At 37.5% G+C, this 120,829-nt stretch overlaps 3 protein-coding genes, 1 long non-coding RNA gene and 1 pseudogene across 8 annotated transcripts; 2 read left to right on the forward strand and 3 right to left on the reverse strand.

Moving 5' to 3' along the window:
• Positions 1–8,491: 8,491 nt before the first annotated feature.
• On the forward strand, positions 8,492–10,228 carry LOC143355407 (putative inositol monophosphatase 3). Its single transcript, XM_076790188.1, has 5 exons — positions 8,492–9,022; positions 9,190–9,438; positions 9,526–9,686; positions 9,744–9,861; positions 9,942–10,228. Exons 1-5 carry the CDS (start codon positions 8,779–8,781, stop codon positions 10,181–10,183), a joined length of 1,014 nt encoding a protein of 337 aa, XP_076646303.1. The 5' UTR covers positions 8,492–8,778; the 3' UTR covers positions 10,184–10,228.
• Positions 10,229–10,308: 80 nt separating this feature from the next.
• Positions 10,309–12,734, reverse strand: LOC143355406 (uncharacterized). The gene is made up of 3 exons (XM_076790187.1): positions 12,144–12,734; positions 11,508–11,848; positions 10,309–11,417 (listed from the first exon to the last, which is right to left on the reverse strand). Exons 1-3 carry the CDS (start codon positions 12,266–12,268, stop codon positions 10,858–10,860), a joined length of 1,026 nt encoding a protein of 341 aa, XP_076646302.1. The 5' UTR covers positions 12,269–12,734; the 3' UTR covers positions 10,309–10,857.
• A 24,283-nt stretch (positions 12,735–37,017) lies between these two features.
• Positions 37,018–102,339, reverse strand: Rhogap15b (RhoGAP_ARAP and RA_ARAPs domain-containing protein RhoGAP15B). 5 transcript variants are annotated; one of them, XM_076791127.1, is made up of 13 exons: positions 101,777–102,339; positions 79,353–80,139; positions 64,332–65,133; positions 60,339–60,795; positions 57,669–57,858; positions 56,557–56,689; positions 53,120–53,356; positions 50,877–51,089; positions 40,618–41,039; positions 39,300–39,545; positions 38,040–38,242; positions 37,442–37,483; positions 37,018–37,345 (listed from the first exon to the last, which is right to left on the reverse strand). In XM_076791127.1, exons 2-13 carry the CDS (start codon positions 80,052–80,054, stop codon positions 37,207–37,209), a joined length of 3,786 nt encoding a protein of 1,261 aa, XP_076647242.1. In that variant the 5' UTR covers positions 80,055–80,139; positions 101,777–102,339; the 3' UTR covers positions 37,018–37,206. The 5 variants fall into 5 exon arrangements, with proteins under 5 accessions (XP_076647242.1, XP_076647243.1, XP_076647241.1 ...); XM_076791128.1 differs by lacking the exon at positions 101,777–102,339 and adding an exon at positions 98,807–98,990; XM_076791126.1 differs by lacking the exon at positions 101,777–102,339 and adding an exon at positions 96,216–96,318 and having other exon boundaries at positions 39,306–39,545.
• Positions 53,468–54,577, forward strand: LOC143355945 (uncharacterized). Its single transcript, XR_013082584.1, has 2 exons — positions 53,468–53,525; positions 54,423–54,577. It is a non-coding gene; the product is annotated as an uncharacterized LOC143355945 (long non-coding RNA).
• On the reverse strand, positions 76,673–77,715 carry LOC143355938 (uncharacterized; annotated as a pseudogene).
• Positions 102,340–120,829: the final 18,490 nt, after the last annotated feature.

Genomic DNA, 120,829 nt, shown 5'->3' on the forward strand with positions numbered 1-120,829 from the left:
AAAAAATAGTTTAAACATAGTTAAAAAATGTTTTTACAATAGCGTAACAACAATCGTACGGCTAGAAATAGAAAAAACATCTGATTAAAGAGAAAAGAAAATTGGCCCGGGGCAGGATTAGAACCTGGTCCAAAAAGTCTTCAGCGGTTCCGCAGTCGGAGACCATAGCTACTGCACCAAGCGGTGCCGTTGAAAGTATCTTCGAAATACTGGGATATATCCTGCATAGTATAATTATCGTTTTTTGTACTACGCAATTTTTAAAGTTTGCACGATGTTTCTCCAAACTTAGGGATGTTTAATATTACATAATATATTTTTACGATAATTATAACTTAGTTTTTCACGGAAAAAACGCCGAAAAAAGTGGTTTTTATTTTTTCCTACTATGAGGCACCAAACGCAGGAATTTGAAAAAAATTGAGCAGAATACTTAGGACAATATCTTATTGCTAAATTAATTTTATTCTAGTTGCTCTTAGATTTCCATATGAAATCTGCATTTTTTCGATTTTTTTCGTGTTTTTCGATTTTTACAGCCAGAGTTTGCAACGGAAAAATCTGAAAACGACTCAAAGTATGTGGTTTGGTGTCCGACATGTGTGAGATTTTTTCAAAATTTTAAATTGTCATTAAATGGGGAAAATGGGCCAAAAACTGGATTTTTGTTTTTCCTCTATAACTACCCTTACGGATGAGCTATAGGGCTAAAACTTGGCTGAAAGGTATCTTTTTTGGTAGGCTATCGAATGTCGCAAATTGGAATAAAATCCCTTCCGGGGCCGATTTGGCCCCCAAAACCGGCTATAGCCTTTATATTCCTTATTCGAAGGTTCGAATAAAGAAAGTATCTTTATTCGACGAGAATTTATCTGACGAATAAAGATAATTTTTTTTATTCGTAGCGGATTTATTCGAACTTCGAATAATTTTTTCATCTTTTATCTGTATCTTTTATTCGAAGGCTTCGAATAAATCTGCGAATAACTTTTGCCAAGCGCCGAACGTCGAAGACCCAGCGACTGACAAACGACATACAATGTAAGCGGATGGAGAATCGCTCACGAATAAACTTTTAGATTTTTCAATATATCTTCATAAAATTGTGACGAGCGAATGGAGGGGATATTCCCGATAAAAATGAGGGCAAATTCGAGTGTAATCGAACAAGTTTCATTGATACGTAATGTTACGATAAAAATTACAATCTCATTAAAAACAGTCCAAATGATGTCGTGTTTCGACTCATTTTGATCGGGGTAAGCTCTACAACTTATTCGTATTAACAATATTGTTCTGATTAAAAACATAAAAGCATAAATTGCCAATAATGCTCGATTCTTCATCTGCTTACAATGTAGGCTGTTGGTCGGTCGCTCTGTCTTCGACGTTCGGCGCTCGTCAGTCCTCGTCGGACGTCGTCGTCGTTTATTCGTCGAGTTGGCAAAGCGGACAGAGAAACTCGAGAACCGTCGTCGCCGAGGAGTGGGCCACACATTGTCGGCTATATCGGTGTGAGATCAGACGACCACTACTAATCCAATTACAAAACTTCTTTATTTTTCGTTATTTTTTTATGAAACTTTTACCAACATATTCGTGGCATTTTTCTGATTAATTTTAAACCAAATATGATATAATTCCGATGATATTTACTTGTGTAACAAGTAGGCATGTGCGGGCCGCCCGATATTCGGATTCGGGTCGGGTCGCAGACAGTCGGGCGGGCTCGATTCGGGCGTGCGATACTTCATGACACATCGGGCTACTCGAGAGTTTCGGGGGGCCCGAGCATTTCGGGCTACCCGAGAGTTTCGGGCTGCCTGCTCGACTTTGTCCGGCGGGTTCGGAAAGAATCGGACAAGTTCGTGCGAGCGAGCCGACCTGGCGGTGTGTGAGTGTGCCGAGGCACGGCTGTTCGAACGAAGCTACGGCAGGCAGCATGCGACCGAATAATGGAAAATGTTGCTCGAAAACGCAAAAGTAGGACCTGCCGGTGGTCAAGCGATCTAGATTTATCCTTCGTCTACCGCTTTTGACCACTGACAGGCCCCACCTTTGTAGTATAGAGTCAGGAATCGTCGCCTCCCGAACCCTTGCTATTCTCATCGGTACACGTACACGCCGACTTGGCGGTGTGTGAGTGTGCCGCGACGCGGCTGTTCGAACGAAGCTACGGCAGCGCCGTCGTTTACGATGTCGGCCACGCGTGCCCAGATCGCCTCTCTGACAGGCGTCATGCGACCGAATAATGGAAAATGTTGCTCGAAAACGCAAAAGTAGGACCTGCCGGTGGTCAAGCGATCTAGATTTATCCTTCGTCTACCGCTTTTGACCACTGACAGGCCCCACCTTTGTATTATAGAGTCAGGAATCGTCGCCTCCCGAACCCTTGCTATTCTCATCGGTACACGTACACGCCGACTTGGCGGTGTGTGAGTGTGCCGCGACGCGGCTGTTCGAACGAAGCTACGGCAGCGCCGTCGTTTACGATGTCGGCCACGCGTGCCCAGATCGCCTCTCTGACAGGCGTCATGCGACCGAATAATGGAAAATGTTGCTCGAAAACGCAAAAGTAGGACCTGCCGGTGGTCAAGCGATCTAGATTTATCCTTCGTCTACCGCTTTTGACCACTGACAGGCCCCACCTTTGTATTATAGAGTCAGGAATCGTCGCCTCCCGAACCCTTGCTATTCTCATCGGTACACGTACACGCCGACTTGGCGGTGTGTGAGTGTGCCGCGACGCGGCTGTTCGAACGAAGCTACGGCAGCGCCGTCGTTTACGATGTCGGCCACGCGTGCCCAGATCGCTTCTCTGACAGGCGTTATGCGACCGAATAATGGAAAATGTTGCTCGAAAACGCAAAAGTAGGACCTGCCGGTGGTCAAGCGATCTAGATTTATCCTTCGTCTACCGCTTTTGACCACTGACAGGCCCCACCTTTGTATTATAGAGTCAGGAATCGCCGCCTCCCGAAACCTTGCTAGTCTCATCGGTACACGTACAGGCCGACTTGGCGGTGTGTGAGAGTGCCACGACACGGCTGTTCGAACGAAGCTACGGCAGCGCCGTCGTTTACGACGTCGGCCACGCGTGCCCAGATCGCCTCTCTGACAGGCGTTATGCGACCGAATAATGGAAAATGTTGCTCGAAAACGCAAAAGTAGGACCTGCCGGTGGTCAAGCGATCTAGATTTATCCTTCGTCTACCGCTTTTGACCACTGACAGGCCCCACCTTTGTATTATAGAGTCAGGAATCGCCGCCTCCCGAAACCTTGCTAGTCTCATCGGTACACGTACAGGCCGACTTGGCGGTGTGTGAGAGTGCCACGACACGGCTGTTCGAACGAAGCTACGGCAGCGCCGTCGTTTACGATGTCGACCACGCATGCTCAGATCGCATCTATTGTCAGAGATCATGCGATCGAATCAGAGAGGATACTCGGAAAATGCCACTCGACACTGAATGTGGAAAGTGCACCCAGCTCCCCATACTGGACGAAAATGTTACTATTTAGCTTCTTCGAGTGGCCGTTATAGCGGTACTATCGACTGTTCAAGGCCACCTGGGAAAACTGGCCCTTAACCTAAACAGTCGAATGCTATAGCCAGAGAGGAATGAGAGTGCTCACGCCCGGGTTTTCGGCGTTCCCGATATAGTGCTGACATCTGCTCAGCCTTAGCATGGCACAGAACCGGTCAGTCTTTCCTGGAACAGAACCGGTCAGTCTTTTAGCATGGCACAGAACCGGTCAGTCTTTCCTGGGACAGAACCGGTCAGTCTTTTAGCATAAAACTGAACTCACATTATTTTTTTAACCAGGATTAGAACGTACAGCTTAATTGTTGTATATGAAATATGTAACTAACATGTAAATCTTGTGTACAAAATCTCTAATTAATATAAATTAAGAATAATATTAATTGTAATGATACGTATTTTATTTTTTTTCCAAGTTTGTAGTTGCAAACTTTAGTTGTAAAAAATGGAAAATCCGGAAAAATTCGAACAAATACAGATCTCATATCGAAGTTTAAAAGCGACCAAACTGAATATTAATTTAATAATGAGCTATTGTCATCAACACTATCTTAAATTTTTTCATATATATAGCTACTGTTATTATTAATTAAAAAAAATTTTCTTTCATGAATAAATATTTTTTCCACCTCAGCACCATAAGATTTTTACTAGATGACTTTAAAAACACATTAGAACTATTTTTAAATAATTTTACTCGAAAAAATTCTAGTTTACTCTTTATTTCACCGTTCTACTAATTTTTTATGGGCTGCATTGCAGCTCTGTTTAACACCCCTTTACAACCCAATACCATGGTACCATCCATATTCAAGGAAGAACAATTTTCTTGCGACGATCATTGAAAAAATAAAAGTGTTTCCTTCATTTCAGTCCTTTAGTGCGTTGGTGACGTAGCGCCCAGCACACCTACCTGTGTTCTGTGTCACATCTGGAGTTTTATGGTACGCTAACAATCCCTATTGAGTCGCAAGCCAGACCATACAAACGAATGCATCCACAACTTCCAGAGACCTGCCTCCAAAACTAATTAAAGGAAGGCTAGACATGCAGTGTGTACTAAACTCCTCAAAAGATGTGGATTCCAGTCGCTCGTGTCATAAACCGCATTCGATACTTCATCGACAGGGTGATCTTACATATTTCTGTAACAGTTCCTGAACACATTATCATTCATCTGAAACTGCTTTGTACGACATTACACACGCCACATAATTTTTATTTTCTAATTTTGTCAAAGTAGTATATATAACAGAATCATACAAGTGTCTACAATTACTTGAAATCCAAAATACAGAGCGTTTCTTCCTCTGCGACTGTAAAAAAAGGACTTTAAAAGAATGTTAAGATAACAGGTAGGCTGTCCTTCCAAAAGGCACCTGTGGCCAGAGTTGGGCATTATTTAGATAAAAAATTATTTAAATAACGATTCGAATAAAAGATACTTTATCTTTATTCGTTATTCGAAGGTTCGAATAAAAAAAGTATCTTTATTCGACGAGTATCAGATAAATAATTTTATTCGACGAGCATTTATCCGACGAATAAAGATAATTTTTTTATTCGAAGCGGATTTATTCGAACTTCGAATAATTTTTTCATCTTTTATCTATATCTTTTATTCGAAGGCTTCGAATAAATCTTCGAATAACTTTTGCCGAGCGCCGAGCATCAGACTCAGCGAAGACAGACGACATACAATGTAAGCGGATGGAGAATCGCGCACGAATGAAAGTTTAAACTTTTAGATTTTTCAACATATCCTCAAAAAATTGTGACGAGCGAATGGAGGGGATTTTCCTGATGAAAATGAGATCAAATTCGAGTGTAATCGAACAAGTTTCACTGATACGTAATGGTACGATAAAAATTACAATCTCATTAAAGACAGTCCAAATGATGTCGTGTTTGGACTCATTTCGATCGGAACAAGCTCTACAACTCATTCGTCTTAAAATATTGTTCTGATTAAAAACATACAACCATAAATTGCCAATAATGCGCGATTCTCCATCCGCTTACATTGTATACCGTTTGGCAGTCGCTGGGTCTTCGACGTTCAGCGCTCGTCGGTCCTCGTCAGCCGCCGTCGCCGTTTATTCGTCGAGCTGGCAAAAGTTATCCGAAGATTTATTCGAAGCCTTCGAATAAAAGATACAGATAAAAGATGAAAAAATTATTCGAAGTTCGAATAAATCCGCTTCGAATAGAAAAAATTATCTTTATTCGTCGGATAAATTCTCGACGAATAAAATTATTTATCCGATACTCGTCCAATAAAGATGCTTTTTTTTATTCGAACCTTCAAATAACAAATAAAGATAAAGTATCTTTTATTCAAATTTTCATTTAAATAATTTTTTATCCCAAATAATGCCCATCTCTGCGAGGGCCGTTAGCACCGTGAAAGATTTACTTAATATTTAATTGAATTTAATAATTACAAAGAGTGTATCATGAACAAAGTGCATGCACTTGGAACTGTTACAGAAATATGTAAGATCACCCTTTCGATGAAGTATCGAATGAGGTTTATAACACGAGCGACTGGAATCCGCCTCTTTTGAGGAGTTTAGTACACACTGCATGTCTAGCCTTCCTTTAATTAGTTTTGGAGGCAGGTCTCTGGAAGTTGTGGATGCATTCGCTTGTACGGTCTGGCTTGCGAGTCAATAGCAATTGTTAGCGTACCATAAAACTCCAGATGTTACACAGAACACAGGTAGGTGTGCTGGGCGCTATGTCACCAACGCACTAAAGGACTGAAACGAAGGAAACACTTTTGTTTTTTCAATGATCGTCGCAAAAAATTGTTCTTCCTTGAATATGGATGGTACCATGGTATTGGGTTGTAAAGGGGTGTTAAACAGAGCTGCAATGCAGCCCATAAAAAATTAGTAGAACGGTGAAATAAAGAGTAAACTAGAATGTTTTCGAGTAAAATTATTTAAAAATAGTTTAATGTGTTTTTAAAGTCATCTAGTAAAAATCTTATGGTGCTGAGGTGGAAAAAATATTTATTCATGAAAGAAAATTTTTTTAACTAATAATAACACTAGCTAAATATATGAAAAAATTTAAGATAGTGTTGATGACAATAGCTCATTATTAGATTAATATTCAGGTTGGTCGCTTTTAAACTTCGATATGAGATCTGTATTTGTTCGAATTTTTCCGGGTTTTCCATTTTTTACAACTAGAGTTTGCAACTACAAAATTGGAAAAAAATAAAATACGTATCATTACAATTAATATTATTCTTAATTTATATTAATTAGAGATTTTGTACACAAGATTTACATGGTAGTTACATATTTCATATAAAACAATTAAGCTGTACGTTCTAATCCTGGTTAAAAAAATAATGTGCGTTCAGTTTTATGCTAAAAGACTGACCGGTTCTGTGCCATGCTAAAAGACTGACCGGTTCTGTTCCAGGAAAGACTGACCGGTTCTGTGCCATGCTAAAGCGGCGATGTTACGAAAGTGGGAACGCCGAAACCCCGGGCGTGAGCACTCTCATTCCTCTCTGCTATAGCTCAACCTAAACACTCGAAGAGTATCGGTCCTCGACGGCGCCCAAATCACTCGACAAGGTGTCGTTTTCGTCTCGACGGTTCCTATGTCCGACATCCGACACCACACTATATAGTAACCATTAATGATGGTCACACAGACCCCTCCTCATCTAACATGCAGTCCAAAACATACTACCCGACATTTTGTATACAGGTTAAAGGGAACTTTCTCCCCAGGAACGTTCTCCCCAGCGTTAATTATCATCCCAAGTACAAGACATTCATTGTTGAAAATAGAACTCCCGATCCGTCCGCAGACAGTGTTGCCACGTTGTTCAGTACGGCTAGTACTAGAGTCGGCTGTGGTATAGTGCAATAATATTGTTGCGTCGCAGTGTGGTGGAATAGGGATTTTGGTAGTGGGTTCGAGTGCCCGTGGAGCGCTGAAGCGCTCTGCTCGTGGAAATTAAGAAATAAACTTTCTTCACAGAGTTAAAGGCGAAAAACTGTTGTAGATTTTATTTGTGGTTCGTTGGGATGTGACTCCCTCAGTTCTACAATGAATTCTGTCTCGTCCTGGAGCTTCGAATCCTTTTTCTAGCTTCTTCCTTCTCGTCTCGCTTCCTTAGCCAATAGGAAAATTGGGATCTTCTGGCTAGGTGTTGATTCGTCGGATCACTCGTCTTCCGGTTGCTGCTTGATGGTGATTGGTAGTGGATGGATCTTAATAGCGCACGCACGGGAGTGGGGTACGCATGAGGGTGAAGCCCCGCCAAAACAAGGGACGTGGGGCCATGTGGGACCGAACGAGCGAGAGGTCCGAGGGAGTTCCAAGAGGTCCTTGACTCGGAATTTATGACCTCTTGTCCTTAACTGATTCCGGACTTCGACTATCCCTAATTTATGTTGAATTGGAGGAGCTACTCTAAGAGGCTGCGTGACTTTCTCTAAATTCCGCAATTAGTCTCGCCGACTCGAATTTCGTCAAGGATCTCTATGGAACTCTCCCGGTCTTTCTTTACCTACTCTAAACTATCGCGCCCAAATAAAATACGTATGTATGAAATACGCGATTACATCTTATATTTAAATTTCCCTCTCCGCGCCATTAATCGATGCTATATATATATCTAGCTATGTTCGCGTGGTCAACTGGCCACGCTACAATATAAAATATATATATAGTATAAAACTTCATTGATTCGTTATTTTTAGTAAAATGTATATACAATATATAAATTGTGTGAAAGATAAATACAAAATTATATAAAATATTGTATAACGCGTTAAATATTGGCAAGTAATATGGCTATACGTCAGTATAAATAAATTTATAAATACGTATATTAAAATTATGTAATACGTTTTTCGTTTAGATTATTATTATTTAATTAAGATAGACGAAACAATATGTGCAGTTAACACACGTGCAATAATTATTTGAATGTAACGTAACGAATGTATGCAATAAAATAACCTTTATTCCATAACAATTTGAACTTTATTTAAAAGATAGCGCTCACAGTAGCTAATACGTCATCGAGTGAATCTCACGAGACATCATTCGTTCGAACATGTAAACAGTGTAAACATTAGTGTCATATTAGTGTATTCAAATAAATGAAAAATGGCTGCACGCTGAACAATTAAAATGTCCCGGCATATAAATTAAGTTAGAATAATAATTTAAGAAATTTACGGATAGTGGTTTGCAATGCATATCAGAATGAGTGTCCGTACAAGAAGAACGATTTGCTGCGGAATCATATTATTATTATCGAGTGCTGTATATTTGTATACAAATCGGACTTCTTATACAAGTATACGTGACAGAAATGTTTCTTTAAAGTCCCTTCTTAATGCTGCGATAAAGGCAGCCGAACTCGGAGGTTCTAAAGTAATAACAGTTCATGATCAAGTTAAATTTGAAATTAAGAGCAAAGGAAAAACAAAAGAAGGTAATGTTTGTATTATCAGAATTTGTGAAGTATGTTATTGAGGTATTGTAATTAGTATAATACAATGAATACTTGAAAACAATTTGTTGTAAATATTAAGCTTTTGAGATTGCTTTGACTTATTCGAATTAATTGTGTGTTATTAATTAAATTTTTTAATTTGAAAGGTGTAAATGAACCGGTAACAGAAGCAGACTATAGATCACATTGTGCAATGTACCATTCTTTGACAGAGGCTTTCCCAGGAATAACAGTAATATCTGAAGAAACGTCAAAAGATTGTGATAAGGTTACAGTAAAAGACATAAAAGACCCTGTTAATAGCTTAATAGACTATAAGATTCAAGATGAGACAATTAATGCAAATGATATTACAGTATGGATTGATCCTCTCGATGCTACAAAAGAATTTACAGGTGTTTTCATATCATCAACTTACCGTTCTTATTATTATCAATTTAAAACATTAATGTCTGTTACTTACCGATCTCTGTTCAATGCAGAAAATTTATTGCAATATGTAACAACTATGGTCTGCGTTGCTGTTAAAGGAAGGCCTATAATAGGTGTAATATATAAACCATTTGAACCAAAACAAAATTCAAGTCTGTTTTGGTCATGGACCAATCATGCAGTGTCCAGAAATTTACAAATTCTTCCTAAGGTAATACAACCGAAAACTTTTTCAGATAGATACATTAAATGATATTTTCAAAACTAGCCAGAAGATGAGAGAACACCAATTTTAGTTGTATCGCAATCGCATGCTGGACAAGTTCATAATCTTACTAAAATTGCATTCGGCAAAGGTGTCGACATTGTTTCTGCAGCTGGTGCAGGTAATCTTAATTATCAGTTTAACCATTTAGTTTGTTTCTTAGTATTCGCTAATTTATATTATCTTCTAATATTTATTTAGGCTACAAGTTCTTAGAAGTCGTAAGTGGAAATGCAACTGCATATGTTCACATAACAGCAATAAATAAATGGGACATTTGCGCAGGCACTGCAATTCTTACTGCTCTAGGTGGTACAGTCTCACAATTATTTGACCAACAACCAATAAGTTTTGGACCCAATGATTCCAAAGTGCTTACAGGGGGTCTTTTAGCCACTATGAATAATCATGCTTGGTATTTAGACAAATTTTTAAACGTCTAATACAAACAATGATTTCTTAAATACAATAAAGAACATTTAAATTACACTTCCTGTGAAAATAAACAAATCCTTCATACCAAAAAATTTAATATTAAAAAATCAATTAAAGTGGACATTTGAAGACGTTTATTTACAAGTATTTATTCCTAAATGAACATGTACGTTATACAAATTTTGTACTTCATGGACAATCAACAATAGATACTAATTTTACATTTTTTGATATTAATGAATCATCACATGTTGTCTTTATATATTTAGGTATAAATATACACATATATTTATATATAAAGCAGTCGCAGAAATATTAAGCGAGAAGTTTTAAAAAACTGTCGAGTGTCAAAATCAAATTCTGGAACTGAACACATCAAAACCAGCGCCACGGAATGAATTGAATACACTTTTAAAATTTTATTTACGACTATTTTTATCTTTATTTTTCGGCTATCGAGCTGTTAGAGCCATCCTGAACATGTCAACGTGTTGTGTTAGAAAAGCAGAAAGAATAATATGTTAAAGTATACCTTTCAGTTAATAGTAATTTGGTAGTTCTAAATTTATGTATAATAAATGGTAATTGTCACTGATCATAAATAATAATAGTAACTGAACTGTACTACATTGTTTGGAAAAAAAACGAAGTATCATTGGAAGATTCATTGGAATTTTGTAAATTATGCTAGTTTCACTTTTTCATCAGATATTAATACTCCTGATACTTTTTTTAATTTCTTATTAAATCTAATTGATGCTTTCTCATTTGTTACTTCATTCGAACAAAACTTCATGTATTGAGAAATTACTTTTTTCTGTAGTTTCTTTAGGGAAATTTCTCCCTTGTTTCGTACTATATCTAAAATAGTACCTTTCCAATCAAAGGTTGTTTTCTCGTTAGGTTGTCCTTCACCATTTTGGTTAACAGATGATTCAGAAAGTACAATACTTGTATTTCTCTTCTTCGAAACTGAATTTTCTACTTGATCTTCTGTATGCATGATTTTACCTTTCTTTTTCGATACAGGTTCCACAGTATTTTCTTCCATTGCTTCATCTGCTTTTCTTTTCTTAGACTTCTTTTTTTTACTGACATTATTAGCATCATTATTGTTTTTATTGGGTTGTTCATCATTTTGGTTTTCTTTATATGTGTTTTCATTATTTTGATTTTCAATAATGTTACTTTCCTGATGCTCACTTATATTACTTCTGTTGTCCACTTTGTGATCTCCTTCATCTATGTACATACAAAACGAACATTCAAAATATTTTCAAAACAACTGTTTGTTAAATTTAATTCACAATGAAATTGTAAAATAATGTTTACCATTTTGTTGTTTTTGTAAATTATTTTTATAAGCAGTTTCTAATTTGTCCCATACACTATCAATGACTGTTGAATTTACTTTGTTGCCTAAAGCATTTTTAACAAAATTTAAAAATTTAACTTTCTTCCTTGGGATATTCTCGTACTTTGATAAGGTATTCAAAAAGTTACGCTCAGCATTCGACAAATTTTTGGAGTTGTTCAGTATGCCATTAACTATATTAATCCATTCTTGTTGTTTTCGTTCTCCTTTATTTGCTCCAGCTTTTGGAACATAGTCCTTTCCTCCATATCGTTCAGCTTCCGTTATACATTTTGTGTGTGCCACGTATTCTTCTCCTCTGTAAATAATAAAATGTATGAACAATGATAATAAATGCATGACAATACAAAGCTAATATTCCATAATGGAAAGTTTCTTGGGAAAGTATATTTGTGTAATTCTATTTAGTGAACAGGAAACACGTAACTATTTATAACAATATTAAAGCCACTCATAATCTTATGTTTGAAAAAGAGATATAATCAGAAAATAATATTAAATATTAATAATACAAAAAGTCTTATATTTTATTACTAAAGGCCAGAGAAACTTAATCGTCATATACGATAAGCATGTACCTGATTTATACGTACCGAAAATCTTTAAAGCAATCAACACAAGTTAAAAAAGGTGCAGTGCGACACTGAAATTCATAATGTTTTGCAACTTTTGGCTTCTGTAATGTTTCTCCACAATGGTTACAAGTAAATACCACCATTTTTTACTATCTCGTTTTCAACAACTTACAATTTAATAATTTGACAAAAGTTATTTAGTAATTTAAGAAATGTATACAAGTTGCGGTTAACCTTACTATACGATGAACTGTTCGCACGTGTATGAGTTGCTCGAAATATTAAAATGTATTTATTCTAGTATTTTGAAGTTATGCAGCTACATATATATTTTCCATTAAGTATTATTGTTTGAAATTGAATTAAAAATGTGATGCGATGCTAACAAATTATTAATGGAAGTATTGTACATCTACATTATACAATAACAAACACGCCTTGCTGTAGTTTTTATTCAATATTTCATACTTTAAATTAAATATACAGTTTATAGGTTATGAAGCTTGGATACCGGCACAGAGTTAGTACATATAAGAATAGATCTAATACATGTAACACATAGAGATGGGATGAACTGTTATTTCCGAATCACGAGAGATTCGATCACGTTCGTTCTGTTGTGTCGCAGTATGGTGGGATAGGGACTTTTATTGTGGTGTAGCGTGGCCAGTTGACCACGCGAACATAGCTAGATATATATATATAGCATCGATTAATGGCGCGGAGAGGGAAATTTAAATATAAGATGTAATCGCGTATTTAATACATATGTATTCTATTTGGGCGCGATAGTTTAGAGTAGGTAAAGAAAGACCGGGAGAGTTCCATAGAGATCCTTGACGAAATTCGAGTCGGCGAGACTAATTGAGGAATTTAGAGAAAGTCACGCAGCCTCTTAGAGTAGCTTCTCCAATTCAACATAAATTAGGGATAGTCGAAGTCCGGAATCAGTTAAGGACAAGAGGTCATAAATTCCGAGTCAAGGACCTCTTGGAACTCCCTCGGACCTCTCGCTCGTTCGGTCCCACATGGCCCCACGTCCCTTGTTTTGGCGGGGCTTCACCCTCATGCGTACCCCACTCCCGTGCGTGCGTTATTAAGATCCATCCACTACCAATCACCATCAAGCAGCAACCGGAAGACGAGTGATCCGACGAATCAACACCTAGCCAGAAGATCCCAATTTTCCTATTGGCTAAGGAAGCGAGACGAGAAGGAAGAAGCTAGAAAAAGGATTCGAAGCTCCAGGATGAGACAGAATTCATTGTAGAACTGAGGGAGTCACATCCCAACGAACCACAAATAAAATCTACAACAGTTTTTCGCCTTTAACTCTGTGAAGAAAGTTTATTTCTTAATTTCCACGAGCAGAGCGCTTCAGCGCTCCACGGGCACTCGAACCCACTACCATAATCCCTATTTCACCACACTGCGACGCAACAGTGGGTTCGAGTGCCCGTGGAGCGCTGAAGCGCTCTGCTCGTGGAAGTTAACAAATAAACTTAATACACAGAGTAAATGGCGAAAACTGTTATAGATTTTATTAGTAGTTCTTTGAGATGTAACTCCCTCAGTTCTACAATGAGTTCTGTTTCATCCTGGAGCTTCAAATCCTTTCCCAGCTTCTTCCTTCTCGTCTCCCTTCCTTAGCCAATAGGAAAATTAGAATCTTCTGGCTAGGCGTTGATTCGTCGGATGACTCGTCTTCCGGTTGCTGCTTGATGGTGATTGGTAGTGGATGGATCTTAATAGCGCACGCACGAGGGTGAAGGCCCGCCAAAACGAGGGACGTGGGACCATGTGGGACCGAACAAGAGAGAGGTCCGAGGGAGTTCCAAGAGGTCCTTGACTGAGAATTTATGACCTCTTGTCCTTAACTGATTCCAGACTTCGACTATCCCTAATTTATGCAGAATTGGAGAAGCTACTCTAAGAGGCTGCGTGACTTTCTCTAAATTCCACAATTATTAAATTCTCCCGGTCTTTCTTTACCTACTCTAAACTATCGCGCCCAAATAAAATACATATGTATGAAATACGCGATTACGTCTTACATTTAAATTTGCCTCTCCGTGCCATTAATCGATACTATATATATCTAACTATGTTCACGTGGTCAATTGGCCACGATACAGTTCCAAAACACGGTGACTTTTCACAGTGATTCGTGATTTTTCGTTATCGCTTCTGATTGGTGGAAAACATAGGAACATAACTGTTCTTGATCACTCTACATACAAGTTTGTGTTCTCGGGACATGTTACATAACTTACATATTTCACATTAACGACATAAAAAATAAAAACAAAATTTAAGTTACACCGCATAAAGGCAAAAAGTATATTAAACAGTGAAGAATAAAGTAATAATTAGTAATAACGAATGACTTTGAATTGTAAAGTTCAGTTTAAAATTGTTTTAAACTTTAAACCTTGCGAAATGTTTTATATTGTATGGTATATTGTATATATAAAAACTTAACACAAACAGTACAATTTAAATAGAAACAAAATATAAAAAAATAGTAAATATATTTATATGTCTTACATAAACAATATGTAATATAAAAATATATAAAAATACTTAACTTAAAAAGCAAGATAGATGTCGACACGACTGACGAAGAGTGTTTGGTTATAAGTGTGTGGCACGATTGACAATGAGTGAGAGTTGGTATGACTGTGTGCGTGAAGTGCGCGCAGAGAGAGAGAAAGAGAGAAAGAGAGAGAGAGAGAGAGAGAGAGAGAGAGAGAGAGAGAGAGAGAGAGAGAGAGAGAGCAATTCGAACTGTAGACTGAGCGTGACCACGTGCGAGCTGTAATAGCACAGACGAGTAATAAGGATAGACGTAACATCTTATGGGACTTCATGTCTCATGTTCTAAAGTACAGGTATCGAAGGCGTAGTTGCCAAATCACATCCGAGAATATTCGTCGCATAGTTGCCAATTTACTGTTACTGTCGTGTAATGCACAGCGCGTATTTCGGCTATTTTCCATGTTACAGTCGCAATTCTGGAAAAGTAAACGAAACGAGCTATTACATGATTTATTCAACCTGAATATTTCATCTCTGTTTTTATCTTGAAATTAATTCATATACACTGTTGTTGGCTTCTTTGAACCTTCTGCTACCAAATACAATTTTCAAAAGGACGGAAAAATATTCAAAAGATTGTCAACAAAGTTTTAATGACAGTTGTTATGCGAGGTTCCATATTCGTTACAAGTTGCGGCGTGTCTGTTATTATATGTTAAAATTACATATGTATACAATTATTAGTTCTTTTTCCCAAATATTTTCATAAGTTTTACAAGAATTTATTAATTATAAACACTAAATCTGTATAAAGTTCTGTTTATTGCTGATCTGACTTATCGTTATATCGTAAAAGCATGCAGGAGTTCAGATTTAGTTGATCTTTTACCATTATTGCTATCAGTTGTAAAACAATTGTTTATTGATAATAATTATCGATAATAACATACATGCCGCAACTTGTAACGAATATGGAACATTGCATAACAACTGTCATTAAAATTTTTTGACAATCTTTTGAATATTTCCGTCCTTTTGAAAATTGTATTTGGTAGCAGAAGGTTCAAATATAAATAATATATTTTATAACGTTAAATTAATTTTAATTTCTGTCGTCCGTTTATTCCAATCCTACTTTTCCGTATTCCATTTCCATTAAATGTATATACTTGTTCCGTTCTGCAACGGAATTTCCAGAGTTCTTTTTCCTGGCATTCTTCGACACGGCTCATTAGGTTCATTTCAATTGACAGTAGTGTACAATTCCGATATAATTTTTTTAGGGCAAGACAATGTCCATTCTTCAAACGGACGCGGACGGACGGTGCGCCCGTTGAAACTAGGCTGTGGGCCACGAAAATACATTGGATGATAAGACCTATCAGGTATAGGATAGACCATCCTATACCTCGTCTGTGGATAGACCTATCATCTGTAGGGAGCATCAGTAACTCCCTAGTGCACCCGCTAGGTGACGCAGTTGGCGCCAGAGATGCCAACCTAGGATATTAGGACGCGTGGTGTTCTAGGGGATTCCCCCCGAGACACTCTCGGCGTCCTTCCCAAAAAATCAGTCTCTCTGAATCTGCCGCCAAGAGCAGATGCGATAAAGATACTTCTACCAGCAAGCACGAGCCTAGTTATTTTCCTCAAGCGTAGGTCCAATACCTACAACTGGTGACCCCGACGTCGAAGAATGACGGAGGCAAAGGCGCAGAATTGGGCGGTGGCCGTTCACATGCCCAAATTCTGGGCGGACAGGCCGGCGTTATGGTTCGCGCAACTGGACGCGCAGTTTGCCCTGAGAGGTATTGTGCAAGAGGAAACGAAGTACCACCACGTGGTGTCGCAGCTCGACGTGAAGTCGGTACGCGAAGTAGAGGATATCCTACTCAACCCGGAGGAACACGGGAAATACACAAAGCTGCGAGCGGAGCTGATCAGCCGTCTCTCGACGTCTAAGGAGTGAAACATAAAGCAGCTTCTTGAACACGAGGAAAACGGAGATCGAACCCCGGGGCCTGGCAACGATGTGCCGGAGGGATTCATAAAGACCCTGTGGCTGAGCAGACTACCAGTGGCCATGCAGTCGGTGTTGGTTACCCAGGACGGCGTCGACCTGGACAAGATGGCAGTCTTGGCGGACCGAATTGGCGAGGTGACCAACATTCAAACCCTCGCCACACCGTCAACGAGCCAAGTGGCTGCATTCGGCGACGTCAACGCCCTCGTGGAACAAATAGCGCGTTGGTAGCCTCCAAGCTGGAGGGCAGAGGGCGCCAGCCGGGGCGCAGCACGTCCGACAGTCGGTACCGCAGGCGTTCAAGATCGAAGTCGAAGGCCGAATCTCGCCCCAGCGGCATCTGCTGGTACCACGGGCGGTTCGGGGACAAGGCAACGAAGTGCACGAGACCGTGTTCGTTCGAGTCGGGAAACGACCCACAGAGTCGCTGAAGGCGACAAGAGGCCCTGAAAGGTCGGCACATCGCATTTTTGTAACCGACGCGACGACGAAGATCCAGTACCTGGTCGATAGTGGGGCTGAGGTCAGCGTGTTCCCGCGGAAGAAAGTGAGTGGTGCGCGAGCGAAGTCGAGCATTCTGCTCACCGCGGCGAACGGTTCGTTAATTAGTACGCATGGACAAATAGTTATTAGTGTAGACTTAAGGTTACGCCGGGCATTCCCTTGGACGTTTATAATCGCGGATATTGAGCGACATCATTGGTGCGGACTTTTTAGCGAGATTCGGTCTTCTCCCGGATGTCCAGGACCGTCGGCTGATCGACAAGATCACCGGTCTCTCAATAACTGGAACAAGTCGAATTAGAACAGTGCGTGGCACCAGTTCGGGACAGTGCGGTGTACGCGTTGTTAAAACAATACGAGTGTCAAGGAGTGGGACCCGATCCTAGTATACTGGGTGACCCGTCGAATGGACTCCGAGTCCTTACGCGGGTGGGAGATCGCTCTCGGAGACGCTTCAGCCCTTCCGTCGTTCCTCACGCTCGAGACTTTTCTTCTCGGCCGCGTTCGAGCGCTCGAATCGGTCGAACGTTTGCCTGCAGACCCTCTTCACTCGAGGAGCAACGACCTTCACGTTCACTCCAGCCACCGACTGTTCGGTCAAACACGAGGTAACCGCGTTCATTCTCGCGAAACTGACCAATTATGCCCCAGGCGCTCCTCTCAACACCGGGAAGTGGCCGCATCTCCGAGGTCTGGATCTGGCTGACCCGGACTTCCTCGGCGCCAGACGCATCGATGTCGTCCTCGGAGCGGACGTTTACAGCCGGGTCATTCTGCCGGACATCAGACGAGGTCCAGAGGACCACCCGACAGCGCAACTCACCACGCTCGGCTGGGTCATGACGGGTGCAGCATCCTCCTCGACGACCGGTCAACCGGCACACGCTAAGGTCAGCCTCCAGTGCTCGGTCGACGACGAGCTCCTCACCTTGCTGCAGTGGTTCTGGGAGCAAGAGGACTGCGCAGCACCCCGACGACCGATCCTGTCACCCGCCGAGGACAAATGTGAGAAGCATTTTCGAGCCACGCACTCGCGCGATACGAGCGGCCGGTACATCGTCCGAATCCCGTTCGAACGTGATCCCCGCGTCCTCGGAGACTCCCGCGAAACCGCGCTCCTAGTACTCTCGCGAACGAAGAGTCGCTTCGCCAACAAGTACGCGAAACTCGGCTACATGCGACCGCTTACGGAGGACGAACACCGAGTCGCTCCCGCGTATTACCTCCCGCACCACGGCGTTTTTCGCGATTCGAAGATCCGCGTAGTCTTCAACGGGTCATCCCTGTCCAAGACCGGCATCTCGTTGAACGAGTGCTTGTTCGCCGGCGCGAAATTACAGACCGAACTCGCGGACGTGATACTTCGCTGGCGCTTACACCCGATCGCGTTCGCCACAGACATCGAGAAGATGTATAGGCAGGTGTCGATGCACCGCGACGATCACGCGTTTCAGCGAATCCTATGGCGTCGCGATCCCTCGATCCCCGTCGTCGAGTACGCCCTAACGACCGTCACCTACGGTCTCAAATGCGCGCCCTTCCAGGCGTCCAGCAACTCCTCGCGGACGAAGGGGACCGGTACCCACTCGCAGCGCCTATACTTCGCTCCGAAATTTACGTCGACGACATCCTGTCCGGTGCCGCGAGTGTCGTCGAATGCCGAGCCAAAATTCGGCAGCACAACCAGTTCGGCCGCAGGTTGGCTGCTCGGAACCGCTGGAAGACCTCTGTCAGCATGCGCTCGTGCTCGTCGAAGGTCGGGCTGGCGACGACGATGTCACCGAGGTACGCGAAGTGTAAGCCGAAGGGCATTACCGTGAACTCCAGTAAACCTCTCCCCGGCACGGTGAATGCCGTTAACGGCCGGCTGGCGGGGGTGAGGGGCACCTGTCAGTATCCGTTCTTTAGGTCGACGGTGGATTAACGGATATCCATCCTTCTTGGTTACGCGGTTAAGTCGCCGGAAGTCCATGCAGAAACGGTATTTTCCGTCCTTTTTTGTCGCAATTACTATTGGCGAGCTCGAGGGGTACCGTGACGGCTGGACGACCCCTTTGGAGAGCATGCGATCGACTTCGGTGTCGATAATTGCTTGCATTGCGGGATTGCGGGGACGATATCGTTGTGTGATCGGCGTCGGATCCAGTAATTGGATCTCGTGTTTGGTGAGCGGAGTTACACCGTGGATACCCTCGAACGCCGCTTGCTGTCGGCCGATCAGTTCGCGCAGCCGCTGGTTCTCGGTGGCGGTTAGGCTGGCGAGTCCGGCAGGGGCGGTCAGGGCGCAGGCGTTTCCGGTTGGTCCGGTGTTGTCTGGATGTATGCGGCGGTCTCCGAGGTGAAGCTGCATCCGGAATTTCCGCAGGATATCCATTCCGAGGAGCATCTTGTGGTCTAACCCGTCCAGGACATAGTATTGGTGCGTCATGGGCAGGTCGTTGATGACCGCTGTCGTTGTGCCATGACGGCGTTAACGAACGAGCATACCGAGCCCGTGTCGAGAAGAGCTCGAGAAGAGAAATTCCTCCAGGTCCCGAGTCCGGTCGACTTCTTCTTTATACCCCGGTGCGTCCTCGGGCTTGTCTGGAAATGCATCGGGTTTGCGCCGGACGTACGCGACCAGTCTCTGCCTTAGCTGGACCCCGGTGCCCTCGGTGCCGGTCCCGAGCTCTCGTTTTAGCTGCTCCTTGGACAGCCGGTAAACCCAGGCTGGCATCCCATGTCTCTACCGGCTGGTGTTCGTCGGTTTCCGTCGGAGTCGTCAGGTTACGTAGAGCGAGGTACGGCGTTCCCCGAAAAAATGATAAGGGACGGCGGAGCAGTACGGTCAGCCACAGGGTGCCAGACGACGGGGTTGTCGCGTCGAAAGCGGGTTCGGAAAAAACGAGATCCGGATACGGCGTTCCCAGAAAAAGATGATAAGGGACGGCGGGGCTTGTACGGCCGGAAACGCGGTTTCTCGGTGTGCGAGATACAATTTTTTTCGCGGCTGCTTAACGGGGATAATTCGTTGATTAAGAGTAATCGTATAGTTTGCTCGCTACCTCAGTCGTCCACTAACGGAGAGAAACTAGTTCCTTTTCGGGGGCCATGTGACGTTTACGTCGAGTTCGGAGGTCCTCTCATGGATGCTCGAGCATGCCAGGGTCTTTGAAAGGGCAGGAGAGTGGAAATAATTTAATTATGGTCTGTATGACTAATGAATCTTTATTGGGGGCGTTGATTGCCCGCTGGTCCTGCGATGACCGGTGCGGAGTCCCGGCTGGAGGTTCCTGCGGGAACCAAGGGCTGTGGACAAACGTTGGTGGACGACGTGGTAAAGAAACAATTAATCTACGCTTAACGACTAAAGGCTTATTAACTAGACGCACGCGGAATCGTGCGGACGCGCTACGAAACGGTCGCGGAGCGGTACGAAAACGAACGCGGAGCGGTACAGGCGCGCAGCGATGCAGAAACGATCGCGAGACGGTACTGGCGCGGAGCGATACTGGATCGCGGAACGGTACGGACGCGGAGCGATACGGAATAGCGGAACGGTACGGACGCGGAGCGATACGGGACCGCGGAATGATCCGGACTGCAGGTGTGGGCAGGAACCGCCGCAGCACCAGCGAGGTGTATCAGTGAATCAGTGTTTCCTCGTGTTCGCTGAGCTCGCGGGGTCGCGATTTGCCTCGTAGCCGGACCGGCGGGACGCTAGGCTCGCCGCCCTCGGCCCGACCGCGGCGCGGGTCTGTACGCACTCGGAAGCACGCGAAGAAACGCACTCTCGCCCGACACCGGCGCCGTCGCCCGTTCACGGAAACACCCCAAGAACGTGCGTCGAACGTGGCTGCGGGTGACCGAGGACTAAGCGCGCGAGGCGCGAGGCTCTGTCGCGGGACGGTGAGCGATACCGCGGGATACCAGGATCGGGAATACGAGTCGCGGGGAGTGAGAGAGCCGGAGGGCGCGGTGCGTCGCAGTGCCTGTGCTCACTGCTCGCCCGACTAGCCGTCTCGAGACTGACTCGCGGTACCGGTTACACACGCACACGGAAGCACCCGAAATGCCTGCTTGGCCAAATACCAGCGTTTATGGCGTTCTTGGCCAATGCGCGCTTACCACGCGGATAAGAGTAGTCCGGAGCTCGGAGAAGTACTTCCGAGAGCAGCTCCAGACAAACTCCGCTGTTCGCCTGTTTCGGCAGGGTCTATATAGCCGACCGTGGACCATTACGAGAATCTCGCTTTGCGAGGAGCTCGATTGATGTCGGCGCTCGCTGATTGGCGCGCTCTCGGGACGCTCGCTGATTGGGCGTGGGCACGATTCGAGCTCGCGAACGGAACGCGTAAAACGCTGTTTCGTTGCAAGCTAAAATGCCTAAAGTGCACAAGAGGCGAAAATGATTGGAAACCAAAACGACACCTAGACAGCTATACAGATGTGGCTGAAGGGGGCGGCCGATTGTATTAATTATTAATTATTAATTATTAACAACATCTTCTAACGATCGGCGGTGCGGGAGAGCGTGCCTGCTCAGTCGGCCGTCCGGGGTTCCTGAGCAACGAATGATAAGATGCGTTTCGGCTGAGTATTGGCGTTTATTCCTTACTAAATTAGTTCATTTATAATTGCCACGGTGGGCGCGACTTAGCGGCTACGGTGTACGCGTCTTAATGGCTACGGTATACGCGACTTAACCGGCTACGGTGTACGCGTCTTAAGGGCTACGGTGTTCGCGTCGGCACGGCGACGGTGGACGCGCCCTGACGGTGGCGACGATCGCGTTTTCACGGCGGCGTACTACCGGCGCAGTGGGAGGTCATTCGCCCTAGGGTCGGAGTGGGGGAGACGGCTTCGCGACACCCCGGGGCCCCATCGGCCAGCACTAAAGTTCGTGCCTAGAGGCTCTATAGTGTCCGATGCTCCTGTTAGCACTCCGCACACCGGACAGAGCGGGAAGGTCGCCGTACTCGCACTCCGTAGCCGGAGGGCTGGCGGGGAGCGGGCTATGCTCGTCGGGAGCGGCACTCGCCTCGATCACCGACTCGCGAGTAGTCTCGAGTTTGGATTACGGTGGTCCTTCGTGTATTCCATTAATTGACCTGTGCAGCTCGTCACCCGGACTGTCTTCTTCCTTTTTTTTTTTTTTTAAATTAAAAGGAGTTAGGGGACAGAGAGAGGGGTCTCTACGCCTATGTAAGCCGCTCCTGAAGGCCTTTGCCTTCTTATCGACTAATTGAGTCGGATTGGGGTTACCTATGTACGTAGGTGAGTATGAGCTAATTAAGTGATGCCCAGGAAATTTGCAAAAACCTGAGGATATTAGAGAATGAAGGATAATGTCATACGTGGCAAAAGCCATGGAGTATTGCTCAGAAGAGCTCTTTAAAATGAGGTTTACCGCTATATTCCTGTGGGGCTTGCAAAGCAAGCCCAAGGAGAAGGGGAGATACCCAGTCGGGGCTGGAATGGAAAAGTAATGATTAAATGTGGATAGTGCCCACAGTGGGGAGGCAAGCATAGATGGTAAAGCATGAGAGCGCGTTCATTGGTAAATGGGTTATACCCCAGGTTTCCGAGGGGACTTGCTGGAGCAATCCCTAGGGAAAAGGGGGGGGGTACCCAGTCGTAATACTGGAATAAATAGGTTGAGTTTGTAATTTGATAACATAGGGATAATAACTTCATTATTTAATTGGTTATACAAATTAACAACATTAGAACAGTATTAGGTAATAATGAAAATAATTGGAGTATTACCAAATGGTTAGAGAATGAATTTGTGAAACGTGGAGCAAAAGCCACGTGTATAAGGATAATCTTATTGAGTAGGTAATTAAAATTTGTTATATGTAGGTAATAATTATGGGAAAATTATAATGATGGTAATCTTAATAATAATGTAAGAATGATGTAGTAAGTATAAGACAGAGTAACAACTGAGCTTAGCGCAAACGCGGAATCTTGTTGAGCTACGAGCACACCGCGACGTATATGTTCTCCGTGTACTGGTAGGATATCAATTTAAATGAACAATATTACAAATTAATATAATGACAATAATATGAAATATGGTAAAGTAATACCAAAATAGTTTTGGAAGAACGTGGAGCGTAACCGCACGGACTATAATATTTAATTCTAGGATGAATAACACCTCAATGTATATACATAAAAATTATGATAGTGAGAAAAGAAGATAAGGTAAAATAAGGATATATATTTTATCAAGAATAACAAAATAAAATAGTAAAAGAAGTAAGTTGGATATTGTATGACTATTCCCTATTGTGACAGAGGTTGTTTCCCACGTGTTCAGCGGGATAGCAGGATACATGAATTATCAGTATAAGTGAGTAATAACGTGATGTTTAATAATGTAGATAGAAACATGAGATAAAGGATAGAAGATAATATAGATTTTTGACTTTACCAGTTCGGTAGAAAAGGCACTTCAGCACAATCTTTAAGGTGTGAAAACACCTACGTCTTAGCAAACCGTAACGAGCACGTGGTCGCACGGTTGATGGATTTGTTAACAAACTAATAACTGGATAATTTCTAGATTATGAAGGATTTAAGATAAAATGTACACTGAGAATAACTATTTGATACTGGAAAATATATACAACGTATCAGGAACGATTTGATCCGGACAAATCAGCGAAGGTATTCGCGACGGGTTGAGATCTTCCGATCCAGTATGGAGCGGGCATGAAGTATCAAGCTCTGTGTGAGGCGACTGTGTCGGCATCCGCACTCGGGCACGGTTCGCGATGGGGTGAACCTTCCCCTTTTAGTCGCCTCTAACGACAAGCAGGGGATACTGTTGGTGAATTCTGTTCCCCACCAACAGGGACTTCACTCGGACTGTCTTCTTCCGTGCCCGGCGGCGGTACCAGAGAGGATAGGAGAGTGCTCACGCCCGGGGTTTCGGCGTTCCCACTTTCGTGACATCGCCGCTTTAGCATGGCACAGAACCGTGTCGTCTTTCCTGGAACAGAACCGTGTCGTCTTTCCTGGAACAGAACCGTGTCGTCTTTTAGCATGACACAGAACCGTGTCGTCTTTCCTGGAACAGAACCGTGTCGTCTTTCCTGGAACATAACCGTGTCGTCTTTTAGCATAAAACCGAACGCACATTATTTTTTTAACCAGGATTAGAACGTACAGCTTAATTGTTGTATATGAAATATGTAACTAACATGTAAATCTTGGGTACAAAATCTCTAATTAATATAAATTAAGAATAATATTAATTGTAATGATACGTATTTTATTTCTTTCCAATTTTGTAGTTGCAAACTCTAGTTGTAAAAAATGGAAAACCCGGAAAAATTCGAACAAATACAGATTTCATATCGAAGTTTAAAAGCGACCACCCTGAAAATTAATTTAATAATGAGCTATTGTCATCAACACTATCTTAAATTTTTTCATATATTTAGCTACTGTTATTATTAATTGAAAAAAATTTTCTTTCATGAATAAATATTTTTTCCACCTCAGCACCATAAGATTTTCACTAGATGACTTTAAAAACATATTAGAACTATTTTTAAACAATTTCACTCGAAAACATTCTAGTTTACTCTTTATTTCACCGTTCTACTAATTTTTTATGGGCTGCATTGCAGCTCTGTTTAACACCCCTTTACAACCCAATACCATGGTACCATCCATATTCAAGGAAGAACAATTTTTTGCGACGATCATTGAAAAAACAAAAGTGTTTCCTTCATTTCAGTCCTTTAGTGCGTTGGTGACGTAGCGCCCAGCACACCTACCTGTGTTCTGTGTCACACCTGGAGTTTTATGGTACGCTAACAATCCCTATTGAGTCGCAAGCCAGACCATACAAACGAATGCATCCACAACTTCCAGAGACCTGCCTCCAAAACTAATTAAAGGAAGGCTAGACATGCAGTGTATACTAAACTCCTCAAAAGAGGTGGATTCCAGTCGCTCGTGTCATAAACCGCATTCGATACTTCATCGACAGGGTGATCTTACATATTTCTGTAACAGTTCCTGAACACATTATCATTCATCTGAAACTGCTTTTTACGGTATTACACACGCCACATAATTTTTATTTTCTAATTTTGTCAAAGTAGTATATATAACAGAATCATACAAGTGTCTACAATTACTTGAATTCCAAAATACAGAGCGTTTCTTCCTCTGCGACTGTAAAAAAGGACTTTAAAAGAATGTTTAGATAACAGGTGGGCTGTCCTTCCAAAAGGCACCTGTGGCCGATATAGATGAAACTTGGTGAGTATGTAAAACTCAGCTACTACTTCATTGAATTTTGCCTATACGTGTACGTCCGATGCGTGCGTATTGTGTTTCCCCGGTGCTTTTCGGAAGTACAGCCGGTGGTATAATTCAAGTTTGTTGGGGTTAGGCCGTTGAGGGGACGGAATCGGCACAATGATCTGTTTATGTTTTTTCCGCTAGAAATGTGATACGCACGCCTCGGGCGTGCACGTATAGGAATATCTCCGAAACTATGGCCGAGCCGCGGTTACATGTATAGGAAAAAGTTGTTCAGAATGTTGAGTTTTACATACCCACCAAGTTTCATCTCGATCGGCCATCGGTGCCTTTCGGAATAATATCCAAAAATTGTTTAATACAAAGGGGGATATAATCCGGTGTAAGTTAAGAAGTAATATCATTGATCTTCTAATAAGTAATGTCACTGAATAAGTTAAGAAATAATATCATTGATGGAAAAGCAAAAAATCATTTATTACATAGGAATGCAGATATCGATAGAAATACAGATATAGTAAATATGTTCCAGTGTTCAAATCCTGACGACTAACGCATTTTTTAAAAATTTTATTATGTTTTATCATTGTATATTTATATTATCAATTTAAATCGATTAAATTTCAATATAATGATAAGTACCGATTTTATTTTGATAAAACATAGCAGGCCGCCGAAAATTATCGGAAAGTAGTAAAATATATCACATAGCAATTCCATTTAAATTATATAATCAACATGGATCAGACAGGACGTCAGTATCAATCAACGTTCGAAATTACGATAACATAAAAGGGAGAAAAGACCGCACTGGTTCAAGTAAAGGTAGATGAACTTATGTCACATCACACAAACGTAACAGTAACTTGTTCGGAAACCGGAAAATGAACACAGGATATTTATAAAGACTTCTTAAAATTTAATATATATATTTGATATATAAATAATAATATATAATAATAGTAAATAATTCTGTTGTTAGTAAATAAATACATGTTATTTATAATTCAAAATGCAATTTTATGCGTGAAATTTAATCGATTGAAATTAATAGTATAAATAGACAAAGATAAAACATAATTTTAAAAAAATGCATTAGTCAGCAAGATTTGAACCCTGGTCGTTCGGCTGAAAACTTGGTACGCTACCGTCGTGCCACACCGATTCTTGTAATCTAGGAAAAATACGGCATTATATAAGAAACAATGAAACTTTAATCGTCAATATCTCGAAAACTATTGAGTATCTGACCCTATAATGGTATATATTCGTGAACAGGAGAACGAGATCTATAAGTGTGCAAAATTTCAACAGAATCGGTGACCCGAAGGTCGTGGCCTCTCCTTTTAGCCTTGGAATCAGGCCTCTGGAAGTTGCGAATGCGTTTGCTTGTACGGTCTGATTTGCAACTCAATGTCGATTATTAGCATGCCATAAAACTCCAGATGTGACACAGTAGGGATGTGCGGGCCGGCTCGTGAATCGGGCACTCGAATCGGGACACGTCGAGCGGTCCGAGCCTTTCGGACGGCCCATGACCCGACTTCATCGAGCGCGTTCGAAAAGAATCGGGCAAGTTCGGGCGAGCGAGTTATCGCAATACCCAAGATTCAACTCTGCGTTCTTTTTGAAATAGATAATGGTAATAATAGTATTTCATTTGTAACTTATAACGTGATTTTTAATATATTTGATTTTTTTAATAACTACATTAGGTATATTCGGCAAGTATGTGCGTAACCTTTATTTGTATTAATATTTGAAATAATGCACGTTTCACGTGAAAAACTTAAAAGACAATATTTCCGGCATTTTGACGAATTTGTTTCGAATGAACTTACATATAAATCGATAATATCATTAACTCCTTACGGAGTTACATACACATAGAAGGTATATAAATATGGTACATTATAATAATTTTTTGGAGAGTGATGTTAATATTAATTTCTATATGGCTTGCTTAATATCGTGTTATTTAACTTACTGAACTATCATTAACCTTACGTAAATTGTGCAACGCCTACTGACTCCGTGAATTCATTTTCTCACGTAAGCCTCGCAGGATACTGCACAAAGATCCCTTGTTCAAGGATCTTTCCCCGAAACTTGTATCGCCTTTCTCCTGAGTGTCTGCCTGCAATGTGTGAATTGTCATTGAGTGGAGTACGGCTGGTCTGCCTTCCCGCTTCTAGACCCGTACCCAAGCCCGTAACGAATTCTTAGGGCCAAGCATGCCAATAAATAACTAAAAAATGACAGTGTCTCACTCGATCGTAAAACAGATCCAGACATGATGTCTGAGCATGGGCAATCACGATGTCTAGACAATTCTAGAAAAATATAATATTAAATTCCCTACATTTCAATTTAAATAAGATAAGCTAATTTTTAAAGTAAGTGAAATTACAATCAAAATAAATATTTTTGTCTACACGTATAACTCCACACAATCAAATTGTACAAAAATTTTAACAGCTTATAGCTGGCAAAGATTATTCGAAGCGTTTGAATAGCAATACAGATCAAATTATATCGTGTTTAGTGTCATTTTAATCAGAAAAACTCCACAAATAGGTTGATGGAAGTGCTATAAAAAAATAATGAAAAATAAAGAAGTTTTGTAATTTGATTAGGAGTAGTTTCACACCGATATACCTGCTCTCGCCTCGGATCGCGCGGCTGCCGTTTATTGCACCGCTGGGCGACCGAGGTGGCACGAGCTTCTGGGCCTGGGCCGACGGGGCTCGAAGCCGCTTATTCAAGCTGACGAAAATTATTCGAAATTCGGAAGAATTAGTCGTAGCCTCCAAATAACAGCACAGATAAAAAATGAAAATTTAATTTGAAGCTTCGAATATAAAAAAGTATTTTTATTCGTCGGATAAATTCTCATCTAATAAATTTATTTATTCGACACTCGTCCAATAAAGATGCTTTTTTTTATTCGAACCTTCAAATAACAAATAAAGATAAAGTATCTTTTATTCGAATTTTTATTTAAATAATTTTTTATCCCAAATAATGCCCATCTCTGCGAGGGCCGTTAGCACCGTGAAAGATTTACTTAATATTTAATTGAATTTAATAATTACAAAGAGTGTATCATGAACAAAGTGCATGCACTTGGAACTGTTACAGAAATATGTAAGATCACCCTTTCGATGAAGTATCGAATGAGGTTTATAACACGAGCGACTGGAATCCGCCCCTTTTGAGGAGTTTAGTACACACTGCATGTCTAGCCTTCCTTTAATTAGTTTTGGAGGCAGGTCTCTGGAAGTTGTGGATGCATTCGCTTGTATGGTCTGGATTGCGAGTTAGCGTACCATAAAACTCCAGATGTTACACAGAACACAGGTAGGTGTGCTGGGCGCTACGTCACCAACGCACTAAAGGACTGAAATGAAGGAAACACTTTTGTTTTTTCAATGATCGTCGCAAAAAATTGTTCTTCCTTGAATATGGATGGTACCATGGTATTGAGTTGTAAAAGAGTGCAATGCAGCCCATAAAAAATTAGTAGAACGGTGAAATAAAGAGCAAACTAGAATGTTTTCGAGTAAAATTATTTAAAAATAGTTCTAATGTGTTTTTAAAGTCATCTAGAAAAAATATTTATTCATGAATAGCTAAATATATGAACAAATTTAAGATAGTGTTGATGACAATAGCTCATTATTAGATTAATATTCAGGTTGGTCGCTTTTAAACTTCGATATGAGATCTGTATTTGTTCGAATTTTTCCGGGTTTTCCATTTTTTACAACTAGAGTTTGCAACTACAAAATTGGAAAGAAATAAAATACGTATCATTACAATTAATATTATTCTTAATTTATATTAATTAGAGATTTTGTACACAAGATTTACATGTTAGTTAGATATTTCATATAAAACAATTAAGCTGTACGTTCTAATCCTGCTAAAAAAAATAATATGCGTTCGGTTTTATGCTAAAAGACGACACGGTTCTGTTCCAGGAAAGACGACACGGTTCTGTGTCATGCTAAAAGACGACACGGTTCTGTTCTAGGAAAGACGACACGGTTCTGTGCCATGCTAAGGCTGAGCAGATGTCAGCACTATATCGGGAATGTGGGGCCGGCGACACAGCTGCGCAGTTAAGCGCTTCTGCGCCTGCGCGGCCGGGCGATAGCGGCAACGAGCGCGTTGCCGACGCTGCCTTGCTCTTCTTCTCCGAGTCGTCGTCGTGAGAATACGCTGCGCATATAGCGTCTCTGCTACGTAAAGTGTATCCTGCGGCGTGGTGCCGCAGGACTGCCGGCTCGACATATTTTGTCATCGCGAACTCTCGCCGTGAGCTTTAATAAACCTCGTTATTCGGTCGTTATCCGACGTGTGTATTACTCGTGAGGTGTGGGCCTCACGTGCCTAACCTGTATCCTCCTTGCCGCGAACACGTGGCGTGTCCATATTGAACACAGTCCGTCTGGACATATATTTCGTGCGTTCTCGCTAGAGAACGCGTGGCCTCTGTGGCCACTGGTGACCCCAATCTCTCGTATGTTACGAGATCTATGTTCCTAGTCCCCACGTGCGTGGAGGACCGTCGGAACTTGGCAGTGCGTACACCTGTGCGCCTCCACCACCATTAAAATCCCCACACATTGGAGACCCGTGATGTTGGGAGTCGTGGGAGACGTGGTGGACCATACTAAAAATCCCCACAGGAATGCCGAAAACCCGGGCGTGAGCACTCTCCTATCCTCTCTGGCGGTACTTATTCCCGTGGCCGATCATCTTTACTCGCGAGAGCGCCTTCGCGGTGTTGGCCCTCTCGCGGTAGCGGTCCGTACTGGCGCGGTGCGCCTACGGTGTGATTGGCCACGGCGGTCTCCGCTGGTGTGCGGCAGAGTTGGGCAAAAATTTATTTTAAAATTTCGAATACAAATAAATGAAATCTATTTTTTATTCGAACTCGTTTCTCTCGGATACATATTCACCACAGTCTATCCGCCGGATACTTTTCACGATTTTCATTTGTCGTCCGTGGGTCATCCGAATTGCGGAGCAATGGCTATGCGTATCCGACGCCTCTAGCGGCGAGATTTTTTATTTGAGAGAATGTATCCGAAGATACAGCTGATGAGTTGCAAAGTATCTTTGATTTTTATTCGATAGTTTTTAGCAGCGCCCCCATGTATTCGACGGTCAATTTCGGCAGATACTCGCAACTCAGAATGTATCTTTGATTTTCGACGTACGATTTTTGCGTGGACCTGAGATTTATTCGGATGGTCGATGTAGGGAAGATGATTTATTCGATTTTTTATTCGAGACGAGCATGAGGAATAAATGAAAATCAAATGTATCTTTTATTCGAAATTGTATTCGAAGTTCGGATAAAAGACCGAGCGACGTTGCCAAGTCATAATACTTACGTTGTAATATGCAAGTACGTACTATGGTATAGTGACTCCCATTAATATTCAAACACTATTTATTAATTAAACGATTGTTTAAACCAATGAATTTGTATTATTTAAACGAATTTTTAAACACATACATGTTCATTATTTAAACGATTGTTTAAGCAAATAGATTTGTATTATTTAAACAGATGTTTACATAGGTAAATGTTTATTATTTAAATGACTGTTTAATAAATGAATTTTTATTATTTAATCAGGTCTTTCAACCGATACATTTTTATTACTTAAACGATTGTTTAAACAAATAAATTTTTATTATTGAAACAAATGTTTAAACCAATACATTTTTATTACTTACACGGTTGTTTAAACAAATAAATTTTTATTATTGAAACAAATGTTTAAACCAATACATTTTTATTATTTAAACAATTGTTTAAACAAATAAATTTTTATTATTGAAACAAATGTTTAAACCAGTACATTTTTATTACTTAAAATATTGTTTAAACAAACACATTTTTATTACTTAAACAATTTACGTCACCTTTTGCAATGAGTAAAAGTCTTTATAATAAAAGGAAATGTCATTGGGTTTCACCATCGGTACTCTGCTGGATATTAAGGTATTGAGACAATTTTATAAAGAACTCTTTAGATTATGTATTATGTACAGGTATACATACATAGGCATTGCATGCTATGGCATTTTTCTGTCTACGGTTCTGAATTACCGACTCTGTAGAATATGCAGAAATTTAGAATCAAAGACATCGATGATTTAAATTATCTGGAACAGTACTAAATAAATAACAAGTTAACCATTGAAACAATGAATTAAAAAATTATTACTGAAAATATATATTTATGACGACAATTATCAGTGGATAGGCATAATTTTTTAACGAAGTGTACTGCAAATTTCATGCTGATATCTCTTACGGTTCAACATTTATTGTAAAATGTCACGAAATTTCTCGACCCAGCACAGTGTCCGGCCGTCCAAGGCTGTGTATCGCGATGCAGCATTCGCTTCAGATAATTTTAATTTCGTTAATTTTTAAATGTTCATCTTTTTAAAAAACAGGTCTGTAAAGAGGACACTTGGGGCTATATCCTCATTTTTTTGCAAATTTTTAAAAAGTTCCCTTCTATGAAAAGATTGCATTTGTTGAAAACAACGCACACCTTCGGCCAAAAAGAAAGTAACACATGTTTCGTTCTTCTACTCTCGGAATCATTCGGCAGGGATCGACGTCTGTCGTTGCACACATATACATATGCATATCGTCGCCTGTGATTGCACATATATATGCATATATTTGTAGCCGCTTCGACTGCGGCGAACGTAGATAGAAAAGGACAGCATGCAAACACGGCCGCGTGGCCGAAGGCGCTAGAAAAAGGCAGCACAACCCGATGATATTATTATTCGATTTGTACCGTGTTTGGGCTTATTTTGTTCAGGAAAACATTTTCAATCGGTAGGTAATGATATCATTATGGTAACGTTAATAAGAAATAATATTAGGTATAGTTGGTAAACGCCAATACGCTACTGGTTACAATGTTGCCTCTGATACTGAATCACGACCATATGGAGCGTCGCGTCATGTGCCGCCTGGAGACAACAATGTAAGCGTTTCACCATCACTTATTAATAACAATAAAATGTGTGTTACAATTCATAATTCTGCCATGGGAACATTATTAATCGATTGCAAATAGTTTGCTGATGAAAACAAGTCTAAACACGTCACAAATCTGATAAGTTAGACGGTGCCAGTATTGAAACGTTTCCTTCGAAGTTTATCAACGAATTTTATTTCACTAGCTGACCGTTCCATTTCGATAGAGTCCGCTGCCGTACCAGAGCATGTTCTACAGAGTCGGTAATTCAGAACCGTAGACAGAAAAATGCCATAGCATACAATGCCTACATATGTACGTGTACCTGTACATAATACATAATCTAAAGAGTTCTTTATAAAATTGTCTTAATAACTTAACATCCAGCAGAGTACCAATGGTGAAACCCAATGACATTTCCTTTTCTTATAAAGAGTTTTACTCACTGCAAAACGTGACGTAAATTGTTTAAGTAATAAAAATGTGTTTGTTTAAACAATATTTTAAGTAATAAAAATGTACTGGTTTAATCATTTGTTTCAATAATACAAATGTACTGGTTCAAACATTTGTTTTAATAAAAAAAATTTATTTGTTTAAACAATCGTTTAAATAATAAAAATTTAATTGTGAAAACTAGCGTTTAACTAGTAAAAATGTATTGGTGCAAACATTTGTTGCAATAAAAATTTATTTGTTTAAACGATTGTTTAAATAATAAAAATTTATTTGTGTAAACTAGCGTTTAACTAGTAAAAATGTACTGGTGCAAACATTTGTTTCAATAATAAAAATTTATTTGTTTAAACAATTGTTTAAATAATACAAATTTATTTGTGTTAGCTAGCGTTTAACTAGTAAAAATGTACTGGTGTAAACATTTGTTTCAATAACAAAAATTTATTTGTTTAAACAATTGTTTAAATAATAAAAATTTATTTATGTAAACAAGCGTTAAAAGTTTAAACGATAAAAAGTGTTCGATTATTAATGGTAGTCACTGTACCGTGGTACGTATTATGGCTTGGCAACGTCGGATAAAAAAGTCGGCCATCCGAACATCGAATACAATTTCGAATAAAAGATACATTTCATTTTCATCTCTGCCAAATACTCGTCCCGAATAAATCCTCAAATAAATCGTCTGGCCACATCGAGCTTCGGATATCGAATAAAAGTTACGAATAAATTTCGCCGCGACATCTGCCTTCGAATACATTCTGAAATTAATTTTTATTCGACGCCTAAAATCGTTCGGATGGTCGGCGGACGCCGAGTATCTACAAATAAATCCGTCGAATAAATGGGGGCGTTGCAATCGACCATCCGAATAAATCCTGAACATAGCCAGAAAATCATCCGGAGGCACGTCGAATACAAATCTCGAAACCAGACGCTCGTCGAATAAAGATACAAATAACTTCTCGCGATTCATCCGACTTCGAATAGAAACAAAAGAACAGAGAATTTGTATCCGAAGGCCGTTCAAATAAATTTTTCATCGGATACTGCCCAACTCTGGTGTGCGGGCAGGGGAAGCTCGCGTCGAGGAGCAGGATCGCTACAATATCTTAGAATTATTAACAACATTGTATTAATATTTAGGTATCCATTGTTACGATAGTTTTAATTGTAATGCTTAATTTTAATTTTAATTTTAATGGTTAATGTTTAATTTTAATTTTGATTTTAATGGTTAATGTTTAATTTTAATTTGAATGGTTAATGTTTAATTGTAATGTTTAATTGTAATGTTTAATTGTAATGTTTAATTGTAATGTTTAATTGTAATGTTTAATTTTAATTGTAATGTTTAATTTTAATTGTAATGTTTAATTTTAATTGTAATGTTTAATTTTAATTGTAATGTTTAATTTTAATTGTAATGTTTAATTTTAATTGTAATGTTTAATTTTAATTGTAATGTTTAATTTTAATTGTAATGTTTAATTTTAATTGTAATGTTTAATTTTAATTGTAATGTTTAATTTTAATTGTAATGTTTAATTTTAATTGTAATGTTTAATTTTAATTGTAATGTTTAATTTTAATTGTAATGTTTAATTTTAATTGTAATGTTTAATTTTAATTTTAATTTTAATTTTAATTTTAATTTTAATTTTAATTTTAATTTTAATTTTAATTTTAATTTTAATTTTAATTTTAATTTTAATTTTAATTTTAATTTTAATTTTAATAGTAACAATAACAATAAAATATTGCTTTATTCATTTAAAATTATTTAATTAGAATTTATGAACGTCTCTAAGAAGTCTAAAAGACGTCTCTATGACGTCTGTAAGACGTCTCTAAGACGTTTAGAAGACGTCTAAAAGACGTCTCTGTGCTATCTTGGTACTTTGAATGTGATCCCAATTCACGTTCTTTCAAACGTTCTCGATCTATCTTTACATTCTTATTATTTTTCCAATAGGTATAAAACGTATACTAAAACAAATTAGGAATACGTAAAAATGATTGACATATAACACTGTCCAACAAAATCAAACTTTTTTCGAGTTTTGCAATACCTGTTGGGTGATTCTTATACACTTTGTCGTCCTAAAACCAAATCTGAAAGCAGAATTGCTCCATCACGCAACGTTTTCGAAAAATTTTGATTTTTGTAAAAATGCCCGATTTTGATACAAAATGACGTGTTACGCAAAAACTAAACACGCGAGAAAGTTCTTTCAGTCAAGAGATAGAGGGAACTCTCCTCTACATATTCATATATTCAAATATATTTTTATGTACTTTCTAATAGTTGTAAATGGTTGTTAAAGTTTAAAAATGTGCCGACGCGGGTACTTTGTACGCTCTATTTTTGTATTAAAAAAAATTAACAATATTTATGCATAAAAATGATTGTGAAATGATTAATAATATCAATTTCCTCCTAATATGCAGTTTTGCCAAAAGAATTTATCGTACATCGTTTATATATACATGTGTAGTGAGATATGCCCCGCTTGTCCACACTGTGCGCCAGGTGCATGACTATCTTTCATTATGCATAATTATTGTTAAATGGCAAGAAGAGAAAAAATCCTGAAACACGTATCCCCTATTTTGGATTAAAGATTCCATACCTGAGTTGACATTAAAATTAACTAACAATAAATAAGAGAAACTTGCAAAAAAAGTCAAATTTTTAATATATCGTTTAAACAAAAAATTTTTGTTAAAATTTTCTTGCGCGCCTACATTTTCCATTAGAAAACATACAATATAAAAAAATTCATTTTTTTTACCTCTGGTTTCTGAGATATCTCAAAAAATGTGTTTTTGTCCCTCAACTTTGAGGGCTAGTTCACTCCTTCAAACTGGATGGTTGCCGATAAAAAAAAAACACATGTCAAATATTTTTCGAAGAACTATATATCTTACATAAGTTTCATCAAAATCGGCTTGTATCAAGTGTATATGTTCCCTTGTCAGTAAGCTTTACACAACTACAAATGGTTGTTCTGTAAAAGTAGTGCTTTTACAGCAAATCCCATTTCTAAGTAACAACACATCTATCAAGGAATCTTTAAAGGAAAATTAGAATGTGAGCTGAGGATACGTAGCTCGAATAATTGTAATTTACTGTAAACGTAAAAGTATACTTTTTAATATAATTTTTATTTTTTTCGCATTCATTTTGTGAATTGATCTCTGCAAAAGATACAAATTTTTAGAGGACAAATGAAATTAAAGTACAATTTTTCTTTACACCTTTTCCCTAATTTATCCATTTGTTACAGCTGGTATTATCAACAACTAGCGTTTCGACGCAGAAGAGATGCGCGGTCGTAGGAGCGCGAGTAGGGGACTAGCCAATGAACGAGTCCTGTTGGTGGCATATACGCAGTAAAGTCAAATTCGTCCTTTTCCAGGTTCCCTCTTACGTGGCACCAAGTATACAGCTAGGGGAATTCCCAACACTGCTGTACCATTTTGAATTTTTCGAAATGGTTCTAGAATGGCTTCCTATAGGAATTTTCGAATTTTTGAAGTCTGCGTTAGGTCACCTCAAATTAAAGGTGAAGGACGATATTTTATGATAGGGACAATTAGTTAAAAAAAAAAAGATGACGAGAGCATGTCGAAAAAATTACGAAACTGACATATCGAAAAAATGACGAAACCTGACATATCGAAAGAAAGTAAGGGTAGTTAAATTATTCTGTAAACTTTCTTTCTGACCGAATAAAAGCTACATGAATTAGATTAAAATGAGTATGAATATATGCGTACATTACAATTTAATATCTTTTTCTTTTTAAATTATATTTTGATAAAATGATACTAGAAAATTGTAGTAACACAATGTATTTTTTTTTTATTATATGAATACTTCACAATTACGTCGCGGAAACATTTTCAATCATTTTCCTTTAATTTTTTTTAAATAATTGCTTTTCATACACTATGCATAAATACATTACACAATATAAATTGTTACGATATTATGTACTGTATGTACGAGGTTTTCGCTTGCCGACAATTTAATTTAGATATTTATTCATTTGTTTCTAATAAATAAGTGTTTGTAATGATATTTTTATTTATCTTAACATATATATACATAACGTACTATATAAAAATATAGAAATCGTGCACGTGTTAAGGCAAGCCTGGGCAATGAAACAATGACAAAATAATATACAATATAAAAATGTATAACTATAATAAATTTCCGTGGCACGAACATTATTTTAAAAAATATATTAATTATTTACGGATCCATAAGGTTAACTGCAGGGGGTCGCAGATTTAGTTGATACTCTCCAAAGATCATAGCTGCTAACCACTTATATTGCTCGTCCTTTAATGTTCCAGCTATCGTACATCCGAAAAATGGAGTTTCTTTACACCTAAAGTATAATATTAGTACATATCATTTAATATGCGAACGTTTATTATTGTAGCGAAGAAATAAATATTTATCAATATAATGTGTCATTAATTACCTCATCGGTTTGTCATTTTTTGTAATAAATGTAATGGACCATCTGTAACAGAAATACATGCATATGTAGTTATATACAGTATACTCGTTCCAATTTTGACAAGAATTGACAAAGTCTAACACATTCGTCGTTAAGTGTGTCTTGTATTGTAGAATGAGGTGTGCGAGAATTCGAAAAGGTCGGGTCGGGACGGGTCGAGAATTTTATTCGGGATCGGGGCGGGTTCTCAAAAATTTTGGGTTTCCAGAATATTGGGGATTTCCGAGCATATTCGAAATTCTCGAGAATATTCGCGATTGTCGAGTATATTAGGGTTCTCGAACATTATCAGGAATCTTGAAATTTTCGAGTACCCGACTCGTCTCGACTCGATACCTACTCGACCAGGTCCGACATTTTCAGGTTCTAGCACACCTCAACACAATTAAATTATAGTATTGAACTGCACACAAATATGATACATAACATATTCATTGCCTTGTCTCCTGCCTGTGACCATCGCGTCGAAAACTGAAGAAAAGTTGTATAAACGGAAAACTCGATGACCATCACTGGTGTCCGCCATTGCAGTGTATGTATTAAGGAATATTAAACTTACCCAGTTTGTGGATTTCGTTTAGGCTCGTGACCTAAGTACCAAATGATATCTTCTATCCTCCATTCGTACATCTTAGTAGAACACACCTTGTCTTTGTAACAACAAAGTTTTCCTTGGGTAAATTCAAAGAGGTAGGTTTTGAAGTGTTTCATCTTACTGCTAGCAAATTTAAGTTCACCAGACGGTGTAAGTGGTGGTTTTATCTGTAACAAATAAAAGGGAGCCAAATACATTTTTCAATCTAAATATTCTTTGAAGTCAGAATGACAATGATCTAATAAGCAAAAACTAAAATTATACTTGATTCCATACATTTTATAAAAAACGTGGGTATTAATACTATAAATAACAAATATGTGTCATAAAACGATGCTAAAGATAATAATCTGTACACTTCATTGTTGAAAGTTGTGAATTAATACGAATGCATTTTTACGTTGCAGCATGTAAAGCAAGCCTAATTAAGCCACATCCTGTCTTTGTAGCCAGTAAATATGCATTTACTTTTCCCCTTCTGACTCATGTGCTCTAATCCACGCGAACCGGTTGCTATGAAAAAGTCGCAGACTTAAACGACCCTGAACCTACCTAATATATGCGTTATTGTGCATTCAGGCCGTGTGAAAGAAATTTTAACATACACTTTCACAAATCTATGAGTGTATGATCTGCAAACCGAAGTAGATTGAAAAATACAAAAATAAATTCAAATGTAAAAATGCAAATGTCTTCACAATTCAAATACCATAAATGTATAACAACTATCCGTCTCTGATTTTTATGGAATGTTGTCGGTAAAAAATAAGGTGCACATATTTTTATCGCTAGAAACTTATGTTTAAAAGATGAAATATATTTCTTAAAGTTATCACTTCGGAAACGATCTCGGCAGTTACTAAAAATAAAATTGCATCGTTTTTCAGCATGACAAATATAATTTTCTTGAAAATTAAAAGTGGAAAAACAACTACTTTTATTTTAAATTTTATCCCTTTGATGATAGTGATGGTAGTGAGAATTTATTATAAATTATAGGCCTAAAAATAGAACGTTAGATACACTTATTTTAAATTGGTGATAGTAATTGAAGGTGATATGTATTTGATTCAAGGGTATAGCAAAAGATATCATTTGTAGAAAAGTATGGTGCCTAATGTGCTTTTTCTACAGGGTGATCTCGCATGCGAGGGTTCAGGGACACTGATATTTTTATATAGGTGCAATTTCTATGGCTGTAGCTATAGCTACACGTTCTATTACGTTTACCAAGGGCAATATATCCTTGTAGAGTTGATCTCTTTTAAGAATGAGAACGTTGTCCTTCCTGTCCTCGGGTTCCCAGTATCCCCACCTTGCCACCGTTTCAAGGACACGTTCAGTATGATGCAGTGGTCGTTCCAGCGCACCTGATAACGTATACTCCTCCAAACAAAGTTCATGGGCCGGTGAATTGGTTTTCTCTGCCAGCTCCACGCATATATCAAATGCAGTCTTTTGTGGTCCGATCTGGAAATAATTACGTTCTAATTACATCCGCGGAACTTGTTCTAATCATTGTGTATGCTGTTTTAGTTTACATACATTTAAAAATTCGTCTCTGTGCGAATAAAAGCTAACAATTTTTACAATCATCATGTGATTTTATCTAACACTACATCTACATTACACTAAAAATGACTATTTTAAAAACAAAGAAATTTTATCGAATAAATTCCACATAAATGTATCTTCAAAATCTCAATAATCGTAAATAAAAAAATTTGAGACCCCATAGTTCTAATGTTAATAATGTACTGTACACGATGGTCTGTAGATTTCTAAACAAAAATTACATCTTTCAACAAATTTATGTATTCTTCGTGTTGTTGAATTCATTTTATTGTTAATTATAATATGGGGTAAATAATAACATGTATATACGTATATGCTTCTATTTAAGAAGACCACGAATATTCCCGTGTAACATTAACTTATCGAGCACAAAAAGTGGACCACACGTATTACTTTATAAGAATGACAAAATTGAATGTACGTCGATGTTTTGCTATTTTTATTATAACACATGGCTGCGTTAAGAAATTTATTCAACCATTTCTTATGAAATGCGCCTTTATATTAGGGGTACCCATAAGTAATGTCGTTTTTACAGATTGATTAAACAATGCATTTATATACCAATAGAATTCATTAAATTAATTTGTAATTAATTAATGTATAGTAAACGCTAAGTAAAATAAAATTTTATATAAATATCAAGAAACAACGTATGAATACCCCGAATAATTTCAATAAATTTAAAATAAAAAACTTGACACCGGTCTCATTTGACTGGCGCCGATAGGTATAATGTTAAATGTTGGAAATTTTTTTTCTATCATCAGAAGATAGGAACAATTATAAATATTTGGAGATGATCAAGATGAATGGTATATCCTACATGCAGATGAGAGAATCAGGATAACATTGGGAACAAACTTAAGAGCATTAACAGTGATTGTTTTTGAGCTGTGTAATTTTATATTACGAACTCGAAATTAATAATTTTCTTAGATATTGGATTATGAAAAGGGACTCTTACCGTCACATTGACGCATTCTCGATCTTTTGAGAAAATATATATCCACATCTTGAGATCGCCTGACGGTGCTCCACGCGGTCCATTGTTCGAAACGTGATGCTTCTCGAGCACCTCCAAAATTTTCGCCTCTTTTGCGAGATCGGCCGCGGTTAATTGATAAAGCTTCGGATACAGCTTAATCAGGTCGCCGATCACCCTGGTCTCCGCACGATTCCATTCCTCGGCTCTGTTTTCTCCGGCGTGCATCAACGTGGGACCCCAGATCGCTGAAAGGTTCTCGACGGTCATCAGGTTCCTGGAACTCTGTTGACTCAGGCAGTGAAGGTGAGCAAGAATCCTTTGCAACGTCGTCGCCGGCACAGGACTCAACGTAGATAACAGCGTCCTGTACACTGTGATCTGCTCCTTCTCGTTAGTGTTTTCTGCAAACGAAAACGAGAATCTCTTAACTTCTTATCTTTCGATCGCGGATTCTCTGAAAAAAATTTTGGAAAATCTCATTTTGAACAACAAAATATCTCAATATTTAGGTGACTACATACATATACAGTGAATCCAAATATGTAGTATTTCCACATAAAATTTCTGATTCCAGGGAAATTGACGATATTTAACTCGTTGTAATTTCGTAAAAAACAATCGTACAGCAATATAGTTGGACTCATTTTAAAGCTCGAAGATTCGAATTTCGCACATCATTATTCAGTTTCCTCTAAGATACTTTTATGTGATGTAGCAGATGAGAAACTGAAGACCCATTTTTCCTAAAAAATACATTGAAACCTCTGTAAAAACATTAAAAAATCTTTTTCGTGGATGAATCTTCCATAGATTTGAGAATTGAAGCCCCCTCTTAAAAACAACTCTACAGAAACTGATGTACGATTTTTTTTTCACTATTTTATGGTAGAAAAATGAGGTCCAAATTAGGTGCTGTAAGGCCATTATGATGTACTTTATGTCACTGTAAGGTTGGCTGTACACTAGTGTGGGTCTTATTGTTGGCGGCCGTGGTCGACCACATGACCGGCAGCGAGAGGTCGTGGATGGCGATGGCCTCCTTCTGCGAAGTCGTTATGACGGAGAAGGAGGCCGCCGAGTGGGCTCGGTAGCGGGACCCGGGCTCCGCGAAGAGGGTGTGGGCGCGGGGACGTTCCCCGCGCCGACGTGTGCCCCCCACGAGGGGGTCGGCGCCAATTGGTGCCCCGGGAGAGGGGGCGGAGTAGGGTTAGCGCGGGGAGACTCCCCGCGTCCCGATGTGCCCCCACCATTGGGAGCGGTGGATTCGGGGGCACGGGATGCGAGCTGACCCGGGCCCCCGGGGGGAACATAGCTCCCCCCGTGTTGGGACGACACCCCCTGGGATATTTTCGGTGTGAGGGGGTGTGTCGGTCCGTCCCTCCCCTAGGGGAGGGGGATTCGTGGGGGGTCTTGGGTAGGAAGGGTCGGGGCGTGCCGGATCGCGCCTCCGACGGCCCTTCCTTCCGGTGGCGGCGTCTTCTTGCCTCGGTCGGGGTTGGTTTCCTCGGGAGACCGGCTCCGAGCGGGGCACGAAGACTCCGGGAGCTGTGGGTGGGCCGAGCTGGGGCTCGGGAAACCCAATCCGAAGGCTCCAGGGATGGGGACATCATACGGGTCCCTCCGCCCGGGGTCTTACAGCGTAGGTAATGGGAGGGGGCTCGCCCCCTCCCTGGGGTAGGATGTTAGCTGGGAGGTGTCCTGTTGAATACTCGCCTGATCCAGGCACCTCCCCCTGTAGCATAGGCGGGCGTGAGGTTTTAGTGGGTAGTCCCCAGGGGGTACCCCCCTTGGAGATAGTCCCACATAACCCCGGCTTCCCCCAGGGAGCATTTCCTCACGGAAAAAAGGATGGGCCTTATTGTTAGCTGAGCGCCGTGCCCTGCGGCGCGCGGTGGGCCACGACTTCTCGCTCCCGGCTGTTGTCGCTGCGGCAGCCGGCGGCGAGGGGGCGTGGAGGGGGTTCGCCTACTTCTGTGAGCAGGTCATGCTACGGAAGGAGGCTGCGGAACGGGATCAGGAGCGTAATCGCGATCCCGGCCGAAGGGGGGGGGGGGGACGCACCGCGTCGTCCGTTGCGGGGTGCCTTCGGATAGAGTAGGTATGGGAGCCCCACCCCAGGGAGGTATGCTTAGGCGGGGGCACACCGTATTGAAATGCGTGTGCGGAACACGGTTGCCCCCAGGAGCCTTGGGACGGACGGGGAGGAGTTAGTGGGTATACTTGGCATTGCGACCCTAGGGGGCCGGGTATCCGTAACGAGTTTACCTCATCGAAAAAAAGGTTGGGCCTTAGCTATACTTGACGAAAATTATTTTACAAGATTCTTTTGATCTCCCCCTCCCCCCCCCCCCTCCAGAATTATGACAGTTGTTGGGAAAATGGTCTGGAAAAAATTTGGGGTCGATTGGATCATGGGAATCCAAAAGCGCATCAAATTTGAAAATTTTTAATTTTTCAAATCTCGACATAAATATACGTTATCATATATCGTTGAATTTGTCTTTTTTCTCTTTAAGGATGCACCTTCCGTTTAAACCTTAGTAAACCGATTAAAAAAAATCGTACATCAAGTTTTTGTGTGTCGTTGTAAAGTGGAGACTTCAATCTTCAAACCTACGGAAGATTCATTCACTACAAATTTTTTTCAATGTTTTTTTCAATGTTTTAATTGGTAGTATTTTCGAGAGAAATCGTGTCTTGAGTTTTCCATCTGTCACGTCGTGAAAAATTGTCTTAGGCAAACATGAACGAGGACTATTAAAAGTAGAAGTCGGAACCTTTAAAATGACACCTGGTTTATTATTGTACTATTTGTTTTAATGAAGTGCTCGCTATTTAAACATCGACAATTCCTTGAGACCGGGAAATTTAGTGTTCAGATACTGTTTGGATCCACTGTATGTTGATTTTATATGAATGTAATAAAATTTTCGTATCCTCTCTTGTGCCGCTTTTATATTGAAACAGACCATGCTTGAAAACGCATAACAAATTAAATCTTGTTAACCCGCGCAGTGCTATGGAAGTACCTAATTAATTGCCATTAAATCAATTTGTCTGAATATCAATTTATCAATTCTGAAATTAATTACATTATCGTCTAACATGAAAACTTCATTATCAAGTCATTAGCAATTATAATTAATAACGCTGATCGCTTCAATGGATAAAATAGATGAAACGCATAAAATGAACGTAGCAGTCCATGTGTTAATATCATAAGTAGGCTGCAGATTTGTATGTAAAATAAAATATTTGTGCATCAATTACAAGGTACATACTAGAGCTAAATACAGTAAATTGTCGATATATGTCAACAACACGGGTTTTGATGTCGGTTATCGTCCAGGTGTCCCTATTCATTAATCTGCGCCGAACGTAAAAAAGGACAGCCATGCTCGCCGCCGAGGAGTGTAAACATATTCGTCCTATACTCTATATGTCAAAGCCACAGCGAAAAATGCCGTCCACGAGGTTCTACTATTCTTTGATGCAGTACCGAACGTAGAAAAGGACAGCGAAGCTCGAGTGGCCTCGGACGCTGAGGTGTGTAAACATAACATGGGTGGGGTATAACGGTGTGACACCAGAAGACCACTACTAATCCAATAAGAAATCTTCTTTATTCTTCATTATTCTTTTATGGGACTTTCATCAACTTATTCGTGGTATTTTTCTAATGAAAATGATACCAAATATAATATCATTCCAATAATATTTATTTGTGTCATGAATGATGAAAGTTTCGGATGCAAAGAAGGACAGCGTATGGGAAAGAAAGAGATGCGGAGAGTCGCGGCTGCCGGCACAGTTTAAAGATCAGTGTGAGCTCAGGCCTTTAAATAAAAAATTCAACTTTTTTATTATTAACACACTATCGGCGGGTAACACCATGAGCTTGACTCACACGTCACGTCGTTGCTTACAAAGAGTTGTGCAAAACAAAATATTTATTAGATGAAAAAAAAAACAAGCATTGGTAAGTGCTTTACTAACACTTAGCGTACGTTCTGCATAAAAGGCAGCCTTAATCTACCAATATATCTGTAGCATTTTTCTAATGAAAATGATACCAAACATGGTACCATTCGGATCATATTTACACTAATTTCCCGTTAATATAATTGTAATGGGATGTAACTTTCATCGTTCATCACACAAGTAAATATCTTCGGAATGATATCATATTTGGTATCACTTTCATTAGAAAACTGCCACGAATATGTTGATGAAAGTCCCATAAAAAAATAAGGAAACATAAAGAAGTCTTGTTATTGGATCAGTAGTGGTCTCCTGGTCTCAAGCCGATATACCTGACCCGTATTACGTTACACTCCTCGGTGACTGAGGTCTCTCGAGCTTTTTGACCCCTCACGGAGTATATTCCGCGGTAGTGGAGATAATTCCGCGAAATTTATCAATCCTGCCTTGGCGACATTATAGAATTCACTGTAAATGATTTGAATATGTTGAAAACAATATGAGGACATCCTTAAACTCTTTGAATCCTTCTACTGTTTTAACTTGAACATGTTAAATTATGTTATAATTGTATAAAATCCGCAGTCTAATTATAAAACAATGCAAGGCAGTAACTTTTAGTGCTCAGTAGTTTTAGTGTTAACGAATTCGATTGTTCGGCGAAACTGGGACACGTTTTCCGTTAAACGAAAGTCGTTAAGTTCTCAAGTAATAAACACCGGAGATTCAACAATAGCTTCCTAATGGGACGCGCCGCGACACGAGAAAGTACGTGAGTGGGTGCCGACAACTTGACATTCTTCTTATAATTACGTATGCAAATACCAGTCGAAGGCAAGAAGCGATTTATTTGCATGCGCTGCTCTTCACGGAAATGTTCTGTCGTCTTTAGTCAGCGTGACAGACTTTCCGGTTCGTGTTAACACGTTGTTCATTGCTGATTCAACAACCATAAATGTTCCATAAAATCGAAGAAATCTCTCGAGTGAAATAAAGATGAAGAACTGTAAGACTTATCGGTACACTTATTTTTAATATTACAATTACCGGGGCCGTCAACCCCTTGCATTACGATTTATTTTAGAGTTGCAGTGATTAGAACTTCTTTGTTAGTTCATAATTTTCTAGAAGAAGATGAAAATTTATATCCATTTTGTGTTCTTTATACAGGATGTTTCGTAAATGGTGGGTAAAACTTTAGGAATAGGTTTTTAATGCTTAGAAAAGACAAAAAAGTCGAAAAGGACGAAAAGTTGAGGCACGTGAAACCATTTTTCGCCTAATTTTGTCGGTAACGTGGTCATTCTACCTTATTGCGAATTTACGGAGTCTGGGCCCATGCTCAATATGTCCACCTCCTGTCTCAATACAAACCTGAGCTCGTCGTCTCATTGAGCTCCGAACACCCTCCCAAATATAGCATAAATTGTAAACAAGAATAATACACCTAGATAAGGTAACCATAGACCGATGATTACTTCAAAAACATTGTTGATGCCTTTACAGGGGCCTGTGATGAGAATTGTGACACAAAAACTTAAATAACTCAGAAACTAATCTTTTCCGGAGCTAGTTTGATATAACATTTTTTTCTTCTCTAAGCATTAGGAATCCATTCCCAAACTTTTGTCCACCATTTACGAAACACCCTGTATGTTGTCCAATGGCTGTACATTAAGAACAACAAATAGAATTTTATTTCGATTCAAAGGAAATTAATAACATACATATTTACGAGACTCTGTTCAGAAATTTCATCGCGAGTGTAAGGGGTTGAAATGTATTATGATAAAAGTCTAAATACATTCTTGTTACTTTTATAAGCAATGTAAAACAATCATATTTAGTGTTAAATCTGAAACAATAATTGCTATTTGCTACAGGTGTGTGGGTTCGTGAAACTACGGGTACCCGAGTTCTCGGCTAGGGTTTTTGAAATGTTGGGCGGACTCGTGCAGGTACCCGTATCATATGAATGCTCGGACAACCCGAAAATGTCGGGTTGTCCGAAAATGAGGACAACGCGAGAGGACCGGCTGTGAAGCTCTGAAATGAAAAATCATTTCTATCTTTTCTGCATCACTGTACACCATCGTTTCAGAGAAGTATCGTTATCTTTCACAATCGAATAAATCCCGATGAATTTCTTAAACGGACTGATTAGAGTCACCGAAAGGAGAAGAGTTTGTATCAGTGTTTACAATTTATTGTAAGCATGTTTACAGTCATTAGTCAAGATTCAAGAACATTTCTTGAAACCCTGGGGGATCACGTCATCGTTATTACACTATTTACATCAAGTGTCCTACTTTTATGAATTTTTCGTACTCAAGGTCACGTGAAGGTCATAATATTACAGGTCGTTGGATTTGTCTTGATCTCAGCTATCATATAGCGATAATACAAGTATATCATTCCATTTAAGAAAACTTCGATGACCTTGAAATCTCAAAAAAATTACCTTGAACAAATTTTTTTCCCTATCATAATATTTACCTCTCTGAACCAACTAATGTTTTCCTCTGACATTTTTTTCTATCATAAAAAACAAGCGAGATATTTTAGATGCTCGAGTTAGGTGAGACATCCTCTATATGACAACGTACTATTCACAACAGCCAACGATGTATTCGAGTCGGGCTGCCCGAGCATTCATATGATGCGGGTACCCGTCCGAGCTCGCCTGACTTTTTCCAAGTTTGACCCGAACTCGAAATCTCGGGTATCCGCACACCTTTGTTATTTGCACGACAAATTCTTGCTATTTTTGCCGCGTACAAAAATGGCTTCGATTACAATTTAAAGAGGGTAAAATTTTACATTCTTATTTCCTAGATATTCTTTTGTGACTTGAGGTAGAAATTCAGTTTGCACATTTTTTTTAATCTTTTTTTGTTAAAGCTGAAGGGAACAATGCAGCACCATCGAGATCCAGTGGTACATTGGAAAGAGGAAAGTGAGAAACTGACAAAACTTTTATATTTTTAATTATTTCTTTATGAAATTGTTACCAACATGTTTATGATATTTTTCTAATTGGAATGACACCAAACATGACACAATTTGGGTCATATTAATTCACGATACAGTGGAACCTCCGATTATTCATACTAATCAGTGGGGTATGACTGCTCAGGTGAAAGAACAGTCATGATTAAATTTTGACTGATTTTTAAACCGTTCACGTGGGGAGCACGTAGATATTTCGATAAAGTATTCTAATAAAAAATTCAGGTATCATCGGTTGGGATAATCGTAGTCCTAATGAATTCGTTAATCGAACAAGCAAATATGTTTGAAATGATATCGTGTTTGGTGTCATTTTAACCAGAGAAATGCAACAAATAAAAAGTTTCACAAAGAAATAAAAAAAAACATCTTTCTTTACAAATATTGTGCATATTTCTTTCACATTTATCTGGAACATTGCTGTACATATTATGAAGGATGGGGGAGTAGATTAGAGAAGGAAAAGAGCAAATGGGGGATCATATAGTAAAGCAAACTATCATATAGTAAAGCAAACGTAAATGGTAAAGCAAGAGTCGAATGGAGGGAGATAAGATGGGGCAGTTGAAAAGAGAACGAAGAGCATGGCAAATGTGGTTAGAGAAATAAAGTTATGATAAGAGGAATCATACATGAAAAATGTGAAGGGGGAAGCTAGAGGAAAGGAGAGGTAAGGTAAATCATACTGAGAGAACGTTGTCGTGCAATCTGAGGAGCGTATTCATTTCTTTTAAAGCTGATGACCTGATTGCGAAAAGGCAATGGTCGCACAACGATCATTATTCTCATAAGATAGAACATAATCCGTTTCTTCCTTTTAATAATCTCGACACCAAAAAGGGAACAACAGTGAATCGCATTTAAAATAAAAATCATTTTTCATTCCTAAATAAACGGACACATTCTACCGATCTGTTACAAAACAACGTTCTTGGAACGTGAAACTTCGTGTAGAAGCACATTCTTGTCTCTGCAACGTAAGAAGTTCGGCTTTTTATAAAATTGATGACTTGTTTTCGTATCGCAGAGCACAATTCGCGTTTTCCTTTCAACAGAATTGATAAATGAACGCAACATCGTTCAATAAATACGTCTTCGCAATTTTAATTACGGGCCTTTGATTACAGTTGTTCTCCATTTATGTACTCCACTTACATGAACGAGTTTTCAATGAGTTCCAAATACACGAACTCAGAGCTGAGTTATTATTATTGTATAAACTACTGTCGAACAGCGGATCCGGGTATAGAAATAAGATATATTTGATTGGTAATATTATGTTAATAATGGGTTATCATTTCTTTTATAAATTATGCGTACGTTACATCGCTTATAATTTACAGATTTTAGTTTGGACAAGCTGTATTATGCGTACGGGAGACCAGTTTTCTGAACCTTAGCTCCTATTATCGAAACTAATCAGCAACTGCGGATTTTATTCTTTTCAACTCATTAAAACGATTAACAGAAGAAATACATTCTTATTTAATGTCTGCTTCTTACAACTGATTTTTACAATTTTTATTCTGCATAAAGAACTGTAATCTACTAACAAGTATAGGCACTGGGGAGAATTAGTGAGAGTCTATTTGTATAAACCACTTAATTGTATAAACTATTATGTCTTCCAATCTGTCGAATACAGGATGTCCCAAAAGTGTTGTACTTTCTTGAAAGTGGTGATTCCCGGGGTCATTTTCAGTAACTTTTTCCGTTGCGAAAATGTTCTCCGCGGCTTTGTTAAGGAGTTATTAACGAAAACACGGACCAATCAGGGTGCGGCTTCAGCGGTCGGATTCTGGCTCGGCCAATACCAACGCCACGCTCAGCAGGACCTACCGCAGCACAGTGGTCCCAAATCGCCAAAACGTGGTCAAAACCTCACAGCTTATTAAAAAATTATTAGTTCTGCTTGAAAATTGGTATTAGGCCGTTTTTGGGGTCGCTGATCACGAATCTGAACTTGAAATTAGAAAATTCGCTGTCTCGTATTGACCTAAACGAGGGGAAACACTAATTCTCCGGATAGCAAACTCTACCCTTTGTATTGTATAAAGTAGGTATTCTATTCGCATTTCATAGTTCCTAAAGTTGAAGGAATTGAAGTATTGCTGGTCTTTTTTACGTACAATAAGATTCCATAATAAAAAATATAGGTTTCCATTTGAAAAAACAAAGTTGACCTTCAAATGACCTTGAAAACGCCATCCAAATAAAAAACCGATACTGCCTTGGACACGTGTTTTACACTTTTTAAATATTTTTTATACTTTTCGAGATATTCGGCTGGAAAGTTTTCAAATGAACAGCCGATATAAAAACAGCGTTCGTGTTTGAAAAATATAAAAAAATTTCGGATATATGATTCTTTATAAAAAACTGACATTCTATTCAAAATCTGTTTAAATTTTACAGAAAGACTTAGTGCATATCTCTCACAGTTTGACAAGAAATGCAAGGAAAGCACATAAAATACCTACTCTGCGTTACAAAAAACAGTGCTACGACCGCAGAGGCACCTAGGGGCAGCTAATTTTTTTTAGAATTGCAAGATAATACTATGTAGTAGAAGCTCCAACAAGTTTTAGAGCTAGACCTGGTGAGACTTGCAACTTTTACTCTAAATTGTAAAAATGTATGCCTTCACTTTTACTCTTTCTTTGCATACACAGTTATCAGTTAACAATAAACATTTGGCACTACCTACCTCCGCAAACAGCATCCATAATGTACAATTAAAATCGAAACGTTGCAACACAATTTGTATACTGTGCACTTGAAATTCGCAATGTGCTTCACAAGCTTAAAAAGGTATGGTCTAATGAACTCGAAGTTCGGACTGTGACTGTTGGTCAGGTATAAAAAAACGACCTTTTTGCTGTTTACCCCCACTTAGAAACACTCTTAGAGTAACCAATCCCATACTTAAAACTTACCTAGCTGAAAGTTCATATTTTAGGTTTTGGCCACGTTTTCCGGTTTTGGGACCACTGTGCGTCTATTTTTGTCGCGCCCTGATTGGTCCGCGTTTTTCGTTAATAACTCTTTAACGAAGCCGCAGAGAATAATTATGCAAAGGAAAAGGTTACTTCAAATAACCTCAGGAACTAGGGGACGGAAGTGTTTGGGACACCCTTTATACGGAGTTCTAATGTACTGGAGACATACATCGTCTACTTATTCATCCCAAAATAATCGAGTTCGTTGAACCCGTCCGCGGACAGTCAATGACAGTAAGCCCTCCTTACCTATATTGAGACAAAGTCTGTCATGAATGATGGTAGGAAACAATGGATCTGGCAAATCACGGAGAAACCTTCTGAGAACCGTGGCTACGTCGTGCTCCGTATACGAGTCTCTTGTGATTTGCGTCTGCCATGCGTCATGACGGAAAGCCGTCAACAGCCGAACAACGGCGCTGGTGGAGCCGCTACGACGATAAATTCCCTCAGTCATGATACCTTCAAAGTAACATTGACATTATCATAGACAACGTTGTTTAATTATTAAATGGCAACAAACTATTACACAGCGTGAGAAATTCTTTCGCATTTCTTTGCTCGAAAACGAGAGCGTTTTTAGCGGTGAGCGATCAAATGATTAGAACCACTCGCACAAATTGACGGGTTTACAAACAATCAGTTCTTTCTATCTTATTATCAAAAACATCTTTCGTTTATCTTATTCTCCATGTAGTCGATAATGTTGCTAAATATACATTTGTAATTTGTGAACTGCAGTACTTTATTATTAAGTAACATATATTCAGTGTGACTAACCCATTACCTTACAATGACAGGTCAGGCGCGTGAAGAAGATTCTGAACGGAATCGAATACAATAAATATGTAGTTTAAGTGACCCAATTACTGTGGCTATATTAATTATACTTATTTTGAAAGTATAACGAATATTACAAAAGAGATTAAAATTTTTTCATTAAAATCGGTAGAGTCTTTTCTTGATATATGTCCCAAATATCTGGCCGATAAAAGTCACAGAACTATCCCTACTACCGCGGGGTATACCCCGTGATGGGCTAAGAAGCTCGAGAGACCTCGGTTGCCGAGGAGTGTAACATAATACGGGTCGGGTATATCGATGTGAGACCAGGAGACTAATCCAATAACAAAACTTATTTATTTTTCAATATTTTTCTATGGGACTTTCACTAACATATTCGTGGCATTTTTCTAATGAAAATAATACCAAATATGACATAATTCCGATAATATTTACTTGTGTAATGAACGATCAAAGTTACTTCCCATTACAATTATATTAATGGAAAATTAGTGTAAATATGATCCGAATGATATCGTGTTTGTTATCGTTTTAATCCGAAAAATGCCACAAATATATTGATGTAAGCCTCATAAAAAAATAATTAATAATAAAGAAGTCTTGTTATTGGATCAGTAGTGTTTTTATGTTACACTCCTCGGCGATCGAGGCCACTCGAGCTTTGCTGTCCTTTCCTACATTCGGCATTGTATCAAAGAATAGTACAATCTGCCACACTACTTGTCCCGGGCAGTCCCGTGTAGACCAGCGTTTTGGACATGCATCGTGTAGACATGTACATATGTTTACACTACTTCCTACGTTCCTTTCCTACGTTCAGCGTGGATCTAAGAATAGTATCTCCTGGACGATATATGTCTCTGGGTAGACCCGTGTTGTGGACATATATCGAGAAAAAACTATGTCATATATCTCTTTTTTAATGTTCATTATGTTTTAAAAATAAGTATATTTGATATATAGGCACAGTAATTGGTATCCCCACAGTAGTTATCAATTTCCTTTAAACAGAAATAGAATTCTATTTTTCAGCCTTCGCAAAAAACATAGGTATACAATAAATATAAACTTTCTTTCTTCTTCTATGAAATTCTGGACGATGAAGAATTTCTAATCACTATAACTACAAAATAAATAATAGTACAAGGCTTCTGACTTCAATAATTTCGTCACCCATTGTATAGTCGGGTTCCAGAGAATCCCGAAATTTTCGAGAACCCGCCCCGACCCGATATTTTCGGAGTTCTCGCACAGCTCTAACGTTCAAAAATACATGGCTCACTTTAAACACCAAGAAATCTAATAAATTTTTCGATTGAACCCGTAACTAAAAAATCAAGATTTAATATACTCATTGCTAAATTAACTTCCTTGTACTTCATACATAAAAACAACATTTTGGTTTACTCTAGAAATCTAGCCAAAAATTGTGTCACATTTAAATTGTGTTACATTTAAGCGCGAATCTTGAGAAAGATTAAAGATATCAAAAAACAATTTTTATAGTTACTATAAAATATGTGCAGTATAAAAGAGCACATTATCAAAACTAAATTTCTCAAATGGCATCCCATGTTTTTGTACTGATAACATTGTAGTGAGTATTGAGACTTTAACGACCTGTTACATGGTATCATTCTGTGCAGTGAAACCATAAATTAACGGGACTGACGTCATGTTTTATTTACCATGGGCATATATGAAATTGATGCATTTGTCAAGTATCACAGGGACGTCGTCTTGCGTCAGTTGTTGTTGTTCTAGGCTAGGACCACACGTGATAGCAGCTTGATAGAGTGCATGTCTCCATGCAGATCCTTCGTGGGTACCTGGTGCAGCCATGTGCAACGCACCACTGCCGCCTGCATCTACGACCACCACGGGAACGGACCCCGATGAATTCGGACCTTCTTGTTCCCGTAAAACTGGAACATATCCAGGGTTCATAACTGTTACAATCAAAATAAAAAACCGCCATAGTATTGTATGATTATAATTATGATTATATGTATATAAGTATATGTATATATACATGTATACAGGGTGGGGCAATAACTATGTCCAGTTTGAATATTGTCGTTATTTGTAAAAAATGTTATATAGAAAACTTACACGGTATACAGGGGGACATATTGTGACACAAACATTTTCTGCGTGGGTGGAGGCATAGAGGAGATTTCAAGGTCAACTCTATTTTTTTAAATGGAATGTTATGTTCTTTTTTTATCACGATGTGATAGCCAGTGTTGAGACGAATTCAGCGAGTTATCATTGAAGGTCATGCAAGGTCAAATATGGTAGTAAAATAAACTTTATTACCTTACAGGAGATGCTCGAATTGGTGACCGTTTGCGTCAATGCAAAGTTGCAATCTTCGTATCCCTGCATCACGTGCATGTCGTATCGTTTCTAAACTTATTCTGGCACATGCTGCAATTATCCGTTGTTTCATATTTTCTGGTGTAGCGGGTACTTCTTGATAAACAACATTTTTCAATGCTTCCCAGAGAAAAAAATCTAATGGTGTTAAATCCGGAGAGCGAGCTGGCCAAGAAACTAATCCTCCACGTCCTATCCATTTATTTAGGTAAAGTTCGTTCAGTGCATCTCTTACTCTCCGAGCATAATGTGCTGGACATCCGTCGTGCTGTAACCACATCATTTGGTGAACGTTTAGTGGTACATTTTCTAATAAAGTCCCCAATCTACTTCGTATAAAGTGTTCATATCTTTCGCCAGTAAGATTTCCATCGATAAAATGCGGTCCGATTATTTGATCACCAACGATTCCACACCATACGTTAATTGACCATTGTCGTTGGTGCTCAACTTGTCGTAACCAGTAGATTTTTTTCTCTGGGGAGCATTGAAAAATGCTGTTTATCAAGAAGTACCCACGATACCAGAAAATATGAAACAACGGATAATTGCAGCATGTGCTAGAATAAGTTCAGAAACGATAAGACATGCACGTGATGCAGGGATACGAAGATTGCAACTTTGCATTGACGCAAACGGTCACCAATTCGAGCATCTCCTGTAAGGTAATAAAGTTTATTTTACTACCATATTTGACCTTGCATGACCTTCAATGATAACTCGCTGAATTCGTCTCAACACTGGCTATCACATCGTGATAACAAAAATATAGCATTCCAACAAACATAGCATAGAAATCTCTACTATGCCTCCACCCACGCAGAAAATGTTTGTGTCACAATATGTCCCCCTCTATACCGTGTTAGTTTTCTATATAACATTTTTCATATTATTACAAATAACGGCAATATTCGAACTGGACATAGTTATTGCCCCACCCTGTATATATGTATATAAGTTTATAATTTCTTCGTAATTTTAACCCTCCGTATGCTATGCCGGAGTCATTCATGACCCTTAGCGGTGGAGATAAACTCGAGCGACCGTCTATATGTACAATTTTATTCCGATATAAGATGACGCTTTATTTATTTTGAAATAAGACAAGCACTATCCCCTCTTTTTTACTTCATCCGAAATACGACGAAAGCCGGTCCCAAGCCATCGCCTTATATCGAAAGAAAACTGCTAGTGAAATATCGGCGTGGGTCAAAAATGACTCTGGCATAGGCCTAGCACTCTCAGGAGTCTGAGGGTTAATTCAGTTAAAAAAAAAACAGATACGATATAATTATTCCTGTTATATTATAAGTTGACTACGAATACAGGGTGTCCCAAAAATGGTGTACTTCCTTGAAAGGGATAATTCCTGAGATCATTTGAAATAACTTTTTCCTTTGCGAAAATTTCTTACATGACTTTGTTTACGAGTAATTAATGAAAAACACGGACCAATCAGAGCGCGTCTACAGTTGACGGATTCCGACTCGGCGATATGTGTTTTTCGCTAGTAACTCCTTAACAAAGCCGCGGAGAACATTTTCGCAAAGGAAAAAGTTACTTTAAATTGCGTCAGGAATCACCCCTTCCAAGGAAATACAACGTTTTTGGGGCACCCTGTATACCTGAATAGTTTCGAAATAAAATATTTTGTCTTTCAAGTGATTAATTTAAAAAGTATGTTAATTTATAAACTTTTTTAGTTAGCATTTGTAGAGTTAATATATCTAGCTATTTTTAAGTTTCGCTATTCTTGCAAATTGTTTTCCATTTGCATACACCTTGTGGATTGCTATTTCTCAAAGGTTTTCTATAGGGTTTAGAAACAAATACTTTTTCGTATTTGTCTTGCTGTTACGTTTCAATGTGCTGCAGTGCGTAAAATTAACGCAGTTTGCCTTTGATTCAGCTTCTTATTTCGGCCTTTCGGATGGCGTTTGCCATATAAATCACCTGATCTAGACTCCTGATTATTGATTACAAGATTGAACCTCCTTATTTTTAAGGCAATTTCGTCCTACGTCTTTACAAGGCATTATCTTAATTTGCTCCTCCTTATTTAATAGTTTACCTTGGGGCATCTTGAAGAAAATTTAGATAGCTTAAAAGTATATATTATTTTATATAACTGAAGATAAAATATTTACACGTTATACGATGCTTACAAAAAACTCTATAAAAACTACCGAAACTATGGAAATTTCGCTGATTGTACCCAAGTGGATTGCAGCTCTTCATGCAAGTTTCTATTGTCATAGAATGTTTTAGAAATATTAGGGCGACGGAAAAATTTATTTCACCGGAAAAAACTTCTTTGTATTATAGTGCAAAAGTAATGAAAGAATTGTTTTGTGTTTTACAAATCATTTTTCCAATTAATCTTATGGCTTATCAAGTGATAGAAAAATGAATATAGGGTAGATAGTTTAAATTATCAATATAATAGAGAGGTCATTGTTGTATGTTAAGGTAAACTTTACCTTGTACACTATTTCACTTTATAAATGCCAAAAATACACAAATATCTACAGTTTGATAATTTTATTTGGAATAAGTTGTTAACTTATAGTTTGAAGTGGCAGCGATTATTTAAATTATGAATAGCTTTTGTTCTGTAGAAGGTGAAGAAATGCAAAATAAGTGGATATTTTCTAAAAATCGTGTAATTATATGATTATTCAAGTTGCTCTAATTAGAAACAGTTGTTTATTTATAAAACAGACACGTATTTATTTATGAAACTCACCAATGCACCGCGCTTTTCGAAGATCGAGCGTTCCGAAGGTGACAGCCATGAAAGGATCGAGAGATTTTGTATAGATCAGAGTTCTTTGATGCAAAAGAACCCATGCCGTAAACCATAAACCTGTTACGCCTTCCTAGAACATTTATCAAAAAACCGTTTTTGTACCTAACATATTAGTTAAAATTGATTATTAATAACATAAACTAACTACTTCATTCTTCAGTATCAGTGTACTGTATATTCTACCATATTTAATTTTTTGCTGTTTGCGCTACAATACATGAAAGAAGTTACCTGCGGGTTGATACAATCCGAATGGCTTGATTTAAAACAAAATAATCTAGTTTAATTGCAAATAATTTCTTTAATGTTCCAATTATTATACGCATAATCAAGTACGTGATGAGTAGATAATGTATTTTTATACGTTGGTGACTTATGAACGTTCTTAGACGTTCGTAAAATATCATATTAAATATGAATATGTATCGCATTATTATATCATATAAAAATGAGAATTCGCATAAAGAGTATAAACACCCACTATCTACTGATTACTAGACTGCAGATTTTATGCATTTATGACAAAAATGAGTAGACCAAACACGAAATAGTAAAAACGTCAGAAAAATTCATTATAATATTAATATCAATTTCATACAAACATTAAGAAAATAAATAAGTTTTTGTGTAACTCCCACATCTGGCAATCAATGCAAACAGCTTTTATTTTCCATAAAAATACACAGTTTACTTATTAAACTGCTCATCCTTATGCAATATAAAAATTTTCTGTATCATTTAGAAGAAACAGAAGTAACATAAAAATTGATTTTTTTCCTCTTAAGAATGTTATAAACAATACTATTTTGAACGTAAAGATAATGTTTAATTTTTCTCATGTAGAAACATGTTACAAGAATAAACACTCTTTTGCATTAGACCTACTCGTTTTTATTACAAATGCATAAAATCCACGCTCTAGCGATGACTCATAGTCGGTAAGGAACATGAGCAAGGTTCAATAACTTGAACTTCGACTTTCAAATAAGTGAGGAAATGAATTTTTTCCGACTGACCAACAGTTATTACCGGTAGTGTCTCGTTTTTACCTTTAAGTAAACCCATCCTACCCTCGTCAGATCGGACGTGTATTTTGTGGGAAAGACTAGAGTGAACGCCTCCAAAATTCGCTGAGCCCAAATTCTTCTCGCGGCGATACCTTTTGCGTAAAACACGTGGACGCTCGGCCTTCCTTCCACGCTAATCGCTATGCAGTGTACAGTCTCGCCATCGATTTCTCTAAACATTTCAAGTCATTTTCCTTTATCCTTTTCCATATTCGGTGAAACTGCTGAACAGTTAGCGTAACGGACCCAATTACTGTCGGGGCGCCAATTACTATGTCTATATTAATTATACTTATTTTTAAAGCATAATGAATATTAAAAAGAGACATAATATATATATACAGGGTGAGTCCGAAGAAACAGAACACCTAAATATCTCCGTTACTCTTCGTTGTACAAAAAAACACCTTAGGACAAAGTTACACTGTTTGAAGGGCCACATGTAACGGTGTGAGGGAAAAAATTTCAAGGTCATTTTTTAATGAGATTTCAAAGTCATGTATGTTTTTTTAAATGGAATGATACATCTTCGCTAACGTAATTTTGTAGCTGACAAAATAACGAATTCATCCATGTAACACAATATGACCTACAAATGACCTTCAACCCAGAAATATGGAATAAATAAAATTGAACGTGCAAAATTCATTTGCTTTATTTCTGTTACGCAAAATGTTAAAAAATATTCCCTTGAGCTGCTATACATTCAAATGTATTGCAATACACAACATAATAACAGATTCGGTGTTGACAGGAAGACATTTTGTCTAAGGGAAAAAATGTTCAAGGTCATTTTTTAATCAGATTTCAAGGTTATCGATGTTTTTTTAAATGGAATGATATATCTTCGTTAACGTAATGTTGTAGCTGACAAAATAACGAATTCATTCATGTAACACAATATGACCTACAAATGACCTTCAACCCAGAAATATGGAATAAATAAAATTGAACGTGCAAGATTCATTTGCTTTATTTCTGTTACGCAAAATGTTAAAAAATATTCCCTTGAGCTGCTATACATTCAAATGTATTGCAATACACAACATAATAACAGATTCGGTGTTGACAGGAAGACATTTACGATATACCTTCACCTATACGTTCGTACAGAATCGTGTTTATGAACTACTAATTACTTTGAAGACCTTCTTGCTATCAGATTTCCACTGTTTCTAAGATTTCTAGTCTATCAGTTTATCGACGAACGCTCACAATGCGTTACTCGAAGGAAGATAAGATTGATATGATTTTCATTTATGGAGAAAGTCGACAGTGTTTAAGAGATTGAGAGAAGCAGTGCGGTTGTACAAGGACCGATTTCCTAATCGTAATTGTCCATCAGTTTCCGTTTACTCCAATTTGATAAATAAATTCCGTGAAACTGGTAGTGTTGAAAATAAAATATGTACGAAGGTGAGGACTTCACGGCTAAATGAATGTATAGCAGCTCAAGGGAATATTTTAGAACATTTTGCGTAACAGGAATAGAGTAAATGAATCTTACACGTTGAATTTTATTTGTTCCATTTTTCTGGGTTGAAGGTCATTTGTAGGTCATATTGTGTTACATGGATGAATTCGTTATTTTGTCAGCTACAACATTACGTTAACGAAGATATATCATTCCATTTAAAAAAACATCGATAACCTTGAAATCTCATTAAAAAATGACCTTGAACATTTTTTCCCTTACACCGTTACATATGGCCCTTCAAACAGTGTAACTTTGTCCTAAGATGTTTTTTTGTACAATGAAGAGTAACGGAGATATTTAGGTGTTCTGTTTCTTTGGACTCACCCTGTATAGTCTTTTCTCGATATATGTCCACAATACGGGTCTATCTAGAGTCATATATCGTCCAGGAGATACTATTCTTTGACCCACGCTGGACACAGAAAAGGACAGCCAGCTCTAGAGGCCGCGGTGTCCATGAGTGTAAAGAAACATGTCTACACGATGCATGTCCAAAACATTGGTCTACACGGGTCTGCCCGGGACAAGTAGTCTGGCAGATTGTACTATTCTTTGATACACTGCCGAATGAAGAAAACGCGGTGGGTTATAGTGGTGTGAGACTAGGAGACCACTACTAATCCAATAACAAGGCTTCGTTATTTTTCATTATTTCTTTATGGGACGTTCACCAACATATTCGTTGTATTATTCTAATGAAAATGATACCAAATATGATATAATTCCGATGACATCTACTTGTGTAAGGAACGATGAAAGCTACGTCCCATTACAATTATATTAACGGAAAATTAGTGTAAATGTGATCCGAACGATATCCTATTTGGTATCATTTTAATCTGTGCTACAAATATATCGATGAGAATCTCATAAAAAAATAATTAATAATGAAAAAGTTTAAATTTTGTTAAAGGCCTTAGCTCATGCCAGTCTTTCATCTTTCTGAACTAATATGCAAAGGAAAAAGCTGTTCAAAATATCGATTTCTACAACATATCGAAAAATCATCGAAATCAGACGTCAGATAGTCGTTATACAGTTTCACCCGAGACATTGCTGTGCTCTATTTCGAACGTCACACCCTGTATGTCTCTAGATTCCTCAACATTGCGGAGCTAACTGTATCTACGGTGTCTCAGGGCGTGTTCTTCTACGGCGGGAAAAAGCGTACTCACTTTACATCCTGCAGAAGATGAATGCTGTACACTGTGTCGAGGTGAATAACCTCCTTCAAAGTGGACATGGCTTTGTCCGCGTAAAAGGAGAGTTTCTGTTCAGACAGCACCGCCACCCTCTGCACGAGGTCCTTCGCTCTCTCGATCCCTATACCAGTCCTGTAAACAATTCCTCTATGCGTTGCAGGATTCTGCGGAGCGTTCAACTTCGGCCTCTCAAGTTTCATCGATTTCGTGCTGGACTCCCTAGCTTGGTCTCGGTTCCTCGACAGCAATTTGCTGCTGCTCTTAACGAAGTTCATCATGTTCGGTCCGATACCATGGGACGACGAGTCGTGCCTCAGTTTCTTCAGCTTCTGTATCATACCGACGCGACGATGCTCCTCCGTGTTTTTACCGCTCGCAGGACTCGTTGAACCTTCCTCGGGACTTTTCGGGCTGACCGCCATCTTCGTGGCTGGAATTTGCGAAAGTGTCTCGGTGATCAATCATGGATAATTCGGAATCCTTTGTCAAGTAAGAGAGACGGGAGAAAGTTTACACAGAGGCAAGTTGATACAATGCTACTTTCTTTCGGTGTGGCGAGTTGTTTTCGACCTCGAGTTCTTCGCCGCCCCCCTCATGCTAGCTCAGGGAGGTTACCATGGTGGAGTTAGTGGGTATACCTTCGGGCGAGCCCCACACACCCCCGCCTCACGTAATTAACGATTACCACCACGTTAAAAAAAAAAGGTTGATACAATGTAATTATTTGGCCACTGTGTATATGTACACAACACAATTTCGGCTAGACAATTGAGATTCGTTAGTTAACTGTTTTAGTTACGCTTGTATATGGACACGTGAATAGTTGTTATTCAATCTTTTTCGTTTTTGTCGCAGCAAAGTAAATATTCGTGTTGACCTTTCCATCTGGAGATATTTTACAAAACGTTATATTACAAATAGACTGCGGACAATAGTTGATCGAAATCATGAATATGATAGATGAAGGAATTGTTTAGGCCTTTATTGAAAATGGAAGATAATATTACATAAAGGGTGTCCCAGTATTGATGATACATTCGTGGAAAGGGCGATTCTACATAAAAAAAAAAGTAAGTCGAAAATGAAGAATACAATTTTTTTATACGAGGCTATGTTTTCGAGAAAATCGAGCTTGAAAATTCGTCGAACACACTTGCTATTCAATAGGAATTGTCTGTCGCGTCCGTTGAAACTCGATTTTCTCGTAAACGAAGCCTCAAATGAAAAACATTTATTTGTATATTTTATTTTTTTTTTCTAATGTAGAGTCACTCCCTCCACGAGGTACCATCAATACTGGGTCATCTTGTATATCAGGTCAATCGTAAATAGATCATCATTTTGGGAAGAAATTGTGACGGTGTATTTGTCATTTTAAGGACTCAATATTAAACTATCAACCCTTAAGTGAAATAAAATGTTTAGGCGTCATTTGCGAGAAAAAGGGGTTAAATAGTTGACAATGGTATTATAGATTATCATGGAACATACGTTTTTAATGTATTTGCTATTGTTCTGCGCTTGGAATTCGTTATTACTAATACATATACCAAGAACAATTGGATTTGATCTTTATTCAGCACTGGTATGTGCTTAATACAAATACATGCACGCGCATACACTGGTATGTACATGAAGCAAGAACAATTGACTTTGATCTGTATTCAGCACTGGTAGTTGATAACGTAATAAATATTATTGGACTGTGATATGAACTGCAGTAGTTCTATAAGTTTGAATGTCTATCGCGATTTATAGTGTGTTTAGTGATCATATTTGTTTTGTTTGCGACGGCCTTGCACTACTTGCCAATATACATAGTATTCCATGCAAACCTGCAAAATATGGTGTGAAAAGGATTATGTGCGATTTAGAACATTCGTTTGCATACAATATGCAAATATACAGGGTGTCCCAAAAATGTTGTGCCTCCTTGAAAGGGGAGCGAGAAAACCACGGACCAATCACAAGCCGGTTACAGCGGACGGATTCCGGCTGGACCAATACCAACATCGCGCTCGTATCGAAAAAAAGGCTCTGGACAGACGTAGCAAAGACATGTACAAACACGGTGGTATGCATTTTTAATTGATTACTTACTTATTTAAGACGTAAAATGTCTAGAAAAAAGGCACAGCGTAACATAGCGTGACAGTCAAGGCCAAATGCCTGCCGGCCCCTTAATAACCCCTTAATAACCCCTAAACTAATCCGCGGAGAACGTTTTCGCAAAGGAAAAAGTTACTTCAAATGACTCCAGTAATCTCCCATTTCAATGGAATACAACATTTTTAAGACAGCCTGCATACTCGCAAATTATTGGGATAACGACTAGAAAAATTAAGGATTTCGTGTTGTACACGATCTTATAAGGCAACTCGGAGAATACATATGTATAATAAAACGTGTGTCAATTTCTTTACATCTTATGATTTCAGGCAATGTCTGTCGAAATAGAATATCGCTATGATGGGTACTATAAGAACAAGTAAACCGGAATTACCTAAGGAAACGTTCACCAACAAACACAATGTACTATCATCGAGTTTTTCTTCGCAAAAGAGAATAACAATTTCATATGTTCCAGAAAGATTTCATATGAACACCATAAAAAAAACTATGTAGTGATAACCTACACATGAAAACCAGGTATATATCAAGAAAATTTAAATATTTTATATTTTATAAGTTTTAAATTTACTATTTTTGCCTCCTACTTACTTTCTCTATCTTCCTTAACAATTTTAGGAATTTTGCAAATCCATTTGTACTTCCTTGTGTACTTCCATATTAATTATTATACCTTTCATATTTGCTTAAAAACATTGTATTGTAAGGCACCTTTTCCTCTTAGTGAGCCCGTCCCTATTAATGTACTTTCATATTGAAATAAGCAGTAAAATATAACTTGAAAAAATAAATACCGAAAGTATTTTTTTTTAATTAAATTATACGATTAATGTACATGTTACAATGGGAAATATTGCATTTATTAACTCTTGAGGTATATTAAACATTTTTTTCAAAAATGCACATTTCACTTTTGATAATTTTCCCTAAATACTCCGTCAAGAAAGTTAGGGAACGTCTATTTAACAGAACTAAATGAATGGAGAATTGACAAAATTAACACTATGTAAGTTATACGTTATGTCATAAAATTGTTCAATTTTTTTAAGAAACAGTGAAATAAGCGGTTTTTTAGCGTGTTTTGCATTTTTTAAAGTAAGTCCTGTAATACCGTGAGATTTTAAGGCTTGTCCGTTTTAGTGTGCCCTACTATTATTCGCCTGTTTCTGTCAAACCTAATCCCATTTTCATTTTCAAGCAGTTCATACCAAGCAGTATATTTCACACTTGCATACTTCTACTTTTACAACAAAAAAATTTGTAAAAACACTTACTTTAAAGAGAACAACAATGTTTAAATGAACAGTGTTTAGACTGGCACAGTAATTGGAGACACGCCGATATGGACAAGTACATTAACTGGGGGCACACTAACATGTTAAAAACGTCTGTGAACGCACAATAATTGGGACAAAAATCTTTCTTTCCATTTTAATTACATTATCGTGAAATATTAACATTTACAACTTGAAAACAAATATTCCAATAAAAAGAAAGAGTTTGAGAATCAATATTAATTTCGAACAGATGAAATTAAAATCAAATACTTCATTAATTTACAAGTTAGCTAATAGATCAGTAAGTGGGACAAGTTCCCTAGTGGAGTTTCCAAAGACATGCACGTATTTTTTTAGTCGGGTCTATATGACCCGAACACCATCTGTGTAAGTTTTTATGAACACCGTAGGGCGGTTAAGGATTAAAAAATTATTGTAATCGCGAATGGCTTCGTTTTCGTGAACATAAAATGAACCCCAAATGACGAACTCGATGCCTGCCGTATGTTAGAAAAGTAAAACGAAATAAGATTGAGTTCAAGTCTCATAGCAGATTTACCTGTTACGTTATCATCGGTAGCTGCCACAGTGTCAGCAGCAGCCGCCGGGGAATCGGTGGACCGATCTCTCGGTGGTTTCCTCGGAGGAACGGCGGGTTGTTTCTTGGTGACTAAGTGCGCCAGTTTCGGCAACAGCGCTGGATTTTTGCCGATAGCACCCTTATCAGGCACCGAGATAGCGTCAATGACTTCGTCGTACTCGTTCTTCGGCAGAGAGTCGAACCTTTTCGGCGGCACCGGCGGCACTGCCGAGATCTGCGGATGCAGTACATCCTCGTCGTCCATATCATTCTGGTCCTCTTCGTTATCGACGGCCTCTTGGAAATCAAGGATGCTTCCGGAACTGCTAGGCGAGTCGCTGGTGGCCAGCAGAGTTTCCAGTAGCATCATATCATTGTTCTCGAAGTTGCTGTAAATGTTTTCGGTGTCGGATGATTTCGCGAATGGATCAAATTCGAACAACAACGATCGACTATTCTGTTGTCTGTTCTCGGTACTGGACGCTTCCTGTTTCTCCTCCAAGGCTGTCCTGTGCGTGGCTAAATTCTCGTACAAAGAGTTCTGAATGGACGCCTGGCTCTCGTTGGATGCCGAGGATGTCCTATCCAACAGGGGCACGTCCTTGTCCAACGTGTCTTCCTCTGCACTGGATATTCGGTCCAACTCGTCGATACCATCCGATTTGGTCGCTGACGCGGTGTCGTAAAACGTCCAAGAATCGGACCTTCTCGTGTCAATCTTTTCACGAGGTAGGGATCCGCTCACATCCGAGAGGTTCAAGCTCTGGTCCGAGTCGCTGGCCTGGCACGAAAACGCAGGGAGTAATGGATTAAGATCAAATACAGTGTTTACACGACATACAGTGACTCACGAAAGTATTCGAACACTTACCATGAAATGCTTTATTTATTATAATAATTATATTATACAATACTTACATTATATTATATTATACAATATTATTAACATTGTAAATAGGTATGACTCTCTAGATTATACAGGTCAAGTTTCAAGTGAATCGAAATATGTATACAATAGTTATGAATTATTTCTTACAAACATAAACTTTGCTGATGCCACAAAAGTATTTGAACAGGTAACTTTTAAAGCTTTAATATTTAGTAGGTCCACCTTTGGCACGAATAACATGTCGTAAGCGAGTATGCATACTGTTTACTAACATTTCTGTAACATTCGGAGATATAGAATTCAACACTTCGAGTATTTTTTCTTTTAAACTTGCTGTGGATGATATATTACATTTTTTTAATCCTTTTCCTATTATTGCCCATAGATGTTCAATCGGGTTAATATCGGGGCTTTGTGGTGGTGTGATCAACATGTGGGGGGTATTGTATATGATCCATTCCTTAACTATTCCTGTGGTGTGTTTAGGATCATTATCCTGCTGAAAGTGAAAGTGTTCGTACATATCCAATTTTCTTGCACTTTCTTTTAAATTTTCTTGTAAAACGTTCAGATATTTGTATTTATCCATTATTCCTTCTATGAAGACCAAATTTCCGGTACCGCCTGCTGACTTGCACCCCCAGATCATAATTGAACCACCCCCATGTTTTACCGTAGCACGCGAGTTTGTCACTTCCATTTCAGTATTTGCTTGTCTTTAAACAAATCTGCGTCCATCCGATCCAAAAACGTTAAATTTCGATTCATCTGAAAAGATTACTTTATTCCAGAATGCATTATTTTTACTAATAAATTCTTTGGCGAATTTTAATCTCTTTTTCTTATTAATATCACTAATGTACGGTTTCTTTCTAGGAACCCTGGCATGATAATCATTTTGACGTAGCACTCTTCTACATAATTCTGGATTTACATCTTCCTTGAAGTAATCTCTAACTATCGTTGCAAATTGTGTAGCAGAAATCTTTGGATTTTTTTTATTTCACCGATCAAAGCTCTTTCTTCTCTTTCCGCTAAGTTTTTTACAATTCCTTCAGATTTCGATCGTTTAACACTAAACCTACTACGGCCGGTCAAATTGACCTTTTCAAGCTTCTGCAATTTCGTACATACAACATGATCACATCGCTATTTATCTTTACGATTTTTCTTCAAGTATGTATTCATTGTATTTTTCAGTATTTATTTCTCGTTTTATATTTCATAATATTTCACCATGAATGCTAGACTATGACTGACGCACGTAGAACAACTACCAACAGTGAATGTTTACATTCAGTGTCTGAAAAACTTTGTTCTCATTCATTCTTAGAGCTCATTTCTGTGTGTTCAAATACTTTTGTGGCATCAGAAAAGTTTATGTTTGTGAGAAATAATTCATAACTATTGTATACATATTTCGATTCACTTGAAACTTGACCTGTATAATCTAGCGAGTCATACCTATTTACAGTGTTAATAATATTTCTGTAAGTATTGTATAATATACTTATTATGATAAATAAAGTATTTCATGGTAAGTGTTCAAATACTTTCGTGAGTCACTGTATGTCAACAGCACGGATCTACCTAGGGATATACACTACCGCTTAAAAGTATCCAGACACTCCGCGATGGATAAGTCGATGAATTTCCTATTTAACTTTAGTGTAGTATTGGTAAGTTCCACATAGGCAAATTTTTAATTTAAAATGTTAAATATTTCATAAGAAACTAATAAAAATCGATTTTAGTCACTATTTTAGGCACTGAAATAACTTTTCCGGATACTTTTGAGCGGTAGTGTATATCGGCTAGAAGATACTATTCTTTGATACACTGCCGCATGTAGAAAAGGACAGCGAAGCTTCATGGCCTCTCACGGGGTATACCCCGCGGCAGTGGGGATAGTTCTGGGACTTTTATTGGCTAGATATTTGGGACACATATCGAGTAAAGACTGTAGCTGCCATTTCAAGTGAAGTCCTTTGTCTAAAGAGTAATGAAACCCATTGCCTCCCTTAAGCTGTTCGCACCTGTCATAGGTCATTCTACTCGTTCTGATGTGCCGAGTAACTGGGCAAATTTTATTTGAAACGAAAATAAGAAACAACTTATCTAGCACCGTTATTTTCGATACTGTTATTTGAAAATAAAAATAAAATTAATTTATTCGAAATTATAACAATTTCAAGTAGGTATATTATTTCGATATTTCTTTATTTCAAGTTTGTCTAAAGAAATAATCCTCAAAGTAATATGCAACAAAGGGTGTTAGTATAAACGAGACTCGAACCTGATATAATTTTGAAAAACAGTATCACAATTATCTGAAACGTGCGAGTAAGAAAGTTTTCTGCAAATATCTCGATAACTTGTAATTTCCACGAAGAACGAAAGTCATTATACGTATTCAGCACGTTGGTATGAGTAAAATTGCGTATACAGTGAATTGTCGTTGACGAGTCAGTTGCGCCGTTCTGGTGACTGACTCAAGCTTCGTACAGACCTGAACATTTCGACGAACATTACGCCGAACACCGAACGGAACGCAAAATCGTCATTAATTTCGGCGAACTGAACGGCGAATGGATCGGAGAATCGACATTAACCCTTTCGTTACTGTTGAGACGCAACGTAATGCGAGACACACGAAAGTCTCTCTAGAATTTGACACCAAGTTCCGACCACTCGACTAGAAGCAATAAATTAGTCTACCTAAGAGTAAGAAGGTTTTTGAGCCCGAAGCGACGGAACTCGTCCGAGTTTTTCTGCGACATTCGGGCGCCATAACACTAACAATTTAAGACAGCGTCTGGACCATTTCTACATTTCACCCCGAATTTTCTCCCACTATTCTTTACCACCTCCACCACAAATTTCACATCCTTTAGAACCATCTTTGCGTGCGAGTCTTTAGTCTTCAGCCAGCCCTCACATAAGCTACATCATTGTACAGTCGTTATAATTAAACTACAAGTTATTGTTACTAATAAGTTGTCCAGTCGTTCTACCGCTCAAAACACCTCACACTTTAAATAACTACTTAGCACGGTTTTAAGTAACCAAGCAGGAGTGATAGATGTGAGGAAAAACTTTTCCATCTACACACGTACAGTTATCATCGACGAGATATCTCGCTACCACTATGTCGCGTATGCGAAGCTATGGAGAAGATTTCTCGCATCGCAAGTTCTGATACGCGATGCTATGGGCGAATATGTTTTGTATCTATCTTTCAATATCTGCCCCTGCGTACCTATGCTTCAATATCTATCCTTCGGTATTTACGGTGCATTACAGTACATTTACAGTAACTTATTCGATATATTTAGTGAGACTAAAAGAATATAAGAAAGATAACAAGATGCTTTTAGTGTTTTCTCTTCAATTCTGTCCAATAGCAATTTTTTCAAAATTTCTTTTTCTCTCCATGCGATAAACTAATTGATCTAACGCCTCAAAAAATCCAAGTCGTATGGTTCAGTCTTAAAAAAGTTTTCATCCTTTTAAAACTGTCCGAATATTATTGCGAGCCACTATATATTACATTCAAAAACCAGAAGCATATGATCCTCCAGATATATTTGGCACTTTTTCCATCTTCGTAGGACAAAGTGAATCAGATGTTTTATGTAAAGTGTTTAAGTTAATTTTGCAAAAAATTCTAAAATGCAGGTTCTGCGTGTATACCTCGCAACCCGTCGGGAATGACTGTTTTATTATTTAGCCTGATGTTCGCTTCAGTAATGTACAACGCTTACGCTGGTTTCATTACGTCCATATTGTCGGTCCAAGCAAGTGGCGTCGAATCAATTTCCGATCTTCTGTCATACAACTTCAAGATGACGCGTATATTCGGGTAAGATAGATAAATTGAAGATCTTCATGCACGTATGGCTCATGTAAATGTTTAAATTATAATCTTTCTTATATATTTAGTGAGACATTCCAATTGATTTAAACAAATGCAATGTTTTCATAGCAAGGGCCATTGCAAAAATTTGAAAAAAATGAGGAAGAAGAGATATAATTAAAAGATATCGGGCTGAAACTGGTATTAAACTTAATTAAAAAATTATTACAAAAAATATATATTCATAACAATAATTATCAGTAAATACGAATAATTTTTCAATAAATTTTAGTACGTTCGCACATTCGCTGTTTTTTTTTTGTATCCCTTCCAAACCTGCAAGCAAATTCACGCGCATTTCCTTTCATGTATGTCGAAAAACCTACAACTGATGGATCGACCGCGCGCACGAACGCGAACGGGTAGGACTTGTAAATCTGTTTGCAGAACAGATAGCATATCCTAAACATTCATAATATAAAGAATAAGTGTTGAGAAATGCAAAGAAATTTATAAACAAAGAAATCGGTGATATAAATAATCTCGAAGAAGTATTAAATAAGTAACAAATAAATGATTTCAAATATTATTTTAAAGCAATAAAATTTTTAGAATTAATTTAAGAATTACTACAGAAAGTATATAGTTATATCGATAATTATCAGTAAATGAGTTTAATATTTATTGGATCGATGAAAAACTGTGCGCAAATTTGTTTGCAGGTCTGTTCGGAACACAAAAAAAAACGGCAAATGTGCGAACGTGCTAAAATCATTGAAAAATTATCCCTATTTAGTGATAATTATCGTTATGAATATATATATATTTTATATAATAATTTTTTAATTAAGTTTAGTGCAAGTTTCATCCCAATATACAGGGTGGGGCATTTAAATGGGAACACCTAAATATCTCGGTTATTATTAGTCGTACAAAAAATCTGCACGGAATAAAGTTGTACTGTTTCAAGGGGCGAATTTGATGATGGTAAAAATTTTTTCTCAAGGTCATTTTTGTACAAGATTTCAAGGTTATCGATATTTTTTTTTAAATGGAATCATATTTTTTTATTATCGCTATGTGATAGCCGACGTCAAGACAAATCCAACGATTTATAATATTATGACCTTCACGTGACCTTGAGTATGAAAAATTCATAAAAGTAGAACACTCGATATAAACAGTGAAATAACGATGACATGATCCCCCTAGGGTTTCAAGAGATGTTATTGAACCTTGACTAATGACTGTAAACATGCTTACAATAAATTATAAACACTGATACAAATTCTTCTCCTTGCGGTGACTCTAATCAGTACGTTTAAGAAATTCATCGGGATTTATTCGATTGTGAAATATAACGTTACTTTTCTGAAACGATGGTGTACAGTGATGCAGAAAAGGTAGAAATTATTTTAGTTTATGGTGAGGCTAAAAGTAACTGAGTACAAGCATTTTAACTGTACGCAGGAAGATGCCCTGAGAGAAATCATACTTCTCGAGAAAGTTATGACCGTATAGTTCAATTACCCTGTAAGTAAAAGTATAGTTCCCCGTATAGTTCCCTGTTTTGTAAAACAGGGAGTATTAAATCACTGAACAGAAAACGATCAAAGCCTGCGCCTGGAGAAGATGCCGAAACTTTTGTATTGGCTACAGTCAATATTGATCGTACTACAAGTTGTCGAAAAATTGGACGTTCTTTATTCTTTGTTCTTTATTGCAACGTCATAAATTTCATCCACACCGTATTTCCTTACATCAGGAGCTTCATGGCAACGACTTTGAGAATCGTGTTGCTTTTTGTACATGAGCATTGTAGCAAATACAAAGTCATGAATATTTTATGACGTTCTCTTTACTGACGAAGCTCCTTTTTCTAACCATTGACAACTGAATACACATAATATGCATTATTGGTGCACTGAAAACCCGAAATGGCTTCGACAAGTTGTACACCAGCGCCCCTTGGAGTGTAAATGTATGGTGTGGAATCGTTGGTGATAACAAACTCAAGGTCACGTGAAGGTCATAGTATTACAGGTCGTTGGATTAGTCTTGACCTCGGCTATCGCATAGCGATAATAAAAATATATGATTCTATTTAAAAAAATATCGATGACCTTGAAATCTTGTAAAAAAATGACCTTGAGACAAAATTTTTACCCTCATCAAATTCGCCCCTTGAAACAGTACAACTTTACTCTGTGGAGATTTTTTGTACGACTAATAATAACCGAGATATTTAGGTGTTCCCATTTAAATGCCCCACCCTGTATATATACACATATATATACATATATAGATATATATCTATATATCTCGCATAATTGATAAAATCGACCGTTCGCACAAGTGCGCACACAAATGCGTGCACCAGTGGCAGCCTTCGTGTATACAGGGTGAATTCGATAAAACAGGACACCTAAATATCTCCGTTACTTTTCGTTGTACAAAAAAACTTCGTAGGACAAAGTTACACTGTTTGAAGGGCCACATATAACGGTGTAAGGGAAAAAAAATTTCAAGGTCATTTTTATGAGATTTCAAGGTTATCGATGTTTTTTTAAATGGAATGATATATTTTCGTTAACGTAATGTTGTAGCTGACAAAATAACGAATTCATGCATGTAACACAATATGACCTTCAAATGACCTTCAACCCAGAAAAATGGTATAAATAAAATTCAACGTGTAAGATTCATTTGATGTATTTCTGTTACGCCAAATGTTCAAAAATATTCCCTTGAGCTGCTATACCGTCAGCCGTGAAGCTACAGAATGTACTGCTGCGTAATTCATTTCTGAGGAAATCGACGCACAAGCCTGGACTATTCTTTTTTTCATGTCGTCTATAGTCGTTGGTGGTTCACTATAAACATCGTCTTTCAGTTTTCCCCATAGATAAAAATCAAGGGGTGTAAGGTCTGGTGAACGAGCTGGCCATAATACGGGTCCGTTACGTCCAATCCAACGATTTGGAAACTTGTTATTTAAGAATTGTGTTACGACACGGGGGAATGGGCCGGACATTCGTCATGTTGATACCACATATTTTCACGAATGTTCAAGGGTGTTTTTTCCAGGAGAATTGGTAACGATTCTCGTAAAAATGCAATGTATTTTTCTGCATTTAATGTTCCGGTAATAAAGTGAGGCCCAATTATTTGGTTATCTAAAATTCCGCACCAAACATTGACGGACCATGGTCTTTGTTTGTCGACTGTCCGTAACCACCGCGGATTTTCAGATGACCAATAATGCAGGTTTTCTAAATTTATTCGCCCGTGATTTGTAAACGAAGCTTCATCGGTAAATAATACTTGATTAAAAAATGCTCTATCGTTTATCAATTGTCTCAATCCCCACTGGCAAAAGTTTACACGATTCACAAAGTCTCTACCATGAAGTTCTTGATGAGTTGATAGGTGAAAGGGGTGAAATTTGTGTTCCTGGAGTATTTGCACTACACATTTTTGACTAATGCCACTTCCTCGTGCGATTTGCCCCGTACTAGCATGAGGGTTTGTATTCACTGCTTCCAGAACATTAATTGTGTTTGCTTCATTCCTTACAGTCCTCACCTCTGTACGTTTTTTATTTTCGACACTACCAGTTTCACGGAATTTACTTATCAAATTGGAGTAAACGGAAACTGGTGGACAATTACGATTAGGAAATCGGTCCTTGTACAACTGCGCGGCTTCTCTTAAACACTGTCGACTTTCTCCATAAATGAAAATCATATCAATCTTATCTTCCTTCGAGTAACGCATTGTGAAACGTTCATCGATAAACTGATCGAGAAATCTTAGAAACTGTGGAAATCTGATAGCAAGAAGATCTTCTGAGTAATTAGTAGTGGATAAACACGATTCTGTACGAACGTTTAGGTGAAGGTATATCATAATTGTCCTCCTGTCAACACCGAATCTGTTATTATGTTATGTATTGCGATACATTTGAATGTATAGCAGCTCAAGGGATGTATTTTTGAACATTTGGCGTAACAGAAATACATCAAATGAATCTTACACGTTGAATTTTATTTATACCATTTTTCTGGGTTGAAGGTCATTTGAAGGTCATATTGTATTATATGCATGAATTCGTTATTTTGTCAGCTACAACATTACGTTAACGAAAATATATCATTCCATTTAAAAAAACATCGATAACTTACACCGTTATATGTGGCCCTTCAAACAGTGTAACTTTGTCCTACGAAGTTTTTTTGTACAACGAAAAGTAACGGAGATATTTAGGTGTCCTGCTTTATCGAATTCACCCTGTATAGATGGGTTTGCCACCATCTTCTAGATTTTCTGTGTTTATCCTTCGCGGTTAACGAGTAGTGAATGTAAATATATGCTGCTGCAGCTTCCATAGTTTGCAAGAAATTTTGGAAATTAAACAAATGCGATCTGATCGTTGCGCTGGTTACCGAATTAATGTCGATCTCCGTCTCGTCCGCCGATCGGCATGCCCTCCGGCGCGCCGTTCGATTCGCCGAAATTAATGTCGATTTTGTGTTTCGTTCGCTGTTCGACGCGCCGCTCGGCGCAATGTTCGTCGAAATGTTTAGGTCTGTACGAGCCTTTAAGAGTCATATCCGTCTACAAGTCATAAAAGCCTATGATTACCAAGCAATAGTGACAAGAAGACTGAGAAAATGTCTTTCTCCGATACAATGTTGCACGTAGCTCGAGAGACGGCTCTCGAGCTTGGGCTCCTCACCGCGGTGGTCTGGGTAGTTCCACTGACTCGTAATGAGAATTCGCAGTATGTAATAGGTACGAAAAGCTTTGGGGAGGGGAGGAGGATATTTTAAAAATTTGGCCTATGTATGGCTAGCGATTTCGCTGAAAGTTTAGATAAACAAATTATACTTTGGAGTTCAAATAGCTGTAATTCTTTCAAAAATCGGCCTCGACAATCAAAAGATGTACTATCACAAACGATGTTTCGCAGAAATGGCTTTGGGAAAGTGGCTGCTACTTCCTTCAACAGTGATGGACAAAATAGCAAAACACTTTACATATTTACAGTGTTTACTCGATATCTGTCCAAAACACGGGTCTAGCCAGGGACAAATATCGGCCAGGAGATACTATTCTTTGATCCACGCCGAACGTATAAAAGGCCAGCGAAGCTCTAGAAGCGTCAGTGGATATAGTTCTGGGACTTTTATTGGCTAGGTATTTGGAACATTGTATAAAATAAACACTGTATACATTCCGTAGATTTAAAGGTAGAAAAGGAACACTTTGACACCCTGTATATTGTATACCATCTCTAGAATAAACACACAAAATCTTCGATAGACTGCGGATTTGATCCATTCATGACATAAATGTGTAGTTGCAATTTTGAACAATAGAATGATTAAACGAATCGAAGGGTATGGGTGTATTATTTTCAATTTATTAAAATAATCAATGAAAGATCGAAATCCTTAGATGGCTTCTGTTTCTTGCAACAAATGCAAAACATTTTTATTTTGTACAAAATCTGAAACTAGGTATTATGATATGATCTAAACGATGTAAAGGACAGTACACATCAAAACTGGAGACAGTTCAACACAAATCGAATAAACAAATTATATGAAACGATCTGAAAACGTTTATTAGAAGCAATAGGATTAAAAAGAGATATAACAATTTTAAATACTAAAGTATTTCCATAAAATAAGTGTAACGATTTTTGTACTACTGTCTTTTACTTTTGTCCAACCGATATTAATTAATTTTTGCAATTCATTGTATAATTCTTTTATTACTCATGACAAAGATCTAGGAGATTGCGTGTTTATTGTGGAGATGGTAAGCAAAATACAGGGTGTATAAAGTCTATACATTTTCTACCCATAAATACAGGGTGTCCCAAAGATGTTGTACATCTTTGAAGAGGATGATTCCCGAGATCATTTGAAATATCTTTTTCCTTTGAAAAGTGTTCTCCATGTCTTCGTTCAAGAGTTATTAACCGTTTCACTCCCATGGACGTGTTATGTCGCGACGCCGATACTAGGTCACAGACGAGTTATGGATGTATCGTGCTTCATTAGTAGATTCATTCTAGCAGTTGGAATATTCCACTTTCTTTGATTTATTAACACATTGTTTATGGGACATTTCGCGCGCGGCCTTGAGAAAAAATAGACATTTTTAGAAATCGCTGTAACTTTAAAATAACGCTATAAATAACAAAAGTAGTATGTCAATATAACAAGCATGTGTGTTCTGGAACTGTCAAAAAGACGATGGTAACATAATCCGTCGTTAAAAAACCCGTATAAATACGGGACCCGACTCCCACCAGCAGACAATGAAAAACGGGTTTTTACGTGTCCCGCAAAACACCATCAGTCTAAAAAAAAAGACGAATTTATCCGTGTCCCGGCAACAATGTGTTAAATTCTCCCACCTTTCGGACAATGGAACGTCATCGTCACTTGAATTATTTCTGTTACTGTCCATATCACTATTGCTATCACTAAATAATACGATTTCTTAATCGTGGCATCGTGCCCTACTCCCGTGAATAGCTAAATGGGCACTGTGACTGACACAACATAGAAGCAAGTTTAGTGACCCCAGACGGAACAAAAGCATAAGCCGCGTGTTTACTCGTTTGTGGCATCGCACGAACGGTATCGCGTCGCGATATAATACGTCCGTGGGAGCGAAGCGGTTAACGAAAAGCACACGTGGCTCGGCCAATGTCAACGCCACGCTCAGCGGGACCTGTCGCTGAACCGGAAACCGTCCGCTATAGCCGCGCTCTGATTGGTCCGTGTTTTTCGTGAATAACTCCTGAACAAAGCCGCGGAGAACATTTTCGTAAAGAAAAAAATGATTTCATATGACCTTAGGAATCAACCCCTTCAAGGATATACAACATTTTTAGATGCCCTGTATAGCAACGTTCTTGTACATACTAGGTGAACGTGAAGCCGCCGGCCTAATTCTCTCAGTTGTCACATTCTTGTAAAAAAATGCGAACGAACTTATTCTCAAGTTAATATTTTGTCCAGCACCCTAGTCAATTTTCAACAATTTTCCTGCAAATATTACTTAGCTCCTTCGAATCGAAATAAAATTCTATTATGTTGTAGACGACATATGTATAGCCATTGAAAAAAAGGCATACAATAAATATAAATTTTCTTTTTTTTTTTCTATGAAATTCGGAACGATGAGGAATTTTTTATCACTATAACCTCAAAATAAATGGTGGCGCAAAGGGTTAAACATCATGTACTAAGATGGACATAATGATTTTTTAAAGAAACATAATTGTATGCAGGGTATGGCCGGACGGGTGGTATATACAGGGTGTCCTAGACCACCCGTCCACCCCTATTAAAATGGTGGAGAGTGATTTTTATTGAAAACTAAAAAAATTTTAGTCACTAATTCGAGTACGCTCTATCGAATAGCGATAGTTGCAATTTCCGGTACTAACCGGAAATAGGATTTTCAAACCGAAAGTCGTTTTTTTAAATGGGACCTGGTATTTTTTATTGCGTATCCAATGTATGAATTCACATTTTTCAAATTAAGGATGTAATTTTTAATAATGAATCTGCACACGTTACAGAACAAATAGTAAAGGACAATATCTTCTCTTAACTAAATTAATAAAGAACTTAATAGAAATAAAGTATGGAAATAAACAAAAGAGTAACAAGGATTAATTTTGGAAATAAACAGGAAATAATTAGGTATCTAATATTGGTTCACGTAACTTGAAAAAACGAGTTTAAATGGAAAAGTGTTTAACGTTGGTGTTCAAATGGGCCACCATTCTGCGTAATACAGAGGTTTATCCTGTTTTGGAAGGAATCGGCAGCACGAAGAATTTCGTCAGCATTTAACAATTGAATTGCTTCTTTTATTCTTTCTATCATATTCTCTCTTGTCGTTGGGCGTTCCCGATACACAAGGTCTTTCATTCTTGCCCACAAATACTAATCAAGTAAGGTCAGGTGACCGAGGAGGATATGTAACTGGACCATATTTGCCTATCCACTTATTGGGAAACATTGTATTCAAGTTTGTACGAGCAGCTCTCGATGTATGTGCGGGACATGCGTCTTGCTGAAATCACATGTCCACTCGCAATTGCAGTGGAATATTTTCTAGTAAATCTGGAAGATATGCTTCTAATAAAGCACAGTATTTAGCACTGTTAAGATTCCCCTCAAGAAAAAGAGGACCTACGATATGATTTGCAATAATGCCGCACCAAACATTGACCTTCTAAACATGTTGATGATCTATGTCTGTCACCCAATGAGTTCCAAGAATTACCATCTTCATCACTTTTAAATGTACATTCATCAGTGAATAAAATTTTGCGATGAAAATCACGTGGTTGTTGTCTTATCCAGTTGGAAAATGCAAGTCTCTGAAGAACATCAGCATGATTCAATGTTCGATAGTGCGTCATTCTGTAAGGGTGCCCTTGTTACTCTTTTGTTTATTTCCATACTTTATTTCTATTAAGTTCTTTATTAATTTAGTTAAGAGAAGATATTGTCCTTTACTATTTGTTCTGTAACGTGTGCAGATTCATTATTAAAAATTACATCCTTAATTTGAAAAATGTGAATTCATACATTGGAATACCTTTTTCCGTCTAATGGAGGCATTTTCGAGAAAAACGTCTCAGACTGAATTGAATATGCAATAAAAAATACCAGGTCCCATTAAAAAAAACGAAATGTCTATTTTTCGATCTTTTGCACAATACAAAAATAAGAAAAAATTCACGGATTTTAAAAATTTTAGTTCGTGCGATAATAGGGTACGTTCCCAAGGTTCTCTGAACATTTCATGTCATTCAGTCAACTAGAACTCGAGATATCGTGGCAACCGTTTCGAAAAATCACGTTAATTTTACGAATTTGAACAAATCCTTTTCATACATATTCTCCACAATACAATGATTTCTCGGTATATGTCGCCGAGGCATGCATGATGAATGTCGCAGAATTATCCCCATTACCACGGAGTATATTCCGTGAGGGGCCAAGAAGCTCGAGAGACCTCGGTCGCCGGGGAGTGTAACATAATTCGGGTCGGGTAGATCGGTGTGAGACCAGGAGACCGCTACTAATCCGATGACAAGACTTCTCTATTTTCATTATTTTTTATGGGACTTTCACCACCATATTCTTGGCATTTTTCTAATGAAAATTATATCAAATATGATGTAATTCCGATGATATTTACATGTGTAATGAATGATGAAAGTTTCGGACACAAAGAAGGATAGCGTATAGGAAAAAAAGTGACGCGGAGAATCACGGCGGCCGGTACAGTTAAAGGCCTTTGCCACAGCATTTGTCGTTGTAACTTTGACATATAAAATATAGGACGAATATGTTTACACTCATCGGCGAACGATGATAAGCGACATCAAGACCCGTGTTGCTGACATATATCGAGAATTCACTATACTTGTACGTATAGTGGGTTCTCGCTCATTGCACTCCCTATACAATGTCCGCTCTTTACAACCTCGTGGGTTATATTTTATTTGCGCGAGGTGGGGAATGTGGCTTACAACAAATGGAAATTTTGTGATGACTTTGCGAGTCGCGTCGCGACTGTTTCTTTATACTGTTATACAGGATGCTCCAGAAAGAAAAAAGTAAGGGGTGATACCTAGGATGGTTCTAAGCACCTTTTTCCTTTGCTAAATTCGCGCCGAAAAGCTTTTTTTTCGAGTTATTAACGAAAAACACGGACCAATCAGAGCACGGCCACAGCGGACGGTTTCTGGCCCGGCCAACGACAACGCAACGACGCTTAGCGAGTCCTTTCGCCGAGCCAGAATCCGTCCGCTGTGGCCGTGTTCTGATTGGTCCGTCTTTTGCGTTAATAACTCTAAAACAAAGCGTTTCGTCGCAAATTGACACAGGAAAAAAATGCTTAGAACCACCTCATGAATCAACATTTTCTTTCTCCGACATTCTTTCTGGGACACTCTGTATGTACGCATTGATCACGGCTTCAATTCAACAGTGGGGAAGTTATAGTTGGGGATTCTTATGTGATTGGTTGGACACTGTTCATTGGAAAAATCTCGGATCTTGCCAGAAATACCGTTCCTGTTTTCGTGCAACCAGCGAATACCTGTTGTACTTAAAGAAAATGTAAAAAACAAAAAATCGATTTATTTTTTAAAATGAAAAGCCGCAATACCTCTTTAGGCGTCTTGATAGAAATCCGGAATATTTACCTGGTTACGTGCGAAATTGAGTAGGCTGAAGGACTCCGGGAAGTCCCTGTCGTTTTTGTCGGAGGTGGTTGAGCTGATCGTCTCGTATCGGCTGCTGTCGGACGTAACGGACTGCAGCTCGTCGTAGATAGATTCGTCAGGATGCGGGGGTGGAGGATAGACCGGGGGCGGTGGGCTGTTCCGCATCCCGGATAAGTCTTCTTCGTTTTTCATGCTTCTCAGATTAGCGTTCAGAGGACTATAGAACGTGATGCTGCTGAAAATATCGTTTGCCGGCATGGACACGCATCTCTCGTCTACCATCGGCCCGTTGAACATCTTGAGACCCTCGGCGTTGTCGCGTAGAAGCTCATCCTGGTTCAGCGACGTCAATCGTCTAGTCAGAAGGTTCTTCACCGATTTCTCCAACCGTATGCTGGCGTTCCTGGTGCTGGAGATCACCGCGCGGCCCTTGGTCGTCACCTTCTCCGAAATCTCGTCTTTCAGCTGGCGGGAGCTTGTGCTCAGATTGCGAAAAAATTCGTTATTCGCGGTCCGGGTCTCCGGTATCGATTTCTGGTCGTCGCTTTTTTCCGATTGACTCGAGTCGCTGCTCTGGCTGCTGTGACAACTGGCTGGAAGCGTCGGCGGAAGCCGCCTCGGCGCTGGAATCGGCCGATGAGGCACGACCGATCTAGGCTTCGGGATCGGTTTTACCTCCATCACGACTGGTTCAGCTTCCGCCTCGTCGCTCTCTATCAACCGAACCACCCAGGAGCGTAGAAGCAGCGCCACATGCTTCGTTTCCCTTAATCAAACGTTCATTGTCCTATTAGGCCGATAACCCCATCAGTTCGCGCGGATTTTCATCCGAGTGTTATTATTGGGACTTGAGAAGAAGTCAACCTGTCACGGCACAGGGGCAAGGGAGTTTTTCGTTCTGCACGCCTATACTCATCATCGGTGCTTACGCAGCAATGTCGTCAGACTCATTGTAAGACTTGTCCCTCACTTTACCTTACCCCTCTTCTACGACACCATTCCCTCATTCCCCGGCGGCGAGCATCTCTACGCTTCCGCTACGGCTCGGTCACGTAACGCGTTTCACTTCTATCGTGCATGTGTCACAATGTCACGTGAGTCACGTGAAACAGCCTTATACTTACATATATAAATACAACTTTAACTTCGGGTACCCGAATATTGCAAACTTTCGGGACCCCGACTAGACCCGACCCGACTGCCATTCCGGGTACCCGAAGTTTATAAACTTTCGGGATCCCGACCCGAACCCGAAATTTCGGGTACCCGCACACCCCTAAGAGGGGCTAATCCTGTAATGACCCAGAGAGGGAGTTACCCTGTGTTAACTGTATTCCCCTAAATTTCCCCTGTCTGGCTACACTGCTACATGTCGAGACAAAACCCCTCACATGACCGAGTGAAAGCGTGGGGAAAAGCGTCGTACAAGGGCAAGGGTAGAGTGGGAGACTAGTCATAATCTGGCAACGCCGTTCCGTACTTTTAATGTTTAGCACTTTGACTGCCAAACTAGAAACCTCAAAAATTACATACAATCAAAGTAAGTTATTTAATGAAATAAAAATTGAAAAAAATTAAATGTATGATATAGACTAGTCCTCCAACTTTCTTGCATTTTACAGAACCTAATAAAATTTGGTACGATGAATATGATAACGTGAAAATTCATTTTAAAACCTGGACAGATAATTCCGTCACCCACATATGGGTGACATGGCAGTCAACTTGTTAGGCTTTGACGGCACACGCTACGAAGTATATGCGATCACTTAGACAATGTTTCGCTAGAGCCGAAAATACGTGTGACTCGGGACGTGCCCTTCCTGTATTTCTTCCAAGTGACTTCTTTTCAGCTCCCAATAATACTAGCCTACTGTTAACACATTGAGCGCCGGTCCCGCCAAAAAGGCGGGTTTCTTTAAGTGACCGATACGTTGCCGGCGCTCAATGTGTTAAGGAACTAATTCTTGACGAGGAACTGATTTTTTATCAATTCATAAAGTAAATCGTTCTTGTAAGCTTATGCCGACAGATAATTATTTGAAATAATTGTTTAAGTAACGATTGAGAATTCAAACATATACGTGTTATACGTGAAAGCAGTTAATATTGTGAGCTTGCGTGAAAATAAATATGCAAGGTAGCATACATGCAGAAAACCCTTGTTGGACGTCATGTCTTACTGATCGGTGTAAGAGACCGCCAACGATAACACAACTGATTTCTTTCATACTTTTACAATTGTTAAAGGTATTGTCATACATTTGGTATATTAAATAATTTATTTACAATGTAGAACAACTATTTTTATTTGAAAGTCTATGATCAATTATTTAGTTCCAATTTTTTCTTGTATAACTAATTTTTTGATGACCTGAATAAGAAATAGATTAGGACATCGTACAATTATAAAAGAATAAAATTTATATTATAATACTAAAATCAAATTTATTTAATACTTTATTTTTAGTTAGTACTTGATTATTTGTTGAGACAAGTATTGGACCTAATCTAAAATGACATATAAAAAGAAAAAGGAGTCTTATAACAATTGTAGCATAGAAGATTTAAAACAAACTGTAGAGAACATAAATTGTAATAAATTGTCTGCGCGTGCTGCCAGCAAAAAGTATAATAGATATACTCTTTTCAAATTTCCTAAAAAGAAGACTGCTGTTATCATGAGTCCTGGTCCAATGAGTGTATTAAGTATAGTAGAGGAAAATTTACTGATAAAATGGATTCATCCCATGAGTGCTACTGGTTTTCCAGTTCATCGTAATTTACTTTTAAATAGTGTCCAAAAATTAGTTCCGGATTTAAAACGAGAGACACCACTTATTAATGGGAGGTCACGAAAAGATGGTGTAAACCTTAAGTCGGCACCGTGAGGTAGCATATACTTATATTTTACATAAATAATGGTCTTCTTAAAAATTTCAAATAAATAACGCTGAACAAAGAGTATGATTAATGATTTTTCACGAAATAGTTATACCAAAAATATTTAATCAAAAATTAGTTTCTTGCATGATGAAATTTTGGATATTTATACGAGAAAATTAGTTCCTTAAATGATTGAAAAATTAGTCGCCATGTAATTTTAAATTGATCAAGAACCAGTTCCCAGTTACCTTATTGTTCTATAGCTTATAAATAATTAAATGATACTCATTTTCAACTTTTTAAAATTTTTCCTTAAAGTTTAAACATAAATTTATCTATAATGTTAGTTACAACAAAATCTGTGGTTTAGGGTTTTATTACGTTAAAAGCCAATACTAAAGCGAGAAGCCATCTAAAGCAATCAAAAACTACTTCCTTGACGGTGCTACTTTTAACACGTCAACTGCCACGCCAGTACCAAACCATAGAATAAACGCTATTCGACGTAATTGTTTCAGGTTATATTGTTTCATATTCAATATTGTTTCAGGTACGTGCGTGCGTGTGTGTGTGTGTGTGTGTGTGTGTGTGTGTGTGTGTGTGTGTGTGTGTGTGTGTGTGTGTGTGTGTGTGTGTGTGAATTTGGTTATGAAACGTATATAAGAAAATGTGAAGAGTGCGATATATATTTACTTAAATAAATTATGATCAACCAGTCTTAGAATTTCATGTTACATGAAAATACACGCTTACACTTGTAATGGACAAATCCCTATCGTAATCCTTGTAATATTAAATACACGGCTACCCGTATATTTTAATTTCACGAATTTCGTGTGTTTGTGTTACACGTGTATTTCAATATACGGTGATATAACGGTTGAACAACTCAGCGTGAGTTTATTGCTGTCTCGCTTCTAACATCGTCAGTCGAAAAGAACCCGATCAGTTTGTACAAAAATACACGAACCTCTACATCCGTGTACACGAAGAATAGAAATGCATTAATTCGCGAATGCATACATAGTTCACGGATTCTGTGTACATGTGATCCCTTCAAAACACATCCACAATCGTAGACTCAAGTTATAACTTCGTTAACAGAGCAGTCACAGAAAAATGTCAAAGGAGGAAGATGAATACAGTGTTTACTCGATACATGTCCAAAACATTTTTTTTTAGATGTGTAGTGATGCATGTGCATTCAACAATTGAATTATTTTTTTTTTTTCATGGAAATGCATTATTCTTTTTACATAGGTAGATTTTCCTTGTTATTCTACGTAAAAATGTATTGGGGTACAATCGTAAAAAAATTATTAGTTATCGAGATATTCTAAGAAAATGTCTTTATTGAAGAAACTGCTAAAGCGCTTCACGACAATTTCCTAATTGTCGGTATTGATGTGTGTTGTCATAACAACAACAGATACTGCCTGTGCCTCACGTTAAGATATTTTAGATCCTCACAATTATTGAGCTTAGTGGATGAACATGTTAAGTAACAATTTCTTTTTATTTTACGTTCTATATTTAAAGCAGATAATAACATATTCTTCCATCCGGAAATCTCTATATTTTCAAAAATGTCACTTAACATGTTCATCCTCTAAGCTTTTCGATTTTGTAAAAGATCTGAAAGAACGAATAATATTGCGATGTGCAACAATAATTAAAGATCACCTTAACTCAGGTATGAATACAATTGAAAAGCTTTTGTGACATGTGTACAGTGTAATGGAGAAGTTTTTTTGTCCATCTTCTTCAATAAAGACATTTTTTAAAAATATCACAATAACTAATAATCTTTTTGCCATTCTACTCCAATACTTCTTTGCGTAGATTCTACGAGTGAGAAACCTGACTATGTAAACATGATCTTACGGATGTAGTACTCTTTGAACCGTACATCGTTCTCCTTTGACATTTTCCTGTAACCGCACTGATAACGAAGTCACATACAGGGTGAGTTACCTAACATTTTCACCTCAAATATCTTTGTTGTTTTCAAAAATACGAGGTAACGTATTTAAAAAGATTATTTTTGCTGAAAGATAGCGTACAGATGAGTGCTCCAACCACAGTTGAAAATATGCATTAACGTACCATCACAGCATGTACGAATATTACCTCTGATATACTTGTCAGAATTCGATATTCCTTCAGAGTCTGTATATAAAAATGTATCGATGTAAACAGCCATAATTTCGGACATTTATGAAATACAGGTATTCTGTTCTCATATTGTAAATCTTATATGTATTCTTTGCTCGTGAATTATAGTCACTGAATTCGTAATGAAAGGGACTATCATCGTAGGTGTTTAAAAAGAGGTGGTCCCATATAAAAAAATGAAGGTGACCTTGATATCTCTAAAACAATGACAAAATCTAAAATTTTGTTGGTATCGTGCGAGCCCCATGTTACCATTCAACTTTGTCCTCAAGATATTTAATGTATCTTTGGAAACAACAAAGATATTTGAGGTGAAAACATTCGGTGACTCACCCTGTATAACCTGAGAAATTGCGTGCACCGTCCTGTGCATAATTGATACGTGCATACAGGGTGGTTCATGCAACTTGCACACCTTGAATATTTCCGTTACCTGTAATCAGAGTTGTGCAGAATTACAATTGAATTACTCCAGGAGTTATAATTACAAAGTAATTTAATTACATTGTAATTCAATCATATTGTAATTCATAATTCAGATCTTCGTTCAATTACATTACAATGTAATTCGTAATTGCAATGGAGTACAATTATAAAATACTTTGCAATTAAACTACAGCAATTACGAATTATAATGTAATTAAATTAAAATTAAAAATTGAAGAATAATAAAGTAATAGGTAATAAGAGGTTGAAAAATCCATGTGGAGGTTTCAAACAGAAGAAATTTTTTAAATTTCAAACATAAATATAAAAAGCAGAAAAAGGAAACATGTCTCTACTTTACCTAGGTTACGATATATATTAAAGGAAAAAATAACGACAATCATCTAATGAGACTCATTAAACAAACATTAATATTATATGTAAGTAAAATGAAATACATTATCTAATAGCAAAAAAACTGAAAAAGAAACGTTGTTAGCTTACCACTAATCAATAATGGGATCACTTTGACGTATTACGAACAAGGACGAGGAAATTCTTCAAAGTTCTGGGCTATACATAATTTGGAGAGCTGTCTTTTAATTATATCGTATTTCAATTATACATCTGATTAAAATAATTAGTAATTGAATTAATTGAAAGGTTTGAATTATGTAATTCAGTTACGACGTAGTTGAATTACTATATAATTGAAATACAATGTAATTCAATTGTGCTATTAAATTACAACGTAACTGAATTAGCATAACTCTGCCTGTAATAATATGAAAAAATGATATATACAATAGTTGCATGGTACGTGTAGAGGCGGAAATTTTGTATTGTAAACAATTTTTATGTGCGTAAAGGCATTCCGAAGATTTCAAGGTCACCTCGACTTGTTTAAATGTAAAGACTTATCTTTTGTATCATGAATCGATAAGTATCAACTTCTGCGTAAAAATGTATTAACCTTTATATATATATCGTTCATTAAAAAAATTTTGAGTTTTGTCACTTATCTTATGAAATATATCTTATGAATTATCTTATGAATTATAAAAATAAGTTAAAAAAATTTTGAGTTTTGTCACTTATCTTATGAAATTATTTTTATTGGTTTACAAGAGCTTTGAAGTTACTGTAACTTTTCACAATAAAAACGTCACAACTCTAATTCAACCTTTCAACATTTATTCGCAGGAAAAATGACATAATTCAAAATATATTTATAAGAAAGATTATAATAATAAATATCTAAATTGTAGTGTACTTTATAACTAATGTACATGACAATTAATATTATGTAAATAACAACAAATCATTTTACATTTCTAAGTTGATTATATACATTAAAAAAAAATTTCCTTTCTTTCATTTATGTCACATTTTTTATGACTGAACGATATGTCCTAGATGTACTTAATAGTTAACGAAATATTATAAAAATAATTTTATATGTGTACTCACCGTATTAAAGATGAGGGTCATCAACTTGAGTACCTACTAGCTTCCAGGTCGTAGGTACGTAATGAAAATTATTTCGATAATATTTCATTAACTATTATATCTAGGACATATAAAGGTCAATACATTTTTCCGCAGAGATGTTTACGAAGTTGTTACTTAGTCGATTCATGATACCGAAGGTAGGTAGGTAGGTGCGTTCTTTCTATTTAAAGAAATCAAGCTGACCTTGAAATCTCCGAAATGACTTCACGCACAAAAATGTTTATATCACAACATTTCTCCCTTTATACCAGGCCTGGGCAACTGTTTTCCCATTGTCGCTTCGCGACTCCCACTATCAGTGCACCAGTTCCCCATTATCAACTATTTCATATTGCCTTTACCGTGCTTTGTCTCGCGTCCTCGCGTAAGTGCAAATGTATCCATGTACCATATACACTTCACAGGAGTTTGGAGGGGGAACCCAGGAGTAGGGAGAGGAGTCGTCTGAGGCTCGCGAGCCGTAAGTTGCCCAGACCTGCTCTATATCGAGCAACTTTTGTCCATGTCATTTTTTCATATTATTACAGGTAACGGAAATATTCAATAAACTTGTAGATTATAATCGTATTTCTTGATCAACACACTTCATAAAATTTGTATTCTGAAATCATTTAATATGTAACTACTAACAGTCAGAAAATTGGATACGAAGTCAGTGATAGGATGCATAAAAGATATGGAAAAAGGCCGAGCAAGAGTAGAAAATGGAAAGTGGGAGACGAAAAGAAGGATAACGCGAGAGAAGGGTGAGTTCGATAGACGAGCTGAGATGGAAGAGACAAGGGGGAAAGACCATGAGATAGATCTTACAAAGAATAAGGGAAAAGATAAGGGAGGACAGAGGAGGAAGGAGCCCCGAGGTACAACGTTAGTTACAAGCGATATAGGGCGGAGGGCGTGTTAAAGTACAGTCTTTACTCCATGTATGTTTACAATATGGGTCTATCCAGTTACATATATCGGCTAAAAGATACTAATCTTTGATACACTGCCGAACGTAGAAAGGGACAGCAAAGTTCGAGTGGCCTCGGTCACCGAGAAGTGTAAATATAATACGGGTCGGGTGTATCGGTGTGAGGCCACTACTAATCCAATAACAAAACTTCTTTATTTTTCATTATTTTTTTATGGGACTTTCACCAATATATTTGTGGAATTTTTTTTATTAAAATGATACCAAACACGATATAATTCGGATCATATCTATATTAATTTTCCGTTAATATAATTGTAATGGGAAGTAACTTTCATCGTACATTACACAATTAAATATCATCAGAATTATATCATATTTGCTATCATTTTCATTAGAAAAGTAATGAAAAATAAAAGAGTTTTGTTATCGGTTTTGTTAATAGTCTCCTGGTCTCACACCGATATACCCGACCCGTATTACATTTACAGTCCTCGGCAACCGAAGCCACTCGAGCTTTGTGGCCCTTTACGGAGTATACCCCGCGGCAGTGGGGATAGTTCTGCGACTTCTATCGACTAGATATTTGAGACATATATCGAGTAAAGATTGTACAGTAGTATCTTCGTAACTGTCGTATCGTTGGGTCTGCCGAGCGACAGTTCTAGTGGAAGTGCTCTACATTCTTTGTAGTGTCCCGAACGTAGAGAAGGAAAGTTGAAAAAGAAAGAGGGACTGCGTCTCCTCCTTTTTCGTTTGTCGACTATATTGTACCTCAAAGAAAGAAGAAACAAGAAGGAAAGAAAAATAATAGCTAAATTTACAGTGGATACAAGAAGTATTTGAACAGTAATTACTTATGTTCAATTTTGATTGTTATAAGTTTAGGATTTAGTTTATTACGTTGTGCAACGGGTGTGATTACAGTTTTTTGTATTCACACTTCTTTAGAGATTAAGAAAGTCATGATGTGTTCTTCAGCAGACGAACCGGAATTAAATATAAGTGTATCCACGCGCGTGCTATCAAAAGTTTATTTGCAGCAAATATTCTGTAATGTCGAATTATGTTTTTCCATAGAATCACTTCTCCTCGAATGAATTATGGAACAACCTATACAATTCTTGCTTTTATACTTCACTTATGATCCTATTCTACTTATTATCAGGTAATTATGTAATGATATAATGGGTAATTATAACATCATTACAGTGATAATGAGTTACTTTACTACACCATCCGTCGTAGCGTGAAGCTGCACGTTTGTTCTAATAAATTGTATTGTATAATTTGCTATAATAATTTAATAATTCAGTAATCGATGCGATATTATAGCTCACACGATATGTTTCATGTAGTTTCAGTTTCAAATGACGCCAACATTCTACACAAGCATATTAACTCGTGCAGTATGTTTCGAATGGCACATACATGCAAAATATTTCTGCACCCGTTATCAAAATGTTATGACTGAAAGGTAAAGTGCCAGGCGCCGTCATTTGAACTACACTTGATGCTCCGTGATAATGCCAAAGCAGCGTGTGATAACAATAATGTAACAGCTGGAGCAGATGCGATAATACCAATATACATTCACCCTAGAAGAAAGGCGAAATACGAGAAATAGTTTTCATGAAACCATGGAAAACTCTAGCTTGAATACATTTGAAGAATGAGTTAACTAACTTTTTTACGGTCTTTCAGGTTTTCTCTGCATTAATCTTTCTAAATTTGTAATGCATAATGCACAACAATTTTTCAAAAAGCACAATTTTTACCCATTTGTGATCTCTTTAATATCTCTGCATTCATTTATGTAGAAAATATCACATTCATTTGCGTACATTTTTTTAATCCCTTACCACATATGATCGAGTCAAACTCGCGATTAAAATTTCGAGCAAAATCTATTACATATAAATTCCTTTTGTTTAAGATGAAGTAAAGTTCTATTTTTTTTTTGTTATCAATATTCAAGCATTAAAATGAATGTAGACTTATTATAAATGTTAGCAGTTGACCCAAAAAGTATTTAAGCATTAAATTTCCCGATTCTCGAAAAATTTTCGATATTTAAATTGTGATAATTTCCTAAAAACAAATACTACAACCATAAGACTGTACTGATTTTAAAGCTTGAAGCCTCTACTTTTGCAACGTTGTGTCTTATTTTCCTCCGAAGATATTTTTATATGATGTGGCAGGTGGCAAACTGAAGACCCAATTTTTCTAAGAAAATGCTGCAAATTCAAACGTCTCCAAAAACTTTCAAAAATTTGTTGTCTTATGGAACAAAAGTGAGAAACAATTTCAGTGGTGTAAAGCTCTCAAAGTGTATAAAACTTATACAGTGTCCTAAGTACTTCCTTGAAAGTAGTGATTCCTGAGCTCGTTTGAAGTAACTTTTTCCTTTGCGAAAATTTTCTCCGCATCTTTGTTAAGGAGTTATTATCGAAAAACACAGACGAATCAGAGCGCGGCTATAGAAGTCGGATTCCGCCTCGACCAATACCAATGCCACGCTCAGCGGGAGCTATCGCCTTTCAAGGAAGTACAAGATTTTTGGGACAGCCTGTATTATTGGATAGATGGCGTCACACAAAATCGGCGTCTCTCATTCAAAATTTGATAAAACGACTAGAAAAGATCGTACATCAATCTTTAAGGTGTCGTTGTAAAGGGGAAGCTTCGGAATCTCCTCGGAATAAAATGAATGATGCGTTATGAAACTGGAGGCTTCTAACTTTAAAACGAGTACAAAATTATTGTCGTATTTGGTGTTCAAATACTTCTTGGAGCCATTGTAATTCGTCTCACTAAATAAGTTTCGCAAGCATCCAAAAAATTATGGAACGAAAAGTTAGCAAAATGATTTATTATAGGGTGAATCACTTGACTCTGCCACCGCAAATCACTAGGAAATTTTGTGTTGTGTGAATGAACGTTCCAAACAGAATTTATGTGTTGTCAAACGGAATTTACAGTGTGGTTGTTAGATTCCCGGATGAGATGCTGTGATGCTATTATCGCGACAGGAATGTTACCTTGAATGTAATCTGAATATTTAACTCTACGCTTTTAACGATTGCGCCGTGAACAAAATATTAGTGTATACAAGTTAATATATCTGGAATTATCAAGGAATATCTTTAAATATTTTCAGTATTTTTGACCTATTCGGAATTCTAAAGATTCGGTTAAACACGTTTAAACAATGCAGAGTAAGCATTTCGCTTTGAAAAATCAATGTCGTTTTTGTTTAAATTGAAAATATAACAGAGATCGAACAACCGTTTACTATTGTAAATATTATGTGTTATTAAGATTTTCTACGTTTCTCATGACACTAAAAGGGTTAAAGATCGTATTGGTAGATTTATGTAAAGCTGTAATTCTAGGAATACTTTTTATTGAAAAACATTTGAAGAACATCCTGATTATCCTTTGAAAAATATATTTATGTATAGATTTTTGAGCTTATATGCTAAATATTTATTGTGCGATGAGTATAATAATTTTTAGAATTGCAGAGTCAATTGTTACAAACTATAATCAGACAACACGAGGTGACTGCTATGTCGATAAGAAAACAAAATTACCAGAGACTAATTATTCTATCGTATTTCCCACTTTAAAATCTATTTTTAAAGGCGTAATTTTATGTCACCTTCAGTATAATTTATGTCAAAAATAAAATTATGTCTTTTTTTTTAAAAAGCGTACGTCGTTGTGGCAAGTACATCTATGAAATACTGATCATTAGACCCCGGATTTTATGCATTTATAAAACAGTAATAGGATAAAAAGTATTTAAGAGTATCAGTATGTTATCATTATCTTATTAGGATTATTAAAGGATTTTTATTTGAAACCAATTTTGATATGCTTCCAGCATCTTGTAATTAATGCAGAAAATGTTTATTTTGCATAAAGATCCCCAATATACTGCGGATTTTAAGCATTCACGACAAAAACAAATAGGGTAAGGGACCCAATTACTGTGCGGCTAACAATTACTGTTCCTACGGTAATTATACTTATTTTTAAAACATAATGAATATTTAAAAAGAGATATATAACATATATATTAATTATAATTAATATTCATTATGCTTTAAAAAGAAGTATAATTAATATAGGCACAGTAATTGGTACCCCCACAGTAATTGGGTTCCCTAACCCTAGGTGAAACAGAAACTTGTGAAAATATGGAAATTATATTATATTACATTATTTAAAATTATATTATATTATTTGTAACTTACTGAAATGATTAAGGAAGGAAACAATTGTCTACACATCTTCTGTTTTCTGCAATTGATGCAAAATATTTTTAGTCTGCACAAAAATCTTACATGTAGTTGTTAAAGTGTAATGTGTCTTTATAAATGCCTCGCGTTTATACTCATTTAAATTAGTCGCTCATTTGCTAAAACTCCACAAAATAACAAGTGGTGAAAATTGATGAAATATGTGTAGTATACGTTCATTGTTAAAAGTTCTTTCAACTTTTGCCATTCGACAGTATTAAGTCTAATTATTAAGGACATTTTTTCTAAATGTACTAGGTTAATCATTAATTAAGTGCTTTCGCAAATGCTTGTTTTTTTTTTGTTTAAAAACTGTGTCCATATAATTAACGATTCATGAGTAAATTAAAGTGGCAGTGTCAGCTGACTCATCCTATATACGAGCTGGTTAACTGTAGCATAATCAATACATGGGCAGTTCATTCAGCTTCAAAAATGAATTCTTATGCAGATACATATCATTAACGAACTACACTCCTAAAAAAAATTAAAGGGTCACCTCTACGAACGGGCGAAAATTGGGTCAACTTGTTGTCAAAATTGTTGTATCGATATCGTTAAAAAATCATTTGAAAGCTTGAAGTCTCTACTTTCATATGCTCTTTCAAATTTTCAGCTACGTTGCTTTTTAACGCAGTTATAGCGTTATCAAGAATATTTTGACAATTAAAAAAAATTTTGTTCAACTTCCACACATTACATGGGTAGAAATAAATTTTTTTGAATAAATCGCGTTACCATCATTTGAAAGCGCATGCTTTTCTGTGCAAACAACCTGGTTGTTGAACGTAGTGCGATTTTTTTTGTTTGAGTAATGCAACATTGAAGCAAAAATGGTCTTCTTAATTTTAACTAGCTCTAGAAAGCGAAAAAATCATTGTAGAATCTTGTGCAAAAAAGTAATAGAAAGAGCATTTCTTTCTCTTGAAGGCACTTCTTTTGTTTTTTTCAATTTAATTAACATTTCGATATGCCAGGTCTTTCTGACAATATGCTTAAAATTTGCATATTTCACCCCATGAGTGCCCACTGGTTTTCCAGCTCACCGTAATTTACTTTTAAATAGTGTCCAAAAATTAGTTCCAGATTTAAAACGACAGACATCACTTATTAATGGGAGGTCACGAAAAGATGGTATAAACCTAAGTCGGGGCACCGTGAGGTAGCATACACTTATATTTTACAATAAATAATTGTCTTCTTAAAAATTTCAAATAAATAATGCTGGACAAAGAGTATGATTAATGATTTTTCATGAAATAGTTATACCAAAAATATCTAATCAAAAATTAGTTATTTATCTTTTGTTAGATGAACGAAAATAACTGATTGAAAAATTAGTGGCCATGCAATTGAAGTGATCGAGAACCAGTTCCCAGTTACCTTATAAGTTTTTGTTTAAAGTTTATACATAAATTTATCTATTAGTAAAAAAAAATCTGTGGTTTAGGGTTTTATTATGTTAAAAGCAAACACTAAAGGGGAAAGCTCCACTAAAATGATATAACCCGGTATATCGTGTGCTCCAAAATAGAATTTCTGAGATGCAAGAGAGTAACATGAGTAATCACTAGAATAAATCTTATCTCCTCGTTTCTTATTTCATTAAGCAAATGTAGTTTGCTAGAACCTCGTTTCGTAGAACCTCGAGAACTAAACAGGGAAACATGACTGCTCGAATATTAGGGTCGTCTCTTAGTTGTAATACTAAATTCGATTTTTATTAATTTCTACAATACAATAGAACCTATGTAGAAACTAGAAAAATTTAGGAAATGAATCACTATGATTACCTCTTTCGCTTCACAATCTCGATTTTAGCACGCATTTTCAGTCCCGTTTCGTGTAACGAGCGAGCTTCTACTGTAAATAATGTTGCATACGAGCTCTTTACATACAGTGTTTACTCCATATATGTCCAAAACACGGATCTGGTCAGAGACATATATCGGCCAGGAGATACTATTCTTTGATCCACGCTGAACATAGAAAAGGACAGTGAAGTTCTAGAGGCCTCGGTTCTTGGCCCCTCGCGGGGTATATCCCGCGGCAGTGGAGATAGTTCTGGGACTTTTATCGGCTACATATGTATATAAAGTAAGCACTGTATATTTGAAGCATGTTGGGATACTAAAGACTTCAGACATCGGAGGTTTGGATAATCGAAGTCCTACTGTACTTTGTGGAATTTTTACGGTTGCTGTTTCGACGCTCAGGCCGTTAAAATTTTCATCACGGCACTTCAATGTCCTCACTGCCAAAGTATGAAACACATTCAAAGTGAACAGTAATCAATTATTCGCGCGTCGTCAACCTTCGGAGAAGGTTTCGATACTTTTATCGCGTGTGCATCGCAGCTTGAGACTCAAAACTGGTTAAATGAAGAAACACACGTGGGCCAGCGAAGTGTTTCAATTCCTCGAACTTATGGCTCCCTTTTTACTCTTCACGGTCACTCGAGTTTAATCAATGAAAGGCAGTTCAAATTGAGGGTTGTAACGTTTGATAGTATCGCGTGATTGCAAGTTGCAGACACGCGACGTACTTTTACCGTTCAATCACGTATAATTTTGCAATTGCCCGGGAAGAACCGGGTGATCGTTCTGGGAACATTTTCTGTACGACGGCGCTGGGACGTCACGGGACGTCACGGGACGCGACGGGACGCGACGGGACGCGACGGGACGCGACGGGACGCGACGGGACGCGACGGGACGCGGCGTGACGCGACGCACAGATGCGTTGAATCAACTATTCCTCGTTGCTGAACACAAATTAAATGCACGCATGAAGTGAAATCGGTAGCGAGCGATTTTACTAATACAACTCCGTCTCCGGGCAAAGGAAAGTGAAAATTTAATTGCGACGCCACCATAAAACGGTAAAAGTCCGTTGAACTTATTGAGTAACAACCGGAGAAGTGAACAGTTATATTTCGTAGGTTTAAAATATTAGGTGTGGAAATTAACGCGATGTCTTTTCAGTGAAGCAATTACGCAACCATTTTACATTGAAATATTCTTATTTCTTATTCGTTATTTTGGGATTTGGAAACAGCAAAATAAAAATTGTTTACATTGACTGCAAGGAACCGGTACCAAGCAGATATTTCTTTCCTTCTCTAATAATTTCTAAAAGTTGAAAACAATACATTGACGGTTTTTTCAATCTTCATACTCTTTCGAATTGTAGCCATTTGTCCCACAAATGCATAAAATCCGCTCTCTACTTATAAAACACTACGTATATGTATCTATACGGTGGATTCAACAGTGTTTGAACACTACATTTCCGGTTTTCGAGAAATTATCAATATTTGAAGTGTGACAATTTCGTTAAAAATAATACAACAATAAAGTTCTTATTTTAAAGCTCGAAGCATCTAACTTTCACAGCCCATCATTCATTTTTTTCTAGGATATTTATGCATGATATAGCATGTACAAAATTGAGGACACCAGAAAATTAAAAAATTTATTTTCTTAATGAATCTATTAAAAAGATTTGACGATCGAATCTTTCTCTTCTTGACTACTGCTTAAAACTTGGTCCACGATTTTACTTGACTGTTTTATGGAACACTAATGAGTAACTTGTGTGTTATCGTATGTTATTACGAAGATGACACTGTATCTTTCATTCAAAGCTTAATAAATCGACTAGAAAAGATCGTAGATCAAGTTTTAAGCATTCGTTGCAAAGGGAAACATTCAATCTTCAAATCTACGGTGGTTTCAGATACGAGAAAAGTTATTCGATGTTTTTAAATAGGTACGTTTTAATTTGTAACATTTTGGACGAAAAAAATGTCTTCAGTTTTCCAGTCGCTCCATCATACAAAAGTATTTTACACAAAAATGAACGATGGATAACAAGAGTAGAGTGTCAAGCTTGAAAACGAGTCCAGGTATATTATTGTATTGTTTGTTTAGCGAAATAATCACAGTTCCGATTTCCCAAGAATGGGAAATTTAGTGTTCAAATACTTTTTAGATCGACTGTATTATAGCTCTTGCGTCTTGAAATATATTAGACAATTTTTATCTAGCATAAAAAGTCTGCAGTCTAATTATCACATCCTGCTTGCATACTGTTAAAACTTAATGAGCTTTAACATACGTTCTTCCAAGTCTCAAGAAGCTCCGCCCCACTAACTGTAGCGCACTCGAAACAATTAACACTTATGCCTCGACTAATTTAACGAACTCTTATGTAGCACAGCTTGCACATACACGCGAAAGAAATTTTCAACGCACTCCATTCCCCATGCAAAAGCATTAATACAAAACTGCGAATGCTAACAAATAATTCATTAAAAGTTGAAACGAATCATTTGCACTCGATAATTCCAGCATCTAATTGTAATTCTCCTCGAGGGACACCATGTTGGGTTCGCCTATGAAAGCAAGCACACGTATTCGAAGATGTTACTCCATTGCACCACTTCCCGCTACCAATTTAGGGATAACGTCAACTTAAATCGTTCGTACTTGAAAGTGCTTTTGCTTCTAGAAATCTCGTCGAGTGCAACAAATTCACATACACATGATTTCAACTCAAGTATGCAAAAGCGTTAGAGGACAAAATCGAGTATAAATTGAGTAAAACAGTTAACCGCACTTGGTAAGGTTCGACGAGGATATGTCATATCTCCTGTTCCGATGAAAACGTGGAGTTTTACACAAAGAATTGTTAACACTCGCTCCGCGCATTCTACTGACGACAGCTACTTCGACAATAAAGACAGCTCATGCTCGTGGTAGTGGAAGGTTGAATCACCGCATCCGAGTCACGTGATTGACAATGAGGAGTTGGAATAAATCAAGTTTTATAATTTCGCATGCTGTCCATTACCATTTCTCTACATTCTATTTCCTAACCACTCCAAGTCGCATTTACATCGATGCATTTACAAATTGCATGCAAGTCACAATAAATGAATGAATCTGAATCTGGAACTTTCAGACTTGCCATTAGACTGTGAAACTTTATGCAAAATAGAAATTTTTTTGCTATCTCAATTGCAACAAATTATAGCAAAATAGAAATTTATTTCCTTTCTCAACAGATTTAACAGATCGAAGTTAATATAACGATATCTTTAAATTCATATACTGTAAAATACTGTGTAATTTAGCGTAAATACTAAATGTGCAGATCAAATATTTTCTATAATCTTGTCTCTATAAATGCGTCAGGTCTTCCTGAAAGTAATGCGAATTTCCAGTCATGCGTTTAGAAAATGAAAGACAAACGTGTGATCACAATCGCTAGTTTTCCTTACATATGTATGTAAGTACAATATCATTTTATAGGTTGTAGAAAACGAAAGAAAGTATACAACATATATATTACGGCATATATGTACAGCAGATTAATGGTCGTGATTATGTTTGTATCTCATCCTTAAATTTATATGAAACGAAATTTGCATTGCTTATACGATGACCTAATACTTTATGACTGTGGAGAATCAATGAGTGAATCATTTTTCATTTCATTTAATTCACAATGTCTGCCTTCAGTCCATCCGGCATCGTGCGATGAGTACTACTAATTGCTTACTAATTACTAATTACCTGTTAATCTGAAACACTGTATTTCCAATTATACAAAAATCGTGATAATTTCGTAAAAAGAAATAGTACAACCAGAAGCCTGGACTCGTTTTAAAGTTCAACGCTTCTACTTTCGCAAAGCAGTGTTCATTTTCATAAGATATTTTTAGCGGCAGATAAGAAACTGAATACCTATTTTCCTCAAACATGCTGCAAATTCAAACGACTCCAAAAACAATAAAACAGTAAACACTGTAATTGACGGCACGTCTCTCATTCAAAGCTCGATAAAACGACTAAAACAAAATTGTGTATCAATGTTTTAGGTGTCGTTGTGAAGAGGATGCTTCAATCTTTAAATCTGTGGTAGTTTCAGTCACGAAGAAGATTAGTCAAAGTTTTCACGGACGTTTAACTGTACAGTATTTTCGAGAAAAGAATGCGTCTTCAATTTCGCGCGCGCTGCACCGTGAAAAAATTCTAGAATAAAATGAACGACGGAATATGAAACTACAGGCTTTTAGCTGTAAAATGAGTCCAAATTTATTGTAGTGCGATTATTTTTTATTAAATTATCACTGTTTAAATATAAGCAATCTTTCGAGGATCGGGTATTTATTGTTCAAATAAATTTTGTATAGGTTGTCACACAACATGTACAAAGTATATTAAATTCAGCACTTTTAAAAGTAGAAAACCATTTTATTATCGAAGGATATCGATAATAGTGTTATTTTTGGTGTAACCAATTTTTTCAGAAAAGTTGAAACATTTGTTATTAATTAATTAAGCATAATTCGTGAACAAGACAACAGGGTTGCAAGTGTAGTTGGATTGGGCAGATTTTAATTGAATTAAGATCACAGATGATCATTTGAAATAATGAATTGTTTCAAATAATTTATTATTTTGATTTGACAGATATATGCATACAGATTGTATTTTTACTTTGTGTTTAAATCAAATGAATAATTTTCAAATAACTTTTTATTTCAAATACTTGACTCATATAAAGTAACAAGTAATGTGACATAAAATCTTGAATTAAATTGATTAATCAATCGAGTTGTGGAATAGTTACTTTAATCGAGTTATATGAGTGAAATATTGTACATGTAGAATTCTGTATTGCAGAGATAGATTTGAAAGCTACTTGTTATTTTATGTGAAGAAGCGTTTGATCGAATGAAAAATAAAACGAAAAATGATTTAAAATAAATTCCATATAACTATATAATTTAACGAAAAATTATTTGTGCATTATTTTACGTGAAAAAGTGTTTGATCGAATGAAAAAAAAAAATGAAAGAAATTAACGAAAAATTATTTGCTCGTTTCAGTAAAATACCACGTGCTCGTTTCAAATATCATGTATCCAAAAAAGATAATATACATTATCTTAAGGATTATTTTTTAAATAAGTTACTTCGATAACGCCCGGGCTTGGTGTCGACCAATTTATATTTCGCGGGAAATTAACATCTGCAGACTTCAGCGCGTTCGAATCATCGCCTGCGGATCACGTGACCGACTCCGGAGTCTCAGAATACTGAAAAACTGTAAATTAACGCCGGTCGTGTTTTATGGCAGTGCATGAATCATTAGTCGGTAAACTGATACAGAGACACGCGAGTTTCCGGTTTTCGCACTAACCGATATTCACGTCACGTGGACGTTTCCATGGTTTTTTGGTTCGAATCCAGGAATGGTCGACCGCGAATCTACAGTCCCATGTTGCTCCTTGGACAAAGGAGAGCTGCTCGCCGTTCCCTCCTCTCGGTCATGAACGGAACGTGAATCATGCTCAAGTTACACCAGCAGAGCCATCAGAGTTTCTAACTGTATTAAGAATTAACTGATAGCTGCGCTCTGTAAATAAGTATTTCTCGTTATCCTCTAAAAGCCCGGAAGTTTCTTTTGCCGTCAATTTCATAAGCAAAGACTTTTATTCTAAAATTGGACACATTAGGGTAAGGTACCCAATTACTGTGGGGGTACCAAATACTGTGCCTATATTTATTATACTTATTTTTAAAGAGTAATGCATATTAAAAAAGAGATATTAAATTTTGTTCCATTAAAATCAGTTAATGTAATATATCTCTTTTTTAATATTCGTTATGCTTTAAAAATAAGTTTAATTAATATAGACGCAGTAATTGGTATCCCCACAGCAATCTGGTGCCTTATCCTGCCAGACATCATCAATTCCCTTATGTTTACGAGCTCTAATTTCACAGAGTGAAATTTCCACTATTCTTCCGCCATTGTTACTATAGCACATGACAGTTCAGACATTTCTACAGATTCAAGAGATTTCCGATACACGCGATTCGCAGAAAAACTAGATTACATCAAATGCGATATTAATTCTATGAATCACTATGCCGATACGTTGTCAAGGCGATAATCAGCGTGACAATGGAATTCTATGCGCAGCTGGAGCAATAAGTAAAAATATGGACAACGCGGACAGTCAATAATAAAGTTGCTCCAATTACTCCTATCAACCGAGTGGCACACTTGGCAACTGGACGCTCGAGAAATAAACACTTGCCAAAGCGTCGACGGTTATCTGCGTCTCATATTGAGTAACGCGTTTGTTTACACTTTATTGGTTACCATATTTTCAACCGTCACTCTTTGCACGCGAAGCGCTCCGTAAAAATTCCCCATTTTCTTTATTATTTCTACCAACCCTGGACTTTGATTTGAAATGAAAATAAGAAAACTATTTGAAGTAATTCATTTCGCACTGTTATTTTCGATACCGTTATTTGAAATATGTTATGAAAACAATACTGATTCATTTGAAATAATAGCAATTTCAAATAGTGATAACAGAGACGAAGAGTAAAGGTCGTCCCAAACAAAACCGAGAAGAGACCGTGCACGTTTGGCCGCTAGATTCGATACCAGGGTGTAGGGTTTAAGTCGGTCTTGTTTGGGCCGACCTTAATGCAGCAGAGGGCTAAGAACTCTTCCATAGAAATACATGCATATTATTTAGAATTTGATATAATATCCATCTAAGAAATTGATTATATGAGTCATATGAACATGGTACTTGTACTGGCATGGAAAAGCTAAAAACTGGCAGTTTTTTATTTTTTAAACTATGTGTCTCCACTTTGAAAAATCTGAAAAAGTTATATGTTAACTACCATAAGGAGGCGCTCAAACTATAAAAATATAAACTTAGTATCTTATAACTTCTACAAGAAATCGGCATTTCAACATTTTCTTAATTTTTTTAAATTCCGTTTTGGAAGCTAAAAATTCTGAAAAATTCATAGATATGCATTCTAATAGCTAAAATATGCCTGATTTTTTCAGAATTTTCAATTGAGGAGGATAAGAGAAATTACGGAAAAATCTGATTTTGTTTGTTAACCCATTACTACCCCCATGTCGACATTTAGGATTGAAAATTGGCACAAAGTATTTTATTTGAATGAGCTATCGAATGACCTATTTCAAATTCAATTTGATTAAGGGGCACTTTTGACCTCCTTATCCAGCTACGCCCTTTGATTTGAAATGAAAATAAGAAATAACTATTTGGAATAATTGATTTCGCACCGTTATTTTCAATACTGTTATTTGAAAACGTTGTGTATGTAAGTAAATGACCGAGGCTATTATGTGTATACTATATTTATTAATTTCTAACTAGAGACGTGTAGGTGTACATATGTATTTCCTAAACAGCGGATTTTATGCATTTATGACAAAAATGAGTAGGTGTAAATTAAAACAGTAAAAACATTAGAATAATTTAAAAATACTGTTACAGTATTTTCAACCTATTAAAAATATTAAGAAAGGAAATAAATTTCTATTCCGCTCGAGTTTGTTGCAATTCAGGTAGAAAATTTTCATTTTGCATAATGATCCGCTGTCTAGTATTTACATACAGAGATAGCGGAGGTAATCTGACAATGAGTGACCACTATTGTGCGTAATGTCCGACGTGCTGCGCGTGTTCTCGCACTCCACATTGTCTTTATTTTCGCCTTTTGATCGCAACTGCTCTAACAGAAAATAAAAATGACATTGATTTATTCGAAACAGTAGCAATTTCGAGTGACATATATTATTTCGTTGTTTGTTTATTTCAAATTCGACACAAAAAAATAATCCTCAAAATTATATGTACCGAAGAGTGTCAATATAAACCAGACTCGGGCCTGGTTATTCGGTTATCTGAAACAATTATAACACTAAATATCGTGTTATCTGAAATAATATTTCAAACGTGTTCACAGGCGTGGAAGTAATTATAGAATAAATTAATATGTTTGGAATAACATTTCAAGTAATGTAATCACAGAAGTGCCGCGATCACAGGCATGGAAGTAATTATAAAATAACATGTTGTTTGAAATAATGATTCAAATAATGTAATTTCCGAAGTGACCAGGTCTGACTTCTGCTACTCCGTTGAACGGTTGCCAACATTTACACACTAAAGTTTAACCCTAAGAACAAAACTGACCGAACTGTGACCGTTTATTCGCAATCGTGTACAACAGAGCGAGCTAGTTTTTGAACGTAGAAACTTGTTGATTCCCGTCGCCGCCGCCGAGAGAAAACTATGATGAAAGAGTACATCGCGCTTACCTTGAACGGTCCCCGAAACGAGTTCCTGAAACGAGGCACGAAGATTCCACCGATTTCTCCGTGCTCGATGCAGCTTGTAACGATCTAGTGAATATTACTCAAGCTTCGAATCTCTTTATCGTCCGGTGGGGTCAGAGACCCACCTGGTTGATGGCCGTTGCCACTGTCATCTCTCCCCGCGTCTCTTCTCAGCACACCTTTGAAAAGGTGTGCACATAGGCACGCAAACTGACACGGGCGCACAGGCACAGATGGCCGCTCACGCACAACGTGGCACGGGCACACACTCACAGAATTCACAGTTCACGATCGAGCCTCTCCTTTCTCTTCGCATTCTTTGACATCTCCCGAGAGTTTCCTCTGGCGATGCCAACAACGTAACGCAGAACCGTGATAACTTGTCGAGACACTGGTTTCTGGTGAAATTCCAATGGCGTTAAGCGATGAGATCGACCAGGGACACACCACTGACACAAAAGCTGACTCCGGCAGCTCCGGACGCGCATCCACACGAACGCTCTTTTTCTAACCGCACCGGAGACTGGCAGTGTACTAACTACTAACGCGCGGTGCATCCCTTCCCTTGATATTATTTTCTTCTCTACTCCCACTACCGCGATCTGCGGCCGCGCTCGCACGCTGTATACTAGGTGGCCCACGTGAAACTGATGTCGAGCAGCTTGTTACTCCAATTGACTTTTCGGGAGCCGGCAATATTTATTGCAAATACAATGTGAGACATCCGAAGCATGCCACCTGAATAACTCAGTTGATATTGGTGATAGAAAAAAATTGAAACTTGCTTGGTTTCAAGGGTGGTATAATCTTATGTTACTGGTCTTTTTTTAGGCGGATGCGTACAGAGCATATGAAGGTCAACTCCGTTTCTTAAAAATGGAATGATATATTTTTGTATGTGCTATCTAGCAGGGCGTTATGTGACGCGTACAGTGACATATGACACAAGGTCATTCAAGATCGTCATCGCAGTTGACCTTCAACAATCTCGCTCTGATTGGTCCGTGTTTTTCACTGCATTTGTTTAAAACAATTGCAAAATAAATGGTGAAAAGAATATTTTTCCAACCGAAATAGTTTTTATTAGATACTATCTTCACTATAGGCACCGAAAATATCATTTTCATCGGTTTGTTAGTTCAGCCGTTATCATTTAATGAAAAAAGGTTGACACTTTATTTTACAGGCTTATTAAACCAACAATTTTGAATATATCGAAAAGTCCTTTAAAATGCGTTTATATATCACTAAAGTCTGCAGCATATTCGAATTTGAGCAAAATTCGAAACACTAATAAGGTTAACTTACTACAGTGAATTCTCGTTGTATGACAGTGCCAACCTTACAATTTGAAGTCATTCGAAAAACTCACACCACCGCGGTGATTGGTCGAAGCTCGAGAGCCGTCGCGGCCACAACATTGTCGGCTATATCGGTCTGAGATCAGAAGACCACTACTAACCCAATTACAAAACTTCTTTATTTTTTTATGAAACTTTTATCAACATATTCGTGACATTTTTCTGATTAAAATGAAACCAAATATGATATAATTCCGATGATATTTACGTGTGTAATGAACGATAGAAGTCTTCCCATAACAATTACATTAACGGAAAATTAGTGTAAATGTGATCCGAATTATATCGCGTTTGGTATCATTTTAATCAGAATGATGCCACAAATATATTGGTGAGCGTCTCATAAAAAAATAAAATGTATCGGAGACGGACATTTTCGCAGTCTTCTTGTCACTAGCGCTTAGTGGTCATAGGTTTCTAATGACGTGTAGACGGATATCACTCTTAGGTTTCCAGCGTGCCCTGTGTATTTCAAATGCGACGCACGGCGAGAACTTCTGATTTCGAATTCGTGACAGTAAAAAAAAAACGGCGCGACTGACATACAACGAGAATTCACTGTATAACGTAAAGGGAGTAAATAAAATAACTTGTATGTTATTTTATCGAAGTGTAAAAATTGCTAGAAACTGACTACAGGAGAAAGGTACATGAAAAGAATTCTAAGATTTAAGAAAAAGTGTGTTTGTAACAGTTCTATAAATACTTCAATTTCTGCAAATTAAACTCTTTCTTTCTTCCCTTATCTGACTACAAACTACTCTAGAATCTAGTTGGGAGAAGAAATAGCAATAAAAAATATGAAACAAATTTTTGAAATCTCTTTTTATAAGTACAACAGGAACGACAGAATTTAATAATGCAAATTGAACACAGAAAAATGTAAGTAAATATTGCATTAACGCAACAAATTCACCCAGGACCCTTTTTGCACGCTAGTTTCCTATATGATTCATAATTTACACTATTGTTTAAACACATTTCAATTCAGTATAAATTATTCACATTTACACGGTTTGTTTAGCAAGAAAATGAATTCGTTGTATCGTAATGGAAAGAGACAACGAATAAAATGTCGATTTAAAGAAAAAATTATTCTTTTCATTTTTCATAATATACTGTTTATTCAATATATGTCGAACACAAGGGTTTAGCAAGGGACATATATCGGCCAAGAGATGCTATTCTTTGATACACTTCAGAAAGTAAAAACGAACAGCGAGTCTCGAGTTGCCTCGGTCCTACCTACTTTAATTTTTCTTTTACATGGTACAGTCTGTGTTAGTTATGACTTTTTCTAAATACCGTGTAAATAATACCGTGCGTATAATCTAAATATTCTTTTAATATTTATATGTTATTTTTCGTTTATTTATGTCTTATAAGTAAATGGAAATAAGCTTAAATAAGATATGAAAAATCTGATATTAAAATCACTTTTAATTATTATTCGAGTGAATTTCGCCGATTTGAATAAAAGTTATGAACGATATACTATTTTGAAAAATATTTGATTAAAGTATAAAAAGACCTTGCCGATGAAAAATACATCTTCCTCAATGATTCGAAAATTATTGGTTTTAGAAAATAATTGCTTAAATAGAAGTTTCATATCTTTGATTTATACATTTGACTATCTAAACCGATTTTCGATTAGAAAATATATTAAAAATTATTAATTTTTACGTATTTTTCTTACGAATTATTATTCCAGTTTTTTGAAAGTTATTAATATAATCTAAAAACCGATTGTAAGACAAAAAATACATATGATACGATACTCATAATTTCATCCATCCAATCAAAAAAAGAGTTATGAAAAACATTTAAAACTTTTTGCGGGGGACAAGTATTTCAGCGACACGCTACTTAACAATTTTTCATTTAGCTGATGATGTAATCTATTAATCTATAAAACATGATTGTGCGTGGGATCCACAGTTTGGCATAAACTAAATGGCTCCATTTTGCTGAAGGGTCTTTTATCGCTAATAATTATCTTGCGTGCTTCTAATCTATTCGGAGGTTATGTACTATTACTTTTTCGCAAACATTGATAAAATAAAATGTAGACTGACCCGTCTACGTGTAGACCCCCCGTATATATAGATTTTTTATTATTTAATTTAACTCTTCTTTGTTAATGTTTTAAGTTCAAGAATAATCCTTAAGCTTTCTACAACAAGTAGATCATGAAATTACCTACACATATATTCTTATATTATTTATGAAAGATAAGGTAATAACCAGTTCACTTCAAGTGCAAAATATCAATATACACAATATTTTAAAAATACAAATATTATTTAATGTATTAGTTGCCTAATATTAATATGAATTTGGCTAATTCAATGGTCATTATAACGAGAGTATACAGGGTGTCCATGCTATTACTAGCCAGCGTTTTTCTTGTAAATAGTAAATATTATAAAAAAATGAAAGAGGAAAATGTAGTACTGCTTTTTATACGCAACAGAATGGCGTATGTAAATTTTTGCGTTTATACTATTTTGTTAGTTATGAAGGTGACCTTCAATTTTTTCAATGGAATTCTGTAAATTTTTTTATATCACATGGAAGCGCGTGTCTATGTAGACGAATTCATCCGTATACTGCATAGTGACATTCTTCTGAATGGAAGAAACATTTTGAATATTTCATACCAATGTGAAGCTATTTTTCGTACCGAAGTTGTCGGATTTTCTTCAAAATGTAACAAGACTTCTAACTGTTTACCTTCAGATAGAAGACATTTACGATTATGACACTTATTTTGGAAAGACCCTGTTTCCTTCAAACGCTTGGCACAGAAAACAAACTGATTTTCATTTGGTTGTACTATGTCCGGATATTCTTCTAGGTGTTTCAATTTATTTCGTCTTTTATTTCCATTGCACTGGTAATAAATGCATACCATATTCGGCTTCTCGTCCACCGAATAACGATACATTACTATGCGATATTACTAATCGGTTTCGGAAGTAATACTGGAATTGTCTCGTCATAGTAGAAATTAAAAGTAAACACTCTGAGTGTGAATGATAACATCATCTGATCTGTATGAATAAAGAATAGTTGTAAACACATTGGTATGAAATATTCAAAATGTTTCTTCCACTTGTGACCTTGCATGACCTTGAAGATCACTGTGCTGTATACAGATGAATTCGTCTAGACATACGCCGTCATGTGATATAAAAAATATACGGCATTACTCTACATTATAATACACTTTTTACTCTTTAATTTTTTTCTAATATTTACTATTTACAAGAAAAACGCTGGCTAGTAATAGCGTGAACACCCTGTATATGCTTATAATATACCTACTATAATATAACAATATGTATAGGTAACGAGTATGTACAAATTACTGAAATAAGTTTTCCTTTACTTTTTGAAAATTTTCTACCTCAATTTAATAAAAAAAGAAAAAAGAAAAAATAGTGATGAAGGCATTATTTTTTATTCTTCCTTATGATGCAAATGGGTTTCAAATAGATCTGATCGAGAAGTTCCATAAGTTTTTCGATCCCTGGTTTTAAACGATGTATGCGCATATAAAGTCGAGTGCCTTGATCGAGTATGTCGTCGAATGTTAGAGAGTTGAACTCGACTGATCATCTGGGCCACGTATGCGTCACACAATTGCTAGCCTCTCTGGCGAGTCGATAATTTTTATAAGCCGTAACACAATTGGATACGATCATGTGCGTAGCAGATAGGGGCGGTTTGTGTATCAATTGCTCGTCGTTCACTATTCACGTCCCATCCGGCATTCAGTAACCGCTTTTTGAAGTCAACGACACTCGTCATCATTTCGCGTATATGAGTAAAAATTTATCGAGCACGAATCATGGAACTTTTTTCAATAGATTCTGTCTAAAACATAGATTGCGAAGGTCAGAAAGAAAACAAGATTTTCATGTTATAAGGTCTTATGCGAACGGACAATAAAAAATTTTCCTATCAGGGGAGCAGATATCTTATTAGTTCTTTTTTTGTTTATTTATTGAAGAAACCTCATACGAGATTTATTACGACATTAAGAATAGACAAAACAGGAGTGCACAAAGCAAAAACAATAACAACAACAAAACAAACAGAAATAGATATAAAAGAGAAGAAAATACAACTTGCTTTTATTGAATTCTTTGGTTTTTATTACCGTAAAAGTACAGTGTCTACTCGATATATGTCCACAACACGGGTCTATCTAGGGACATATATCGGCCAGGATTCTTTGATCCACGCCGAACGCAAAAAAGAAAAGTACAGCGAAGTCCAAGTGGCCTCGGTCGCCAAGGAGTGTAAACATAATACAAGTTGGATGTATCGGTGTGAGACCACTACTAATCCAATTACAAAACTTCTTTATTTTTCATTATTTTTTTATAGGACGTTCACCAACATATTCGTGGCATTCTTCTAATGAAAATAATACCAAATATGATATAATTCCGATGATATTAAGTTACTTCCCATTACAATTATATTAATGGAAATTAGTGTAAATATGATCTCGTGAATGATATCGTGTTTGGTACCATTTTCATTACAAAAATTCCACGAATATATTGGTAAAAAACTCATAAAAAAATAATTAATAAAATAAAAGTTTGATTTTTGATTTAAAGGCCTGAGCTCATGCTGTGACTCTTCGCGTCTCCTTCTTTCCCATACGCTGTCCTTCTCTGCGTCTGAATCTTTCTTCGCTCATTACGGAAGCAAATATCATCGAAATTCTATCATATTTGGTATCACTTTCATTAGAAAAATTCCACGAATATGTTGATGGAAGTCCCATAAAAAGTAATGAGAAATAAAGAAGTTTTGTTATTGTATTAGTAGTGATCTCCTGGCCTCACACCGATATACCCGACCCGTATTATGTTTACACTCGCCGGCGACCGAGGCCTCTCGAGTTTCTTGGCCCCTCACGGAATATACCCCGTAGTAATGGGGATAATTCTGCGACATTTATCGTCCATGCCTCGGCGACATATAACGAGAATATTAGTGGAATATTAGAATGTTAGTAGAATATACGGAAAATTAGTGGAAATATGATCCGAATAATATCGTATTTGGTATCATTTTAATCAGAAAAATTGGACAAATATATTGGGGAAAATCCCATACAAAAATAATGAAAAATAAAGAAATTTTGTAATTGGATTAGTAATGGTCTCACACCGATTTACTCGACCTGTATTATGTTTACACTCGTCGGCGACCGAGGCCTCTCGAGTTTCGGAGCCCCTTTCGGGATATACGCCGCAGTAGTGGGGATAGTCCTGGGACAATTATAAACTAGATATTTGAGACATATATCAAGTAAAGACTGTAGTTCGTTGGAGCCGGTTAAAATTAACTGATGAATTTTGACGAATTTTAGTTAGGTCTGGGTTAGGTGTGGTATGAGGGCGGGTTTCCTCAATTAAAAAGGGCAGAATTCGCATTAGTGAGTGTTAGTGCGATAAAAAAATTTTTCGGGTCGCCAAAAATCCTTTTGGGAAACATGTTTTTAATGCAAAATGAACCTACTTACCTAATTTCAGCTCAATCGGATTTGACCGATTTTCAGAACTTCAGCCCTTCTATCAAATTACAAATATTGAATTATATCAGTACTGTCAGTGTTATCGAAAAAAGATGTTATGAGAAATATTATAGATTATGGCTAATATTATTTCTGATTGCATTCCCTCGACTGATAAGCTATCACTTGCTCGTTGCATTATATCATTTGTTCAGACAGTAAGCTTTAAAACTATTAAAAATTACGATGGAGAAAAGGATCGTTTTATTTTCTAATGTTGTACCTAATAATAATACAAACGTCTACAAGTTGTGAATATATAAAAATCTACAGTCTACTTATTATAAATAGATAGAGGTATTGGCCACATGGAATTTTCGGACAAACGACTATCGCTAATATCTAAAAAATTTCTCAGGACTGATTTAACAAGTAAACTAGATTAGGTGGGTGTTGCTTGATACAGCAATTGAGATGTTACTGTTATTCTATGTATCGTGATATCTTTTGTCAACTTTCGGACTCAACACCAGCCTCGGGGCTACGCTTACTAGCTCATAATATCGGTAAATTTTTAAATACAAGGAAATTAGAACGACAAGATTGCAAGAACTCGTAACGAGACAGCGGAGCTTTATGCAAAATAAAAATTTTCTACCAGAATTTCAACAAACTGGAGCGAAATAGAAATTTATTTTGTTTTTCAATACGTTTAATAAGGTTGAAAATAATATAACAGTATCTTTAAATCCTTCTAACGTTTTTACTCATTTTTGTCATAATTGTATAAAATCCGCTGTCCATTCATAACACAATCTCCCCATACGATAAAAGGACAGAAAAGAATTCAAGCTAATTGCCTTCGTAATTCCTAATTACTGTCTACGATAAGATGGTACAAAACACTTCTCGAATGGTTTAGTGTGCTGATAGTAATATCTTTCAATTATAATTAGTTTCAGTTATCCGTATTGCACATTTAACAGATTACTAGCAATCGTATACTATTGACAGCTTTTATTGTTTTCAGAAAGTTATATCACTTGGATGTTCTACATGCAATTTTTCTAAAATAATTTTTTTAGAAAAATCATTTGTTAAAGTGCTTAAGGGCCCGGTATTCGTAGATTCGCGACAAGGTAGAGTGACTACATCACCGTCCAAAAATGGTTTTTCCTGCTTCAAATTTTCGTCCTTAAATAAGAATATTTTATCGCTGGTAAAGGGCTCGTTCGAGAGAGGAAGGTTCAATCTAGTGCGCGCTGGGCAGGAACTGCCGAGATTATGCAGATATTTGGTAATATAAGCGTTAGAAGTAGGCCAAAAATTGACGATGTGCATGCCGTGGAATCCAAGCATTTTTATGTCATTGAATGAGTTTTCTGGATGAAATCGAGAGCAGCGCGCACTAGAAAATATCTCCAGCTACAAATTGAGCTATATTTTGTCTTGATTCTCTGCGAAATAAAGCCGAAAACTTGATGCATGTTTCTGGTGAAAGTAAACATATAAATAATGAAAAATAAAGAAATGTTGTTATTGGATTAGAAGTAGTCTCACACGGATATACACTTCGGGGCAAAAAGATAGCACATCACATATTTTTTCTCGTTTGATACCATAAACTGAAGAAAATTAATATTTTAATATGTCAACATTTTTGGACACGTCCATATGTATAATGTACTGAGTATCATCCACAACATACATCATCAGAATTCTAGGAACGAAAACGTAAATATTGTGGTCCACAAATGGGACAAAATGATATCACACTTAACGAAAAACTTGAAATATAAAACAATTAATTAATAAAAATCAAACTTCAATATTTTGTAGAACCTCCCTTACATCTAACGACTTCAATCATTCTGTTTGGTAATGATTTATACATTTTTTAAATACTTTTTTGGCTAACATTCTCTCACTCGTCCAGAATACATTGTTTTAGATCCCATTTGGCGACGGCTTAAAAATTGCTGTTCCTTTCTCAAATCGTGATAGTAATAACCCAGGCCATCTGGCCCATCCACATTAAATCTTTTTTCGTCAGTAAATATGATTCTTCGCCACTTTGTTCCCACATTTATAAGCTTTCCCGCAAATTGTAAGCGGAGCGCTTACGCTCCTTCTTGAACTAAGGTTTCCTTTCCTTCGCATTAAATGCTTGCATTTTTGTAAAACCCGACGTACATTTTTTACGTTAGTGTATATACCAACACTTTCTGTGATTTGTATCGCAGTCATGTTCGAATTTGATGCTGTTCTTAACCAGTTAGCTGTTGCGACCTCTTTGAAAAGTGTGTACCTAAGTTGCGTCGCAAAAATTAACCGCTGTTTGAATTATAGCTGTTTTGACGAGTATACTCGTCATGACACAAAATATTGCCATTTCTTCATGACAAGTATACTCGTCAAACACAGTTAACTGGTTAATATTGCACGTTTTTCGCGAGCAGTTAAACTTTGTGGACGCACAGAACTCTTCTTTTTTTCCGTAATTTTCAGGATTTTTTAATAAGTTTATAATTACTTTTCGACTTCTATTTACAACTTTTGATATTTTTGTAAATGAATATTGTTCTACCTTTAACTTCAATATTGTATGTATTTCACATTCATTTAATCTTTTTCCACGACCCATTTCTAACTCTGTACTATGTTCTTTGTATGAAATAAGCACAAATAAACGACGTACATACTTTATCAATTAAATTGTACATATTGACATGTCCAAAAATGTTGACATATTAAAATATTAATTTTCTTGAGTTTATGGTATCAAACGAGAAAAAAATACGTGATTTTTAAAATACGTATCTTTTTGTCCCGGAGTGTATCTGATCCTTATTATGTTTACACTTCTAAGCGATCAAGGCCTTCGAGCTTAGTTGTACTTTTCTACGTTCGACAGTGGAGCAAAAAATAGTATTTTCTAGCCGACAATTGTCTCTGGCCAGATCCGTGTTTTGAACAATTATTGAGTAGACACTGTATATGTTATGTATATACACATAATATGACAAACAATTTTGTATCGTTGCCTAACTATAGCACCATGTCAATTAGAAGTGAAGTATAAATAATTGTAATAATTCGTAAGTCCACATTTTTTTGTTATAAATTGAAAAATTCTATCTGACAAGCTATCGATGAGCTTGCGAAACATTTCTTTGCGGATTTCGTTACTGGCCCTAATTACCTAAAGTGCCGATTTTCGGCATAACCATTTCTTACAATAATTTCCCAGACATTTTCCTTGGTGTTTGTATGGCATTAATTTCATTTCTTTGAAGCTCATTCATCGTTCTTCGTCTCGTGTGTATGGCCGCGTTATCTTGTTGGGACGTCCAACGAACTGAATAATATTCTCAAAGAAACGGTAATAATTTTTTTTTTTTGTAAAATTTCGATGTATTTGAAAAAAGTTGGAATAAACTGGTGTTACGTCCTAGGAAGGACACGTGAAGAATTTTAAAGGGAGATAGGACGCAGTTTCGGACCTACCTGCATACACCGGCCACGGTTCGGGAAATTGAGGATTATTTAAATGAACTTTTCCTTAATTTAAAAAAAAGTAAAAATTATTGATTTATTTTAAAAGTAAAATTTATAAAATTTACATTAATGGATACAAAAATAAAAAATATATATTTATATCTTTATACAGTATTATTTAACAGATCTCGAGACACTACAGGTCCGGGTGGAGCTTCAGAAAATTGAATTTCTGTCAATATTCCTAAGATGGCCCGTGCTGGCAAATTACGGGCCTGAAGGTATAGGTGCCGATTTCGACGAATGCATCTTCGGCTCCTTGCTAATCGCTCAGGATCTACTGATGATTGTTAACTGGGCATCTATTGGGGAATTCGAGATTTCATAACGTCGAAAGTAATTATGTTTTGAAAACTTTGGAAAAACGGAATTTAATTTACTGTAGAGTAACCAATGATGGGTTTAGATTGAAAGGAGGTGTCTTAATCAGTGGTTTTGAATTAACTATTACAAAATTGATTTTACAGGTTTCACTCAATATATGTGAGCACATGTGCAAGAATACATATTACAAATAATAATATGAATAATAAAAAGTATTACCGTTAAACAGGTCTTGTAGCCACTTCACAAACTACTAATTACTATACTTCGATCTTTATGTCGCGAATGATTTATTCCATAAGACTACTAATGAGGAGCTGGCCCCCCTTTTATAGGCGATTTTTGTGACTTCCACGCCTTTCTTGTTGGTTCACCGGATGTGAACCGAACTTCACCTGCGTGTCTTAGATAATTCAAAGTATTATCCTTATCTGTCCATTGTTATTCACTCTGATTTGGTGCGTAATCAAAGTCTTCAATTGCATCGGGCGAGTGACCCAAAGCGAGATTTAGTTGCATCGAACGGGTGTTCCAAAGCGAGATTCAGTTGCATCGAACGGGTGATCCATAGAGATTTAGTTGCATCAAACGGGTGATCCATAGCGGTGGTTTCTTGAGTTATAATGTCGTCGGAACCATATCTTGTGGATAATTTTGCTGGCCTCGTGTTACATTTTCAACGATTAAGAAATAATATCGCAGGTATTCTTTTATTATTTCATTTACAATATTTTAATTCGAATGAATGTTGGTTTCTCGAATTAGAAATTTACAAAGATAGGAATCCTACGGATTGATAATACCATGTGATTACTGCGAAATGTATTTTTACATTTTCTTAAGTTAATAAAAAAAATGGTGATGAGGGCACTATTTTTTATTCTTCCTTATGATGCAAATGGGTTTCAAATAGAATTGATCGAGAAGTTTCATAAATTTGTTGATCTCTGGTTTTAAACGTATGCGCGTATAAAGTCGAGCGCCTTGATCGAGTATGTCGTCGAATGTTAGAGTTGAACTCGACTGATCATCTGGGCCACGTATGCGTCACGCAATAGCTAGCCTCTCTGGCGAGTCGATAATTTTTATGAGCCGTAATACAATTGGATACGATCATGTGCGTAGCAGATAGGGGCGGTTTGTGTATCAAGTGCTCTTCGTTCACTATTCACGTCCCACCCGGCGTTCAGTAACCGCTTTTTGAAGTCAATGACACTCGTCACTGTTCATTCATGGAATTTATATCAACTAACGGCCGACATAATTTCGCGTATATGAATCAAAATTTATCGAGCATGAATCATGGAACTTTTTTCAATAGATTCTGTCTAAAACGTATATTGAGAAAATCAGAAAGAAAACAAGATTTTCATGTTGTAAGGTCTAATGAGAACGGACAATAAAAAGATTTCATTTGAATGGTACTTACAAAATATGAAAGCAAAAATTTTCCTATCAGGGGAGCAGATATCTTATTAGTTTTTTTTTTTTTTGTTTATTTATTGAAGAAACCTCATACGAGACTTATTACAACATTAAGAATACACAAAACAGGAGTGAACAAAGCAAAAACAATAACAACTACAAACAAACGGAAACAGAGATTGGGACCATGATGCTTATTTTAATAGATTATTTCTATACCTTTTCTTCTCGCTTAAAATCATCGAATTTTTCATAGCAATTCCTTTATCTGATTAATTATTCATTGACAGTCAAACCACCGGACATAACACTGAAGTTAACAGATTTTAACCTGTAAAGGTTACTTTGAATTCTAAACTTACGCATTTCCTGTCCCGATGCATACAGTAAATTATCGTTGTATGCCGCTACCGCCGTTCTTTTCACTGACACTCATACGAATCGGTGGTTCTTGCCGAGCGTTCCACTTGAAATACACAGGGCACGCTGGAAACCTAAGAGTCATCCCGCGTGAAAGTCATAAGAAGCCTATGGCATATCAAAATGACTGGCATTCAAACGGAGAGAATATCAGTCTCCGATATAATGTTGCACGGAGAAGCGGACAGCGAAACTGGAGAACCGTCATCGCCGAGGAGTGGGCCACACATTGTCGGCTATATCGGTGTGAGATCAGAAGACCACTACTAATCCAATTACAAAACTTCTTTATTTTTCGTTATTTTTTTATGAAACTTTTACCAACATATTCGTGGCATTTTTCTGATTAAAATGAAACCAAATATGGTATAGTTCCGATGATATTTACTTGTGTAACAAGCGATAAAAGTTTCGAACACAGAGAAGGACAGCGTATGGGAAAGAAAGAGCAGCGAAGAGTCGCGACCCCCGGCACAGATCAAAGCCAGCGTAAGCGCAGACCTTTAAATGAAAAATTTAACTTCTTTATTATTAATTATTTTTTTATGAGGACTTCCGTTTCCGGTTGCGAGAGTGGTTGAGGTGTAGGAATTGAGTGGAGAGGTTTTTGTGAGAGAGAGTGAAGGGTGAAAGGTGGGAGAGGTGAGAAAGTGTTGGAGAAGGGGGTGAGAGGAGCAGGTGTAGGTGGGGAAAAAGGGAGAAGGGCAAAAGGTGGAGTAGGGAGTGCGAGAAAGGTTGAAGTGAGTGTGGGATAGGAGGTTAGGTTGGTGGGATTTTCGTGAGGCGAACGAGGGAGTAGAGAGAAGGCGTCGTAGGTGGCACAACCTGGTGGCGATAGAGTCAGGTGGGAAAGCGGGAAATTTGAAAGGTAGTAAAGTGAGAAGATGAGGAAGAAATGAGTAACAGAAGAGGGAATAGAAGGAGGGAAGGTAGAGAGAGGTAAGGTGGGAAGGCCGGCGAATGCGGAAAAGCTAGGGAGGGAAAAGGGATGGAGGGGGACGAAGAGGGTGAAGGGGAAAGGGGAGTTTTTAAAAGGAGTGTGAAGACGAAGAAATCGCCGAAGGAGGAGCGGAAAGAGTCGGAAGGGTTAAGTAAAGGTTGGGAGAATGTGATTAGGGAGTTGATGACGGAGTTGAGGGAAATAAAAGAGGGGATGAGGGAAGTGAAGGACGAAATGGAGGGAGAGAGGGAGGAGAGATGTGGGAAGAGGGAAAGGTTGGAGAAGAGAATGGAAAGACTAGAAAGAAAGGTGGAGAAGGCAGAGATGGAAGGGTGGGAAAAGGGGGGAGAAGGTGTAGAAGGTAGGATGGGAAAGGAAGAATTAGAAGAGAATAGAAGGAGAATAAGGAGGATACAGGTCAAACAGGATAGGAAGGAGAGGGAGGAGAGGAGAAACAATGTGACAATAAGAGGGATACAAACGGAGGGTAAGGGCATTGAAAATGAGGTGAAGAGGGTGTGATGGGTCTGAAGGACGAGGGAATTAAGGAGATAAAAAAGATAGGCGGAGCAGGAAAGGACGGTAGGGGGTTGGTACTAGTGAAGATGGTGGGCAGGGAACAGAAAAGGAAAGTGATGGGGGAGAGGAGCAAGTTAAGAGGGAGAAAGGAAAGGTTAGATCAGGTTAGAAAGGAGAGGAAGGTGGAAAATTGAAAGAGAAGCGGAGAAGGAGAGGATTAAAGGAAGGAATATGCCGGTGGGATATATGAAAATGTGGGTGAATGGAAAGATGAAACAATGGGACGAAATAGAGGAAAGTTGGTTAGCTGAGCAGGGAAACGGGCAAGGGAGGCAAAGGGGTGAGAGGGGGAGCGGGAGGAAAGAAAAGAAAGAAGAGGGATAGGGAGGTTAAGGTGGCTTTTTGGAATGTGGCGGGATTGAGGAACAAGGATGAGGATTTCTGGAAAGGGTTGGAGGAGTGGGATGTGATAATGCTGATGAAGACGTGGATAGAGGAGAGAGTACGGGAACAGGTAAGGAGCAGGTTGCCAAGAGGGTATGTTTGGGAAGCACAGTGGGCAAGGAGAGAGGAATAGATGGGGAGGGCAAGGGGAGTATGTGAATAGGAATAAGGAAGGAGATTGAGAGGGAGAGGGGAGATGTGGGAGGAAGGGATGGAGTGATGGTAATAAAGATGAGAATAGAGGGGGGATGGTGGCAGGTGGGAAGTTTTGGAGGGGAGAAGTGTTTGAAGTGCTTGCGAATCGAGTTTTTGCGTTTAGGATAAGGTAGGATAGGAGCGGAGCGAAGATGGAAGGAGGAGGCGAAATATAATGAAAATTGTAACCCTGAGGAGATCAAAATAAACTACACGACACAAACTAATTATCAATTATTTTTTTATGATACTTTCACCAATATATTTGTGGCATTATTCGGATGAAAATGATACCAAACGCGATATAATTCGGATCACATTTACACTAATTTTCCGTTAATGTAATTGTAATGAGAAGTAACTTTCATCGTTCATTACACACGTAAATATCATCGGAATTATATCATATTTGGTTTCATTTTAATCAGAAAAATGCCACGAATATGTTGGTAAAAGTTTCATAAAAAAATAACAAAAAATAAAGAAGTTTTATAATTGGATTAGTAGTGGTCTTCTGGTCCTACACCAATATAGCTGACAATGTTGTGGCCGCGACGGCTCTCGAGATTCGGCCACTCACCGCGGTGGTGTGAGGTGTACCTCTGACTTGGAAACGTGAGATTGGCACTGACGTACAACGATAATTTACTGTATTTGCTCGAGCGTATTCAAGTCTCGCAATTTTTTCCCGAGGTAAAAGTTTCAATGCAAACTTTAATTTCTGTGTCACGATATTGGGGTTTTTTCAGAACCTGACAGACAGTCCACTTTGAAACATTGAGATCGAGTTCTTTTTTTATTTGATTACAGCTTTTTAATGTGTTACTGGCTGTCTTTGCAAGTTGTTCGAATGACATTCCGCGTATACAAAGTAAGTATTGTAAATTCTGAGATCAGCAATATGTATTTTGAGGTGGTTCAATAGTCCTATGACAAATTTGTTTGTGTAAATGTCATTCACTTACTCCCTGGGGTACTTCTGGTCATTCATTAGAAATTGATGTTCATTCATCGGACATTGGTACCATTTTTCGTTTAACCTTATGTCAGATTTTTAATACAATTTATCACAATCAAATATTATTAGAATTATATTCTGAAATATATGATCTTGGTCATTACACACACGTCTTCTTATAGAAACAATTCTCAGAAAATGAAATAACGATTTGCGAATACGTTGTCAAAAACGCTTGAAGACGTTGAACTTTAAACACGCATAACTTTTGAACTAGTGAATTCCTAACGTCAAAACTTGGATTTTTGGCATTCCATCGTAAAAATCTACGGAATTATATTTAAAAAAAGACCAATATTTGTGGTCCCGTAAGTCAAAGTTTAGCCCAATAAATCGTACCGTATGTGGACCACTTTATATATCGAATAGTTCAAGTGTGCAACTCATTCTGGCACCAGAGAATTCATACATCAGAGGTTCCGATAGTCGAGATTCTACTGTATTAGAATGAAAGGTAGTAAGGCATATAGGAAGGGGGGGGGGGGTGGCAAAGCGACGGTCTCTGAATATTTTAATGAAACCTTTATTAAGATTTTATCGTACCAAAGTCAAATAGTGACTTTGGCAATACAAACAGGTAAACGTTGCCCCGAGAGTCCTCGATGCAGATGCATAACCGACTCAATACAATAATCTCAACGGAACGGAACGCGATCACAGAACATCGGTATACACGGTATCTCACAAATAATCATCACCGTCGAGGAAACAATATTGACACAGAGTAATACGTATACAAAACGAATCATCGCGACATTCCCAGCGATCGGTGTAGAACCGTAAATATAAAATTGGCCACTTAGTATCACTAATAAATGGATAAACAAGCAATTTCGCCGGATGGATCTGCACACATTGAGTGACCTAGCACGGGCGGTTTCTACTACTTTAAATCACAATGGCGACGACAAGTTTATTTGTTTACTTTGTTCAGTTTCTTTTCGTTAATTAATTATGTCCTTAAGATTGATCGTTACGTACATCAGAAGGCGAGTCCGCAACGCGCGCGCGCGCGTGCACGGGCCCTGAAATCCGTATACATGTGACGTGCATTCGAGAGGCGAATTTCGTGATGCTGAGCATAACTTGTGCCGAACGTGTCCCCGACAACGACATTTCTCAGCAGTCTGAGCTGTCGCACTCAAACCACATTTTTCCTTGAATTCTTTTTAGTCAATTTCTATTATCCTGCAAAACCTCTAGCATCTCGAGTGTAACATTTTAATGAAATAGTCTACCGATTTGTCAAATTTGTAACTTGTATTTTGTAGACAGTATTAAAAATGTGTTCGAATAATTTTAAACAAAAAGAAGCAGCTTTCTTGCGAGAACAATCGTGGCTGTGGTTGTGAACCAAAATAATCACTATATCTTATGTTTTAACACAATGGTCACATTTTGTAATTCTTATTTTTTATTCTTCAGTAAAGAATCATTGAAGATTCGAACTTAGGCGATATGGCGGTAATGTGATTCTTTTAGAAGTCTATCGGCTAGGGGCGTGCGAGTACCCGAAATTTCGGGTACCTGGGCCACGGGTCGGGTCGGAATCCCGGAAGTTTGCAAAGTTCGGGTTCCCGCGATTTCGGGTACCCGAAGTGACAGTCGGGTCGGATCGAGTCGGGGTCCTGAGAGTTTGCCATGTTCAGGTACCCGAAAGTGCAGTTGGTGGAAGTCTGAATCCGGAAAGTTTGTATTCGCATAAGCATGATGCTGTTTCATAACTTTTCAGTCGAACTTTGTATTTTAACTGGTAGGTTCAGAATGATTAGTGTAATCAGCTATGAAACTCCACAAGGAAAATTTTGTTTAAATATATTGTGTGAAATTGTAGTGTTTTCTTTTGAATTTGTGTGCAAGAATCCCGAGTCAACACCACTCGACCCGACTACCATTTTAGGTACCCGAACTTTAGAAACTTTCGGGATCCCGGCGCGATCGCGAGCAAATTTCCCGACCCAACCCGAACCCGAAATTTTGGGTACCCATACACCCCTATTATCGGCCAACTGGATTTTGAAACATCGCGTCACCCACAGCGGAAAATAAGGATTCGAGAAAGATGCGTTAAGAATATCATTTGCTTTTAAAGACACACGCTTTAAGAAAATACAATTCAAAAATCGAGTCTTCAAATGTTCCTGACCACAACATATGACAACATATTTCAATGTATATTTCCACGAGTATCTTTATTCTAAAGCTATACCCACACTGATGCAACACAGGCGTATCTTGAGAAACGTATCTTGCTTCAGTGTGGATATAGTATGTAAAAAAGTGTAATCAGCTGTCAGGACTCGGTCGTTTCGAACACGTTCGACCCGTCGGATATAATCACGAAGAGGAGCATCCGACAATCCCAATTCAATGTCATTAATCTAAAGTACAGTCGACGATTTTTGGGACGGTGTTAAGGATGGGCGTCGCGGCGCTCCTACGCGTTATTCGCAAAATTGCAGAAATCGCCGGATGCACGGAAAAAAGAGTTTTTTTGTCCCCAGCGGCGGCGAGCGTCTCGTTTGCATATATCGTTTTAAAATTCTTTATATCATCGTGATACTCGCCCGATCAAAGTATACAGAACCCGATGAAGAGTTTTCTTGTATATCCGTTCAGGCCGTTGAACCGTAAAAAAATATTTAAATGCATGAGTATTATCTATTTTCCAATCCCACGTTTTCCTGACCCACGGTACCATCGGGAAAAATTGGAAAATACACGTTTAACACTTTCGTATACTGTCGCCAACGAGATCGCCCCGGGGCCTTCCAAGCAAGTAAATGCACCGTGCACGCGCATCGGTTGCATCGCGGCTGCATCTATCAAGAGGAACGATCCATGGAATCTATATATATATATATATATATATATATATATATATATATATATATATATATATAAATATATATTATAGGTACAACCGGAACACAGAGAGACAATTCTTAAACAATGCAATTAATCCTTAACTGACACCACTTTGCTTATATCCGTGTTTCATAGTGAGATGCTAGAAAGATCTTTTCTGAAAGCAGACGATTTTGAATTTTCGAGTAACCTAATTGTTTTCATAGATTACAGTGTTTACTCTATATATGTCCTAAATTTCTAGCCGATAAAAGTCCAAGAACTATTCCCACTGCCACGGGGTATAGCCCGTGAGGGGCCTGAAGCTCGAGAGTCCTCGGTCGCCGAGGAGTGTAAGGTGACGTGGATCAAAGAATAGTATCTCCTGGCCGATATATGTCCGTAGCTATATCCGTGTTTTGGACATAAATCGAGTAAACAC

The sequence above is a fragment of the Halictus rubicundus genome, chromosome 7, assembly GCF_050948215.1.
Source record: "Halictus rubicundus isolate RS-2024b chromosome 7, iyHalRubi1_principal, whole genome shotgun sequence".
Lineage (NCBI taxonomy): Eukaryota > Metazoa > Arthropoda > Insecta > Hymenoptera > Halictidae > Halictus > Halictus rubicundus.

What these genes read in the sequence shown, in the direction of transcription:
- LOC143355407 (XM_076790188.1), top strand. Translation starts at nt 8,779, where the DNA reads ATGCATATCAGAATGAGTGTCCGTACAAGAAGAACGATTTGCTGCGGA. An exon ending in CAAAGGAAAAACAAAAGAAG is followed by an intron (nt 9,023 to 9,189) that starts GTAATGTTTGTA and finishes TTAATTTGAAAG; the next exon opens with GTGTAAATGAACCGGTAACA. An exon ending in TGCTACAAAAGAATTTACAG is followed by an intron (nt 9,439 to 9,525) that starts GTGTTTTCATAT and finishes TGTTCAATGCAG; the next exon opens with AAAATTTATTGCAATATGTA.
- LOC143355406 (XM_076790187.1), bottom strand. Translation starts at nt 12,268, where the DNA reads ATGGTGGTATTTACTTGTAACCATTGTGGAGAAACATTACAGAAGCCA. An exon ending in GATTGCTTTAAAGATTTTCG is followed by an intron (nt 11,849 to 12,143) that starts GTACGTATAAAT and finishes TATTATTTACAG; the next exon opens with AGGAGAAGAATACGTGGCAC. An exon ending in TTTACAAAAACAACAAAATG is followed by an intron (nt 11,418 to 11,507) that starts GTAAACATTATT and finishes GTATGTACATAG; the next exon opens with ATGAAGGAGATCACAAAGTG.
- Rhogap15b (XM_076791125.1), bottom strand. Translation starts at nt 96,307, where the DNA reads ATGCGCGGAGCGAGTGTTAACAATTCTTTGTGTAAAACTCCACGTTTT. An exon ending in CATCTTCTGCAGGATGTAAA is followed by an intron (nt 57,859 to 60,338) that starts GTGAGTACGCTT and finishes TGAAATGTTTAG; the next exon opens with AGAAATCGATGGCGAGACTG. An exon ending in CAATTTCATATATGCCCATG is followed by an intron (nt 51,090 to 53,119) that starts GTAAATAAAACA and finishes GTTACTTTGAAG; the next exon opens with GTATCATGACTGAGGGAATT.